We start from the raw sequence: 119,701 nt of genomic DNA on the forward strand, positions 1-119,701 counted from the left end.
TGTCATTCCGTTATCTTTGCCCACTGTGTTAATTATTTTTGGATGCTTCATCCTATCCCCAAACAATATATCTGAAACACTCATGAGGATGCATTGCATAAATATTGAATGTGTTAAAGACAGAATCTGAGGTAATTCAGAATGAATTTAAGTAAATTGATTGGAATCAGCTTTTATTTAGGAAATCTTCTAGGGACAATTCTGACATATTTAAAATAACTAACTGTTCACAGAGATGCAATCTGCTTGTGCATTCCAACAAATCCATGAATCAGCAATCAAAACAGAACTACATCCCTTTAATATGCTAGAGAACAGCTAAAAAGAGACTCAGGAAGATGATACCAATTACAGTAATAAAATACCTGGGACAATTCTTCAGAACAAAAATGTTTTTAATAAAATCAGATAAAGATAATGTAACAATGATGAGGTGTTAAAATGAAAAATGGAAATGGAAAGTACACCCAAGCTGTAATTACATACATGTTTTATAAGTTCAGTAGACAGAAAAATGAGATCTGTTCCATCCTGGTGAACAGTGAGGCAAAGAGAAGTGGCAACTGTAATTAAAAGTCAAATGTCTTGCATTGAATTTGGCAATGATTTCTTGGATACAACACTAAAGGCACAGGAAACAAAAGAAAAAATAGACAAATTGGACTTCATGAAAATTAAAAACTTACACTTCAAAATACACTATTAACAGAATAAAAAGGCAACCCACAGAATGGTAGGAAATATTTACAAATCATATATCTGATAAGGGATCGATATCCACAAAATATAGGGGCACCTGGGTGGCTCAGTCAGTTAAGTGTCTGCCTTTGGCTCAGGTCATCTCCCTCTGTGCACCCCTGCCCGCCTCCCGCCGCTCCTGCTCTCTCTCTCTCTTGCTTGCTCTCTCACTCTCTCAAATATATAAAACTTTTAAAACATCCACAAAAATAGACAACTCCTAAAACTAAAAAAAAAAACAAACTGATTCAAAAAGTGGACAAAAGAACAGACATTTCCCCCATGAGATACACAAGTAGCCAATAAACACACGGAAAGACAAATGCAAATCAAAACCACAATGAGATACCATCTTGTACCAATTTAATTTAATTTAATTAAAGTAATAGAAACTAACAAGTGTTGGTGAGAATGTGGAGAAATTTGAATCTTTATGCACTGTTGGCGGGCATGTAAAATGGTGTAAAATAACATGGAAGTTTCTTAAAATAATAAAGATGAAATTACCATTTGGTCAAGTAATTCCATTTTGGGGAATATACCCAAAAGAATTGAAAGCAGGGTCTCAAATATTTGTATACCCGTTTTCATAGCAGCATTATTCACAGTAGCTAAAACATGGAAGCAACCCAAGTATCTGTGATCAGATGAATTGATAAGCAAAATGTGTATGTACATATAATGAAATATTATTCAGCCTTTTAAAAGGAAGGAAATTCTGACATACCTGCACTACAACATGGGTCAACCTTGAGGACATAATACAAAGTTAAATAAGACAGTCATGAAAAAACAAATATTATATGATTCCACTTATATGAGGTACCTAGAGGAGTCAAATTTATAGAGACAGAAAGCAAAATGGTATTTGTCAAGAGCTGAGACAATAGGGGAATGCAGAGTTAATAGGTATAGAGTTTCGGTTTTGCAAAATAAAGTTAAGAGATGGATGGTGGTGATGGTTGCATAACTATATGAATGTATTTAATAATCCTGAACTGTATATTTAAAAATGGTTAAGAGAGTAAATGTTATGTGTTTCTTACCACAATTTTAAAAGGTGTTATTTTTACAAGGTCAAATACCTTGGATCAAAGATGAAAAATTACAAGAAAACCAAATGACACTCAAAATGTTTATTAAGGGAATCCCTGGGTGGCTCAGCAGTTTAGCGCCTGCCTTCGGCCCAGGGCATGATCCTGGAGTCCCAGGATCGAGTCCTGCATCTGGCTCCCTGCATGGAGCCTGCTTCTCCCTCTGCCTGTGTCTCTGCCTCTCTCTTTCTCTCTCTCTCTGTGTGTGTTCCTCATGAATAAATAGGTAAAATCTTTAAAAAAAATGTTTATTAAAAATTCAGGACAACGCACTATGTAGTCAGAATACTGTATAGCCCAAAATAAACATCCTAAATAGAAAACTTATCAGATCATTTTACCAATTTATTCTATGGAAAATATATTTGAAAAACTATTAAATGCTGGATCTGGAAATCTTTGTTTCTAGACATTTTTTTTTTTTTAATGGAGTGGAACAACTAATTTCCATTCACTCATCCTTCACTACTCCTTTTCTTACCAGAATCCATACTCCTGAATAGGTCAGAGTCAGGCCTTCTCAGAATGAGAAGGTATAAGTTAACATCCCCAAAACTCAGCCCAGACTTTGTACCTACAACACACAAAAGTTATTGGTTGGTTGATTAATGGTCCCTTTGTGACACCCACACCTTCTTGTAAGCAAGAAGTCAGGCCTTCTCTTTCCCCAATCTCCCACATCTATGTTTGTGAAGTACTTGAACCTCACTCTTTGAGCCCCAGGAAATAGCACAAAAGGATTTTTATCATTTATATTTTGCTCACTCTTTTTTATTATGAAATATTTCAGACATATCAAAAATGAAGAAACCAATATAATGGAGATCCTTGTCCTGTCCCCCAAATTTATTGAATTATAACATTTTCCTTACCTACATTTCTAATGAGAAATAAAAATTAAAGGTATAGTCAATATCCCGGTACACCTTTTCCTGATCCTGTTTTTCTCTTGTGTCCCGGAACTAGAACTTACCTTGAACTATGATCTCTCATGTACATGTTTTTATACTATCACTGGTATAACTATATAATTTTGCTTTTACATGATTTTCACATATACCTAAAAACATTATATAGCCGTTGTTGTGGGGAGCCTCCAAGGTAGCTCCCAATAATCCCTGCCTCCTGGTCTTCATTCCCTGGCAACTGCCTCCCCTTGAGTGTCGACCAGACTAAACGTTTCATTGCTGTTCAATGAACAGAATATGCCAGAGGTGATGGGCTATCACTTCCAAGATTTAGTGATAAAAAGACTCTATGTTGTGTTGGAGGTTTATCCAGGGTGAAATACTTTATTACACTGAATGAATATGTCACAGTTTGTTCATTTTTAAGTTGATGGGCTTTTTTTATATTTGTTCCTAATATGTGCTACTACAAATAATAACTGCAACAAATATTTTTCTTACTTCTCATTGAATTATCTTTAATTTGGGATCCCTGGGTGGCTCAGCGGTTTGGCGCCCGCCTTTGGCCCAGGGCGTGATCCTGGAGTCCCAGGATCAAGTCCCATGTTGGGCTCCCTGCATGGAGCCTGCTTCTCCCTCTGACTGTGTCTCTGCCTCTCTCTCTTTGTGTGTCTCTCATGAATAAATAAATAAAATATTTAAAAAAAAAGAATTATCTTTGATTTCATAAAAATGCACAAAGCTCTATAACATGCAAATTGAGATTTTAGTTCAAGAATCGAAAGAGAGGGATCCCTGGGTGGCGCAGCGGTTTGGCGCCTGCCTTTGGCCCAGGGCGCGATCCTGGAGACCCGGGATCGAGTCCCACATCGGGCTCCTGGTGCATGGAGCCTGCTTCTCCCTCTGCCTGTGTCTCTGCCTCTCTCTCTCTCTCTCTCTCTCTCTGTGTGTGTGTGTGTGACTATCATAAATAAATAATTTTTAAAAAAAGAATCGAAAGAGAGCAGACCCAAAGAATTTTATGATTTGCCTAGACTAACATGACGTATTTATGTATTTTTAGGCCAGAATTTGATCTACCAAGGTGAAACAATGGATTTCTCCAGAGAAACACATCTAAGTAGGTAAAGTTGAAATCGTAGAAGAGAATACAGACAGCCACGAAACCACCCGCTAGGCCAAGGCTGAGGAATGCAGGCAGGGGAGTCTCATGGTTTCCTGATTATGTGTAAAAGTAGCTAAGTTAGCATGCTTTTCCCTTTTCTGCTCTTCTTGAAACTTAAGATTTCCCAGCAGTATTTCCCAGTGGATTTTTCTTTGTACCTCAGTAGGAGATGTCTTCACAGGTGCACTCTCTAGGAGTCACCTGGAGAAAAAAGTCACGAAGCAGAACCCCGGTTTCCACTACTCTGCTGAGCCCCCGATACAGCAGGCTCCTAGCTGAGGTGACTAGATGGAGCTGCTGGGCGGGCATTTACTCTTCCCGCACCTCAGGAGTTAAGCTGAAGTTATAAACCTCCGAAGAAGTGGGAATATGTCCTGTCATTATCTCCCCTGCCAAAATAGGACTGGTGAAAATGTCATCACGAATTAACAAGCATGCCTGCATGCTTCACGGTGTGACAAAAGTCTTAAAAGGTTGCCTTCTATTTTTGATTTACAGACTTTTAAAACTGACATGAAAAACTGTTTCTCCCCCTAAAAAATTTCTACTCCCCTACAGCATATTTGGTCAACTGTATCACACTGCAAATGGCAAGATTTCATTCTTTTAATGGTAATATTCCATATATAAAAATATATATAGTGTATATACCACATCTTCTTTTTTTTTAATTTTTTTTAATTTATTTATGATAGTCACACAGAGAGAGAGACAGAGGCAGAGACACAGGCAGAGGGAGAAGCAGGCTCCATGCATCGGGAGCCCGACGTGGGATTCGATCCCTGGTCTCCAGGATCGCGCCCTGGGCCAAAGACAGGCGCCAAACCGCTGCGCCACCCAGGGATCCCTATACCACATCTTCTTTATCCAAACGTCAGCCCATGGGCATTTGGACTCTTTTCATAGTTTGGCTATTGTTGATAATGGTACCAAAAACATCAGGGTACATGTGGCCCTTCAAATCAGGTTTTTTTTTTTTTTTTTTTTTTGTATTCTTTGGGTAAACACCTAGTAGTGCAATTGCTGGATTGTAGGGTAGCTCTATTTTTACGTTTTTGAGGAAACTCCATATTGTTTTCCAGAGTGGCTGCATCAGTTTGCATTCCCACCAAGAGTGTAAGAGGGCTCCCCTTATTTTGCATCCTTGCCAAAATTGTCTCCTGTCTTGTTAATTTTAGCCATCTGACTGGTGTGAAGTGGTATCTCATTAGGGTTTTGATTTGTATTTCCCTGATGACAAATGATGTTGAGCATTGTTCATGTGTCTGTTGGCCATCTGTATGGTCTTCTTTGGAGAAATGTCTGTTCATGTCTTCTGCCCATTTCTTGCCTGGATTATTTGGTTTTTGGATGTTGAGTTTGATAAATTCCTTATAGATCTTAGATACTAGCCCTTTATCTGATGTGTCATTTGCAAATATCTTCTCCCACTCCATACGTTGCCTTTCAATTCTGTTGACTGTTTGCTTTGCTGCACAGAAGCTTTTTATCTTGGAGTCCCAGTAGTCCCATCTTCTCTTAAAGGGATTGGTTGAGGCGTCTCCAGTGAAGGTCAGCAGAACAAAGTGAGGTTGCAGGATATCCTTCCTGCTTGCAGGTCATTAGGCAGACAAATGCCTTCCTGTGGTGGGCAAGATGATCTGAAAGAGAACAAAGCAAGAACAAAATCTAGGAAATAAAAGATATTTTTCAGGCACTGGATTCAGTGGTAAAAGTCCCTGACATCTAGCAGACCCTGTTGGAGAATATGTTACAGCCTCCACCCTAGACTGCTATTTATTTAACATGTTCCTGACTAAATGTGTATTGTCTAGAAACCTCAAGGCTCTCTGTAGAATAATTCTGGAAGGCTATACGAGGAATTTATGAGCAGTGACTTCTGAGGAGGGAACTGAAGGAGTAACTTAATTAATATTTAGTATTTGGTACGATTTTATTTTTTTTCTTTTACCTGGTGCTTACACAGTTTTTTATTTTCCATTGAAAATAGTCGTTTGGGGGCACCTGGGTGTTTCAGTCGGTTAAGTGTCCGCCTTCGGCTCAGGTCGTGATCCTAGGGTCCTGGGATCGAGTCCTGTGCCAGACTCGCTGCTCAGCAGGTAGTCTGTTTCTCTCTCTCCCTCTACTGCTTCCCCTGCTTATGCTCTCTCACGCTCTCTCTCTCCCTCTCTCTGTCAAATAAATAAAATATTAAAAAAAAAGAAAATAGTTGTTTTAAAATGTTTGATAAAGGAGGAAAATCCAAAATTAGGTAGGTGGCCTCAAATGAACAAACCCAAAAGAATGCACTTGGTATCCCCTTTACAACCTGATTCAGTAGCTGTGTGTCTGAGGACAGGGGGGCTTCATGGAGGTGAAGGAAGAACCTCTCTATCAAGGACAACTCTGGGAGAAACAGGGTGATTTCCCATTTATGCCGGTGAAGAAACCGTCCTCAGGGCAGCAGATTCTCTGCAGTATTTGCAGGATGCAGAAGTGGGACAGCCGGTGGCCACAGCCCTCGAGTCTTCCATGAAACACCATGAACCTGAGTGGATGGCCACAAGGATGATTCTTTATTGACAGATGATTAAAACAAAGGCAGAGTGAATGTTTCAGTTAGGTTAGAAAATAGGGATTTACTTAGGGGTTTTTCTGGAGAAGGGGTTTTATTTTCATTTTTTGTACCTCAAAAAAATCTCAAGGTGATTTCTCTCCTTTCATTCCTATTGTGAATTGCATTCTCCCAAAAGATATGTTGAATTCCTAACCCCTGGTACCTCAGAATGTAACTGGGTTTGCAAATAGGGTCTTTACAGAGGCAATCATGTTAAAATTAGGGCCTTTTGGTGGGCCCTAATCCATTATGACTGCTGTTCTTATTAAAATGGAAATTTGAACACAGAGACATATATGGAGGGAAGACCATGTGAAGAGACACAGGAGGGATGTCATGTATAGACGGAGGCAGAGACTGGAATCAAGGAACATGTGAGGCTTCCAGAAGCTGGGAGAAGCAAGAAAGGATCCTTCCCCCCACAGGATTCAGAGGGAGCACGGTCCTGCCAACACCTGGATTTCAGACTTCTAGCCAACAGAACTGTGAGGCACGGGATTTCTGTTCTAAGTCACCCAGTTCTTGGTACTTGTTATGACAGTCCGAGGAAGCGAATACTTACCCTCAGCAACCTCTGCCAGGTTTCACAGGCCTCTGGCCTCTGGCCTCAAATCGGATGCCTTGCTTTTTGCCTCATGTTGCCCTCGCCTCCATGCCTTGGCTCAGTGGTCTCCACACCTGGAGGCCTCCCCCTCCTCCTCAAGTCTCAGCCAAGAAGCATCCCCCCTTGAGAGAGCAAAACCCTCCTTTTCCTCTCTTCGCTTCCACATCTGCATCCCCCTCCCCGTCCACTGCTGAGCCTGCCCATGACGCTGAAAGTATCCGTGCGTCCGTCCTGCCCAGTGGAGAGTCACTCGCTCCAGGGCAGACAGCATGTCATCTTCATCTTTTACTCCCAAGTATGCCGCAGTGCCTGGCATAGCTCCATGAGTTCTCCTGGGCTGGACTAGCCTCTTAGCACCATGGGTAGAACACTGTCAAGAGAAGCAGGCCATTTCCAGCCACCTCCAGAGTAAGAGCCAATGCCCACAATCTAAGCAGCCTTGTGGCGGACTAGAAAGGAGAGACATCATGACAAGGAGAAATGAGGGCATCTGGTCTGCTTCTAGCACTTCTCTGTTATTCAGCCCCGTCCAGAGGCCTCATAAGATAAAAGAGCCCAGAGCAACAAATCGGACCCCAGGAATGACATCAGGCCTGGGTTATAAATCTGCACTGTCTGGGGTATTTTTACCTCCATTATCTCTCATTTGTCTGATTGCACATCTACCTAGATTGCATTTGCTCACAAGTTCCTTTGGGCTGTCACCTCCACTTCAGACAGTGTCATTCAATGTCCTCTGGGATCTGAATAAACAATGGCTGAATTGTAACCATAAAACCATGAGACTGAACAAATGGGTAAATGTGAAAGAAGTTTCTGGAAGAAGTAGGTGGTCCCATTCCCCCACTTCTTTATGTCCAAAAGAACATGTCGAAAGGACTAATGATTTTGAAGGAATAAAAAAGAAAAGTGAGAAATAAAAGCCCTGTTTTTCTAACTAAAGAACATTTTCTCTTGATCCTCCACAAATTATAAGATGACATACATTAGCATGCTATTTCATTAACAAATTACAGTCCATTCTCCACAGTGCAGGAATAAAGAACAAGTTCACCTAATAAGAGAGGTTAGCTCCTAATTAGGATCAGGCTGCAGAATTTGCTGGGTCTAATTTTCCACTGCAAATTGTTCTCATGGTTGACCTTGGCTGGTATTAAGGACATGGGTTTGAAAACACATCTTTCCTTTGCCAGCACGTCCCTATAAAGCTCCAGTGCCTTCCACAGACCATTACTGAGTCTGTCTCCATCCCCCAGCCTCCCGCTCCCCCATTGCCCTGCCATTCCCTCTAGCTTTAAAGAATCTCCTAGAAGAGAAATTAGCATTTCCTGAGTACTGTAGGGGTAGCAGAAAAGGCACAGAACTTGAACTCAGGCAGGCCTCTCTCTGGTAGTGGACCATGTCTTCACTACTTGTTTACCTTTGTGACTGAACTGAATCTCAGTTCCCAGAGTTGTGGAGATTCAGTGTCAGGAAGTGTGTTGGTATAAAGCAAGTGCTCACACATGCTATTTCCCTACTGTCAGCAATTCTGTGAGGCTGGCATTCCTCCTCATTCAGCAGTTACTATACCCGGAGGAGCTAAGTAAGTCTCTCAAGGACAGGCAACCAATAATGATGAAGGCAAGATTTGAACCTCTGACCCTAAAGCATTCAACTCAGCCATGCTGTCCATCCAAGCACGATGACCTTGAGGATTGGCTGCTTCAAGCTCATACATGGAATGCAGACCTGGAAAAATGTTGGCACTAAACACAGAGGCTGTCCATGTCTTCTATCCTTTGGGGCTCAAAAACGGAGTGTGGTGTGGAGGATGAGGCAGCCAAGGCAACCCTGGGCATAAATCTCTCTGTCTCGAATCCTATCCCCATCACCGTGCTGTCATGGAGGATACCCTTGTTACCCAAATGGCTTCTGAAGAGATTATGTAAAAGTCTTGAGAAACGAAAGCTCTTTGTTTCAATGAAGCCACCACCACCCACCCTCTCACTCCATCCCACCTCCCCGCCCTCCCCCCAAAATAACCGGTGAGGTCCCAGCTATGCTTGATCTGGGTGTAGCTGAGGTGGTGATTTCATAATGAGGCAAGGAGCGGAGTTTATACAATAACTTCATCCATATTGATTGCTCCACCACATGAATAGGAAACCTGTGGAAAAGTTCTATAAATGCACACCAAGCAATCCACCTCCCTAAGTCAGCACTTTGGAAAACTTTGGGGCTTTGAAAATTTTCCAGCGGTTCCAGAGATGTCAATGTGACTTTCAGAGACAGAATAATGGTGGAAGTGGAGGGAGAGAATGAAGAAAGAATGATTTCGAGCTCAGGCCACTTATACTCTATATTACTACAGTTAATAGATATCTGGGAAATTTTATCAGAAAAATATCTTGAAAATAGAATAAATAGAACCTCATAGGACTTCGGACATGCCTTAATTCCTTTTAGGGTTTGTTATCTCTTTTTGCTCTAAATAGGCCTTACTGTCCTGGCTGCCTGAGAACTATCGTCGAGAAAGGAATTTCAAGAAAATCAAACTCAGAATCTCTAGAATTTAGAGATCAAAGATTGCAGTAGCTTGCGGAAGATACAGAAGGAGAATGAAAAATACAGATGGGTTTTCTTAGCCAGTACTTACAGACATGGCAGGTGATGTAAGGTCTTTTCAAAAACACTTAGAACCTGGGACACCTGGTTGGCTCTGAGGTTGAGGGTCTGCTTTTGGCTCAGGTCTTGATCCCGGGGTCCTGGGATCCAGTTCCCTGCTGGGAGCCTGCTTTTCCCTCTGCCTATGTCTCTGCCTCTCTCTATGTTTCTCCCATGAATAAGTAAATACAATCTTTAAAAAAAAAAAAAACACTAAGAACCTAAAAAAGCAGAGTTTTTAATGTACCAATGTGTTTTAAAGGGGAAGAGAAAGATTTTCTTCTCATATTTTACAAGGAGTTGTACAAATTTCAACAATCTTTCTCTGGTTAAAAATGATTTCCATCAATCTGGTTTTATAAATACTCAAATTTATAAGGAATGAATATAAAGCAATCTAACTTTTAGCTAATACCCAAAATAGCACTTGAATGAATATTATTTCCTTCAAAGTAATCATCTTGGTAGACTGTGCTTATTTCAACAATGCAATATCATTGCCCACAAGTTTTTGAAACTCCCTTTCAGAATTCCCTTCAGAACCTGAGATACCTTTCTTCCCCGTGGTGACAAACATTTGTTCTCTGAGAGAGAATTTGATTTCTGGAAATGGCCAAAAATTAACCCAATCAGCCTAGGTAAAAACAGCTTTTTTCAAGAAAAAGATGAGATTATGATTCTACGACTTTGAAACCAGTTCCCAGAGAGGCATTTGAAAGGTGTTTTACACAATGACAGCCTGTTGGAATAGGAGTTTGCCTTCCCGAGATAGATGTTCACTCAGCTGTATGAGAAGTCCTCCTCTTTTCTTTTTGAGCCTAAATCGCAGTATTCCATTATTGCTAGCTGGTTTTCACGAAGTTTGTTTTGTTTTTGTTTTTTTGTAAGATTTTATGTTTTAAGTAATCTCTACACCGTATGTGGAGCTCACACTCACAACCCTAAGATCAAGAGTCACTCGCTCCACCAACTGAGCCAGCCAGGCATCCCCACGAAGTTTTAATTAGATATTGACAACTTGGTGATACTATTTTCCCTTCCACCTGGGATCAGTCATTTTTTGTATTTCTGATGTAGAAAATTGGTTCTTTTAGAACCCATATAATTAATTAGCTAGTGGAAGGACCACTGTGGATTTTCTTGATGGACATATTCTTTTGTTTACAACATTCTCTGGCATTCACAAACTGTTAAGATTAGTGCTAAATTGAAGCTTTACCATGTTTCTGTTGCCAATAGCCTGGGGGGGGGGCGGTTAGCCAGGTCTCCTCTCCTCTCTAATTTAAAAGCTCATTAGGAGACATTTACCTACTTCAAAAGTGCATGACCATCAAGGTTATCAAGTGCAATTCTCTGCCATCCCGTTACAATGGCTGAGGAACAAAATCTCTCTCTACCCACAATGTTGGTAAGTGCTTTCTACCTGGTTCCTGTGGCACTTCTCCATGTTCTGTAAAAAAGAGATCAAGGTTGGTGCATATGGGAAGAGAAATGATGCTCTCTGGAGACTCATTTGTGGCATCTGTACACCTCCTGTGGCCCACGCCGCCCCTTTCATCCAACCAAAAAAAAAAAAAAAAAAGCAGGTGGGCATCTTTCCTGTTTCATGGAATGTGGAGGCTCCAGACACAGCAGGCTGAGACGGGATCCTGGTGTTTGGGAACACAGTGGAGTCACCCAGGCTACCAGGGGGGCCTGTTCCACAGAGGTCAGCTGTCACAAGCCCATCTAAAGTTGGCATCAGGCTATAACAGGGTGTGTGTTCCCTTGGGCCATGTCGGAGGAGAGCGCTTGGAGGAGGAGCCTCAGGCATCTTAGAAAACTCTAGGAGGCACAGGGACCTGCCTACAAAGAGCCTCTTAGATGGCAGCTCCTAAGGGTGGGTGTTCTACTTATTGACCCAACCTGATATTTTGGGACTGGGGGGGTCCAGGTTTTCCCTCCCCTGGACAAGAAGGAGGATGAAGGACTTCACGCTGGCCTACTATTAATGTGAGTGCTAACCTTTGTCACTGATGTTTACCTGGGGATTTTTATTTGATTCATATAACTTAGTTATTAATGTCATATGTGTCAGCTGAGCTCTGAGGTATATATTCTTTTCTTTATATAATCAAAATTTTGCACCTCTGGATTAGAACAAGGTATCACATTTATCCCTTTTAAGTAGTCGTTTGGAATTACTAAACACCCAGGATAGCTTACCAATATGGAAAGTGAAGACAGGTTATTCTTCTAACTAGCATCAAGTGAATTATTTGCTCAGGAAGATGAAGAATGTAAAGTCAGATTCTCAACTGAAACGCTCAGTTCGAAATGATGATTCTGTATGGTGCATTCTACTGACAAATTTGCTGCCACTCTGAAACCCGCAGGATCTGCTTTGGAAATGGGTTTTGCTTAAAGTCAGTATTTTCCTGCAGGATCATGTGACCTCTCTCTGGTAGTTGGCTGCCTAAGAGGTAAAGAACGAGAAAGTACCAAAGAAAATTAAGGATAAACTAGAAGGTTATACCCTGTGGTCCTTCCCTCCTCTGCCCCCCTTTTGCTTTATTTCTTTATTGCTTTATTTCTCAATCCACGCTTGAGAAGCTGGCACTAACTGAGATAGACATTGTCTGTATGGGTAACTCTGATAATTTGTCTCAGTATTGTCAGCACGGAGCAAATTTTATTGAGAGAAATCTACTTGTAAGACACCTCCCCTCCCACTCCACCCACACATCAAAATACCCAGTTTCTGAGTTTAATATAAATGTGACTTTAATCTGGTAATAAAATATAGACCCAGCAAACATTGCTGCACCTCCCTTTTCCTTACTTTCCTCAGCCTCTCTGACTCTATCTCTCTGTCTCTGTCTCCATCTATCCTCCTCACTTTTTATTTTTGGGTCTGCTGGTTTGTTGGAGAAGAGTAAGGGTGAGTAGGTCTTAGGTGGAGACAGTAGTGATGAAAATCTCTACCTCCTGAGTGACACAGGTCAAATTTCTCTGTACGCTGGCAAAGAAACACATGGTCACTGCCAAAACCACAAAGTCTTTTAAAAATCCCCTCAGACAGCGACGTTTTAGAGTTAAGCCTTTTCATTTATATTTGGACAACCACCTGTTGACTTCTACTGGAGCTAGTCAAGGGCGGATAGATGGCGGGAACCTGGAGCAGAATTAGCCCATTCAAAGGGCTTGATATTCCCCTTTGAAGAGGTTGCCATTGTTTTCAATGGAGCCTAGTCAAAGCTCATAAGATCAAAACATGAAAAACAAAAAGGAAAGAGTCTACTTGGGGCAGGGGCTTTCTCTCCTCTTGTGATTATCACAGCATTCGCAGGCCATCCTTTTTAATCCAGGAATCGATTAGGGCAGTCTTTACAATGCATTTCCTAGTCCTGAAATGCAGGGTGGAGAGCCAGAGAAAACACAAGAGAGAAAGGAGAAAATCCACATTGGCCATGTGGGGCACGACGGCAGGGCTGGCTCCACGGCTCCTGCTAGGTCTACACATGTTCCAGAGTGAGTTCCACTTCTGCCACAGACACAAAGGGGAGGGTAGAGGCCCAGTAAAGCCAAAGGAAAGGAAACAAAGCACAAAGTATGCTTCATTTAGGAAAATCTCATTTAAATCAAATTTTGGGCACTCAGGTGCCTCGATTGGTTGGACAGTGGGCTCTTGATTTCAGCTCAGGTCATGATCTCGGGGTCCTGGGATGGAGCCCCGCAACAGGCTTCATGCTCAACGAGAAGTCTGCCTGAAGATTCTCTCTCCCTCTCTCTCTCTGTCCTTCCCCCACTCTCTCTCACTCAAATTAAAAAAAAAAAAAATCTTTTAAAAAACTTTTTGAGAAAAAACTTAAATCAAATCTCGGATGATTTGTGATGGGAAAGTTGGCCATTCTGTGATAGAATCTCTGGTGAGATGTGGATAGTTCTAGGCACTTGACAGACTTGTCCAATTTTCCAGCCTGCCTAGATGAAGCCACTTCACAAGTAACGTGTATCTACTATGCTCTCAGCCCTGTGGAAATCCAGTGATAAACCCATCATAGATCCTGCCCACGTGAAAATGTACACTGTTAAGTATCCTTACCAATCTCTGAAAGAGACAAGAAGACAAAACTCAATATTATATGTCGGTTTTGTTAAATGAAATATTCCAATGTCTCTCTTTGGAAATAATGTCTTGGCCAACTCAACAGCATGAGCATGTCCTTTATTGACCAACATGACATTTATTGTATACCTCTACAGAGCCAGAATTATGTGAAAGACTAAGAGACATGAAGGGAGTTGGGTATGAAATCCAGTCCTGTCCTCCTCCCAGGTGCACTGTGACTTCTCACCAAGCTCCACCACTTCTATAGCTCCTCTTCCCCCTCCCACAAGCCACTGGCTTCAAAGAAATTGCTGCCCTCTCCCCCTGGCCATGGACCATGAACTCAGTCACAGCTTAGAATTCAATGCCCTTTACTTTCATCCACACCCATCCCAGTCAGTTCCCCCTCCCAGGCACCCAAATGGGCTTCCTCAGAGCCAGGGCAGGGTAAGCAGACTCTGGACTGGGGAGTAGGGAATGAAAGCCAAACCCAGTTGGTTTGTCCTTGCCCTCAAAGTCAACACAGTCAGTGCTGAATTGAGGTGTCTGTGAATCGCTGTGGGAAAGGTATGTATTTGATTCTGTTGGGAAAGAAACAAAGACTGATATAGTCCCAACTAAATACGGCATCAACTGCAACTAGACATGACGCAGAGCCAAGCAGATAATATAGGATTAGGGCTTCAATGGCTCTATGGTTGCCCATTAGATGCTCAGTTCCTCAGATTTATCTTTAATTCCCCAATTCTAAAAGCAGCATTTGGCTTTCAAAGCAGACAATGAACATACAGGTCATCTCAGTGATACAGCCAGTAGCAGAGGTAGGCCCTCCGCACAGCAGAGGAGAGTGTATTTCCAACCACCATCCTCACTTTACTGCCTCTTCTATCCTAGTTTCTCATCTACACTTTCTCTCCAGATGGATTCCATCTCTCTATCTACCCTGAGGGCCAATACCAGATTGTTCTTTCCAAAAGGCCATGTGCACCTTGACACAAGCAGACTCATAGAAACAGATGGGCACGCTCAACAGGGTTTGCTGAGGAGAATTTAATGAAGGGAATGTGCAGAAGTAGAACAGGGTTACAGGCACCACCAAAGGATGACAAAACATCTCAGGACTAGCAAGAGTGAAAAGTGCTTACCACCTCCTGACTTGCAAGGGCAAGGGGAGAGAAAGAGAGATGGTCTCTAAGCTGGTAAGAGCTATAGCTATAGCTCCCCCCACCCACCCAGAGCTGGGGCCTAGAGGAATCTCACCAAATTGAAGCCATGCCAGGACAAGGACAAGGCAATAAACAGTCCAAACTCTCTCTCTCCGTTCCCTAGTGACTGGCTACTGGCTGAACTCAACCAGAAGCTGAAGGGAGCCCAGCTTCCTTCTAGGGCACTCTGCAGAGATTCAGCACCCGGGCACAGAGCAGGTTTGAAAGGGCAGAGAACGGATCTGTAGGAGGGAAAGTACAAATAGAAAATAACCAGCACGCAGCTACCATGAGATTGTTCAGAAACCTTCAATCCAATGGATATTTATTGACTATCGAAGATGCACGTTGCTGTAATAACTCTTGTGAGTTGCACCAGACCCCGAGCACGGTTCTGCTGCATACACTATCTCATTTACCCATCTTACATATGGTAAGAATGAGGTTCAGTTGGATTATGTGCCTTGGTCAAGGCCTTACAGCTAATAATGATGGAATCAGGATTTGAACTCAAGTCTTTCTGACCCTCAAAGTCTGTGTACTCTACTTTGGAAGATGCACCTGTGACAGGTGACTGGTGGGATCAGCAAAAGGGGCAGAGGGGAGATCTGATTAGGTCCTTTAGAGGTCGACCCTATCAGCTTCAAGCATTTTGAGGCCATAAACTGAAACGGGAAACCCAGGAGGGACAGATAAGTTATATGGGCACATGCCATGTCTGAGGCCCCTAAAGTAAACAACCACTAGGTACCACTAGGTACATGTGGCAGCATGTAATGTGGATACACAGATCTGGGGTATCCAGAGGCCGTAAGGCCAAAAAAAAAAAAAAAAAAAAAAAAAGGTTGGTGGCCATGGGAATGGTGTAGTGGCTGATGCTTTGAGTGCAAAAGATATCACCTAGGGAAGCTGCTGTCAGAAATGAGACAAGGACCCAGGCGAGGCCTCCCAAGATCCCTGCACTGAGCAGTTCCTCCTTACTGGGAGGGAATTTTATATTGCCTAGTGAGGCACAAAATGCTCTCCTCCATTAGACCCCACACACTTCAACATTCCTTCCCACAATAGCTAAAAGCACGGTGGGCTTGGGTGTCAGATTGTCCATGTTCAGATTTTGGCCCTGGCACTTATTTCATTATAATTTGGGGGGCAAGACATTTAATTTTTCTAAGTCTCACTTTTCTTGCTTGTAATAGTGGTACCTATTTCACAGGCCTGTCACACAGATCAAATGAGATAGTGCTTTAGCCCAGGACCTGACAGGTAGTACAGGCCTTGATAAATGTTAGATATCGCTGTTATAATTACTTTTAGCCCATAAAGTCTAGCTTATTAGAACTAGAAGAAACTGCACAGAAAATCTGGTCCAATCACTTTGTTCATAGATGTAGAAATTGATGCTCAGAGATCAGGCCATGACCACAAAACAAGGCTGTGTTCTTTCTTCCACTGGCCAGTGTACGTATGTTGGTTTATAACTGTACAGACTCAGGCTTTTACTTGTATTACAAGCAGTGGGGCGGAGTGATCTAAATTTTTTTTTAATTTCCTAAAGAAATACAACATTTATACTATCAAATCCAAACTACCATGATCAGATGGGAAAAATGAAATATATTTTTTAAAGATTTTATTTATTTATTCATGAGAGACAGAGAGAGAGAGAGAGAAGCAGAGACACAGGCAGAGGGAGAAGCAGGCTCCATGCAGGGAGCCCAATGCGGGACTGGAACCCGGGTATCTGGGATCACGCCCTGGGCCAAAGGCAGGCGCTCAACCGCTGAGCCACTCAAGCGTCCCCAGTGAAATATTTAAGACAAATTTTCATAAAGCAGAAGTTAGACTGGTCTGTAGTCACAAAAATCATTGCTGGTGATCATAATTAATGCCTGTGCTTATGAGAATAATGAAAGCAAATACGTGGCGAGTACACTTGGAGTAGAAGTCATGGAGGTGTTTTGGGCCTGACTGTTTTGTTTTTGTTTTTGTTTTGAGACCATTATCTAGGTCACAGGAAAATGATTGTAATGAAAATGTCCACCTATAGGTGGCAAACTTACACTGCTAGCATTTTGTCCTTGAGCGTCCTTGCACGCAAATGTCACTGGGGATGGAGATGAAAGTGAAATTTAAAGAAAGAAAACAAGAAACCTAAATGGATTCAGCAAAAACATTCTCACACAAACTTACACTTTAAAAAAAAACCCACATGATTTCACAAAACAGTGTGATTCGTCTGCGAAAACATCTCACAGAATTGCACAAAATACATTTATTCAAAATATATTTCTGGAGGTCCTAACAGCATAGCACACCCTGGCCTGGAGTGGAGGAGATGCAGATCCCTGCCTTGAGAGTTCTGAGTGCCTGGTGGCCTTCCTGGAGAGCTTCCAGTGACAGCTCTCATTTACCCAGAGCTGTCATCCCTGATTTCATGGATGAGGAGACAAGCTCAGAGACACTGAGCAAGCAGCAGTTGAGACTGGAGCCCAGCTCCTTGGATTCCAAGTCCTGTCTCTTTCTGCTACTTTATCATAAGGCAGAAAGTGACAAAATGATCTAGGATTTGGGGATCCAGGTTAATCTCTCAAAATGAGTGATAGTTGGTCCCTTCCAGAGTCTTTTATACTAGAGTGATCTTAGCTGCCCCAGACCCTGCCCCTTGCTCTGGCTAACCCAGACTCACCCCTAACCATGGAGGGTAGGGCTATTTCCCAGACTGTGGGTCTGGATTTCCTGAGACCTCTAAGGAAGATAGTAAAAAAATCTAATTTATTAACAATAAAAAAAAAAATCCTTCTACCTTACTTAAAAAAAAAAAAAAAAAAAAACTTTGGATAAAACCCAATCTTTTTAAATGTGTTTAGTTAGAACAATATCAAGCATTTATTTAAACATATAAACAGAATAAGCTCATTCCTTGCTCCTTTCAAAAGTTGCCTACATACCATTCCAGACCTATTTCCATGTATTTACACATACGTGGATGGGTAAGTGTGCATAGAGAGTGTCTTTACCCGCGTCATATATCATTCTGCCTCTTGCTTTTTTCACTTACCAGTGGACCTTGGGGAGCTTTATGTAGATATATCGCTTGGTTTCATGTGGCTCGGGGATTTAGAGTTTGGAGGAACCATAGTCTATAGCCCGTTCCCCTACAAGCAGGCATTTGAGTTGTTTCAACTTTTCACTATTACAGTTCTGGGGCAAAATCCTTTTACGCACAACCATGCACATGAACAAATATCTTTGAAGGATAAATTGCTAAAAATGAAAAAGTGTTGGAGCAAAGCATTTATACATTTAAAATTTTTATGAAGTTTAAATTGTTCCCCTCCCTACCCCACCCCCACCCCCACCAAGGCTGAACTGACTTTTTTGTTGACTCTTTCCATCTTCTTCTCTCTTTCTCTCTCATTAACATTCAGTTCTCCTCCTACACTCTGGGTCACCTTTATCGGTTGTTCTAACCTCCACCCTGAAGTCTTCCTTCTCCCTCTTTCTCTCATATGTAATCCATCAGAAAGCCCCCCATTGGATTTACCTTCAAATATGTCCACAATTCAACCACTTCCCACCGTCTGCACTGTTGTCCCCTGGTGGAAGCCACCGTCAGCTCCGTCCTGGATCCCTGCAGTAGCCCCACACACATCTCCCTGCTTCTGCTCTTGCCTCCTTCAAACCGTTCTCAGCCCAGCAAGCAGCACAATCTTTTACAACCAAGTCAGTTCTTTGCACCCCTGCTGCTCGTCTGCACACCACAGCTTCTCACTTCACTCAGAGTGAAGTCCTTATGATGGCCTCGGAGCCCTACATGATCTGCTCCTCTTGCCTCTTCTCCTCTATTCTCTCCTCACTCCATCTGCTCCAAACACTCACCCTCTTGCTATTCCACGAACACTCCAGGTGCCCCCACCTTGAGGTCTTTGCTGGGGCAGTCCCCTCCACTCACACAACCGCTTGAATAACTCCTTCTTCAAGTGGGCTTAAGTTGTACCTTTGCAGCAAAGCCACCTGCAGTCTTATTTAACACTGCACACACACACCCCTCCAGTGCTCTATACCCTTTGCTCTTTTTTATCTTCCCACAGCACTTAGAACCCTCTTACCTACTACATAACTTTTTTTATTATGTTCATTGTCTATCTCTCCTCATCTGCACATGCCACATGGATGGGGATCTTTGCTGTTTTGTTCACTGAAAAATCCAGAGTACACAGAACAGTACCTAGTGCACACTAGATGCTCACCAAGTATCAGTAGGATGAAAATTGCCATTCTTCCTCCTGTTATAACTATGAAACAGCTGCACAGAGCCGTGGTTTTGACAAGGTGACATTCCCTTGAGGATGATGTCCTTACGGCTTTTTGAAAATAAGTTTCAAAAAGGAAAGATGGAAAAATTGGACGTCGTCAAATTTTAAAACTTTTGCTATGTGAAAGACCCTGGAAAGGGGATGAAAAGACAATTTTGGAAGAAAGGATATTTGTAAATTATATATCCAAAAAGGACTTGCTCATATAGAGTACATAAAAAAACTCTCAAAGCACCACAGTAAAAAACAAAACAAAACAAAACAAAACAAAAAAACAAACCAAGAATCCAATTGGAAAATGCACAAAGGACATGAACAGACATTTCATCAAAGTGGATATAGAGATGGCACATAAGCATGTGATAAGATCCTCACCACCATTAGCCATTGGGGAGATGCAAATTAATAAAAGATGACAGATCTATCATAATGGCTAAAGTGATAACACACAATGCTGACAAGGATATGGAGAAACTGTATCACTCACACACTGTGGGAATGTAAAGTTGTGCATTGCACTCACTCTAGAAAACAGTGTGGCAGTTTCTTTTAAAACTTAAAAGTAGACTTCCCACACAACTCAGCAGTTGTACCCTTGAGCATCTGTCCTTGAGAAATAAAAACATAGGAAACAAGCTGAGGGTGGCTGGAGGGGAGGTGGCGGGGGCATGGGTGACGGTCTTTAAAGAGAACACGTGATTTAATGAGCACTGAGTGTTGTATGCAACTGATGAATCACTAAATTCCACCCCTGAAACTAATAATATGCTATATGTTAACTAAATTTAATTTAAATAAATTAATAAATACTACTTTTAAAAACACAGTTACACAAAAATTTATATGCAAATGTTCATAATGGCTTCATATATATATATCAAAAAATTGGAAGCCACCAAAATGTGCTTCAGCAGATGAATGGTTGAATAAACTATGGTACTTCCACACATGGACTATTATTCAACGATAAAAAGGAACGAAGTAGTGATGTATGTAACCCCTTTGATGAACCTCAAGGCCTCAAGGGTGTTCTGGTGAGTAAAATTGCCAGTCTCAAAAGTTACATATTATGATTCTCTGTATACTACATTCTAGAAATAAAATAGTAGAGTCAGAAAGGCTAGTAGCTGCCGGGGTTTAGGGATAGGGCAGGGAATAAGGGACAGGTGTGGCCGCAAAGGGCAGCATGAGGAAGCCTTGCTGTGATGTTCAAGCTCTGTATCTTAATTATGGTGACAGTTACACTGAGCTACACATGTGACAAAACTGCATATAACTGCACACACGCATGTGCGAGGGTAGGTATAACCGGAGAAGCCTGCGTCAGTTCTACGGATTGTACCAATGTTAATTTCCTGGCATTGGGACGTGCTCTAGTTTACAAGATGTTAACACTGCAGCAGGCTGCATGACAAGTGCACCAGACTTCCCTGTACATCTCTTTGCAACTTCCTATGAGTCTTTAATTATTTCAAAATGAACAGTTAAGAAAAGTTTCAAGAAGAAATCCAGGCCCACCAGTAAGCACCTCTTCTTTCAGCCCAGAGATGTTTCTGCTTCTTTGATTTCATGGGGATGTTTGCCCCCTGGGTTACTCTTTTTATTTTCAGTACACATTTTTATTTGGTCTTTTTCTAAAAGTTTGAATCGCTTTTCAAGGGAAAGTCTGGAAACACTTAATTGGGTGAACATTATTCCTATGTGATTCTAAGGCAGCTACTCAGCTCTCTGTTCTTTAGCCTTCCTTCTGGAAACTTTGGAGAAATGTCATCTGTTTCCTTCCTCACAAGAATGCTGAGGCTGACAAACTCACAGAAGTTCCAATGAACTCCTTCCACGCTGAAATCATAGAGTAAGCGAGAATTGGGTGAGCCTCCCTTCCACTGAGTGCCTTCTACATTCTACTCATTCCAACACCCCATATTCTTGGTCAGATTTCAGCTTATTTTAGAAAGATGTGAAGGTCCTCTATAAGCTGCAGCATTACTGATCACTGGATCACTGGCAGCTAAAAATACTGTTAGATATTATGGATCTAGTGGGTTTATACTCTCCCGCAAAATTCCAATTAGTCAGGGACACCTGGGTGGCTCAGTCCATGAAGCATCTGACTTTGGCTCAGGTCATGATCCCAGGATCCTGGGACTAAGCCCCATGTTGGGCTCCCTGCTCAGCTGGGAGCCAGCTTCTCCCCCTCTCTCTACCCCTTTCCTCACCCCCAGTCATGTTCTCTCTCTCTCTCTCTCTCTCCCTCCCTCCCTCCCTCCCTCCCTCTCTCTCTCTCTCTCTCAAATATTTGGTTTTATTGATTTATTTGAGAGAGTGAGAGAGGCTCTGGGGCTCTATCCCAGGACCCAGAGATCACAACCTGAGTTCAAAGCCCTTCACCAACTGAGCCACCCAGGCACCCCAATAAATAAAATCTTAAAAAAAATTTTTTTCCAGTTAGTCAAAGCAAGTGTGATTTTTCAAAAATCACTTTAAAAAATTCATTACCTAATTGGTTAGTAAATACAGTTTTAAAATAAATATATTCAGCTATTTTAAAGCATTTCCCCAGAATTTGGTCAAAAGATTTTCAAACCATTTTGTGCAGGTCGATGTCAACTTTTTTGTGAAATTTTCCCTTCAATGCATCCCACCTGCACACAGCCCTCTTCCTTCATCACAGCTACGTTCTTTTTTCACTCTCCCACTTTCTCTGGAACATGCCCTCACTAAACAAATTTGCTGTGTCACTTCCAGTCTTTCAGTCCCCTGGGATAAAGTATTACCTGCCAGTCACTCATTAACCACGGAAGCCCCTGCGTGATGATTTCCAATGCATTATGAAAAACCTTCCCTGACATGTGTCATGAGCCTAGAACCCACAGGGAGGGGAGCGTTGGTAGGCTGAGCACTACATCACAGAGCTTTTGTGCAAATTGTAAAAAGGTACCCTCTCTAAGTAGGACAGGACTGAGTGCTGGCTAAATCTCAGCTCAGCCTGCCCAGGCATGACACAACCTCCCCAGCTGGACCCAGAACCTCTGGAGGGAGTTCAGGAGCACAGGCTCAGCTGCTCTGCACTGGGGCATTGACTCCATCGCTGACTTTCTGTGTTTCCAAGAGCAATCTCTTGATACTTTGGTGACACATTTTCCCCTGGGTCACAGTAAAAATTACAAAACACTTCAACATGAGGTTTTACAAACCCATCCTGTTCCAAGTTTCCTTTTCTGTCACCAGGACAGTGGTGCCAATACTCTTTGGGAGGTCAGCAGATCACTCAGCTCTAGGTCAAGCTCCGACTACTTTAGTTTGCTTTAATGAGGAAGAGGGCCTCCTGGCTACCTGTGTCTCCGATTAGCCTCCCCCTCCAGTGCAGTGGTCTGTGACTCACAGCCCAACGCTCCTGACCCGCCGCCGGGGGCCTGATGCATGCCTTCCCTTGAGTTGAATGAGAACATTTGACTCCCTGTGTCAATTTGCAGTGGGACACACTTCCCAGATTTTCTACGCTATGTGACATCAGCTCTGGACATTTCTCACTCCGTGTTCATCTCTATCAGCTAGTCTGAAAATTGGAACCAGGAACATTTGACAAATCACTGGCCACATCGTGGTTACAGGTGGTGACATATTGCTGCTGCTTATTCATGAAACCGGAGGTTAAGACTCTGTCTCTGAGATGTAAACTAGGGAAAACCCCACATAAAGCACCAGTGTTGAACAGAATATCACATAGACAATTTCCGACCGAAATGCCAGTTATTAGAAGTCATGTGGTGTCAGGAGTTGCCATGGAATCCATTTGTTTCTAAACCAGCTCCTCCTGCTGGAATAGTTTCTGATTATCGTGTCTTATGGTGGGGAGAGGGGCACAGGGAGAGAGAGAAAGCGAGAGGGAGCCATCTGATATAAAACTATGTGTTATAATTCTAATACACTCAAGCCCCAAAATGAGTAAGAAATTAAAATTTGTAAGGAGACTTACTATCAGGTTTAACATGCACACTTACATTGCTGTCTGGCTTGGAGTGAAAAACATCACATTGCCATCATGGTTTCGTTTCTGTGACTTTTGATTATTCAAGGAGAATACACAATGGCTTGTCATATGACATTTATCTTCACAAACAAGTTATCAGATCTCCAGGAGTGAAAATAAATATCAAAGCAGATCTAAACCGCCACAGGCTGCACATTTGCAGTACACTTGTTTTCCTCTGTTTTCTCCTATGTATCATTTTATTTAGATTCTTAACCAGACCATTACAGCTTTTCCTCCTGTGAAACTGCTGCCAGGATGAATCTATCCCTTGTTTCCTCCAAGTTATTTGTTTAAATCATGAGAAATGATTGGCTGGCATATGTTAATGCTTGAGTTGTTTTTGCGGTAAAGTCCCCATGTGTTTGTAGGTAAAACACAAAAACAGGTTGATCAAATATCAGCTTGGGACAACTAAATTTCAAAACACAGAATCCATAAATTAACCACTATTTTAACATATGTACAATATAATTGATTATAATTAGTCAGGAGATCTGTGAGATGAAGACACATTAGAATTGTATTTGCATACTTATCTTCTGTGTTTTGCACTAAAGATATTAAATGTTTCATACGAGGAAAAAAATGTTGGTAGATGATGCTAGAATCTTGACCCTATATTTTCCCGCCAGGGGTTCAAAAAGCCCTTATCTCCATTAAGAGCCAAGTCCCAGCTTTTCCTCCTGCCCAAGGACCTTAACTCACTTCAGAACCAATAAGCGTCCCACCTTCAAATGTTTCTAAAGGGACAATTCACAGGAGAGAAATTCAAAAGACCCTTAGGGTATGAAATGGTGTTCAACCTCCATAATTAGAGAAAAACAAAAGTAGAGTGATTTTTTTTTACCTATCAGGTGCCCCACCCCCTCAAAATAAAGTTAAAATGTGCTTCACTGCAAAGATGGGAAACAATCACCCTCACACATTGCTGGTGGGAGTGTCAATTGGCACAATTCTTGTGGAGGGCAATTTGTCCATATCTATGAGGAATACCAATCCATGTGCCCATGACCTAGCAACTCCACTTTGGGAAATCTGTCCTGTGGTTGCATTTGTACACAGATAAATGACCCCTGTGCAGTATTATTCACTGCTGCATTGTTTGCAAGAGCAATGGTGAGAAACAACCTAAATGCCCTCAATGAGTGACAGGTTAAATAAATTATACTTATATATTCCTTTTTTTAAAAGATTTTATTTATTTATTCATGAGAGCCACAGAGAGAGGCAGAGACATAGGCAGAGGGAGAAGCAGGCTCCCCGGGGAGCCCAGTGTGGGACTCAATCCGGGACCCCGGGCTCATGCCCTGAGCCCAAGGCAGACGCTCAACCACTGACCCACTCGGGTGTCCCATATTGATATATTCTTAAAATGGAATAAGATACAGATGTTTAAGAAAGACAGGATGAGGAAGCTGTCATGGAAAATGAAAGCATCAAGGTGCAGAACAATATATAAAATATGATTTTTAAGGTTTGCTTGAATATGCATAAACAACTCTAGAAGAGAATAAGAAACTAAAGAGTTGTATAGCTGTGGACATGGACTTGTAGCCCAAAGGCGCACTTGCTTGATTTGCACAGCATTTTAAAATTGGATTTCACTTAATAAGATGATATCCAAGTAAAGATAAAAGTGGAGCCGGCCAGTTGTTAAGAAATGGTGCTGATAACCTGTTTGTTTTTCCACCCAGTTTTAGGGTACCACCTCGGACATAACTAACGCAGGGTGGAAGGGCTCTTCAATGGAAGCATTGATGAGCAAACCAGTTCTATACCAGAAATAGAGCTGAGGCTCACAGAGAGAAATCCTTGTACCAAACCTCTCTCTGGGTTTCCTAAAGAGACTTAGGAGCCACAGCTGGGAAAAGGTATGGGCAGCATCCTCATCCTCCCAGATGTGCCCAAGAGCAGCACTGACTTATCCATTTGTCACAGCTGGCACAGTGCATAGGGCCCGCAGATCATTTGAGAGGCTCATGGAATGTCTTCATTTTAATTTCTTTTACAATCAGAAGAAGAAGATGACTATGAGAATAATGAACATATGATCATGAATTCAGCCTGAATGACACAGTTGTAAAATATAATCTTTATTTTTTTTTAAGGAGGAAAGGACCCACAAAAACATAACAAAAGTGCCCAAGGATTATGATAAAGTCATAATCTCCTAATGGGGCTCTGCACAGGAGCACTTGCCACTTGGGGAGAGGCCCAGGCCTCACAGACCTACTGGGTCCAGGCAGGGCCTCTTCCTCCAAGGACAACTCCTTTGTACCAACACAACACACATCTTGGGCCCTTTGTGTTTAAGTACTCTGGCACAATTAGGGACCAGTTTCTGCACCAAAAGAGAACCCAAGGTATTTTTCCAATATGCTCTACTCCTGGTTGATTGACCCAAACTCTTTGGACTTCTTACCTGTAGCCCAACTAGAACCCTGGAACCCTGGAACCTTCTGGGGATGCCCTGAACACTTCCCTGCCCTTTTGAGGCTAAACTCCCCACTGAAGCGTGGCCTGCCTGGGTTCCTGGACCTCCTTTCCTTCATCCTCTTTCCTAAGGAGGCAACCTAATGACCTATCTTCAGGGACCACATGCTATCACAGGTATAAGCCGAGCCCTGAACCTCAGCTAGACAGTCATATCATTTTATATCGTATGCCCATCGTGTTCCTACTTGGCACAAAACTAGCACTTCAAATCTTTCCCTTCTAGACAATCTTCTCCTCCAGGGACAAGCTGAGAAAAAGCAGACTGAGGCAATGGTTCTCACCTGGGAACTTGCTAGAAAAGCAAATTATTGGGTCCAAGCCCAGCTCTGCTGAATCAGAAACTCTGAGAGTGGGGCCCAGCAATCTGTTTTATCAGGCCCTGCAGGCAATTCCCATGCATGCTGAAGTTCCAAAATCAACCAGGAGCAAGGGTGCCCAGATTTTCCAGGGCAGATTCCCATGTCCTGAGGGCCCAGAGATGATGAGCCCTGGACTGCAGGACTCAGGAAGGTGCCCCAAATGCCTGAGGCACTTGGTCCCGGGCCCAGGCCCAGGAAACCATAGAGGTACTTCCCCCGGGACCACAGGGTGAGGCCAGGAGGAGGCAGCACTTAATTGAGGCTCTGGGCCTGGAGACGCTGAGACTTCTGTGGGGTGGCACCCCATCAGCCAAGCTAAGCCCAGGCGTCTCTGAGCCCAGCCGCCACCCTCACTGCACGGTGGGACATGGCACCCATGCCCCTCTATCTCAGGTCCCTGCTCCTGCAGGTCTTAGAACTGCTTTGTCTTTGGGTCACCCTTTCCCCTTCCACAATCTTTGGAATGCCAACTCCAGAGTCCAGTTCCTAAATCGGAGTGGGGCCTCAAAGTCCTTATTTTTAAAAACCACCTTCTGCCACCACCTCCCACCCCAGGTGACCCTGGGGCTCAGCCAGGTTGGAAGCCGGTCATTTGTTACGGATTATGGGGATCAGCCTCAGGAGAATGCCTTACCCCATGCGCCCTGGACAGTGCAACACCACGGCTTCCTCTTGAGGCACTCGCAGCATAGTCCTGGGGTTCATAGGTGCCAGGGAACAGACGCAAATTTGGGGCTCAGAGAAGAGGAAACTCTACAGAAGCCTAATCCAAAGGCTCTCAAAGCCAGAGGAGAGTGAATCACATGCCCTCTGGATCTACCCAATTCTGATTCCCCACTGATCCCATTCCATGTCCCCATTTGGCCACCTGCCTCTCCTCCACACAGCCCTCCCGCCCCCGCCCCATCTTGGCCACCTGCTCTCCAGCCCCTGGCATGCGCTCCTCAAGTGCAAGAGAGCATGTTTTGGCCTGAAAATCCAAAACCAATTTAGGAATCAAAGTGTCTTTCAACCCAAAGCCACAAACCAATGTTCATCTTCAGCTTTTGAAGGTTTTGGTCATGCTCCTGGGCTCAGCTAGGCTGAATACACACTCATGATCCCCAGCTCAAAAAACAAACAAACAAACAAACAAAAAAGAAGGTAAAAAGTGCTGGCACCCTCAGAGGCAGGCAGCCCCCTGCTCCTGTCCACAGAATGTGCAGCATCAGAGTTTTCCAGCTACTGTTCATGTTGAATAATTCTTCTTTGGAAGTGTGCAGTTTAAGAAATACTCTTGTTTCTCAGCAAGCAACTCAAGATTCTATTAGACTATGGTTTCAAAATCTGGATGGAAAATATTATCCAGAATACTTAGAGAAACTACATAAAATTCACCACTCTCATTTTTCAGGTTGGTCTCTCTCTCTCTCTCTCTCTCCCCCCCTCCTCCTTCCTTCTTCCCTTCCTTCTTTTTCTCTCTTTTCCCCTTACCTTCCCTCCCTTCTCTCTTTTCTCCTCTTCTCTTTCTTTTCTTTCTCCTTTCTTTCCTTTTTTCTTTTAAAATGGGTATCCATTGAAGCTAATTTTCTTGGTCATTTCAGTGGTCAGTTCAGTTAGGCGACCCCAGAAGCAGTATCTCAGAAAAGGGCTCTTTGGTTTTGCATAAAATCTCACACTTTCCAAAACGTCCTGATCAAACAATGATACATACCATAAATTTTAAAACAGGTTAAATATGGCTATCTTTTTTTTTTTTTTTTTTTTTTTTTAGTTTCCTTCTATTCTTTGTTTTCTAGCCTACTTGTCCCATCAGGTCCAAATTGTAAGGGGTCCTTGTTTGAGCCTCAACATCAGAATGTCTAAATGTGACAATAAAATGAGGCTAGAGCAGGATTCACTCACACACACACCTGAAAGAAGAAAAATGTTAGTATTTGTCTAGACATTAATATTTCCCTAGATAAATTCTCAGTGGTAGAGATGGAACATCTGGATAGAACACACTGAGACATCCAGGTGACCATCTTCAGATTTTGCATCTTGATTATAAATAAGCGTATCACTCATCCTGACCTTGGCCACTGAGCAAAATCCGTGCCCGTGTGCTTTGTATAAACGTGTATGTGCGCGATGTGGAAGCGAGGAAAAGTGCATGCATGCGTTCCTAGCAATTCGTAAAAAGAAAACAAACCAAAAAAAAAAGTGTTACGGGAGCGGGGAAGGAGCGACAGAAGCCCCTCGGGTTTTGCGGCGGTGCTCGGGCCGCTGGGCGCAGAGCGGGGTCGCCCGGAGGCAGCCCCGGAGTCGGTGCCGAGCGCGGTCGGGGTCTCAGGGCGCCCAGGTCGGGGCCCGCGCTCCCCCGCCCCGCAGCTCGCACCCCAATTCCGCTGCGCCTTCTGGCTCTCTCCGGGCGCAGAGGGCTAGCTCCTCTAGACCCACCGCGCCCGACGGTCGGGGGGTCCCGCGGCCCTCGGACGCCCCCTCCTCCTGGAGCCGGGGCGCGCAGCGCGCACAGGCGCGTCGGTTCCCAGACCTCGCCCCCGGGTCTCGGCCGCGGGCGCCCATCGGAGCCGCTGACGGGGGGGCTCCCTGCAGGCAGCACCGGGGCGCCCCCTCCGCGGTGCAAGAGGCTCCCAGGGGTACGGGCCTGCCGTGTGCCCTCCTCGGTCGAGGAAAGGACGACCTCCCCCTCCCCCCTCCCTGCCCCGCATTCGGGTCGCGCTCTGGGGCTGCATAGACGGTGCCCCGGGGCCATGGGTGCTCGCTCCAGGAGCCAGCGGCCTAGACGCCCTTAGGTTCGGGGTTGCAGGGCCGCCTGCGCCCATTCCTTGCTTTCCCCTGACTTTTTTTTTTTTTTTTTTTTTTTTTGGCAAAGCGGTGGGCAGGACCCGCTTCCTCCACTCAAGCAATTAATTTAAAATCTCTCACGCCAGAGGCGAAGGCGAGGTCTCGGAACACGTGGGAGGCACCTGAAGGGCCGGATCACGCCCCTCGCTGGCCCGAGGCTCGGGCGGGGGCGCGGGGGGCGCGGGGGACGCGGGGGGCGGAGGCGGGGGGAGCCAGGCCGGGGCCCTGCACCCGGGCGGGGGAGGGGCCGGCAGGAGCCGCGTTCCCGCTTCGGCCTCGGTTCAAAGATTAGAAAAACAGGTGTCGGTCCGTCGCGGTGCTAACTCGGTCACTTGGTAAACGCGGCTCTGACCGCTGTGTGCGGAGGACTTGCGAGGGGGCCGTGACCACAGGGCCGAGCCTTCACTGTGTTTATTAAACATCTACTGGGTTCAGAGACTGCGGAGCTTCCCTGGGACGCAGGAACAGCCCCCCTCCCACCCCCACCCCCAGGACCTCATCTTTGGTGTGAAGACGACTTACGTGCTCATTTTGCCCGTTTGCTTCTGAAAGCAAAATGCCTCCTTTCTTCCGACAAAACGCGCTCTTGGGGGCGGGAGGTGGGGGGGCCCCCCGGGCACCTCCTGACGCCCCAGGGTGTCTCTACCGCGGGCGAGGGTTGCAGACCCCAAGGAAGCACTAACACACCTGCACGTTGTTTGAAGGAGACGTAGGGTTTACAGCGACCATGACTTAACCGAGATTCTTTCCAGAACACAGTCGGAATAGAAAACTGCTTCTTATCCCCAAAGTGCCATTGCTGCGCTTGGTTGCTCCATTTACGCGTAAGATCAGTCCCGATTGGGGGCGGGGGGGGGCGCCTGGAGGGGAGCACAGAAGATTTTTTTTTCTTTTTTTTTTTTTTTTATTTTCACCTTCCCCAAACACTCCCTCTCTCTTTACATGCAGTAGTTAACGTGATCTTATCTGGTCTTTCTGGAAAGTCGCGTATAAGAGAGTCACACAGCATCTCCCCCAGTATTAGTCCTGTATCACTTGGTGGTCGGATCCCTCGCAGAGCCAGGTCTCTAAGTGGCGACAGCCTCTGGGGAAAGGACTCCTCCTAGATTAGAGCCCATTAAGCTAGATCGCAGTTTTGCAACACCTATGAAATCTATATGTTTAGGTTTTTTCTTATTCTTTCCCATCCAGACTGTTCACCTCTTCTTGCCAGGTGTTTCCCAGATGTGCAAATATCCCCCCAGAAAGCTCCCGTTGTCGTTCTGCGAGCTTACTGCCATCGGGCGGCAAGGAGGTGCCAGATGTCTGTATTTTTGAACAAACACTCTTAAAGTCGTCCCGAATATCAGGGAAATGGCACAACCCCTCTTCATAGTCTACGTTTTCTCGGCGGCAGTTATCGCCACGAACGAGAGGAGGGGGGCAACTTCGCTGGTGCGCTTACTGTCTAGGAAACAACCGCCCCCAGGTGCACCTCCCGGAGAAGGATCAGAAGGATCGTGGTCACCAGCAGCACCAAAACACAAGCGGGGAATCACACTTGTAGGGGGTGATTCCAAGTAGTAGTGATTATTTCGGGGGGGGGGTGCAAGTCAGCTTTTTCCCGTGGCTATCTGTTGTCTTTCCTCAGATGACAGAAAGTAAAAAAAAAAAAAAAAAAAAAGCGATCCAGATTAGAGGGTCTCTTAAATCTAATTTGTCAGCAATAGTACTTACAAGCGTTTGTTTAAGTGGGTCCTGTTGGGGGAAACCGTGAATGTTGTGAATGTATCCTTTTGTAAGGAATATCACGTTGGGTTTTTGTTTCCTGAAACAAAAGCCAACAACAACAACAACAACAACAGACTTCACTCACGTTTAAGATAACGGATTGTTGGGAGATAGCTATCGATGCATCAACCAACCCCTCTGACTCTGTTTTGGGCAGAAATGTAACCTCTTTGCGCCTAGAGTCCCCTATCTGCTCCCCATAGGACAGCTCCACGGCTGCGCTTTCCACGGTGGACAAATCAGCCCTCAAACTGGAGCCATTTCGAAAAAGATTCTCCTCTTTGGGATTAATTTAAAGATAGATGTATATGTATATATATATTATATGCACATATTCATGTATATGCATATACATATGATATACACATAGACATAGACATATGTAATATACACACACATATCTTCTCAGGCCATCAATCCAGGGTCGCTGCGGTTTCAGAGAAACGTGAAAGAGAAAGCGCAACAGCGGCCCCGCGCAAGCAGTGGGCCCCGCGACCTGCCCAGGGGAAGGGCGCGGCCGCCAGGTCGGCCTCGGGGCCACTCGCGCCCGCAGCCCGGGCGACTGCAGCCCCGGCCCCCGGCCCGACCTCTGAGGCCTCCGGCCGCGGCCGATGCTTTGGGACGCGAGGGGCGCGGCGGGGCCAGCGCCCGGGGCGGAGTGCACGGCCCCCCGACCGCAGGGAGAGCGGGGAGCGAGGCCCGCACATCACCCGCGAGGCCCCGCGAGGCCCGCAGCGGCGGCGACCCGGGGGCCCGGGGCTCGTCCCGAGCGCTGCAGCCACGCGGGTAGCCCAGCGGCGAGCAGGGAGCGCAGGGGGCGGGGCGGGGCGTGCTCGCGTCACTCAGCCCGGCCGGCCAATGAGCGCCTCTCCCCGGGGCGCGCCGAGCCAATCGGAGGCGAGGAAGCGTGTGAGTGGCATTAAGGGAGGGCGGGAGAGAGGGAGCCCGGGAGTGAAGTTGAAGCTAAACCCCGTGAGCTATAAAGAAGTTACAGGGGGGCGTTTTCGGCTTCCAATTAGGAATAATACTGGCTTCGTAGCAACTACGGAGGAGGAGGATTCTAAAACCACCTCACCCGTCCCAGAGCCTGCACCCCCCCTCCTTCTTGCACGCACCCCTCCCCCAATTCATGACCGAGGAGAGAAAAGGGAGCCGGGGCGCGCTCTGCTCCTCTCTGCCGGGGGGCAGCCGAGAGGCCGGCGGAGTTGGAGGGTAGGCATGCGGGCAATTAGGAGGCGGGCGCCTCCGCAGCCGGTGCCGCCAGCGCAGACCGAAGGTAGGTGCGGCGGGAGACACCTTGCGCCCGCCCAGAGGCGCCCGCAGCTCTGCCGCGGAGGGGGGAGGCCGGGACGCCTCCCACCGCCCCCCTGCCCGGGCCTGCGAGGGGCTGTCGCGGAGGTGCCACCTGTTAACCTGGCGCAGCCGTGCCCCGCGCGCTGCCGCCAACCCCCGCCCCCCCCCCTCTGGGCAGGGAGGGCCCTGGGTCGCCTCGGCAGTCCCGAGGGACTTGATGTGTAAGTGCCACTTTCCGAGGAATCCCTGAGACCCAAGTCAGAGAGGTAGCCAAATTCCAGATCGGCCCAAGTTGGGGGGCGAGGGGACCGAAAGGAGGCCTCGGCGGTGCGGAGGAATTCTGATTTGCGGAAACCTGCTTTGCTGGGACGTGCGCCTGGGCCAGGGCGCGGGCACCGGGGACCGGCGACTGAGGGTCTTCTAAGGGTCTCCGAAAATATGCATTTTGTGATTTGGGGCAACTTCCCAGGGGGCTGGAGAATGCAGCTGGCACGGATGAGGGAACGCTTGCATTATTTGCAGGGCGCTCAGTCTCTCGCCGCTGATTCCTCCAAATCTTAAAAAGCAAGCAAGCAAGCAAACCAAAACACGGAGCCCCGAGAGGCGCGTTGGGGCGAGCGGAGGCCCTGGATTCCGGCCGTTTTTCGGAATTCGGGCGAGTGCGTGAGTGCTCGAGGACCTGCAGATCTCTGACGCTCTGATGCTGTTGTCTTCACAGAGGCCTGAGAGTGGTCCGTGGTCCGGCGTTCCCGTTCTTCCCGAAGGGGCTCCGAGTCGCCTCCTGCGCCGCGGGACCGAAGAGCAAACGTCGGGGATTATTATTATGTCGATTTTCTGGGGACCGGGGTTTGCGGCGCCGAACAGAAGAAAAGGCTGGTTCCCGAGGGGTCCCGCCGGCATTTGATACCCAGAGACTCCTAGGATTGCCCAGATTGCCGTGGATCAGCAACTTTCGTACACTCCCGTCCCGTGTTTTTAAAGAAAATCATTTTCTGTTCGCTGCCTTGGTCTTTCACTGACATCAATACAGTGAAGCAAAAAAGACTTCCATCTCTTCATTCAAAGTATGCTTTCTGTTTTTTGCCAAATATGATCTCTAATTGAAAGTTTATTTTTGCTTTTGGATGAATCTGTGGAGCTTATGTTGTAAGAAGAAAGGGAGAAAGAGACACCATGAAAGAGAAGTCCAAAAATGCTGCCCGGACTAGGAGGGAGAAGGAAAACAGTGAATTTTATGAACTGGCTAAATTACTGCCTTTGCCCTCCGCTATCACCTCGCAGCTGGACAAAGCATCCATAATCAGACTCACGACCAGCTATCTCAAAATGAGAGTAGTGTTTCCAGAAGGTAAGTGACTTTGCCCAGATGGAATTTCAAAGGCAGAAGGGGTAGAGGTTTGCTGCACAGAGAAGTACATTCACACTTACATGCATACATACTCTCTGCAAAGGGATGTTTAGCATGGCTGCTTGACCAGGGCCCTCTCTGAACTTAGAATTCCTCTTGCCTTTTTGTGGCCCTTTCTACTTCCCCGTTAATACTTTCTCTCCAGCCCATCGGATATGTTTGGTTGGGAAGCAGCCCAACAGTGCTTTTGTCAACACTTCAGATACTGAGCCCGATTGAAAGTACAAGTAATCCAAACATGACTTTTTCTTTTTTTTTTTTTTTTTATTCCTCTTGTTAGAATTGCATCTAGCTGCGAGCAGGAACATTGCCAAATCCTTGTATTTTTTTGCTACATATAGCAAAATATATCTATATAGATAGACCTATGTACATGGAGCTAGCTAAGCCAGATAATGATTTCTCTCTAAGTTTATAATTCCGCAGAAGAGAAGCAGGCATATTTATGAACAAATTTGTTCTGGATTTACCCAGTCTCTTGATTACTTATAGCAAATGTATTCTGAGTTTTTGAGACATTCACAGATTCTGAAACTAACTCTGGAGCTTGGTAATTTGCAACTCTGAGCTTGATATTATCTCTGAGATAACAGGCTAGGACCCAAATACATAAGGTTGAATCAAGAAGACTAGCCCGTGTAGGTGGCAGGTTGGCAAATGTATCCTGGGAAAATCATTTTATAAGGCCTAGAAGGGAGAAGAGCTGAGCTGGTCATGATTTAAAACATGTATTTAGTTCATCAAGATTCACTGTGTGAGGACAGAGCAGCCTTCAAAGAACAGTCCTGTATAAAATCATTTATACTCTGTAGGAAAAGGATACTTCTCTCTTCCGTCTCCCCACCGTTTCCTTTACCCACATTCAAATAATATGAACAGATTTTTAAAAATATTTTAGATATGTGTTTGCTAGAGGAGATTGGGAAATATAAAGGAGAGGATACTAAACAAACACAAAATTCCAAGAGAAAGAACTCTGTTTATTTACAAACCAGAATGTCTTATTTGACCTGCAGGGGTTTATGTTATTGTTGATTTTGGGTGTTTGGGGTCTGTTGTTTTCTTTTAAGGTAATAGGGGGAAGGAAATAGCCATTATTGGGCTTGGAGTTTCACTTTGTTTGATCTTGACTAGAAGTCATTATCTAAATCAAAATCTTGCAAAACTTGCCGCCAAATTAGTCAGGGGTACTAAAGGAAAACTTGCAAATTATAGTTCAATTTTACCCCAGAACTACAGGTAGTGCTATAGTTGTTTTGTCTTAAAGCAGTTCCTTGAACAATCTCGACTGCCCCTGGAAGCCGCAGGAGGAGAGGAATCAAAACCTAAAGTTCCTGAAAAGTTAAAGAAAAAGAAAAGTGAGGGGGGGAGAGTGGGGATTATATATTAAAAACCATATTTCCCATTCAAACTGTGCTGAGAATTGCTAGTGGGAAAAGTACTATTATGCTACTCTGCCTTCTGTTTTAAAAAGAGAGAGAGAGAGAGAGAGAGAGAGAGATCTCGTTGTCTTTTATACTGTCAGCGCCTACTTTATAAAAATAAAGCTATTGCGAGCTCGGCTGGCCGCGCTGTTCCTAACAGGATTATTAGCAGTGATTTGTCAGCCCCTGCGGTCTCAGTGGGCTCCCTTTCTGCGTGATTTCTAGCGGGTCTCGTCAATTATCGGTGCCGATGTCGCTCGCTGTTTGATCAGAAGAAGCATATGGTGCTGCTTGTGGGGCTGCGAGTAATCGCGGGAGGAAAAGAATAGGGGATCGGCGTCCCCGGGCGGGCCCGAAAAGCGGGGTGGGGGCGCCCGGGGAGTCGCCGGCCCGGGGAGGGGGGGGGCGGCGGGCTGGGTTTGGGGTTCTAAGAGAGCAAGCTTGCTTGTTTGAGTAAGTTGCTAACTCCACAAATTAGAAATCGCGTGATAAATGGGGACAGAAAGTAAACTCCAAGCCAACTTCTCACCTTCAAAGAGAGCGCTGGCGAAGACTGGCCCTGGGGTCCCCCCGTGGCTACTGTCCCCGCGACTGTGCTTTCCGCGGCCCCCTTCACCTTCCTCCAGAGCCCCGGGCCCCTCCCTCTTCCCCCGTCTCCTGTGGACTGGTGTGAGTTTATGGGGAGGAGGGGATGGGCGATGTGTGAACTCTGGGCACATCATTTATTTCTCCAGCTACTGTTGAGCTCATAACTCACCCGCAGTCTCCACCCGGTGAGTTAGACGGGGTCATCCCAACAGCTGGCTCCTAGGGATGAGGTTTTAATTTTGAGGATACATTAGCTTCCAAAAATTCCAAAAGCCAGACACCGCCCTGTAAAATATTAAACAATAACAACAACAACAGCAACAACAAGACACACGCAACCCAACATCTTTCAAAGGGGTGAATCACAAACGGCAAAACCAGGCGTAGCCTGCAGAGGGTGCCAAATTTGGGTTCAGCTGTGGACTGAAGGCCTGCGGGAGACAAGACCGGGTCCGTGGCTGAGGGGGAAACTGGGCACTTTACGTGGAGGTATAATGTTTTTTAGTGATGAGAAGTGGAAAGAATACGAAAGCGTGGTTCATCTTTACACCTATCTTGATGCCATTCCAGCACATAGTAGGCCTTAGATTTTGTTCTAAGGATGGAGTAAAGTTAGCTATTTCATCATGGTAAGCATTCTGTCCCACATAACATATGGATTTTGCAAGGTATATAATCTAAAACAATTATAAAGCTGGTAACATTTTAGTTATAGGCACAACAATGACTATAATCACTGTTTTGCCTCAGATTACATTTCATCTACAATACCCAGGTAATAGCAAAAGGCTTAAATCAACAAACAGAAATCTCCCATACTTACATTTGAAAAAATTTTTAAAAAAATTCTTAAAATATAGCTAATTCCCCATCACTAAATATAGGTCCCCCCGGCCACCACCACCATCCCAGCTTCTTGATAGACTCCTTGTCTGGGGCCAAACTTCAGTTTTTACTTATTTGAGTGCGTAAAATTGAACTGTTGAAAGAAAAATGAGAGAGAGAGAACACAGGAACGGGATATGAGTGCTTAGAATAATCAAGAATAAAGCATTAGATTGGAGACTTCATATTTTCTAAAAAATGCAGGGAAGATTACTGTGAAATCACTAAAACTGCATATTTCCCATTGGCAGCATATTCCATTCTAAAAGAGCCTTGCAAAAAAAAAAAAAAAAAAACTTGAGAAATGTGTAAGTCTTTGGTGTTATCAAAGCAAGAAAGGTGGGACAAAAAAAGAGACATGGTGTGACTTTGTGTGCAAAATAGGACAAATTCAACTAAAAAGATATATATATATATATTTGTTATCCAGATATAATACAGTTTTGGCTGGGGGCGTAGTGGCTTGCTGCCTTTGAAAAGACCAGACATTTCAAATCTATAGCCATTCAGAATCTTGGTAACATCACACCACCATTTCATTGTCAAGATGTCTTGGGAAAATAAAAATAATCACAGAATTGAAATTAGTAACCGTGCAGGAAAGGGAGTCTCTACAAAAGGCTGGAAGGACAAGGATGATTAAACAAACCTCCACAGACCCTTTCTATAATATTCACCTCAAGATTGAAATCCTTAATCGCCTTATATTTTTTAGAGGCTGAGAACTGAAAGAGAAAAAGAGGCCCCATTTCCCACGTGGATGGGTGATTTAAAGCTGTTTTTCTTGCTGCTGGGGGAAATGATGGAGCGTTAAGTTTCCGTGTTTATTTTCTTACAGAAGTTTTTCTCATTTAAAAGCCTTTAAGCCCAGTTTATACTCCACGCTGGTTTTCTCTGTTTAATTCCAGTTTTGATGTTGACTTAAAACGTAGAGTGCAGAACTAAACTCCGAAGAGAACGTTTGCAAGGCAGATTTATGTGCTAGAAATTGTAGATCATACCAGTGAAGAAAATACTTTTTTTTTTTTCTTTAAAGGGAGCGGTCACTAATCAAAACAATAACAGCAAAGCAGAGTGTTATAAGCTACAGCGAGATGCTTTTAAGCAGGGTGCAATCATACACCTGAAGCTAAAATCAGGCTCCATTTCCAGAGGACAAATGTGATTTCTAGGGGAGTTATTTTTCAATCCTGGGGAAATCCTTGCAGTTGGGAGCTTTTGCAGCCACAAATGTGAACACAATTCGAACCGGTACATTCTGGCTGTATTTCTCTACGTCGGCCCAGGTATTTCTCAAGAGAATGAGGTTTAGACCCATCACCTAATGATGTTAACTGTCCAACCACCGCCGGTCTCTGATTCATGGAATTTTACATTTTGAGCGGGGGAGGAGAACCCTTACGCATTTAGCAAGGGGCCTGCTGCTTGGAAAGTAGTAGAACAGCGTCGGAGAAGCGCCGAGCAAACTTTCTGCAGGTTGTCCCATCCGCGGGGCGGGTCCCGCGCGGAGTCGCGCCACCTCGGTGGCTCGGACCAGACCCGAGACAGCGACCCTGCGGAAGCTTCTACGCGCCCCTGGCAGCAGCGGAGCACGCAGCTGGGACGAGCACGTACGCCGCTGCCTAGGCCAGCCGAGGGTGCCCGGCTCCAGTCTCCTCGCCGGCCAGACCCGGTCTCCGACCTCCAGGGTTCGAGGACGTCCCAGAGCGCCTGCCCCACGCAGAGGTCCGCCGTTTGCGAGGCCCGAGCCGCTGTCCCAAGGACTGGCGGTTGCGTAACCTGCAGCCGGGATCCCGCGCGCGGGCGGCCCGCGGTGCCCCGGTCGGGTCCCCGCAGCCAAACCGAACCCAGGCGGGATACGGGGGACCCGCCCGGCAGCCCCGTCCGACGACCCGCGCCCGCCTGCGGGGCGAGGGCCTTGCCCCTCCCCGCCCCCTTTTGAAGACCCGGAGCCCTGGGGCGACACCACTTGACCTTTTCCAGCGTCACGCAGGCACTGGTGTCAACCCCGCGTGCATTTCCGTCCCATAATTTAGTTGGGACCGGGCCGAAACCCGCCTGTCCTTCGTCTCTGCCGCTCGCGAGGGACTGACCCGACAGCCGGCTGGGCGGGCCTGCTGCATCCAGACCTGGGGGCTCCGGCCTCGGGGCCAGAGCAGCGCGAGGGTTCAGAGACGATCAATGCTGTGACCCTCAGTCTCCACCCCAGATTCACAACTAACGGTAGTGGCTCCCCCCGGGCGCGGCCAGGGGGCCCAGGGGGCGCGCCGGGGACAGCAGGCACGGACGGCCACTGCGGAGTGCCAACACTCGGGGGGACTGCAGGACACACACTGGGGACAAAGCCCGGCCGCGCGGGGCCCTCGTCGCCCTCAGGAGGTCGGCCACACCAGCCAGGTGGTCGGAGAGGACCTGGAGCTGGGGCGGCCACGGTCCTGAAGGCTGGGGTGGGTACACCTGGGCTCGGGAAGCAGCCTTCCACCCAGTGACCCTCCGGCGCCCTGCCTTGTCCAAGGGTGCCCAATCTCCTTCCCTCCTTTCCCCCAGGAAGCACGGCTTCTAAGCCCCCCCACCCCCAGCCCTAGGTTGCTGGTCTCAGGTGGTGGAGGGAGGTTTGGACAGCATGTCCTCTGCGAGGACCCGCAGGCCTTGGATGAAAACCCAGGTGGCTGAGACAAGTCCCTCCGGGGGGACCCGGGCCCGAAGTTAGGAGCACGGTGGTGGAGGGCTCTTCCCATCTCAGTCACCAAGTCATGATCAAATCCTGGGACGGCTCTTCCAGTCCCCTTCCCACTCCCAAACTGCCTTAAAAGGTATATGTCGCGATCTGTCAGTCAGATGGAGCTTTCTGAGACCTGCTGCAAGGAGGACACATTTCTATTGAGATACAGTTTATTTATTAAAGAGAAGGGAGAAGGAACAGTAGAACAAGCTCTTCTCTTCCTCCTCTTCCTGTCTGAGTGAAGGAGGCGCATGATGCCAGGGCTGTAATCTATATTTTGTCAAGGGTATGAAATTCATTCCGAAGGAAAAGCTCGATCAATTTATTTTTGCTGCTTGTAATAACACAGCTGGATGATGCTTTGAGCTCACGCTAGACTGGGGCTCATCATTCATTCGCCAAGAACGGGCCTAAATTGTGCCTGTGGGATTAGGTCAATTTTAGTGGATCTACTTCGCCTCATTTGGTTACTAATTGGTTTCTTGTTTTATAAATCGAAATCTCATTTTCAGGAAATTACAAAACCCGTGCAGTCAGTCCATTGAGGTAATCCTTGGGTCAGGGGGTATTTAAATGGAAATGGCTCAACCGCGCTCTGAGGGTAAGAGTGAAACTTCGCCCGGGGTTTTCACATGAAATGTGAGCTAGCCCTTTAGATCCATAATAGATACATCCCTTCTAATACTACTTATGTAAATATGATAAACCAGACTTTAAGGGAAGAGGGGGGCGGGGAGAAGCAAAATTTATCTGCTAAGGTTAATGTGGCATATCTTGGAAATCTTCCAAAATAGATTATGTTTTCCTTTGTCTTCGGCCACTTTAGCTGGGGAAAATCCTTTTGTCTAAAACCCGATTTAGTTATCGCCTCCCTCGCAGAGCTCCTTTTCTCCTTTGCAAAACCCCGTTCCCTCGGCCTCACCGAATTACAAGAGAATCTTTAGATCTTGTTCCCACTGTAATCCTGCCGCAAAGGGAGCTGGTTTCCTCCTCATTTTAAACAGACAATCAAAGGATTTGTGAATTTTCTGCGGTAGGTCAAGTGCAGAAACGAAATCTCAGCTTACCCCCCTCGCCAACTGAAATTGGGTGCCGGAGCGCCTCGCGGCCGGCAGGAGGTGAGGGGGTCCGGGGAGAGGGGGTCCCTGGCCCGCTCCAGGAGTTTTCGGGAGGCAGGACCCTTGACCCGGGGCTTCAGAAGGTGTCCTGGGAAGGCTGCAGGGCGAGCTCAGCCCTAGGATTAGGTCAGGAAAGCCTGGCAGGTGGATAGACTAGGGCAGCCAGTCCCCTATAAAACATTAACCCAGCCAAAACCGTGTGACGGGGATTTCAACCTCGACCAGAGAGGAGGCAATGCTCCGTGAAAGCAAAAGGGTCCTTAAAAGGTGTGGGGGTAGGGGCAGGAGAGGGCCAGGGAGGCCCTCGTTAACCTGCGCCAGGCTGGCTGCTTATTAACCTGCGGGGAAGTCTTGTTTTGCCCTCGTAGGCGCATAACTAATGAGGCCGCAACCCGAGACCACAGACAGCCGAGGCTGGCGCTGGGGTTCGGAACCGGTACTTAACCCCGAGCCCAGCTCGGGGATTTTCAAATGATTCGGGTCGGGAGGCCGTCCCCGGGCTGTTTCCAGCCGATTGGGGAGAACTTCCTAAGTTTAGAATAAAGACGTTGGTTGGCCCCAGGCGCGGGCTTCGCACCCTTCGGGACAAGGTTCCGGACGCGGGGAGGCCGCGGCCAGCTCCCCGCGCGCCCCGGGGCCCCGACCCTTCTCCCCAGCGCAGCTCCGCGCTTTCGGGCCCCGGCTGGGCCCCGGCGTCCGCCGGCCCCCGCCACCCCGCGGCCCCGCCCGGGCTCTCCCAGCAGGAGCCCCACCCCCCCCCCGCCCCACCGATCCCCCCTCCCCCGGCACCTCCGGGTGGGTGCGTGTGAGCAGCGATGAGAAAACGACCGCGTGGCGCGGGAAGGCAGGGAGGATATTTGGCGGAGCCCCGTGGAGCGAGGCGAAGGTGACACGGCGGAGCGGGGTGCGCAGGTGGCTGGGCTGGAGGCCCCCCTCCGCAGTGCAGGAGGACCCAGGCGGCCGGGCCGCCGAGTCACTCCGGGGAGGGAAACCGGGGCGGGCTCAAGAGGCAGGAGGGATTGACTAGAAGCGAGGGAGGGAGAGGAGTCCGGCCGCGGGCGGGGAGCATCAGTGTTTGCAGAGCGGTGGGGAAATCGTTAGATTTATTTAGATGTGCAAACACCCAGAAAGACCCGATTTGAGCTTAAGGGGCGCTCATGGTTACTCGTTACCAGGGTTTTGATCGCTTGCTTAGGAAGCAGCTCCTGGCCAACACATTTTTAAGAGTCCAACTCCGTGTTTTCTTCAGAAAGACCCGCCCTCACCCCCATATTACAATGCGAGTGTGTTTGTCATTGTGTACTTCACAGTGATTTGTACTTTAATGCAGTAAATCAGTAAGTCACCCCCCCCCCGTTTTTGTCATGTTAAACCTTGTTTATTGGGGTAAGAATAAAAGAGTTTAACTCCCCAGTCACATTAATTTCAGCAGCAACATTGTTTAAAACTATCACCTGTAAAGAGTGGTAGGTAGTTTAACCTCTGTGTCCTCAAGTTTCCTCTGCCTTATTGTTTTCGTGTTTTCTCTCTGCAAACAGGTACTATAGCAGACTCCATGTTAATTTTTTTTTTCCCAATCAGCCACGGGCATCCAGAGAATTATATTTTTTTTTAGGCATCACCGGGGAAATGATTTCTGGTAAAGCCTGGAAAGATCCTAACCTGGTAGCATCTAGGAGAGGAGGGTGGGGGGGCTGTCTTTGTTAATAGATGATACCTAGAAAGTGGAAAAATTGAATGATTGTCTATATCCAATAGGGAACGGAAATATTGTTACGATGGTATTAGCACTGGAAAGAAACTTCAAAACAAGCGTATACTTTTCTTCTCTTTTTTTTTTTTTTTTTTTTGAGAGGCAAGGTTAGGATGTGTAAGTCCAGATCTGGCGCGGGGGTGGGTGGGGGGGCAGGGAAACAGAGGAAGAAGGATTGCTCAGGGACGGTGGTGCTGGAAGCAGCTGCAAAGCAAACGGATTGAAGTCTGAGGCCTAAGGGGGGGGGGGAACGGCTGGAGAGCCCGGCAGCCAATGAGAAAGCCCATCCAGGACCAGCCGGACCGGCTCGCAGCCTCCGGGACTCTCGGGGCAGTCACTGGAGGGATGGACGTCCTCGGCCTCCGGATAAGGCCGGTGATGAAACTTTGGGAGAGAAACAGCGTCCCTCACCCCGCTGAGCACGCTGGTGAACCTACGCACAAGTTACCGCTGGGGTTCGGCGTGGGTCCCTCCGGGGCCAAGGCGGTCCTCGAACTGGGCCCCTCGGGGCAGCGCCAGGAGGGGCGCGCAGCGGGGGCCCGGCCCTCCCCGCGGAGCGGGTCGGGGAGCGCAGTCGGGCCGCTCCCCGCACGCGGTCCCCGGCCAGTGGAGAGGGCGGGGAAGGGGCCCGGTGCCTGCGAACCCCGACTGCACCCCCCGCGTGCGCGGGCCTGCGCGGTGATGGGGCCGAACCCCGAGCCAGGTCGGAGCGCCACCCCGCGCTGACGGGTGTCTCTGTGTCTCCCCAGGGCTCGGCGAGGCGTGGGGCCACTCGAGTCGCACCAGCCCCTTGGACAACGTGGGCAGAGAACTGGGCTCGCACCTGCTCCAGGTACCCGCGCGGCAGCACCTGTGCTTCGAGGGCTCGGGGCCCGGAGCCTTGTAGGGCAATGGGCTCGGCCCGGACGTGGCCCTTCCCGCAGCCCCTGCGGCTCCTCGAAGATTCAAACGCTGAGCTCTTCACCTCGTTGGGTGCCGACGGCGCCCCTCGAGGCGGAGAGGGAGGCAGGGTGACCCTGGGCACGTCGGGTTTAGAAGGGGGTCCCGCAAGGCCCCACATCAGGCTGGCTGAACCCAGGGAGGGGGCCGTGGGCACCTTTCAGCGGAGAGCGCGCCGGCCCGGCCTGCAAACCGCCAGGAAGGAAGGATTTAGGCAGGGATACCGGGAATCTGGTGATGGCAACGTGGCCTCGGAGACAGACCCCGGTAGAAATGCCCATCAGGGCTCTAAGCCCGCACGTTCCCGATCCAGCTGCGTCCGCAGCTCCCTTGGTCTCCTCCCTGCAGTTCGCGGGGTTCCCCCCTCTTTCTCCGGGAGCCCTCACCCCAGGCCAGCCCACCCCGCGTGCAGACCCTCCCTACACACAGGCAGCTCCCCAGGTAATGAGTTTACCCAATGTGGAGGCGCCCATTACCGCCTTGTTTGCAGTGTACACCGTTTTAAATTGCCCGTTGCCCGCTTAAGTCGCATAGCAAATATTTAAAATAGCAAAACTCCCGGTGGCATTTTTAGGCTTGACACTTGTCTCCCACCCTCCACCCCTTATTATTATTATTACCCATGTCCACCGCCAGCCCCTCTTGTGGAAGCCTCTAACCTCCCTAGCGTGGTGGGAATCTGAGCTGGTTAGGACCAGCATCTCATGGCAGGAGTGCTGTGGCTTTACCTGTCCCACTGCTCCCCTGTCCCTCCCTTCCTCCAGGAGGCCAAAGAGATTCTAGTGTCACAGAGCAAAGAAAGGCCTGTGCAAGCATTCCCTCGCAGGGCTGGCCTCCACACCTCTGAATTTAAATAGAAAGGCCTGGTCCCTCTCCTTTCTCAGGGACCCTTTCATCAGTTGTCTCTCAACAATGCCCTCCCCACCCCACCCCCAGTCTTTCCATGCTCCCCACTAATTTTCCTCATCAATATAGAAAAGAGATCAAAAGCCAAACAATCCTTCACTCCTAGTTCCTGCTCAATCTTTTCCCTCTTCTTCATCCCAAACTTCTGGAAGAACTTAATTACCCTCGCAATTTCCATCACTCACCCTACTGCCCTAACTTCCTCAGCCCTCCCTGCGGTCTGGCATCTCTCCTAACTGTTGTGCTCTGTACAGGCTCCACCACATTTTGATATACAGCATCAAGATGCTCATCTCTTGTCCTACCTGACTTTGTCCATTCCACAAATATAGGAGGACCAGCTGTGTGCCAGACAGAAAGTCCTGCCCACATGGAGTTTACATTCTAAGGAGAGCAGCCTTGCAAACCCACACAGGTGCATTACATAGTATAATAGGAGGTGTAGGTGCTATGGAGAAAAATAAGAAGGGGAGGGTGGAGGGGGGGCTGTGTTTGAGTAGTGCCACTTAAAATGAGGACATTGCAGAGGACCTCCCTGAGAAGGTGACAGTTGGGCAATTACCTAACAGACGTGGCACTCACCCTCTCCCCCCAGTTTCTAAAGTAGCACAATTTCCTGGATTCTTCTCCCTCTCTACTTGCTCTTCTGTCCCCCTCACTGCTGCCTGGCTAGAAATGCTGGCATTTCTCCACAGTTCCACCTCTCTCTCTCTCTTCTCTCAGAGCTTCAGGGCCTCACAGTGATCTCAGCCAACACCATCACCTCAACTTCTTTCCCACATTTGCATGACTCCAGCTGGTTTCTTTAGTCTAGACACCCTTCTGGGGCTCCCGACCTTTTTTTTTTTTTTTCTACCAACTGGAAATCTGCATAAACCTAAAGTTTAGCATCTCCAAGACAAGAATTTATTACTTCCCTCCTCCGGACTTCCACTCATACCAGAACTCACCACGCTTCCCTAAATATTCAGTCTTGGCTCATGGTGTTTCCCTCGATTCAATGAACTTGAAGTCACTCTCAGCTTCTCTCTTTCTGCCGCTGTAAACTCCACAGTTAGGATCGTCTTTGACTTAAACTCTCCCTCTTCCTCACTACCCAAGTTTAGGCTCAACCATCTCTGATCTCTTCATCCCCACTTTTTCTTCCTGTAAGTCATTGTCCACATTCTGCTATTAAAAAACAAAATGAAACACACATGCAGGCACACATACACCTAAGCCTGTTATTTCCCTGCTTAGAAACTGTTGCAAACCTGATGCCTACAGGAGCATCTCTGAATTCCTCAGACTGACACTTCAAACTCTCCAAAAACCCAGCACTGCTGTACTTTCTTGGCCCATCTCTGGCACACCAAGTCCACTATGACTGAATGCACCAGAACTACCTTCCCCCAGTCCCTGCCTTTGTCATCGTCATTCCTTCTGCCTAGGATACCCTTCCTCCCATCTCTCGTTCAAGCTTCCTCTCCAAGGCTCTGCTCAAACAGTTCCCATGAGGCCTCTCTGAGTACCCCCCCCCACCTCTGGCCATTCAGCCTCTGGGCCCCCACAGCACTGTCTATTTATCTGTGCACATTATATCTGTCTTTAGCCAGTCACTGCTGCTGGACTTGCAGCAACTTGAGAGCAGGATCTGACTCATCCTTATGTCTCCACTGCCTGGACTGAAGCCTCATTCACAGAGATAAAGGGATAGTGAAAGTCTAAGACTTTCTTTCATGGAGAGCCTGTCAATTTGATGCATCGATGTAAACATACTTATGTACACACTATACAACTGCTCTATGGACTTGCTGCCTCGAAAACCTCTCATTTCCTAAACCCCCTCTCCTAGATTCTTTCTGGAGCTATACTGGCCAGCTGCCTTCTGTCTACAAACATTTCAGACTGCCAGGCCTTCCTAATGGCTCTGTGTCCATTTCCCAAGCCCTGCTGGTACTCGTTCCATTATAGGATGCTGCCACCATGGAGTCCTCCTAAGACTGATACAGGAAAGCTTTCCTTCTTTTGGTGACCGTCACCTACCACCTCATCACAGGCTGTGATCCCCTGCGCCCCATATATGTGTGTGTATGCTATAGATATGTCTGTATTGTCCATTTTAGTGGATCTGAGTCTTGGAGGGAAAAGCTACTTCCTCTGGGCCTCTCCCAGTGTGCTGCATGTCCCAGATGCTAACATAGTGGAATGAACAAAAAAAGGACTCTGGTGGCAGGTTTCCTATGTCCTATTTCCTGTCAGCCTCTCTCTACCTCATCTGTCTGCTTTTCTGGCTAAACACCTCTAACTTCTGCTCCCCCACCCCAGTTTCTCCCCATAGCCCAGAGGGCTCTCCATTCAACCCTGTTTCTATCTCCCTAGACCCTGGATGGCTTCATCTTTGTGGTGGCCCCAGATGGGAAGATCATGTACATCTCGGAGACAGCCTCAGTCCACCTGGGTCTTTCTCAGGTAGGTGAGTGGTCCACACCTCCAGCCTTTCAGTGTTTACACCCAGAGCTGGAGGCCCGCGATAAGGGTGGGGGTGCTTTCCCAGTGCTCTTTTATGTGCACTTCTGGGACTGGAAACATCTCAGCTGCGTCTTCCTTTTCCTCTGCTTCCTTTATCCTCACCCCTTATCCTGCTACCTTTTAGAGTCCCTACCACTAGTCAAACACCATGGGCAGGGGTTCCTTACTAATGTCTGATATTTTTACCCAAACATTGCCAGGGAACTTCTACTGCGACTACTACTGTAATTACAATAATAATAATAATAATAATAATAATAATAATAATAATAATAAATTTATAATATAAAAATAAACAATTTATTATTATTATTATTATTATTATTATTATTATATCCTTTCATAGCTGAAGAAGCTGAGGCTTAGATAGATTGCAAGAGGTAGCCAGCAGCAGAACTGGAATTAAAAACGCAGGACTGACCCTACAGTTCTGGCTCCTGTCCTCGCAGTCCCGTAGACACCCTGGTCCAGCCTTGCAGCCCCGCGGGGGCACCCCACCACCTCGGAGAAGGTGATACCCCCCTCTTTACAGGTAGAGCTGACTGGGAACAGCATTTATGAATACATCCACCCGGCCGACCACGACGAGATGACGGCGGTGCTCACGGCCCACCAGCCCTACCACTCTCACTTCGTCCAGGGTAAGCAGATGCGGGCCTGCGACACTTGGGCCCACCTCCGCTCGCTTGTGGCTCTTCCCCATTAGCCAAGGCAGGGACCGGGTCGCCGCACCGCCCGTCTCACGCCCTGCGCCTCCCTCCGCTCCTCTCTCCCAGAGTATGAGATCGAGCGCTCCTTCTTCCTGAGGATGAAGTGCGTCTTGGCCAAGAGGAACGCGGGCCTCACCTGCGGTGGCTACAAGGTGCGTGGCTGAGAGGGACCACCCGAGCCAGCCGCGTAGGGGTAGAGGCAGCACAGGCGGAGCGCCCGGCGCGGGAGGGGCCAGTCCGCGTCCCCGAGCGCCCCCCTCCGCACGCGTCCAAGCGCGTCTGCCCCGAGCACCTCCAGAGTTGCTGAGCCTCGAGAACACTTGGGGACCACCGAGTTGTAAGACTCAGTCTCCCTGGGGCCGGTTACTGCCGGGCCGCTGGGGCTCATAATGCACCTTAGGGGCGTGTAAAGCGTCCGAAAAGTTCGGTCATTTTGGTGGATGCTAGAGTTGACCCACAGCGTCAGATTCCGACCCCCCCCCCCCAAGGGGTGAACCAACCGGAGCTTTAGTTGGAATCCACGGTTCTCTTGTTTCAGGAGATGAAACAGGATTAGAATGCAGGTTCCAGGGCCCCACTGCCCGATTTTGAGGAGTTAGGGTTGGCCAGGTGTTGCCGGGCCTCGGTCTTTTTACAAGTTCCCAGGTGAGTTCGGTACAGCCAATCCCCTGAGACGCGGGAGCGCCGATCACTTTGGACAGCTCAGTGCGGGGTGCGGCGCACCCAGCCTTTGGTGGCTCGGGAGAGTCTCAAAAATGTTTCAGTCCCTTACCCACCTCCCCGGGGATGTTTCCTGGCTGTGGCTGAGTCTCCCCCCTTCACTCTCCACTGCAGGTTATCCACTGCAGCGGCTACCTGAAGATCCGCCAGTATAGCCTGGACATGTCCCCCTTCGATGGCTGCTACCAGAACGTGGGCCTGGTGGCGGTGGGCCACTCGCTGCCTCCCAGCGCCGTCACGGAGATCAAGCTGCACAGCAACATGTTCATGTTCCGCGCCAGCCTGGACATGAAGCTCATCTTCCTGGACTCCAGGTGGGTGGCCCCGGGCGGAAGAGGGATCACCCTAGCGGGAGGACAGCCCTGCTCAGTGACCCGGGGCTCTTCCTCTACCGCCTGAGCCCATTTTGCAGATGAGGCGACTCACGGGGCCCTGCGAAGCGCGGGGAGGGCGCCCAGGGGTGCGATGGGTGTCTGGGGTGGGGGGCAGGCATCCCCCTACCCTGAGCTCACAGCGTGAGGATTGCCCCCCGCAGAGTGGCGGAGCTGACGGGGTACGAACCTCAGGACCTAATTGAGAAGACCCTGTACCACCACGTGCACGGCTGCGACACCTTCCACCTGCGCTGCGCCCATCACCTGCGTAAGGCGCCGCTCTTCCCGGCACCGGACTACCCCGCGCGTCCCGGGGAGGGGGGAGGGCGTGATTTAAGTCCACAGGAAGCGGATGGGTGGAGCTCTGGTCCCCGGGTGGTGGTGCGAGGCCCTTGTGAGCCGCTGCTCCCACCTGAGCCCCACCTTGTTCCTCTAACACCCGCCGCGGAGAGTTTCTGGGTTTCTGAATTCCCCCAGGTGGGGTTTTATGCTTCCCTCTCCCGCCCCCTGCAAACCTCACTGAAGAAAAGATTAAAAACTGAGGCTAGGTCACTTGGCTCACGTGCACTAACCTGCTTGGCTTTCGATAGAACTTTGCTTTGAACTGAGTCTGCAGGAAAAGAGACCACGAGCCTGGGAGTTCAGCCGCCCAGACCCTCCCCTCCCCAGTTAGAAAACTGAATGGGGGGAGACCCCCAGTTTTAAGTATCGAGGGACTGGAGGACTCTATGCAAAATAACAGGACAATCCCATTCGTTTGGGAATGTACTGGAGGTGTGTCCCTCCCTCCTGCCTCGGTGCAATCATTAGGGCCCATAGGGACCCGCACTCCCACCGCCAGGGGCTGCATTGGGGCCAGATCTGGCGTGGGCTCCTCCACCCCCAGCTACCTTCTGTCTGTCCTTCAGTGCTCGTGAAGGGGCAGGTGACCACCAAGTACTACAGGTTCCTGGCGAAGCACGGAGGCTGGGTCTGGGTGCAGAGCTATGCGACCATCGTCCACAACAGCCGCTCCTCCAGGCCACACTGTATCGTCAGCGTCAACTATGTCCTCACGTGAGTGCAAGTCTGGAACCTTTGGCCCACCTCAGACAACCCCGATCTCCAAGAGGGTGCGGATGCTGGGTGCTGTCTGTTAGGCGAGGCTGGGGTCCCCCTGGGACGCAGGTTCTGACCCCAAATGCAGGCTGTGCTGCTAGGCGGCAGCTTGAGCACTTTCATCTTTAGGAAGAAGCTTCCTTCGTTGTACTCCCGGGAAAGATTTAGGAGTTTTTCCGCCCACAATCTATATTCTGTTTCTGCTCCTCTCTCTCTTTTAACCTTTTAAGCGAACTCTGCATTAAATAAAATTTAATGCGGCAGAAAGAAAAAAAGAGAATGAGAGAGGAAAAGGGTCCAACGTACGGAGCCATTTATGGTTTAACAAACAGGACATCTGTTTCACTTTTTCAAATCTGGGTTTGAAGTTCTTAATTTTAACCAGAGTCTCCAATCAAAGTTAAGAGTTCTAAGAGAGTGATTCTTAGGCTGAACCACAAAGGCGGTTGAAGTGACCAGGAGGGTCTGACTTTAACCTCCAGAAAGCAAAGGGACCCAAGCTAACACTGCAAATCTTGGCCGGTGCCCAGGCCCTGCCCCTTATGCGATGGTATCACAAGGTGAGGAGCCAGCCTCTCCGTGCCACCGGATGGCCACTGTGGCCATGTCTCAGCCTTATTCTTTCTAGAAATGATAATTGTTTCTGGTCCTCCGGTGTGGCCCTGCAGGCTGATCACGTGGCGTGGTGTGCGGCTGGTGAAGAAAGCACCTTCTGTATAATGTTTGTGAAGTTGAATTGCTCAGGTTTGAAGCCTTTATGAAGAACCCTTTTGTGTGCACAGTTGCCCCCCCCCTTTTTTTGGTTTTCTTTTTCTTTCTTTTTCTTTTTTTTTTTTTTGGTAGTCACTGAAATTCTTGTGATTTTAGGGGACCTCGAGAGTTATTTACTTTGGAAGCATTGACACACCCGGCACTTACTTTAGTAGAAATGCTATTTTCACATTAGGAAGTTGGTTAAGGTGTAGTATTTGGAATCAGACTATACTCCAGGCCATGAGGACCACATTCACTCCACCTTGTTTTAAATTGCCAAATTAAAAATGTAGTACTTGAAAACATTGTGCTTGGCAATAAGACTATTTACTCTGTGCCCTGTTTAATAAGAAAATTTAATTCAATAGACTTGGGAAATGAATTTGGTTTAAATGAGGATTCAGTATTCAAGAATAATAGCTGGTTATTAAGAAGAATCTTTTTATTCCATTCATTTAATAAGTGGCATTAAAATAAATGCTATTAGGTTTTTGTAATAGCAAGAAAGCTGTGGATTTTAATACAGAGCAGAAAACATACCAATATTTTGGGTATCATAAAACAAAACCATCTATTTTATTAATGCAATTTTTATATTATTAAAATAAACATAAGAGCAAATGGCAAAACATAATTCATAAAAGAAGCCACTCTCTGAAGCAGAAGTATTAAGGAGTGAAAAATTATGTCTGCTTACTGTGGAAAGGAAACGGACATTCTTTAAGAAGGTGCTTTGTATGTCTGAGACATCACAAGCATTATACATACACTCTGTTCTCTGGTAGGTGCCTGTGGTTAGTAATCATTTTTTATCAAACAGCAGGGTATATAGTCACACAGACCCATATAAATGATCAGAATGCAAGTTAGACCTCCCAATGGGTAAGCTTAATTTATGTTTGGAGTCATTTTAAAATATTCTGTTTTGTTTTCCAGTGGATAAGTGTACTTTCTTTCTTCCCTTGACTCTGTTGTTCTTCACTTTACACACTTCTTCAGAGCTATAGGATTAGGCTACCAACTTTACATCAGATTAAAAAGATGTAATGAGGATAAATGCTTTACAGAAGGAAAAATAACATGGCTCATATTTCTCTAAATGTTTTATACCTCTGGATGAAAATAGAAATAAACACACAGAAGCACACAAGATGAAAAGCTGAAATTGATTACTCTTTTATGAGTCTCAACTCCAATTCTTTGTATAAAAATCCTCAGGACGAATTTTATAGCTGCAAATGTGGAAGCTGCCTTAGATGAAATGTCATCGAGTGGCTCTGTGTGTGTTGACAGGATTTTCATAATGAACAGGTTGCAGTTTGTTTGATGTGTATATCACACATCTGGCTGGAAGTTACTAATTTACATTGTCTTAGCAAATTAAATAGATGGCTATTGATTCTCTATGGTAGCAGTGAACCACCACATACATTTGTTTTCAAGGCTAGTTGCCTATGAAGCCTGAGAATGATAAGTGAATTCTTTCCAAATATGCTACCTCAAACAATATACTTAAAACCACAAGCGCCCCCACATAATTTGACAGGCCAGATGTTTTCCCAATTTAGACATTTTAATAGCATACATTTTGAAGGGATTTTCATATCGTGAAAGTAGAGAATTTTAAATAGGCATTGGCTAAATGAAGGTGTGACATATTGATGGAAGCTACATTCATAAGAAATTCATTTTTCAGATTTCCTGATGGTCAGTTTATTATTGAAGTTAAAATATGCCTAGAAATACCCATCACTATTATTTGACAAAAGCGATGATGAATAGAAATATTCAGTAACCTTGTTCTAATAAGCAGCTACAACTGGGAATATAGGAAACCAAAAGACTGACCAGTTCATGATTTTCTCTAAGACACACATACCATGTTAGCTTTATGTTCCACATTAAAAAAAAAAAAAGGAAAATCGAAAGAAAAAAATAAAAAATAAAAAAAAATAAAATAAAATAAAAAGAAAATCATTCTTACAGATCTTGAGTGCCCACAGGCTTTGAAGTATGGCATGCCACGCTCCCTGACTATTTTCAGGAGGATAGTTGAATGGGGATAATGTCTAGTAACAGCGAATATTGGGGAAGGCCCAGACAAATAGGGAGAGTACAAGGAATTCTGTGTAAAAGCAGTAATTTTCTTGAGTTCATATTTCCTTGAGTTACTTAATTAGTAGCATTAATTATTCATAGCCAGTTCAGATGGAAAATATTAGTACTCAATGTTAAGAAAATTGAAAATGTGGAACACCCAATAAACTACGAAAAGTAATTTCTAGAAAAATGAAGAGTCTTGATTCTTTTTATGTTTTTAAACTTCATATGTTATAAGAATAAAACTTTAAAAATATACTTTTAAGGATAAACTAATGAAGTATAAAAATCCCATTTATAATATCTAAAAACATAGATTTTTTAAACATATAGAAAAGTTGAAAGACTAGTACAATGAATACCCCTCCACACACACATCATTTATATAATACAAGCTGTATTTGTCAACAAGCTGTTGTTTTCTACCTATATGTTTGCTTATTTGTATGTGCAGTTTTTTCTCTACTGAATTATTTCAGAGCAAGCTACAGACATCATGATTCTTCATCCTAAATAACATTCTCCTGCATAGCCACTGTACCATTCCTGATGGCACGTTTAAAGGGTTCAAAATCACTGTGTGTAGAGGGTTGCAAAAATATACACGAGATCTAGTTTACTGCTGCCATTAAAAACAATCTGTCACTGACATTCATCAAGTACTCACTGTTCTATGACCTCAGTAGGTTGGCTGATAGATGATATTTTGGGAGGGGACTTCTGTGGGATATAGTTATAAAATCTAGTGTATTTTAAAATATAGACTTCTAATGAGAATTGTAAGCTAATAAAATTCTGATATTTTTTTTTTCTGGAAAATAAAAGAGAGAAATTTTGAGACTGATTTTGATAAATTTGGAATCAAATAAATTTAGTATCTTCAACCATTTTTTGTTGGTAAAGACACAAAAAGGCTTCTTATATCCTAAATTTGGGATAGAACATTGTTTCAGTGGAAAATCTCATAGACTGTTTTAGAGTGATTCACTGAACACATAAATGGAATTTTCTATGTTAAAATTTCTATTTCAGTGTTACAAAAAAGCAAAACAAATGGGCAATTTACATTAGTGTTAACACTATCTACTAAATAACCCTTTGAATTTGTAGAAAAGTTTGGACAAAATGCCAAAGGAGACATATTTCCTTCATGTAAAAGGGAAAAAAGGGGTAAAAGGGTCTCTTGTGATTATTACAGGTCCAATAATTTTTGCTCTTCTTTTATATCAAACCATAGTAGTTCCCACAATTAAAAAGGGTCCCCACAGAATATGTCAATATAAAGCCCTAAAAGTTCCCACAGAATATATGAATATAAAGCCTTATGTATCCTATCACAAAGCAGCAAATGTTAAAATATACTAATTTTAGTTTCCTCTTCCAAATATATTAATATTGCTGAGCTAATTTGGGCATTTAAATTAAAAATTATTTTTTTATTAATTTAAAGCCCTAGTGATATTATTGTTATTACTACTAGGAAATTTTAGAAAATGCTTTTTAAAAACTTCATCAATAATATATATAGTTATAGAAACAGATTTTATTTTTCTAGCTAGCAAAACCATTCTTTTATATTATAAATAATGTAAAATGAAGTACCTTTTGACTTAGCAAGCCATAGCAAAATATAAAATCATTTACTCTCATGCCTTGGATCTGTGGAGCACTTGTTACATAGATTTAATTTTTTGATAATTAAAAATAATAATCATGCACTAATGTATACCCATAAATTAGATTCGATCCTTAATTGTGTTTAATGTTTATTATAATAATATTGAACATCAAAGCCCTGGTTGTCCTTTTCAAATGATCTTTTAAGTAACTGAATGATTATAGAAACGAATGAAGACACAATTGTATGAATGGTAATTTATAACAACTAAAACTATTAATATTAATAGTGATTTTATAACTACTAAAACACTTTATTAAAAGAAAATGCTGGGGATTTAGTCTGTTTTATAGTACATACGACTGGTACTCACTTAAATAATGTTATCCTTTATGTACTTTTTACTTCTTGTAATTTTTTTATCAAAATGATTTCTATTTAGTTTTGAATTCATCATTTCTGTTCAAATTTTGTATTATTATTACAAATCCTGAATACAGCATCATTGCAAATGCTGAATATTTCTTTCAAAGTGCTGTCACATTCATTACATGATTTGTTCCTTTGACAGCTCTGTACAAGGGTTAGGGCAGGGATTTTCTAGGTGAGGAAAGGACATCAGATATGCAGAGTAAGTGGGGAAGCCATGATTAGAGCCTCCAGGGTTGAGTTCTAAAGTATCCCAAGTTTCTCTGTACAGAGGTGGTAGTCAGGGATGGTTGCAGGGGAGAAAATGTCTGGGAGAGTGGGATGGACTTAGTTGGGTAAGGCCTGTAGTGTTCAGTTCACTCAACTTCTGAGTAGGCTTTCATCTGATTTCATGATGGAAGCTGTTTCTGTTGTTGTTTCACAAGTATGTCCAGATATTGATAATTTAGTGGTTTAAATTTAACAATGCTATCTTGTCAGTAACATTCAATTAAGAACATATCTTTTTTTCCCCGTAAGTCTCACTAAGGAACTTTTCATTTTGTTAGAAACAACATGGCCTGCAAATATTTTAGTTTTTCACTGAGTTGCTTGCTTTTAGTTTACATAGATACATTATTGCTATTACTAATTATTTCATTTCTGCAACCAGATTTCATATCTTATGTTTTTGTTAAACAAATATGTTACAACTAGTGTCAGTGGATTGGCAAGCTAAATCATCCTCTTTATCAGACGAGGCACAAATTCCCTCCCATGACAGTGGGATTATTTCCAATATGGTGTTCTGCTTTTGAGGGAAAATGGCAGGAAAGCTTGTCCCCTGGGGGTTCTGTTGGTGGGGGAGGCCAAGGTTGGAGAGCTTCCCAGCATTTGGGCAGGTGAGTCATCCTTGGCCCTTTGATAGTGCTGGTACCTGGCTGCTTCTCTCTCTACAGGCCACTTTGGCCTCCACTCCTTTCTATTATTGCCCTGACCTAGAGAGCACTGAGTCACAGGACCTCTTCTTTAAAAGATTTCTATATGGGGCAGCCCCTGTGGCACAGCGGTTTAGCGCCCCCTGCAGCCTGGGGTGTGATCCTGGAGACCCGGGGTCGAGTCCCACATCGTGCTCCCTGCATGGAGCCTGCTTCTCCCTCTGCCTGTGTCTCTGCCTCTCTCTCTCTCTCTCTCTCTCTGAATAAATAAATAAATCTTAAAAAAAAAAAAAAAGATTTCTATATGGAGCCCACTTGTTTTGTGCTAATGACCAGCCTGACCACTCTTCTCTGGCTGTTGGGACAGAAAGACTTGTGATCTTTGAATCTTATCATAGAAAAACATGATCATTACCTTCTTGAGGGCAAGGATATACATTTTATCGTGAATGGACAAATTCAAATGAAGCTTTACTTGACAAACCCCAGCAAAGTATGTTTTCATCTGACTTCATCCATTTATGTTGTGAACACTGTTATGTTTGGCTCAAGGTGTGTGTATGTGTGTGTGGGGGGGGGAGTAGATTATGCGTATCTTGATAATTTTGTAAAAAGCTGCTTCTTATTTTCACTTATCCAGTGCTTATCCTCTCCATTGTCTGTTCTCATTGGCTTGTGACATCCTTTCATGTGAGCAGGTGTGATAGAAAATTCATCTGGGTTGAAGTGGCTGGTGTCTATGCCTAAGTTGTCATGCAAAAAAGATTGATTGAAGCTTTAGATAAAACCTGGAAATGCCTTATTGTGTATCAGTAGAGGAATTTCATCCTGTCTTGTCTGTAGTAGTAACTTCCCTACTTCTTTCCCCTATCCCAGGCATTCTGAGGTCTAGGTTGCTAGCATGGGTGAGAAGGGTGGTCTATGGTGATGGCAGGGCTAAGGGGGATGAGAAGAGAACTTACTTTTATAGGGCATTGACAACATTTAGGGTCTGGCTGAGTCTGGGCCATCTGTTTACCATCTGTGACTTTTACTGTGGGAGGTTATATTGCAGTAAGATTGTGATTTTGTTTTTATAAAAACTCACAGTATCATTTGAAGCAACCTTCAGGGGAAAGGCATGGGCTTTGGTGTTAGATCTGGGTATGAAGACACTTTACTTCATTGTAGCTATGAAGCTTTGAACACAGCTCTCATTTTTTGAACCTCTGTTTCCCCATCCATGCAATTGGGACATTTTTACTCACCTTTTAAGTTTGGAGGAGGATTAAATGAAGTAATGTATGTATAACACAGAACCTGGCAGAAAGCAGATGCTCAAAATAACTGTTATTATCAGGTCTTGCCAGTTATGTGATGTCAGCTAAAATACTTTGAAATGAGATGAGTAGTTCCCTCTTTAACTTGAACTACTAACTCTTCAAATCCACAGATTTAAGTGTTTATCTTCCCCTCCCAAGTTCCTCAACACACACAACTCCAAGTATTGCTCCCTTTGTGGGTGGTGGTTTCTACAGTTTGGTTAAGCTCACCCTGGTTCTCATTGCTGTCACTGTGTACTCTATAGGGAGCTGAGCTTTGTGCTTTGATGGGAGGAAGCCAATTATTTATTGAGTCCCTTATTTGTCCCGCCAAGGTGGAAGGTGCTTTACAGGGAAAAAGAAGGTTCTAGAAAACTAAGTTTTTTATCAAATTTCTAAAGTTAATTTAGTTGGAACAGTGTTTTGTCAACTTTACCAACATCGATGATTATTATTGAAAATGAATAGAACATGAACTACTGGCATTTTTTATGGTGTCCAGTGGAACATTTTGTATATTTCTCTTTGCTCTGTATGGACTAGGTATGTCTAAATCAAGTGTGTTTCAGAGAGTATGGGCAGAGTGCAGTGATTTATTGCATGATACATGAAGCAGAGGTCTTGTATCTCTTGAACAGTTTACAATTTAGTTGGAAAAATAGAAGAGTTCCATTTAAATATTTAAGAACTCAGATTAGCACAGTTTGAAATGATAGGGTACACTTGGGCTATTTGTTGAGAGCACAGAATTCAAGGAAGCTTGAATGGTAGAGCTAATAGGGAAGGACTAGAATGTAGGGGTGGAAGCAAAGGTGTAGGGTCTTTTGAGATGAAATGGTGACATATACACACATTTGTCTCATTGTTCTTTTTCCATGAATATTATAGCACAATTAGTATTACTCTTTAAATTAGATTCAACAGTGTTTGTCTCACTGTTCTGATCTGAGCTAGATTTTCTTTCCTTCTCTTACCTTTTTACCCTGAACTTTTTTCTTGGAACTGAACATATTTCATCAGGATTACAAACTGTTTTCTCTAAGCCTCTTATCTTACCTTTCTCAGATTAGTACTGGTATATGCCTTGAACATGTTCACCCAGCCTTAGTAATATATATATGTGTGTGTGTGTGTGTGTGTATATATACACACACACACACACACACATATACATATATATATATATATATATATATATATATATATATATATATATATTAGCATCTAGGCATAGAACTGTTTTTAAAGTTTAAGAGATGTCAGTCTGGATGGAATGTAAAATCTTATTGAAACGAATACACAATATTGCTGTATGTATAATGGCTGTATTTAAAAAAATTATTTGTAGAACGTTAATGTGAGATATACATTAGGACAATGAACATCAGCAGATTGGAGGAGAGGAAGAAAAAAAGAATCTGGTTCTTCAGTTCCAGATTTGTAAGGCCAGAAGGCCTTCCCAGTGCTGTGTTTGACATCATAATCCCACTGCTATTAGAATATGATTCAGTCTAACCCTTATGCTTTTTATTTTTTTAATTTTTATTTTTTTAAAGATTTTATTTATTTACTCATGAAAGACAGAAAGGGGGGGGGGCAGAGACAGGCAGAGGGAGAAGCAGGCTCCATGCAGGGAGCCTGATGTGGGACTTGATCCAAGGATTCCAGGATCATACCCTGAGCCGAAGGCAGGCGCCAAACCGCTGACCCACCCAGGGATCCCACCCTTATGCTTTTTAGTTGACGTTTCAAACCCTGATAACCATAGGGATGCATTATAGTACTTGCAAAAATGCATAATGAAATGAGATATCACTACTTTATTATGCAACATAGTATATTAATTAAGATCTTGGGTTCTGGTCTATTGCCAATCAAATTCCAGTGCTGCTACTGGCTATCTCTGGGACTGTGAGCACATTGCTTAACTTTGTTGTCTTGCTATTTTTTTCATCTATAAAATGTGGGTAATAATAATATCTATTTCATAGAGTCATTGTGAACATTAAATGAGGTCATGTGTGAGGTTCTTGGCCTTGTGCCTGACACAAAGTAACATTGAGAAAATGTGAATTATTAGGGTTGTTATTTCAATGAAATTAAATAAAATATTTTTTGACTTGCCAATAAAGACAAAACAGATGTCCGTGAGTCTTTGCGCTAAAGGAGGGAAAGCACAAACCTTAAGAAGGTCTAGTGTTGCCCAAGAATGAGAAACCACCAATCCTGCTGATACATCTGGAATGGATTGTTAGATCCTACCTCAGATGATTAGGACTAGTAGGCCTTTAAGTACTCATAAATGTTTTCTTAAGCACCTATTATATGTCAGGCACTGTGCCAAGTTCTGGGGATATTGAAATGAGTGAGGCAGTATCTGCCAGACAAAGAAACAAGCATGAGCTCTATCCCAGCTTGATTTCCCTATAGGCTTGTGGATGACAGATTCCTTCCTGGAAGGAAGGCTTCCATCCACAATTAGAAGACAGCCCAGGGCAGCCGGGGTGGTTCAGCGGTTTAGTGCCGCCTTCAGCCCAGGGCGTGATCCTGGAGACCCGGGATCGAGTCCCATGTCGGGCTCCCTGCATGGAGCCTGCTTCTCCCTCTGCCTGTGTCTCTGCCTCTCAATCTCTCTCTCTGTCTCTCATGAATAAATAAATAACATTAAAAAAAAAAAGACAGCCCAAAGTGCCTTGGCTCTATTAAGGTCACTGCTGGGGAATAAGCTTGCACGTGTGGTCAGACTCCTCTTGGTTAGATGGTGGGGAGGAAGTGGAGGCAGTGAGAAGGGATGAGCCCCTGAGGAGGCTGTACATGCATGTGTGTGTGTGTGTGTGTGTGTGTGTGTGTGTGTGTTGAGGGAGATCATGATTGGCACCAGAGTAACTGGCTGCAGGCTAAGGAGTCCATCTGACAAAAACACTGTTGCCCATGGTGGGTCCTCCATGTATCTCATTATGTCAGCCAGGGAGAGCAGTTGTGTGTGGCAAGTTGATTTTTGTCTTGTCGGAACAATATTGAGCTGCTTTCTTGTTCTGTTTTGAAAGAGGCTTTTCAATATTTTGTGGGGTTGACTTCTAATAGGATTAGGAATCTTCGTGAGTTTTAAATTGAATCACAGAGGCAAAAAGAGTCTTTGCAGATTTATTACATTAAAAAAGTTTCTAATTATTTTAGGGTTTTGTAATATTTTTAACTTTTCTTTCATAAAGGGTAATCCCCAGGCGTTGCTGCCCTGACCTGGAAAGTCTGTGTGATTGTCAGCTGCAAGTGAAGGAAGGGTGAGAAAATGCTCTGTTTGTTGCTGTACTTAGAAAGGTCAGGGAGTAAGAGGACTCACATTCGAGAGGCTCCTACTTTGTGCCAAATGCTCAGAGAAGCCTAGCAACGTAGCCGACACATCACAGCTAATGAGTGGGTGTGCCAACCCAGGGACAGGACTCCAGGGCGCAGCTGATTTCCTCTTTGGCATGCTCTTTAAGTTGGTAACATTGCACTAGGGTGAACCATATGTATTTGCCATTTCTGTTCGTTCCAACAGTCTGATATTGGTAATTTTGTGTGATTCCACCTAAGATTTGGGAAGTAATATGACATTTTGAGGAGATTTTGCAAAAGTCTCTGGATAGTTTACTAAGAGTTCATTATGGGGTCTTCACAAAGTGACCTAATAGCTTCACAGTTTTAGTGTACTCAGAACCTGGTCAGCTGCCATGCAACATACTTAACCCCTGAGCCCATCCCCATCTCCTCTTTGCCAATTTAGGCATCAACAGTTATGACATTTTTACAAAACAGCAATCCATACCCATAGAACACTATTTTATTTGGAACATCTAGTATTTTACCAGGATTCAAATAGGCATTGCTGTCTTTACTGGAAGGATATATTTCCCTTTGATTGATTGCTAAATGGATAGAGCTTGTGGAAGGATCTCTCTCTCTTCCTCTCTCTCTTTTCCTGGGGATTTCTTGTTCAAACAGAATTTGTTGTATCCACATCAGTAAAGCCGTGCTAATATGGGCTGCTGGCCAGATCGTGGAAATAGTCTCATTATATTGAACTGGATGTCATAATGGTACCCATTAAGGTAGGATTCTCTCTCTGTTTGTACTTTTAAACCCAAGTCCCTTGCCACTTTTTACATCTCTCTGAGAATAGCAACATTCCCTAGTAATGCAATCTGAGAATGTGCTGTCTCTTGCCTCCTCCTGAACAGCATTACAAAAATAGAATCCTTGGTTCTGAACATTTTTAGGGGTTTGTAGCTTGCTGCTGCTCCTCAGTCATTCATGTTACTCTCTGCACTTGTGATGACGACAATATGTTCTGGTGGCTGAAGGTAAGAACCCATGAGATTTACTTCTTTCAACACTCCCGTTAATTGATGTTGGTGTCCAAATATACAACAGAAAAAGAGCAGCTCCCTACTTTTTTTAAACTAACCAAATGCAATACAGGATTTTTCACTTTAACTTTTCTTTTTTTTCAATATATTTTTTAAGGATTTTACTTATTTGTTCATGAGAGACACAGACTGAGAGAGAGAGAGGCAGAGACACAGGCAGTGGGAGAAGCAGATTCCCTGTGGGGAGCCTGATGTGGGACTCCATCCCCTAACTCCAGGATCACGACCTGAGTCACAGGCAGCCCAGATGTCCCTCATTTTAATTTTTCTAAGCCATTATGAGACTAAAACTTTTGAAACTCGTAGCATTTCTATTAGCTGTTGAAATCTTACTATAGTCCTGGCAAAGTGAAGTATTTGTTGTGCTGAATTTGGGTAATGGAACCCTGCAGGGTTCCGGCTCAGGAATGCTGGAAGGATGAAGCCCACAAAGCGGAGGGCAGAGAGAGTGTCAATCTCATTCCTCCAATTAGAGCAGTTAAAGAAATAACAAAATGCAGGGTAGCATTTTATTGTGAGGGCTAATTGAAAATCAGGGGAAAATATTTAGATACGCTACATTATAATCTCTTTTCTATTTGTGTCTCTTCCCAGTTGACTCAATAGGACCTTCATTATAAATAAATCTCTGTCATTAGAATTTGCTTAATTTCTGTTGCTATAATTAAGAGGATGGTAAGAAATGTTGTAGCGTGTAGTCCGTCCTTTCTTCAGCAAATGGGATGGTTCTTGCATTCACTCAGCATGTATTTCCCCAGTGTCTAATGGGTTCAGAGTCTGCAGGAGGGTTATGGTGTGACTGAGATGGACCATGTCCCTACCCTCATGGAAGGTAGATTTTAGTGGGAAGAAACATATAGTACTTATACACAAATAAATATGTTACGCAGTGTCAGGAAATGAGAGGGAAAAAATTAAGCAGGACAAAGAGATGGGAGTGGTAAGGGAAGGCCTCTCTGAAGACTCCTGAATGAAGGGAGGGAGGAAGCCATGCTAAGGCCTGCACAAAGAGCATTCCCAGCAGTGGGAAGCAAATGCAAAAGCCCTGAGGTAGAAACTAACTTGGTAAGTAAGTTGATGAATGAGAAGATCATTGTAGTTGGAACAGAGAAAGGGAAGGGAGAGGTACAAGGAGTAGATGTAGAATAGGCAGGGTCAAGACCATGCTGGGTTTTGAAGGCTTTGGGAAGTCACTGGAGTTTTAAGCAGAGGCATGGCATGAGATAATTTAAGCTATGAAAAGCTCATCTGGCTGGTATGGAAAATACCCTACTTTGGGAAGGCTTTGGGAAGGGTGGAGGGTGGGGGCTGAGAAACCAGTTAGGAAATGATTGCAATCACTTAGGTGAGGGAAGATGATGGCTTGAAAGAGGGAGGTAATGATGGTCAGATTGAGGGTGTGTTGCAGGTAGACAGATGGGGTTTGCAGTTGGACTAGACACAAGTTGTGAAAAAAGGAGGAGTTAAGGAAAGCATGTAAGTTTGTAGCCTGAGCAGCTTGGGTGAGTGGTGAGAAGGGACAGATTCGTAGGCAGGAGCAACAGTCGAGGGTTGTGTGTGGGCATACTTAGTTTGAGATACCTGTCATTCATTTGAATGGAAATGTCAGGCAGGCAGTTGGATCTGGGTGCCATGGAGTGGGGACATCTGGGCTGGAGATGGGGGTGCTCAATGTATGGAATTTAAAGCCAGCAGAGTGCATGAGATCCCTGGAGAGTGAGTGGTAACTGAGGTGAAGCCTGGAGATGAAGCCCTGTAGCTCTCCAGTGTTATGGGATCTCCAGAAGGCAGTGTCCCCAAAGGAGGCTGAAAGGAAGCCAACAGGGATAGGGATGGGAGTCATCTGGTGAGATATGCAGTAAGGCTGGGCCCTGGGAAAAGCGTGAAGTTTGTTTTTGGAATGTCCCCTCCCTTTACAGTGGTTTTCCATCTTCTTTGTGGTACCCTTTCATCTGATTTCTTTGGTTTCTCTTATCCCAGATAACAAGAGCTCCAGTTTTCAAAGTATGGTTCCCTGACTGGCAGCATCAGCACCCCCCCCCCCCCCCCCGAGCTTGTTAAAAATGTAGACTGTGGGCTCTACCCTAGACCTACAAGTAAGAAACTCGAAGGGGTGGGGCTCAGCAAGCTGTGCTTTAATAAACTCTTCAGAGGCTTCTGATGCGTGCTGAAATTCGAGAACCACGGCTCTAAAGGAAGTAACTGATAAACTAAATCAGTGAAAAATAACAGATGAGACTTAATCTGTTCACCTTTTCTGAGCCATCTGTCTAAACCCAAAGACATAAATTTCTAATATTAAATTGTAAGCATAAACCAGTAAATTAAAATATGAAATATTAAATTGTAAGCATAAACCAGTGAAACATCTTTGTGGGGGCCAGGGAAACTTCTCAAGTCATAAATGCGGGCCTGTTGTATCTCTGGTAATGAACTGTATTGATAACTGTATAGACCGTGTAGTATTATACAAGCTCTCTGACTCCAAATATGAAGGCAATGAAAATCTGGGCATTTGGTTGGACAATCCAAAATCTCTAGTGGTAATTCAGAACTTATTTTGTTTGAACACTCATTTAAAGTTGCTTATTTTTTTAAAGATTTATTTATTTATTTTAGAGAGAGAAAGAGAGAGTGCACACACAAGAAGGGGAAAGGACAAAGGGAGAGGGAGAGGGAGAGGGAGAGAAAATCCTCAAGCAGATTCCCTGCTGACTGTGGAGCCCCTTGTGGGGCTTGTCAAGGGACTGGATTTGGGACCCTGAGATCATGACCTGAGCTAAAGTCAGAAGTCGGCTGCTCAACCGACTGAGCCACCCAGGTGTTCTGGTTTAAAGTTATTTAAACACAACTATCTACCAGGCAATTTTAATGCCTCAATAGCAAGGCATATAATAATAATAATAATAATAATAACAACAACAACAAAAATAATAGAATATTTGTTGACTTGTGAATTTTTATTAATAAAATACATCTCAAATTTATTTTAGCTGTTTAAATAATAGATTTTAATGTATATTTAGTTAAGCATTACAGTAGTAAGGGCTTAGGGAGATTAGAAATAAATGAATCCAATTAAAGGACACGTCTGTGAGATTTGATATGTCATAGGTATGAATGAACTGTTTGCATAGCAACTGTAAAGAAACCGTTAATGATTAACTATCTAGAAGAGATTTAATCAAGAATAAATGCTATAGGACATATTTTAAAATATTTAAGTTAAACAAATGAAGATTTGTGCATTTGAAAGCATCACATCCTGCCATCATTTTTGCTGTGTCTTTTTCTAGGGAGTTCAAAGCCTGAGCTACTTTTCTATTATCTGCAGAAGTGCCAGTGCCTTTGTGTTGTGCAGAAAAGGGGCAGAGCTTTCAAAGGTGCCATGGTTTAGTCTCATGAGGTCTCTCCACATACTGTGGGGAGTTGGGGACCCTCTGGTCTCGAGTACAGAATGCAAATTTCCCAGTGTTGTGGAAGATTATTTATTTGTGATTTCAAGTATTTTTTTCTGTTCCCAGGAGTTTGTGTGAAGTTGAAAATAGGTGGTGTCCTCTTTTCACACTCTCTGCCAGGGGATTAATTTTAAGGTTTAGGAATAAGCTTTGTAAAGGTTAGAACTGGGTGAGGAAGCTCTTCCTGTGGAGAATAGAACCTCAACCAAATATAAAGTGTTAGGTGATGGGTTCCCCTGTTACTTATCCATCTTAGATATTGGCAAAGTTCTATAGGGAACATATATTTAAAAAACATCAGCTTAATAAAGTGATAGTGAAGGTGAGGGGGTTGGGTTCAGAGGGTGGGGGGTGAGAAAGATGGAAAGACATGGAAAAAAGGGGGCCAGAATAAAATATATGCACTTTATTTTCTGTTTGTGAACATTTTGAAAAGTAAGAAAAACTCAGTTGATATTAAGATCATTTTCTCAAAAAAAATTTTAAAAAAATAAGATCATTTTCTCTTTGTTTATATTTGGCCTTTATTTACTCCCTAGAAGGGGGCTAAAATTAGTGGTCTTCATTGTAGAAAAAGAGGCTGCCATTTTTAAATGTATGTCTTTGGTGAAAGAGGCAGCACATTTTGCATTTAATTTCTTAGGATCTAACTTTTAAAGACCAATACCTCCCTAACTGCCACCGCCCCCCCCATCCCTGGCCCAACTTTGAGAAAATAAGAAACAAAAAAGCTGTAAGACCAATAGAATTGGGAACTTAGATCTGTAGGATTTGCAAATACACCTGAACTTTACTAACTAGAGATATAGAATGAATTTCTGAGCATAAAAAATTAAGTTTTTCAGAACAAAAAATGTGGCCCCCAAAGCAAGGTTTACTCCATGTAAACAATGACAAATATGCCATCTATAACTCATGGGAAACTAAACTGTTGTAAGAAACTACATGGCTAGGCTTCTTTTTTTTCAATTACAAGTAATAATTTAAGTTATATTCTCCAAAGAAGGAAACATAAAGTCATATAGTTCACATGAAAGTCTTCAGAGACAGATAATTCTATGAGGTAGGAAGGGTGGAAAATAGATCAGAAAGTAAATGAGAAGTATAGGCACTGAGAGAGCATATGGACATTTGGACATTTTAAAATTATAAATGGTGTTCATGAGAAGTTGAGCCTATGGGAAAAGAAGTTTAGTGGTGTTATCCTTTCTATAATTTAATATTACTCACAAAGAAGAAATCCTAGAAATACAAGGAAGAGAAAATGGGGAACCATTTCAGTATCAGGTGGGGGTACCTGAAATTTGCTTCCATTTGAGTTTCTTTTTCACGAAATATTTTTTCTAATTATGAAAGTCATACATATTTAATATAGAACAAATTAATATAGAGAGGTATAAAGAGAAGATAAAGAACATCTTCAATCTGTTTTCCAGAAATTCACTAATATTTTAATTTTTTGCCTTCTACTGCATGTATGTAAATATATGTGCATATATAGTGCTTGTTAATTTAAAAATAGATAATTTTTCACTTTGCCAATAGTATTTTTCACATCATTAGAGTAAAAATTAATGACTGCATAATATTTTATCACATGGGTATATCATAATTAGGTAATGGTTCTATTGTTCGTTTATATTTGCTTATTTATAATTAAATATAAGAAATTGTGCTAAATACTATTGTATAGACTTTTGATACTTATCTCTATTTTCATAAAATATATTCCTAGAAGTGGAATTATTGGATTTAAGGAATGAGCACTCTTAAGACTCTTGATAAACACTGCTAGTTTAGTCTCTTACTTAGCATTACTATATAAGATGCCCATTTATTTTATCTTGTCTTCATTGAGATTTGTTGTCATTAAAATAAAATCTTTGTTGATTTGAAAGACAAAAATGAGGGATCCCTGGGTGGTGCAGCGGTTTAGCGCCTGCCTTTGGCCGAGGGCGCGATCCTGGAGACCCAGGATCGAATTCCACGTCAGGCTCCCGGTGCATGGAGCCTGCTTCTCCCTCTGCCTGTGTCTCTGCCTCTCTCTCTCTCTGTGACTATCATAAATAAATTAAAAAAAAAATTAAAAAAAAAGAAAGACAAAAATGACAAAAATTGGATAGCTGCCTTAATTCATATAGGTTATTACTAGTGAGCTAAACTTAAAAAATATTCCTCAGCAATTTGTACATTGTTTAAATCCTTTCTATGTATTTTTTAATTTCAGAGATATTGTATTATTGATTTGTAGGAGTTCTTTCTTTCTTTCTTTTTTTTTAAATAAATTTATTTTTTATTGGTGTTCAATTTGCCAACATATAGAATAGCACCCAGTGCTCATCCCATCAAGTGCCCCCCCTCAGTGCCTGTGACCCAGTCACCCGCCCCCCCCCAGCCCACCTCCCCTTCCACCACCCCTAGTTCGTTTCCCAGAGTTAGGAGTTGTAGGAGTTATTTCTCTGGGGGTTTAGAGTACCATTTCTCCTTGCTCCTTCAATACAGTTGTAGTAGTTCCAAATAAATGGTTGAGGATAAAATTAATTTAGTATTCTAGTTTAAGTATCATATATGCCATGCATGAATTGTAACTTGACAAAAAATAAGTGTATTTTCTTAATATACATAATGCTAAAATTATAACATGATTTGTTTCTTTAATTTAGGATCTCACAGAACATCAGAATGAAATTTATTAATTATAATCTTGGAATTTAAAAATCTGTCACATAAACTTGCTTACTTAGCAGGCATTTTTTTCTTACTTACATAGAAAGGTTTGCCAGTTTTTTTAAATTTTTGGTCATTTGAATTTGAGATGAATATAAGTTTATTGCATTGAGAGATATTTTGTTAATCACTTGCAAGTGAGCATCTGTTCTCTGTAAGATATGGTGCGAGACAGTAAATAGAAACTATCATGAGAGAAGGAATTTAGGAGATGGTTTTCAGATGCACCATTCACCACACAGGAACTAGATGTGCTAAATGGGTGTTAGAAGCAGTGGCCGGCAAAGGAGCTGAGAGGAGGGAGCAGGAAATCACTGTGGCTGGTGGAGGTTAATAAGCAAAATCAGATGCATGTCATTGCAGGTCTGGACTTAGCTATATTTCAATTTGTGCCATGGGTTTGTACAAAGTTATTTGTTGTGAGGATGGTTGACTTTGCTACATCTTACCAAAATATTACAGTTTTTGACTTCTTTTTAGTTATTGTTTGCCTATTGTTTACACCTCCGTATTTTTTTTTTCTTGAAATTACAGTGTGATGGTAGACTTTGTGCCTAGGCCATCCCTTTCCCTTGTCATGCCTCCACTCCATAGCATGTTGGATGAAACCTACAAAATAGAGGAGAAAGATGTTTCTGGGCAGAGGCAGTGTTTATGTAAAACCAAAGACTTTTGGGGGAACAACTGAAATCACCAAAGCAAATGGAGAAAACCACAAGGAGCAAACACAAATCCACTTATTAGTATGAGACTATTATATTTCCAAGGGTGCCTTAGCCTAATTTCCCAGCAGATGTCTTCGCTTGTGAGTCTCTCACAGTATGGAATCCTCCTTATCAGCTATCTCTGCTGGGCTCCATGGGAGCCTGAAAATGAAACATAAACTAGGTCTCTCTGCTGCAGAGGTTTACCCAGTGGCCAGGCAGTAACTCTGCCAGAATATAAAGAAGGTCATGCACTTCGTGTGACAGTGATTCTAGAATCCAATTAAAAAGTTTAGTATAAAACGCAGTCGTTCCTACTTAATCCGATCACAGTTTAATGCAATCCTCTGCTTATTGCAGTCAGCGCCTTTAGAGCCAAATCAATTGTAAGTCTCTGTTTCCACGTTTTCCTCAGTAATTTGATCACCTTCAGCTGTTTTTTTTTTTTTTTTAATAGCTCAATTGGGAAATCTAGCAACATCTTTTAAGAATTGCCACATAACATAAAGCCAACAAAGACACTTCAGAATGGCCAGCTTCAAAACTGACACGACAGGAGCAAAAAGTTGTCTAAAATGGAAGGGCAATAGAATATGACACAGTTGAAGAGGAAGGGTTCTTGTGAAGAACTCTATGTGAACTGACAAAATACTGCTGATTGCTTATCTGTACAATCATCCCAACTCACTTGAAGGTTGTAAAATATGTTGCCCTTGGCATCATGGACACCAGTCTCCCAGTCAAAATGATAGAAATTATATTAATGCATTTCTCTGAAGCTAAGGTGATGACAATACCTCTTATTTGCTTTGCAAGGGCATCACGCTGAGGTTCCCATGTGGCAAGTTGGTACTTATACCTTGTGAGTGGTCATGGCATATCGCTGAAGGCCAGGCTGAGAAGGCCAATATTGCAAAAGTGGTCCCTTTTATTCCATTGGAATTTGAGTAATTCCAAATATGTACATGACTATTATAAAGTTTAGAGTAGACTCAGATGGTTAATTCTGCAAATTGAATGATTTCTGACTGTCCATAATGGAATAAGAGGATTACTTTGGTCTGTGCAAATACAAGTGAGATTGACAAGCTGCAAGTCCTAGTGATTGCAAATTACCCATTTCACATTGCTTTCAGAGCTGAGGTACCTGAGGATGTCTAGTACAAGTCACTCAAGGGAGAAAAAAAAATGTAAATTGATATCAATAGCTGTTTTTGAAAAATATGCCAAAGGGCATCTGCCATGGTTCCTCTTTTGATATGTTGATCATATCTGGGAGAACGACTTGAGCTGACCTAGTGAGGGGAACTTATGGAGTCCTGAACGTGGTCTATGTGGCACTTTTCAGAAAAGCTTTCAAAGTAGAATAGGGCTGTGTCCTGTCCCTCCTTTTTTTTTTTTTTTTTTTTTTAAAGAAGATTTTATTTATTCATGAGAGACACAGGCAGAGGGAGAAGCAGACTCCCTCTAGGGAGCCCAATTTGGGACCCAATCCCAGGACTCTGGGACCATGACCTGAGTGGAAGACAGATGCTCAACCACTGAGCCACCCAGGCATCCAAAGGGCAAATGCCCAAACAGGGACTTGAACCCTGGACCCTCAGATTAGAAGTCTGATGCTCTACTGACTGAGCTATCCAGGCTACTAAAGTTAGCTAAGTCAAATTCCTCATGAGACTCATTTCAGAGTTCAAGTGCTGTGGCACCCAAGTATTTTATTTTGTTCCACTTCACAGAGGAACATTGAACAGCTTTAGTAGGCATATACCTAAACATGAGTGTGTGTGTGTGTGTGTGTGTGTGTGTGTGTGTGTGTGTGATACCAGAATGTGCCTCACTGTGGGGGAAGAGAGGGAGTGTCTGAGTTTGGAAGAGGGAAATGGAACTCATCATGTGATTCCCATCAGCATCTAGACCTTTAATCTATACAAATGAAATGCTCCAATTTAATAGAATTTTAAAAGTAAAACAAATGCTTTGTTCTTAGTGAGTCTGCCATTCAGAGCTGCTCTTGGCAGCATATCAACCGTACTTGAAATGTCTTTAAGTGGGTATTTTTTTTATTGTGCTTTTCATCTTAACACATCTTTGAGTTGTTAGAAGAATAGGAAGGCTGAGCTTCTCTCAGTGTCAGGTCTGTGCTGCTCTAAAGTCCCCATTTGCTTACTTAGCAATGAAGAGCTTACCTTAGTAAGTATTTTGGCCATCCTGCAGTAGAGTTTAGACACTAAGAAGCAACAGAGCAAATTAAAATGAGTTAGGGGTAGAGAGGAAATAAATATAGCACAAGGAGATGTTTGTAATAAAATGCTACCAAAATGAAGCTATTGTTTTGGAGAAATCAGGTGCCAAAAAGCACCATGAAATGTGGAAGTAAAGAAATAACACTTAGGATTTATTGAACATTTACTATGTTCTAGGCACTGTGCTATGAGCTTTTCATATATTTTTCTAAGTCTTAGCATATCCCAATGAGTTATAAAGAGGAAATTGAGGGCTAGATGGGTTGTTACATGGTAAGTGGCTCAAACTGTGATCTACCTGACTTCATGATCTTTTGCTATTTTTGGTGGATTCTTTATGGTCTTTTTGGATGTACACCAAAATATTAACATTTTCATTTATTGAAAGTATTTGTATAACTCTTCTTATATTTATTAACATTTTCATGGGACTGTGTAGAATTTCAAATCATTTATTAGTTTTGAATTTTCACTTAAGCCTATTTGGAGTATTTTTATCATTAGAAACTATGCAAAAACTTTGGGAAGACTTCTTCAGTAGTTGAGATGTGTACTTTGGGGGTCTGATGGTGTATAAGAGAAAAATCCTTGTTTACTCTCATATTATCATCATAAGTCCCTGTGCTGAAATGTTGCATTAAGAATGTGTTTTAAAAATTATTTGGCCATGGGGATCCCTGGGTAGCTCAGCAGTTTGGCGCCTGCCTTCAGCCCAGGGCGTGATCCTGGAGTCCCGGGATCGGGTCCCAAGTTGGGCTCCCTGTATGGGGCCTGCTTCTCGCTCTGCCTGTGTCTCTGCCTCTCTCTCTCTGTGCGTCTGTCATGAATAAATAAATAAAATCTTTAAAAAAATTATTTGACCATATTTTCAGGGGTGCAGAGTTTTTGCTATCAGTCTAGGTCCTGCTGATCAGGGACTGAATGGATATACCAGTACCCATTTGACACTGGGGATGCCCAAGGATGGGGGCTCTATTCCAGTCGGAGACCACCTTGCTCACTATCACATGCACGTAATCTCAGGGCAGGTGGATCAGGGGACTCACAGCCCATGGGGTCTTTTCTAACAGAGAAGTACTCTTGGGTTGTTGGTTGTCAGAAGTCACTGAGGAAAACAATCCTTTCTGAGTTCCATATTTATCATCTTCTTCTTCCAAATGTGTGAAATATGATCCAGTTACTATTGGAATATAACAGAATATCTGTTGACTCTTGCTCTCCAGGAACTTAGAATCCCTAGGAAAGATTAGACATTATCACTCGAAAAATAAGTTGGAGGAGGAAAAAGATAGTTCCTGGACCCCTCCCTACTTCCCTCAGGAACTGGCCCTGGTGGGGTTTTTTTGTGAGCACAGCAACTTAGTCCTTCTGTTCATTGATGTCTCCCCAGGCATTGTTCACAGAGACACTCAGCAAACATGTATTGAAGGAATGAATGGGGTTAGCAGTTGGGAAGGGCTTCAGAGGCAAGTAGGATTTAAGATAGTTCTTTGTAAGAGGAATTCTCTAGGTATGTGTTGGAGGAGAACCTCCCTGGTGGTCTAGTGGCTAGGAGGAGGAAGAGAGGAGAGTATAGGGTCAGTTTGGGGAGAACAATTTTGGGTGAAGTGAGGGCCAGATGAAGGAAAACTTTCAGATACAGTCAGAAAAACAGGTGGGAGCCACATTTTAGAGGGCATTGAATTTCTGACCAAGGAGTACACAGAGTCTGTGTTGTGTGTTTTCCTTATGAGATGATTAGAGTAGTAAAGCAGTCATATGATTCAACTTGCCAAGCCTGGAAGACAAATAGCATTCCCACCTTCCAAATTTTTGTTGCTTACTTGGATATTTTTTTTTTCCTACTTGCACTGAGTAGATGGGCTATTTGATATACAGTCACTGTCGTTTGCTGACATATACCACTACACTGCAGTTTGTGGCAGCGATATTATTGACCCCATTTTAGTGATTTCTACCCCTCCTCACTTGAGGGGCTCCTTGACTGAGTTATCCTTTTGCCTTTGCCTGATCTCTCTGTAGAAGAACAGATAGGGAAAAGAAAGAGAAGGTAAATGAATATTTGCTGATCCCTGGAAATCTACCAATCACTTTAACATATTTAACTTTCTTAGTTTATTACATTTCATATGTCTATGTTAATCCAAAGGTGATCCCATTAGAGAAAAAGAAGGTGAACCCATTAGAGAAAAGGAAGAATAAAATAAAAATAAAGGAAGGCAGTGGAATTCGTTGCACAAAATGCCTACCCTGAGGACTTGTACACTTGCTACAGGTGGTTACAAATCAGATTTGGGGCTCAGGGTTCTTTGACTTCCAGTGAAACGGGGGAAACATGATGAGTTATATGACTCATGGTGTCTGTGAAATAAAAGGAAATCAATTACCCAGAAGCAGCCCAACTAGTTTTGGAACCTGAGAGGAAATTCTTCCATGAGTCCTCATAAAGAAGACTATGAAACATTTTATTTTGGCTGCCAGTGGGAAGGGCTGATATCTTCTTATGAAAACTGAGGAGTTAGATAGGGTTCTCTGCTGCCTGAAGCGGGCTGAGTTGGTAGCTGTGGGCAGGGCCAGGTTGTCATCTTTGGTCCTTAAATACCTCAAGCAATACATTAGTAATCAGCTCTCCAGGATACACTGTTTATCCCCTTCACATCACAGTCTGCAGTTACCATGTTTAATATTTGTTCACTGTTTCTTCTTTGAAACAGACCCTAGGCTTCTTATTCTTTCATCTCCACGTAGCATTAAAGCTCCTATATATTAGGAGCTTAACAGATACCTCTTGAAAATGGAGTGGAAAGAACCAGTGGTAAAACGTACCCTAATGGAACTGAGTTAGCCTGATAAGAGGGATTTTTAACTACTTATACGCCTGGTTTCACTGGTTTGCTAGCTATAAAAAAATATTAGGAATGTTTACCAGAATGATTGATCATGGCACAGCTAACATTCTTCTTGCCAATAATCAGATAGCATCAGATGGTCAGTTGTCTGTTCAGTTCACCCTACACAGAAAATCCTTTAGGGTAGATTTGATAATCTATACCTCACCAATGAGGACACAGAAGCTCAGAGAAGTTGAATTATGGATTTATTTTCTGCTTATAGAAAGAACAAAAATGTATTTGAAAATCAAGACATTTTCATGAGCATATCAAACAGTCTGGCTGTGGTATATGGGGCAGCTACATCTGCATATGTTAGTTAAATAATCAAGGTGTTTGTGACAACGAGTTATATGGCTAACTTTTGCTTGCTTCCTTTTCAAATATGGATTACTGCCATTCCTGGTGAGAGAACACATGGATCTATCTTCTGTGGTGGCAGATTCAGGGCTGTGTCCTCTCACCCTACAGGGACACGGAATACAAAGGGTTGCAGCTCTCTCTGGATCAGATCTCAGCCTCTAAACCAGCCTTCTCCTACACCAGTAGCTCCACTCCTACCATGACTGACAATAGGAAGGGGGCCAAGTCCAGGCTCTCCAGCTCAAAGTCAAAATCCAGGACTTCTCCATATCCTCAGGTAGGTGCACTGCCATTTTACAACTTTCTTTTTCTTTCTTTCTTTCTTTTTTTTTTTTTTTTTTTGCAACTTGGTTTGGTCTCAAAGTTTAGGAAGTAGTAAAACAGTTTGGAATTAATTATCTGGTTGTAATAAATTTAAAACCTCTATGAATCTGGAAGGCTTCCTAGAACCATCTTTTTCCTGCTATTCTTCCTTTAAAACCATGCTAGTAAAAATTTGAAATGATCTTGTGGTTTATGGCTTTTATATGAAGATCGTGAGAGTCTCAGTTGTAGTTGGAGCCATAATGTTATTTTTTTCAAAGAGATAGGTCTTAAATTTTTTCACTACAACGATTAACCAAAAAGACGTAGCCAGCATAGCAAAATATGGAAAATGAGAGCTTAATACAGTAAAATTGATTCTTAGGACAAGATCTGAAGTAGAAGGAATGGAAGAGGTGGAAGCAAAGAATCAAGGATGAATTTCACCATGAGATTGGTGCACTGCAGAACTATCTGGGGAAGGTGGGAAATAGAATCTACCAGATGGGAGGAATGGTAGGAAAAGCAACTCTCTTCTCATCTTTACAAGGTGGTGAGCTGATGAGACCCAGAGGAGGTATTCCAGAAGTGCTGCAGGGCACAAAGATGAGTCTGTATTCTTGGAAGGAAAAATTATTTTTCTGATCAGTTACTGAGATACAGTAGCTAGACTGTGCCAAGGTGTAGCACAACTTTCTCCTGGCCTGAAAAAAATAGGACACAACTGGGGATTCTCTACTCCTAGGAAACTGACCATCTCTCCTCTATCCTTTTCCTTATGGTGCCACATCACTAAAGTAACTCAAGAGATGATTCTTTGGTTTATGTAAAGTCAAACTGGATTTGGAGCTATTTTGTCAAAATGTCTTTATTATTTAGGTTTTATGTTTTATTATTTATTTATTTTTAGATATTTTATTTATTTATTCATGAGAGATACACAGAGAGAGGCAGAGACACAGGCAGAGGGAGAAGCAGGTTCCATGCAGGGAGCCCAATGCGGGACTCCATCCCCGCACCCTGGGATCATGCCCTGAGCTGAAGGCAGATGCTCAACTGCTGAGCCACCCAAGTGCCCCCTTATCATTTAGGTTTTAAATATATTTTTTAAAGTAAAAATGGCCATCTAGTGGTTACAGAAACTGTTATTTCCTTATTTGTCAGAGCTATATTATTCTGTTGATTTCTACAAATGTATATACTGTTTGAGAAAATGTCATTCATTGAACTAATGTTTACTAAGAAGCTATTTGCTAGACTATTTTAGCAGCTTGGTATATAAAGATCAAAAGATCATGAGACTTATGTCAGACAGTTTAAAATCTCCCACAGAATGCCAGATCTCTTTACTTTGACAAAAGGGAGGGAGTTGGTATGGGATGCCTAGACAGTGTTCAGTACCACCCTCTGTGGTGAGGACTGAGCACTTTACATTAAAAGTTGTTTTTTAGATTTTATTTATTAATGAGAGACACACACACACACACAGACACAGGCAGAGGGAGAAGCAGGGTCCATGCAGGGAGCCCGGATCCCCAGTCTCCAGGATCAGGCCCTGGGCTGAAGGCGGCGCTAAACCACTGAGCCACCCTGGCTGCCCCTGAAAAGTATATTTTAAAGTCCACTGTGGAGGAGTTGCTTCTTTTTGTTGAACATCTGAGAAGCTTTTCTTATTACAGTCTTGTACCTTGGGAAAAAAAGTTTTACTGCCTTTTTTTGTTACTTGGATCGATTACGCCTTTGGGTAATTTTATCCTTAACTATACAGGAGTGTTGAACACATAGATGAAAGAAGAACTTAAATTAGAAAATACTATGTTAAGAAGGAATTTATCCGTTATTATACAGAAATTAAACCACAAAATATCTCCCCAGTGGACTTAAAAACTCACTAATTCTGTTTTCTTTCGTGCACAGCTCTAACATCTAAAATTTCCATTACTCTAATGGTAAACTACTCATTTTTTAAAAGATGTATCTATTTATATATTTGAGAGAGTATTCCAGCACAAGCAGCCATGAGTAGGGGGAGGGTAGAGAGAAAGATAATCCTAAGCAGGCACCACACCCCGCACAGAGCCCAATGTGGGGCTCGAGCTCATGATCCTGAGATCATGACCCGAACTGAAATCAGAAGTTGGACATTTAACTGACTGAGCCACCCAGTACCCCTAGACATTTTTAAATAAATGTTGTAAGTGCCATTAGACTGTGTTTTGTGCATGTGGTCATATACCAAGGACGAGGAGTTAATTAGAAAGTTAAACATGTCCCCTAGTTTATTTTTCTTAAATATTTTATTTATCTATTTGAGAGAAAGTGAGTGTGTGTGTGAGAGAGAAAGAGAGAGCGTGAGTGAGGGCAGGGGGCCTCTTTCTCTGTGTCTCTCATGAATAAATAAATAAAATCTTAAAAAGAAGTTAAGACCTTCCACCCTCAAAAACCTTGAAGACTTGAATCTAAACCTTAAAGAGTAATGGGGAGGGGAATGAAGTGGAAAACTAAGGCCAGAGAGAAATGTAGATAAAATTAAATTTCCTCAAAATTGCTCCCTATTGACAAAGACTTGAGGCAGGCAGAGTCTGCCTGTCTTAATGTTAGGAAACTGCCAACTGTCTTAATGTTAATTTAATGTTAACTCCCAATTGTTTGCTAGAGGGAAAAACAACGTTAGCTTGACAATAGTAAGGCCTCCAGGATCCCGTGCATCTTCTTTAGCATATGAAAGTCCTTTGGGAAACTTCTCTCTTTCTTTATCTCCTTCAACACTAAAGTATATAATTAATTGCTCCCCACAAATCCAGTGCAGCCCTTTTGCCCGTGGATCCCGGTGCTATAATAAAAACGCCTTTTGCACCAGAAAAAAATAATAATACAGAAGAGCAGAAAGTAGAAAAAAAAAAAACACCTTAATTCCCTTCTTTTCCTTCTCTAAAGTTATGCTTTCTTCTAGAAATATTCTAGGATGTATAAAAATCATGTACATGGACACACACATGTCCATATAGGATTTCTCTTGATGTTTGTGTGTTCATTTTTGTGGTTAATACCCACATCTATGTAATCCTTAGAATTTTGGCCATATGTCTCATTTGAATTCACAGAGTCATGAATTAAGTTTACTTAACATTTATGTGCCTAGTAAAGGTTATTCTTTAATTGTGTTTACTTTAGACAGTCACGGTGCTAGGTTGATCATTGACTGAGTTCCTACTATATGGGCTACAAATATGTAGATATCAGAAATGGAACACACTGCCTTTGCATTCAAGGAGCCACTACCACAGACAGATGAGGAAATAGCCATTTGTAGTGAATTGCCATGGAATGAGCAAAGGTCCTCTGGGGGCAAGTTGGTAAAGCATGAAATCCAGGGCAAGCTCATCACTGTATCTTCTGGAAGAAAGCAACTTGGTAGCATCATCTTGGATTCCAAATACTCAGGAATGTTAAAGAAAAAAAATTAGCTACTCAAAAGTCTATTTGTTTCAAATTGTCCTTATATTATGAAGGGATACTAATATCTTTAACTTTCATGCGTCATTGCTATTATGTGTCTTTGACTCAGTAGAGGCTAGCTGAGCACCTGCATTGGAAAGATGCTTTGCTGGCCATCATGGTGAATGAGGTAGGAATTGGGAAAGGTACTAGAATAGAAAGAAGTCGTATAAGAAATGTCCTAAAATTTTAAAGTACAGCTGAAATGATAATTTACACATTAGAATCATTAGTATATAGGAAAGAGGTGGTGTATACAACAGTCTTTGGTGTCAGCTGCGGGGACTGTAGCCTGGATGGCTGGCGAATGCTTTATGCCTGAGCTGGCTTTGAGAGTAGGATTCAACCAGAGAGGAATAAGGCAAAGGAGAGGACACTTCAGGAAGACCAAGATTATGAAGAAAGGCAGAGATGTGTTGTGATTGTGTTGTGATGTGGAGTGAAGTGGGGGAGATTTTATCCCTGTGGATGGGGACTAGGGGTGATACGTTGCAAATAATCAATTGGTGTCAAATATCTGCCAGGCCAAGGAATTCAGAGTTTGTTTTGTGGAGAACCAGTAAAGGTTTCTGAACAGAAAATGAGAGCAGTAAGGTGGTTGAAGCAAGAGAGAGTCCTCATTTGAATAGTAGTGCATCTGTGAAGGTCTGAACTAAAGTTATCTAGGGAAGGAAGAGGCCTTATCCAGGAAGAATGGATGAAATTCTTCAAATCCTTGGCTGCTTGCACCTCTATTTCCTTATAGAAATATTTTGATCAGTAAGGATTTATTTTGAAATTACATTTAAAGCTTATTTTTTTGTAGTTAATGACAAACTTGTACTGAATTTTCCTTTGTAGGTTAATAGATCTATAATCGCATTTTAGTTCCTAAATGAGCAACCATCTGCATTTAATTTTAAAATACTTTATTTATTTATTCATAGAGACACAGCTAGAGAGAAAGAGGCAGAGACACAGGCAGAAGGAGAAGCAGGCACCATGCAGGGAGCCCGACGCGGGACTCGATCCCGGGTCCCCAGGATCACGCCCCGGGCTGCAGGCAGCGCTAAACCGCTGCGCCACCGGGGCTGCCCTGCATTTAATTTTAAATACCTCTGCCCCTTTTCTCAAAAGCAAAAAGAAAATCTTTTCTGTTATTTTCATGTTTCCAAGTGTTTAGGATGCAAATTCTCATTTGAATTTTCAAGAGGCAGTTTCCAGAGCAAAGCAAGCTCACTACTGTCTTGCTCCTCTTATTAGTTATGTAAATGGTGATTTAATGATTCTATCGATGTTATTTATTGAGCTCTTTGCTCTATTTTATGTTCGTTTATCTAGAAATTTCTCAAAGGTGTCTGATGAACGGCAAATAATAACACTGCTTTTTGGAATTATTTAGGCACCCTTCTTTGAACATGTGAGACATGCACAAATTGTAATTTGCTGTCACACCCAGTTTGCAGTAACAGATGAACCTTCAGGTCCCCTTTTCATATGAGATGCTCTTAGGAATGATTTTTAGACTTGATTATATTATAGTCACTTAATGAATGACTCGATCACCTTTGTCCCTGTATGTATTACTCAGGACAAGAAAGGTCAAAACAGAATTGTTTTTGAATGGTTTTGGAAAAATTGTCATAGGCACTATTATAGTTGATTTCCAAAGACTCTGGACAGGGCTACTGTGCTTTTCTGTATAACGGCAAGACTATTAAGGCCTGGGGATACATTATGCCAGATGTCTTTTATAATTGGGCTTGTAGTCATGAAAATAGCAACTTGTTTTTAGAGTTCAGTTGAGTTAGAAATGTGGAGCTTGTAGAATTTATTTTTCAGACCTTATCTATTAGCAATTGCTACAATATTTTTCACCTGCTTTTATGGAATGATTCATGGCTACTCTAATGGTAATTGGACGGTATCTCACCATGTTTTAATCCTGTCAATTAGGAATAAATTGCCTTCCTATTCCATACCCCTCCCCTCATTCCACCTCCTGATTCCAGTTTCCTTTTAAACTTCTCATTATGACATGTTTCTGGCTGTTATGTTTATTATAGACAGTGCATGCCCTCTTGTTTTATTGCATCATCCTGCCCTCCTCTTGCTTTTTCCCTAGTGAGTAATAACCAATACACTATATATAATTCTGTAATAACAGTGCATGCATAAGATTATGTGTGCTTCTGAAATCTGAAAGTATTTAATCACTTGCTACAGATACACTGTAAGGCTCGCAGGTTTTACTCCACATCTGTTACCTTAAATAACCCCACAGAACCCTCTTAATTTTCACTGCCAGCAATCTGGCTTTGTTTTGGTGAAGATAAAACTCTGTTTCTACAAAGGTTCTTTGTGGCTTCAAAAATACACCAGTGACTGCTATGCTTAGAGCCTAACTTTTCAAGTTCCAGAGAAAAGAAGGACCAAGGATTTCTCAAGTATAGTACTTCTATGACTTCCAGGACAGACATCCCTCGTTTCATGCTTTATATGTAGCATGAAAATGTGTAATCCTTGACCATTAACCACAAGAAAAGTTTTTAATGCATCTTTCAAATAAATGTGATCTTTTCAGAAATTTTTATACTGTATAGGCTTTTTTATATTTTCTAGCCATGTATAAATTTGAGATTAGGGACGCCTGGGTGGCCTACCCGTTGAGCATCTGTCCTTGGCTCAGGGCGTAATCCTCGAGTCCCAGGATGGAGTTCCACATTGGGCTCCCTGCAGGGAGCCTGCTTCTCCCTCTGCCTGTGTCTCTGCCTCTCTCTGTATGTCTCTCATGAATAAATAAATGTTTAAAATCTTAAAAAAAAAAAAAAAAACACCAAAAACTTGAGATTAGTCTCCTTCTCCTATAGAAATACCAGGAGATTAATAGAGTAGTCCTTTATGATCTTTTAAAGCCACCTTCATAAATGAAACTCTGAGTATTATTTTAAAAGAAATTCTGCTCAGTAAGATGAGACCTCTGTTATGGATTTATTCTTTGGTTTTTACTAACTCTTATATTTAGTTAAATAACTATTAGGTACACTAAAATACTCAAGGTGGGTCTTTAAGGAGCCATATGCATGGTCTTGTTGGGGAGACAAGGCAACATTTTAGAGAGGAATTGTAAGGTGTGGTCAGTTGTGGGACCTCAAAGCCATAGCTTCTGCTTTTTTATTCTCTTGGCACATGGTTGAGGCAGGAGCACAGTGGTGTCCAAGATTAATGGGTGGCTGAGCCCATGAAGGTGATAGGGTAGGTAGAGAAAGAAATAAGGCAGTGATGAGATACATTAAGTTCTGGGGATATAGTCTTTGCCCCTCACTGGGGGAGATAAAAATATAACAAGATATATATACATATATATATATATATATTTTTTTTTTAAGAAGCAAAACAGATGAATACAGGGGAAGGGAAGGAAAAATAAAATAAGATGAAATAGAGAGGGTGATAAACCATAAGAGATGCTGAACTCTAGCAAACAAACAGAGTTTCTAGAGGGAGGTGGGTGGGAGTATGGGGTAACTGGGTGATGGGCATTGAGGAGGGCAAGTGATGGAATGAGCACTGGGTGTTATATACAACTGATAAATCACTAAATTCTACTCCTGAAATTAATAATACAGTCTATGTTAACTACACTGAATTTAAGTAAAGAATTTTACATTGAAAATTTAAAAAATATTATTAAAAATGTGAAAAGATAATTTAAATGCAGTGTAGTATATATGTGATAAAAGCATGTGGTGGTAGCTGTGGTAGCATGTGCAGTGGGTGGGGGTGGTCAGCCCTTCCAGCAATGGACAGTGAGAGAACTAATGGCTTTGAGGCCTAGAGACCTTATATGTCATGGGGAGTTATCAGCAGGTACAAACTTATCCCTGTTTGCAAGGTCAGCAGTGGGGCCATGGGATGCCAGTCAATAAAGATCTTGAGCTCATGGTTGCTCCCTCAAGGACCGGACCCATGCTTGATCTCCCAACTGTGCTCTTCTAGCTTCCCACCCATTTACCCTTCTCCCATTACCTGTGTCCTAGAAGTTCTCTCACTCTAGAAGATTACAATGGTATCTTCATTTCCCCCCCCTACTTTGGGACATTTTCCTTTACAGTCTTCCCTGCTTCTCCAGATTGACCTGAAGAGACCATCAATCATGTCAGTGCTTGGAGACCTGCCATGGTTCTGGCTGTGACTCAAGGTCACCCATAATTGGGTCCTAAATTACCAGAGCCCCGTGATGCAGCCGGATCACTCTGCTCACTATTTGTTGAATCCCTTGTCCTTCCCTGCCTCCATACTTGTGCATGTCCGTTTATTTCTGCCTGCATTGGCCCTGTTTTTCAAAATTCTACCTATCTTCCAAGGCCTAGATTGAATGCTACATCTTTCATGAAATCTAACTGGATTATATTTCTCCTTTGGTTCTCTATTTAGAATCATCTACCTTCTATATATGTTGTGTCTCCTCTCTTGGATTATAATCTCCTTGAAAGTAGTAACCATGTCTATCTCTGCATCAACCTCACCCCAGCATCTAGTATGATATCTTCCACATATTTACTCACTAAATGTTAATGGAATGAATGAATGAATGAATGATTACATTAAAAAGTGTGAGAATACTTTGTTGGTTGCCCATAGAGATATAAAAACTCCAAGGAGGGTAAACATTCTGGTACTAAGGAATTTATAACCTATGTAAAAAGGCAGAAGATACACATGCAAAACAGCCTGGGGATGGTTTCATAGGTGCAAAATCCTGCAGCACAGATCAGATATCTAGGTGCTGAGGAGGATTTAGATGTGGAAGAGTAAATTAGATGAGTTGCAAGAGTAAAACTTTGAATAAGCATTCTTCTGGCTCTCACTCTAGGGGTGGAGAACCATCCACCTATCAAGTGGGCTTTCTATTCTCCATGTCCCCACCTCATCTTTGATGCAACAATGGAGAGATGTGACAAATTGTGTGTGTGTGTGTGTTGAATACAAAATAATTGCACTGACATCTGACAGTCTGTGCATGAAATGCCATTTGACATGTCTTCCATCTCAGAGACCTGTCTTTGTTTCCAGATTCAGCCCTAGTTCAAGGGCTCACCTCCCATGATCAGTAGATACTTTCCAGATCACTCTCTTATTCTTCTTTTAATAATTCATATGCACTTTTTGTATTATACCGTTAGTAATATTATGCTCTATGTGGGATAGATTTCTTCTATAAGAAAGGGTAAATTCTCTTAAAACACTGGTTTTTTTTGTTTGTTTGCTGGTTTGGTTTGGTTTTTGGTCTTCTGAACATAAGGGGCCTTGTGAGGGTCATGTTTCATGATATTTCTTGATCCTTGGCTCTTCTTCTACTGTATTCCTACTGTCTTTTTCTGGTTCCAGCCTCTCTGGAATAGGACATCACATTTAGACTACTTCATGTGTGTCATTATTTTTTCAGTCTCTGATCATTCCTGCCAGAGTAAATCATTTTCGGCATATACTTGCCTCATTACCCTCTGCCCCTGGCCTTCCTAAAAAACCTACATAGGCACCTGGGTGACTTAGTTCGTTAAGCATCTGCCTTCAGCTCAGATCATGATCCTGGAGTCCCTGGATGGAGCCCCACATCAGGCTCCCGGCTCAGCAGGCAGTCTGCTTCTTCGGCTTCCTCTGTCCCTCCCCACTGCTTGCACTCTCTCTTGCACATGAGCTCTCTCTCAAATAAATAAAAAAATCTTTTTAAAAACTCTACAGAGGCTCCTTGTTGGTTATAGTATGAGATCCAATCTCCAAATGTGATCCAGGTTACATGTCTGCCCCTGCCTGCTTTACCCCCATCTGCTCCAGCAGCCCCTCCAACAGCTCTCCACTCTAGCTAGAGTCCACTTGTCTGCAGAGCTTCTCAAATCCCCACCTACCCACAAAAGCACAACTGCAGACTACCTCTCATCCCCACAGATTCCTGGTTATAAGGCATAATTCATGTTACACATCTGCGTCAAAACATAAGATGGTGTGAATCTAGGGAAGAGTTAGTGTCAAAAAAAAAAAATTGGCATGCCCGGGTGGCTCAGTCAGTTAAGTGTCTACCTTAAACTCAGGTCATGATTCCAGGGTCTTGGGATTGGAGCCTTGAGTCAGGCTCCCTGATCAGCGGGAAGTCTGCTTCTCCCTTTCCCTCTCCCCATGATTGTGCTCTCTCTGTCAAGTAAATAAATAAATTCTTAAAAAAAAAAAAAAGACAGCAAGTAAAACAGTGCTGCTAAATCAAGTGGAAAGCCTCTGCTTTAGGCTTAATGGAAATGATAGCTGGAATTTGCAATTCTGCTCCTCAGCTGAACAGAGAAGAGGGGAATGGCTGCATCTACCATCAAAATGTATCCAGGGGAATTTATTTTAACAAAAACTATAAATAAAAATATGTTAAAACTAAATAGTGAAATTAAAGACAGCAATGCCTTATTTGACACTTTATGGTGGGATCTGACCCACCCATAATGGGAGCCTTCTAGAGTTAAGAAAGTTAGATTTGGGTATCTCTAAGAAATCTAGGTTTAACTCTTCCTTCTTTCACAATTGTTAGGAAATCTGTTAGCATATTATTCTACATTGAATTGCTCTGATTTTCTGGAAGGTCAAGGTTCTGATTTATATTGTTTAATAGTTTGTGCTATTTTAATTTTTCTCATTATTTTAATGTGTTTGGCTTAGCAGAAGAAAAGACAGAACCATTTTTCCGTTTACAGATACCACACTGAAAACTGCTTAACTTGGTAGAGGGCCTTTGAGCTTCAATTTCTTTTCACAAAATTGCAAATCTGATAGATCATCTCTTCCAGCAGGCAGAAAGCAGGTACTCTAGCTGCCAGTCTGTTGGCCCAGTTCTAGGACACTGTCAAGAGTAGCCTGGGCAGCCAGACCTTTGTCCAGACCCAGAATAAACCAGTAGAAGACTCAACAATGCTGCAAGAAGAGGTTGGAACAGGTGGCACCACCTATACCCATCTAATTCATGTCCATCTAATCTGCCACTTCCATGTGAAAAATCAGGGGGTGAATTGGAGCATTGGTGAAAGAATGGCGGTGGTTCTGGCTCATGCCTGAACCATCACCATTAGAAACCCAGGATTTACCCAGTGGGCTAGAGCTATTTCTGTATTATCTATGCAAGTTGGGATATTCTTGATCATTTGCAGCTGCATATGCCATGACATAAAAGGCTTAATTAAATACTTCTTCAAATATGTTTATTACCTGTTTAAAATCTTCAGTGTAATGAAAATGCCTGCAAGCCTTTAGGACTTTACCTTTGGATTTACAAAAGGATGTGGATTGTGGATTTGGTGGTTTGGGAACAGCTCTCTCCATATGGAACCCTATAGGACTATGATTCCTTATAGAATTACATTGTAGGAAATCTGGCCTCAGGTCCGGAGTGCTGGTTCCCTTCCAGCTGCACATCACCCTGACAGCTAATGAGATGTCAACTATGGTTACTTTTCTGTGAGAAAAATGAGTGAACCAGATCCCAGGAACATTTCTGTAACTGTGGGGGGTGGATTAAGAGAAGGCCTATGACGTTCCAAACCGTACTTAAGGCACATTGAAAAACTTCCCATGTTTCTACTTCATGAAATATATCAGGGAACTCACAGGTGTGAAAGATTCCTCACCAGAATATTCTTTGAGCTAAAAATAACTAAAATGTGGATTAAATTTAAAAGCAATGTTACAATAAATTATGGTTATAAGGGGAGCAAATCACAAAAATAATGAGAGAAAATCCTGTGAACATATTTTTAAACAGTGAATATGAGAAACTGACAATACTATTTTCCAAATGAAGGAAGAAATGGCCAAAATATTTAAAATTGCTAAATTTGAGTCTGAATTTTGAGTCTGTATTTGCTTTCTAGTTATTTATGGTATAAATGGAAATCTTTATTGCTCAGTTCTAGTAAAACCATCCTTGACTCTGGTATGTGACTCACTTGATTTTTTTTTCTTTTAAAATGTGTTCTCTAATTTTTCTTGAGGAAGTTTATTTTAGAGCTTAATGTTTTCTTAAAAGATTTATTTATTCTCATGAATAAATAAAGAAATTATTTATGAGAGACCGAGAGAGAGAGAGAGAGAGAGAGAGAGAGGCAGAGACATAGGCAGAGGGAGAAGCAGGCTCCATGCAGGGAACCTGATGTGGGACTCGATCCTGAGTCTCCAGGATCAGGCCCTGGGCTGAAGGCATCGCTTAAACTGCTGAGCCACCGGGCTGCCCTAGAGCTTAACTTTAAATTAAACTGGATTTCATAAAAAAATTCATAAGGATTTTCTTTTCCAGTGCTAAATATTTTGCTGTGTACAAGTTATTGTTATACTTAGCCTTTCTTAATGTGTAGTCTATACAGAATAATTCTTGCTGTTGATTAATAAGACAGTAACTTAGAAATAAGTGGAGCAAGAAATTTCTACCTACCACTAGTAGGAGTGCAGGAATGTAGAAAATAATGTCTGCTTGACATCCTTTTTGCAGTTTCAGTTAGTTAAGACTTCTCGGTAGTACAATTTTTCAAGTTAGAAACGGCCTCTATTATTTCACTGCTGTTCTGTTACATTATCACAGGCACGTGTTTTCACTCAGCTTCTCAGATTAGCAAAATAACCTGCATAATTGTTGTTTTAAAATGCATTTTATTTTGATGTTAGTTTTTCTCTTACCCTTCTGTTTATCCTTGAGAAAACCCCTGGCAATCTCCAATTTGTGTTAAGCCAAAGCCATTCTTTATAGTAAACACAACTCCTGTTTGAGGGAAGCATCCCCAGCAGTGGGGGTTATTTTAATGGACATGCTGTATTACTTTAATCTAACCCTTTTACCATCTGTTCTTCCCATAACAGTGAATGAAAAAAAAGAACATATTTTATGTTTCAGGGTTACATTAGTAAAAAGTAAGATAAAAGTGATTTAAAAGCATGCATATGTTCTTAGTACAATGCAGTCTGCATCTGTGATGTTTTTTCTCATGGTTCAGACACAAATCAAGAGGAAAGCTGCTCATGCCTGATAGAGTGAAAGTTTTTCATGGAAAACAGGACTTTACCATAAGAGGGTCTCTCTCTATATTTTACAGCTAGAAATGATAAAAACCTCAATGAGTTGCCAGAATAAAAATAGATAACTGTAACATCTATTGTTGGAACATCTGGCATTTTTTCCTTGAGTTGGATGGTTGCTGGCACATCCGGATGAATGCAGAGCACCTGTCTGGAAGGAACCTCATGACTGGTATTGAAGGAAGACTATCTGTGGGTGGGATTGTGGTGGAAAAACATTTCTGTGATGAGAGGACATCGCTCAAGGGTCTAGAGCATAGTGTTTAGAGAAAGTCTCCTATGTGAAGACACACCTGGGGACCCGGCACCATTACTGTGTAGAGGGTGGGACACTGTTGTCTCAGTATCTAAATACACCATGTCTCTAGAAGAGTCTGGAGAATGGGAAAGAGCAAGGGCTCTCTAGAATTGAATCCCTCCTCTTAAATGTCACAGTCATGTGGCCTTGGGCAAATTTTTTGTTTTTTGAGCTTCATTTGCTGCATCTGTAAAGGGATTAATAATACTTTTAAGATGTTAGCCTTTAATAAGATAATGTCCGTGGGATCTCAGCAGAGTGACTAGCACATAGCAAGTATTTGGTAATGGTAGCTATTGTTGTTATGGATATTAGTTAGCATATGCGAACCATACAGTCAATTGCCTCTTGATCAATCATAAACTCCTGTTTACCTTCCCAAGCAACTACAGTGTTAAGAGAGAGAAATGGCTCCCTTCTTTGAACTCCTAAACTATATTGCTTTTCTCCTTAATCAGGGCCTACGCCATTTTCTAACTTGTATTAAAGTTATGTTCTGTGCACTGTTTATGTTCTGGTCACTAGTGTGAAGGTGGGGCTGCATTTCTCATATCACCAGGCATACTACTCTGCAAATAGTAGGCACTCAATAAATATTAGAATGTATCACAGGATGAATTATTGCAGAGTTCCCATTGGATGCATATTAAGTGCCAGCTGATGGCTTAGACCTTTAACCAGATGAGATATCAGTCTGTTCTGGAAGGGAAGATCCTTTTGTGAACTGAATCCCAAGAAGGGGAGCTGGGAGGTATGGATGTCATTTGACATCCATTTCTGGCAGTCATCCAAGCTCTTTGCCTGCCAGCTTTAGCCCACCTTTGGTGGGTGGCATTTAGTTTTACATCTCATGAGAACGAGGACATCTTTCATATGACTTATTTTTTAGTTTGCCAATATGAATGTCTGTTTTGAAAATTAAATTTTAAATAAGAAATAGGGATAAGTTAAGGTGCGGAGTATTCAGAATGACAAAACATTTTCTAAGAAAGAAAAACAGAGGTTTCAGCAAAATTAACCCAAAATTAATTTTCAGTGAACTTTCTTTGATTAACCTAATTAAATAAAATAGGGAATTATGGGCGGCTCTGGTGGCTCAGCGGTTTAGCGCTGCCTTCAGCCCAGGGCATGATCCTGGAGACCCGGGATCAAGTCTCATGTCGGGCTTCCTGCATGGAGGCTGCTTCTCCCTCTGCCTGTGTCTCTGCCTCTCTCTGTGTCTCTCATGAATAAATAAATAAAATCTTAAAAAAAAATAAAATAGGGAATTAAATCATTCAGTTTCTTAGCATTATATATAGGAAAAAATGCCCTTACCTTTTCAAAGACTGGCAGATATTCTATAGCTCCTAAAACATTATTTTGTTTTACTAGAAAATAGTATGGATGCCAAAAATTGTTAGAGAAATCATCTACAGGGCTTGCATGTATTCCAGTCCATCATGATTTCCATTATCTCTCCACCCTTAAAACACATCTTTGAGCTTTGAATCAAAGCTTAAGCAATAAGAACCGGTGGTACCAAAGTTCATTTCAGCTTTGAAAATCAGAATATTTGGAAGGAATACTAGTATTTGGAAGGAATACACCTAGTATTTAGGTGATTGGCCAGTGGCCTGATTTCTTTATCCTCTAACATATATGTTTTTTTATCTTTTACATACCTGTTGAGTGGGACTGAAAAATATGTCCTCTAGATAATATAGTCTATGGAAAAAAACAGTTTTTACAAGATGGTGGTAGGATAACCATTCTTGTTTACCCAAGTGAAAGTTATTAATTAAGGACATTTACATAATACATATGTATCTGTAATATGTTTGCATTTTTAAGAGTGCTTTGCTATGTATTGTTTATTTGCTCCTCATTCCAATCCCACAGTGTAGATAGTTTGTTCCTATTCTGGAGATGGGAAAACCAAGACCCAATGAAAGTGGTCTTTTGTACAAGTCATGCAGTAGTGCATAGGTTTACTACTGCATAGTCACGTGATAGTAGACTAGGGTCCTCCCATATCTGAGTCCAATGTCGTTTCTACTGGAATCCCTAGTTGATAACTTAAAATTGCATTTTTATGCACAAAGTATTGATCACCAGTAATGAAAAACAAAAATATCTATATAATCAAGTTACAGCTTTTTGGGGCAAGTTTCCATTTCTTCAGAAAAAAATTTTTCATTTAATAGCTTTGTCTCTAATTATTCTATAAATAAGATAATCAGTGTACTATATGGGATTTTTAAGTTTTAAAATGTTTTGAAAATGATTTTATACATAAAGAAACGCTGCAAGGATAGGAAATTATTCCTACATATGAAACCTAGGTTCACCAGTACTTAACATTTTGCTATATTTGCTTTATCATTTTGATTCTCTCTTTTCCTCATTATTTATTTTTTTCTGAATCATTTCATAGTAGGTTCCATATATGATGCCTCTTTACCTAAGCCTTAGTACTTCAAGGTGTATTGCTTGGTCTAATAATTCTTTAGAAGTGGGAAATTGCAGTTTAAAAAAAATTTTTTTTAAGATTTATTTATTTTAGAGAGAGAGTCCGGGGAGGGGTGGAGGGAGAGAGAATTCTCAAGCAGACTCTACACTGAGTGAGGAGCCCCACACAGGGCTCAATACAAGGACCCTGAGATCATGACCTGAGCCAGAATCAAGAGTTAGTCACTCAAATAACTGAGCCACCCAGGCGCCCTGGAAATTGCAATTTTTGTTAAGAATTGCCAAATTGCCCTCCTCGGTAGGGGAACAATTGTATCCACTTGCATTCCCACCAGCAATATGTGGGAGCAGCTGCTTCCCCACACTCTGTCAGTGTACGGTCAAGATTCTGAAGTTTTGCTAGTCTGACAGATAAGAAATAGTATCTCAGTGCTGTTTTAATTTGCATTTATTTTATTAAGAGGTTAACTATTTTTTTCATATGTTTAGGAGTTTTTGCTTTTTTTGTGAATAACCAGTTTATATCTTTTGGTTATTTTTCATTTTGCTTTCTTTTGGTTTCTTTTCTCTTTCTAGCTTTTGAATTGAGAATTGAACTTACTTTTATTCTCTCATTGTTATTAAGTTAGCTTTGTATCCTGTAAGTCCAGACATAATATCTTCACTATCTTTTCCCCAGAAAAATCTATAGTTTATGTTTGTATTTGCCCATTTTCCCCAAGAGTTGTTTAATGGTTTGGTAGTGGGGGGATTTGGGTGAAAGAGCTTTATAAAAAATAGTTTTGAATTTCTATTTTTTATAGTCAAAAATTGTTTTGATTTCTATTTTTTATTCATCATTGTCAGTGTTATTTATAATATTTATACTTTGTGAAATTACCTGAGGCTCCCTTTGTGACCTACTATTTGATCAATTTTGATGATTAATCATATACATGAAGGTTTATTCTGTATTATCAGTGTGTAAAGTTTGATTGATAGCCCTAAACTTTAACTGATTTTTTTTTTCTTTTGTGGTCTTTTAGAAAAGAACTACTTTACTTGTCTTACACTGAAAGAGTGGTTTCTTAGTTTCCTATTTCTCCTTGCATCTCCTGTAGTTTTTCTGTATGTAGGTGATATTGAGGTGTTATTTGATGCATAGGCAGATAGACATAGAAAAGATGATTTGAAGCAAGAAAGTGGTGTGATTAGATATGCGTCAGAAAGATCTGTGAGGTGGCTAGGTTCTGGGAATACCCAATGATAGGCCAGTTTGGGACCTCCTGGGATTCATTTGTTTTTCCCTTACAGAAAGTAGAGTGGTAATTTCCAGGGGCTAGAAGGGGGGGGGAGAATAGGGAGTTATTGTTTGATGGCTATAGAGTTTCAGTTTGCAGGACAGAGTTCTGGAGATGGATGGTGCTGATGGTTGCACAGGAGTGAGATCATGCTCACTGTCACTGAAATGTAGGCTTAAAAATGGGTTACATTGGAAATTTTATGTGCATTTTACCAGAGTTAAAAATAACTTAAAAAAGGAAGAGCACAATAACAAAGAGGACCACAGGGCTGCCTGGGAGGCTCAGTCCATTAAGCGTCCAACTCTTGGTTTCAGCTCAGGTCATGATCTCAGCATCCTGAGATCAAGCCCCTGAGCTCAGCTCCAAATCTGCCTAAGATACTCTCTCTCTCCCTCTCCTTCTGCCCCTCCTGCTCGTGCTTCTTCTCTTTCTCAAATAAGTAAATAAATCTTTAAAAAAAGGAGGACCAGAAAGTGGAAAAAAAGTACTGTTCTAGACATATATGTATAGGCTTTTATATGACTATAATTTTCATTTGTCTGGAAAAATGTCCAAGATTGCATATGGTAGTTGTATGTTTAAGGTTTTTGTTCTTGTTGTTGTTGTTAAACTGTCAGACTGTTTTCCAGAGCAGCTGTATCATTTAACATTCCCACCAGCAATTTTTGGGTGATCCAGTTTTGCTGCATCTTTGTCAGCATTTGTTGTTTTCACTATTTTTAATTTTAGTCCAGTCTAATAGGTAGTGATATTTAATTATGGTTTTAATTTGCATCCCTTAATTGCTAATGATAGTCCACAGCTTGTCTTTTCATCCTTTTAACAGAATTTTTTTTACAAAGCAAAAGTTTTCAATTTTGATCAAGTCCAATTTATCAAAACTTTTTAATGCATTATATTTTTGGTACCAAGTCTGAAAAGTCTTTGCCTAGCCCCAGATTTTAAAGATTTTCTCTTTTTTGTTATTTTCTAAAAGTTTTACAATTTTATTTTTTTTTTTAATTTTTTTTATTTATTTATGATAGTCACACACAGAGAGAGAGAGAGAGAGAGGCAGAGACACAGGCAGAGGGAGAAGCAGGCTCCATGCACCGGGAGCCCGACGTGGGATTCGATCCCAGGTCTCCAGGATCGCACCCTGGGCCAAAGGCAGGCGTTAAACCACTGCGCCACCCAGGGATCCCAAGTTTTACAATTTTATATTTATATTTTGTCTTTTATATATTTCTATTTTATATATAAGTCTGTGATTCATTTGAGTTAATTTTTATATAAGTTATGAGATGTGGGTTGAAGTTCATTTTATTTTTGCCTGTAGATGTCCAATTATTCTGGCCACCATTTGTTGAGAAGTCTGTCTTTCCTTTACTGAATTGCTTTTGCTCCTTTGTAAAAAATCAGCAGGGCATATTTATATGGGTTTCTTTATGGGTTCTGTATTCTGTTTTATTGATCTGTAAATATATTTTTCTACTTATACCACACAGTTATGATTATTCTAGGTATATGGTAAGTGTTGAAGTTGGGCAGACAGATTCTCTCTCTCACTTTATTCTCATTTTTCAAATTGTTATAACAATTCTAGTTCCTTTGCCTTCTACATAAACACTTTGCATATCTTTGACCTTTTCTTTTTTTTTTTTAATTTTTATTTATTTATGATAGTCACAGAGAGAGAGAGAGAGAGAGAGAGAGAGAGAGAGAGGCAGAGACACAGGCAGAGGGAGAAGCAGGCTCCATGCACTGGGAGCCCGATGTGGGATTCGATCCTGGGTCTCCAGGATCGCGCCCTAGGCCAAAGGCAGGCGCCAAACCGCTGCGCCACCCAGGGATCCCTCTTTGACCTTTTCTATCTTCTTTCAACCACTTTGACCTTTTAATTTTCTGTATCCAATTTTTGTTTCCTTACATGTTTTCCAGCTCATCCTCAATTTCCCTCATTAAGTTTTCATTCAAATCTGTACCCTTTTCACAACTTGTAGCTAATTCTTCGTTTATTCAATTTCTTTGAATTTGGTCAGTTTTCCCTGCATTTTTTCCCCGTTTTGTTGTTGTTGGATGGGGTTTTGGGGTCCATTTCTTAGTTTTAAAATTTCTGATTCTGAGTGTGTGCACTCAAGTGTATCATGTCTGCTCGTCAAAGGTACTTATTTCAGTTTGGTATATTGTCTTACAACTTTCCTTTGTGACATAGTTGGTTATTTGACGAGAATTTCTAACAGCTGAGATGATTGTATTTCCATTTCATGGTTTTTTTTTTTTTTTTCCCCCTACAGGAGTTTTATACTGAATTTAGTTTTTTTTCCCTACTCCTTAACACTTCAAGGGTTGGGTTATTATTTTAAGAGTACCATGTCTTGTCAATTTTGTGAAATACAGTTGTGTACATGGATGATGATGATGGTAGAGAGGCAGTAGAAAGAAGGAATTCCTGTCCTGTCTTCTGGATCCTTAATTTCCCCTTCTTCCTCCTTTCTTTTCACTGCTATCTCTTTTATGGACACAACCCATTCTCAATTTACATTCGTCTCTTATGAAAATAACACTTGTCCCAGGCTGCTACCTTAGATTTTACTTGATTTTGAGCCCTTTTCCTGGGGCTAGTGCCATGAACTACCAGATACTGACTTCTGTTCTCATTTTGGCACTTATTTGCGGTGTACTTTTTCTTTCTGTGGACAATTTTGTCTGTTTTGCCTGTGTCCTAAACTTCTCTCTCCCTCCTTTCTCTCTCTCTCTCTCTCTCTCTCTCAAATTTATCTTTCTCTCCTCTCTGTCTCTGTCTCTCTCTCAGAGTCTCTTACATCTGCTCTTACCCTACTCCCTGGACCCAAAGTTTCATAGTAGTTGCTGTTTGACTTTTTATTTTTATTTTTTATAAACTGAAGTTTAGCATACTCTCTGCTTCCAAGTAATGCCGATAGCATGGGTTATGGGTGATTCAATTTGTGCTCTTTGTTCTGGGGCTAGGATATGTGAAGAGGTACGGATTCAAATGGCTGCCATTATCCTGCCAGAAGCCTCTAGAATATAATAATTTATTGACCAAAAGGCATCATGCAGTCCCTATAAAACTTGTGCCATAAGGGGACACTTGGGGGTAAAATTTACATAATAGTAAAATAAAACTTACATAACAACTTTCTTTTTATAACCATGACAATAAAAATTCTTGGACTTGGATTATAGTTCTAAGTAATTTATCTCTTTTAAATAAGTGAAATAGAAAGGCAGGCATAGGAATCTCATGTTTCAACATTAGAAAGGATATCAAATAATGATTGTATCATATATTATTTTAAAGGTGAAAGACAAGTTAGAGAGCACCTAATCTAATCCAATATATCATTATACAGGTGAGGCTAAGAAAAGTAAAGTAATTTGTCTAAGTTTACCCTAAGAGTTACAAGCAGGGGTGCACCTAGAACCAGGATCTCTTGGCTCCCTATCCCTATTTCCTCTTCTGTCACATGGTCCCCATTGTGGTTTGGCCTTTGGTAAGTTAAGTGTCATCATGAGCCTTCTCCTTTTGGGACAAAAGAAATTAAGTCAGTTGGCCAAGATTGACTGTGTAGTAGGCAGCAAAGGTAGGTTTGAGGAAGGCCTGGAGCCTTCCTACGCACCTTTCACTGATTGTGTGGCACATTTTGCCCGCCTTCCTTTCTGCTCTCTCTTTCCTTAAGAGCTGATGAACATCTGAAATTTTTCAGATCAATTCATGGGTCTGTAGTATTCTCAACAGAGTTTACATCTCATATTCATTTTTAAAGGGGTGAGTCTGGCTCAGAGGGTTGATGGTACACACAGGTGCAAGTTTACAGGCCTTGAAAAACAAGGTTTGCACCTAGGCTTTTCCTCTGTACCTCTAAAGCCGTGTCAGATCTTCTTGGTCTAACTCAACCACCCAACTTCCGCCTGCTTCAAAGGCAGTGTACTTGCTGTCATTGCTTCCTGACTATTGACAAGAGGCTTATCCATCAAATTCTTCTTTGGGTGCTCTTGAAATGTGTACCTCATGTATGTCAGGGTTGCTTTGTGTTGAATTTTCTTTGTGAGCGAAGGACATAATGTTCTTCTCTGCTGCGCCAATAGCACTTTCCCATATACACTCAGGGAAAGCTTTTTCCCCTCTCAACAAGGCTCAAAAGTCTTGACTAGAGTGCTTCAGAAATAGGCCTGGTTTATACTTTTATCAAAACAAGCAGAGTCTGGGCAATTCCTAGCTTGGAAGAGCACCAGTGGTCTAAAATTTTCCTAGGCAAGTGCACAAATGGTGTTACCAAAGGGCAAATGTATAGCACTCTGATTCTCCCTCGATTAGGAGAAGGGGTGCCTATGCTTACTCGGCGAAAGTGAAGGTGACATCATATAAAGTGAGAGGCTGGTGTTCAAGGGGTGAAAGGGCTGATAGCATGTGGAGGTGTGATGTAGGGGATGTGGCCCTCGGGATGCCTCATTGTGCTCATCTTACAGTTCTGCAGGGCAAGAAGTTACATTTACTATTTTTTTTTTGATGGAATATACTGATAGTCCATATATACATTCGCAAAATAATTAAAGTGATAATTAGATATGGTAACAGAAAGATCTCGAAATTTGTGTAGAACTCTTTCCTGAACATGCTATGTTATTAGCATACTTTGGAGTTCCCCCAGAGGAACCTCTGTATTTCATCTCTCTGGTTCCAAGAGCCCCCAGGCAGAGCTGCCTGCATTACTCCTGGGCCTCCCACAGCATGACACATCCATCCCCTTTTCTCCTGGGGTAAGAAAGAAAATGTAATGAACTCATATTTTGGTTCTAGACACTGTATTTTGGTACCTGAAGCTTTTCTGGATAGGTCTCTAACATTGAATCCTTTTTTCTCTCTTCTCTTCCTTGACAATGATTTATCTCATGTGTAAAATCATGGTTGGAGCATAGGCTTTGAGACCAGATAGAGTGTGAGGTGGCCATTCCATCTTATTAAAACTCTCAGTGATGCGCTTTCCCCATCTGTAAAATGGACATATGTTACTGTCTGGGTGGCTATGAGTATTCAATGGTATAATATGTGTATAATTCTTAGCAACTGTCAGACATACTGTAAGTTCTCAATAAATGGCATTTATTATTAGCAAGGTGGGTAATCTCTGTATGGTACCTAGACTTGTGTTTGGCCTAGGTAACCAAAAACCAGTCGAAATTATATTACTAATTTGAGTGGCTCGTGAGGAACTTCGAACTGAGCATACCTCCTAGGGAGGTCTGCCAAAATCTTTTACATTTTCTTTCAACACCAGATCAAATAACTCTGGCAACAGGTGAGTAGCGTGATTCCAGCAAGGCACAGGGATTGCCTGCAGCTGTTTTGTCCTATGATCCTATGCATACCTGAAGTCTTACTTTAGGAAGCCAGGAACATATCCTAGTGAATAGGTTCAGCCAACACGGGCAAGTCTTTTGAAAAGTTATATTGTGATTGAATTAGCTAAGCCTTTGTTAACTATCCTATCAGGTAGCCAGCCTGGCCCTCAGAGAGTTAACAGTCCAGTGTGAAGAGTGAAGGTGCAGCCCTTGGGGCCTTAGACCTTATTTTTGTTTTGTCTTTTTTTTAAATAAGAAAAAAAATCTGAACAGCAAATTGAAATAAAACATCTTGGACCCTCCCTTTGGCAATACCACGTGGGTGGTGATGGAGGACTTGGGTTTGAATCTTGACTCTGCCACCGGCTAACCTGTGGCCTTGAGCAAATAATTTTCTCTCTTGGGTCTTATTTCTCTATTCATGTAATGCGTTACTAAAGAACTAGGTGAGGTCACTCACGTGAAACACTTCCCACAGCGCCTGGTATTTAGTTCCTTCATTATTTTTACCTTTCAGCAGCTAATAGGATTTTCTTTTGAGGCACCATGACTGATTAAGTGATTCCAAGTCAGGGGTGCCCAGCGTGGTGCTAGAGATTGTAGAGTTTATTTTGTTGCCTTAAGCCCAATAGGACCTTCGTAGTTCTTAGCGGAATAAAAAGGCTATATATATATATATATATTTTTTTTTTTTTTTGAAATGTACTTTTTTCACTCTCTTGGTTTCAGTATTCGGGATTTCACACGGAAAGATCTGAATCTGATCACGACAGCCAGTGGGGTGGAAGTCCCCTGACCGACACAGCCTCTCCACAGCTCCTGGACCCCTCGGAGAGGCCGGGCTCTCAGCATGATGCATCATGCGCCTACAGACAGTTCTCTGATCGCAGCTCCCTCTGCTACGGCTTTGCACTGGACCATTCCAGGCTGGTGGAAGAGAGGCATTTCCACACCCAGGCCTGCGAGGGAGGCCGGTGTGAGGCAGGCAGGTACTTCCTGGGAACGCCACAGTCCGGGAGGGAGCCCTGGTGGGGCTCTCGGGCAGCCTTGCCCCTGACCAAGTCTTCCCCAGAAAGCAGAGAAGCCTATGAAAACAGCATGCCTCACATCGCTTCAGTCCACAGGATCCACGGTAAGGGCAGTTGAAATGACTCCTGAGCTGGTGGCATTGGGCCCCTGGGCAAGTTTCTAATATTCTAGGTTTGACACAGAAGGGACTGACCTAGTGGTTTTCTCCTTTGAATTTACAAATCAGAAACTCAACACCAGTCGGATTTTATAAACCAAACCCACTCTTTTTAAGTGTATTGATTTTGCTTAATGGTTGCCAAATGCATTTATATTTTATAGGTGAGTAAAAATTATTCCGGTTGCAAACATCATAAAAAGTATAGAAATTAAAGTCAACTGTGGAGTAAGTCTCTTGAACTTGTAAGATGTATGTGTTTAAAGGTCTTATGTATTATTTTCTTCTGTATTCTGGTGCTTCAAAAGTGGACCTCTGTAGTTTTGGGGCTCATTTAGCAATGCTTCTCAATGAGGGCCCCACTGACCTGTTGGGGAGGCCAGGCTTTGCCTTATGGCCTGTCACTCACTTCACAGGTGTTTTAACCCTCCTGGCCCTCTGAGCATTCAATACTGGTCACCAGCCCCTTCCACCGTTATTAGGACAACCCACAATGTCTTCTGTGAGTAAAAGATGGGGTGATGTCTAAAACTCATGGAAACTTTACCCTGGGATTATTATGCAGTCTTACGACCACATAGAAATGGGCACTGTGGTGGAAGCCGTTAGTGTCAGTAACGCCCTTCTTTGTTCATTTCAAAGCCAAGTGGTGAAGGAGAGCCCATTCTGTCCATTCTAAGCTTGGGGCCAGGCAGCTCTCTGACCCCCTCCCTATTGCATTAAAAGTCAGTGACATAAAGATTGATCTACTGGGCTGATATTTCTCTTCTTGCTGGGTCTTGAGGATGGAAAATGTGCTGGACAATGCTGTACCCACCCATAGTCTTTCTGTCAAATACCACCCAGGCACTGACTGCCTTCCACGAAGGATTTTAATTTGTTTCTGTTTTTGCTTTTTATTTTTCTGCCTTTGTTTCAAGTTTCTCTAGTATGGTAGGCTGGTAATGGAAACCCAGGGCAAAGGGCAATTGCTTGCCAAAGAATGGAGTGAAGCGAAAATCCTGGCTTAACCTACAAGGGCTGGAAGAAAATAATAGAAATAAAATAAGAAGAAAAAGGAAAAGGAAAGCAATGAATAGTGTGATCCAGGGCTTCTCTTCTGCATTAAGCAGTTTACAGCTTTCATATGTCCCTTCCTGCTTTTCTTTTCCCTTTTTGTATGGACTTCACACTGCTTTAAGAATAATGTAGTTTATGGAGTATATTTCAGATGCATTGTTCCTCTGCATTAGATCTCTCTCCTTGGTTCAGAAGAGATTGCTATTAACATTTTAAATATTTATTTATTCTTTACCTTACTTCAGAAATAATCTAAGATACCAAAGTTACCGTGTGAGCATATATGAAACTGAGATTTATATCTCTAGATTTGAGGAGACAATATTTATATTTTTGATTGGAATAAGATAAATACATATATGTGTATATTTATATGTATACATAAATGTATGTATATATCTATTTAACCCTCAGTTTTAAAACTAACATTAGAGCTTTATTGTAACTCTTTATGATACATTTAATAATTTTAACATTTTAGATGATTTATTTGGAATTGGGAAAGTAGTCCAGTCTTTATTATTGTCTTCCTCAAACCCAGTGGAAAGCATTTTCTAAGCATCAGTTTAACATGCCATTTCTCTAGAAAATATCATAAACCAGCTGCTATGCATTTTTCTTTTATTTTTTACATTCAGACAGGGCCAATGATATGCATACATGGAGAGGTATAAACACACTGCAATTTTGCTAACTGGCATCCACAACCCACGAACCTTCTAAAAAGCTTGTGGTAAATTTCATCCGCACCTAAAAGTCACTGAGAACCATGACTGCCAACACAATACATTGACGCTTTGTCATGTGAGCCTGTCTGTGTCTGTTTCAAAAATTCGTGCCCATATTGAAAATGAAAAATAAAAGTTTTTTTTTAAGAGGAAAAAGAAATACACTGATATTTTGGGGGGTGAATTTTGAGACCACTTACTTTTTACTTTTTCTGATTTCTAGGGCGAGGTCACTGGGATGAAGATAGTGTGGTCAGTTCTCCAGACCCTGGGTCTGCCAGCGAATCAGGTGACCGGTATCGCCCTGAGCAGTATCAAAGTAGCCCACACGAACCTAGCAAAATTGAAACTCTGATAAGAGCCACCCAGCAAATGATTAAAGAAGAAGAGAACAGACTGCAGCTAAGGAAAGCCCCCCCGGACCAACTGGCTTCCATTAATGGAGCTGGGAAAAAACACTCCCTCTGTTTTGCAAACTACCAACAGCCCCCACCAGCAGGCGAAGTCTGTCACGGCTCTGCTCTTGCCAACACTTCACCATGTGACCACATCCAGCAGAGAGAGGGAAAGATGCTGAGCCCCCACGAAAATGACTATGACAACAGTCCCACTGCACTGTCTCGAATAAGTAGCCCCAATTCGGATCGCATTTCAAAATCCAGTTTGATCCTAGCTAAAGACTATCTACATGCGGATATGTCTCCACATCAGACAGCAGGAGACCATCCTGCTGTCTCTCCAAACTGCTTTGGTTCTCACCGGCAGTATTTTGATAAGCATGCGTACACATTAACTGGATATGCCCTGGAGCACTTATATGACAGTGAAACCATTAGAAACTATTCCTTGGGCTGTAATGGCTCACACTTTGATGTAACGTCCCATCTAAGGATGCAGCCAGACCCGGCACAAGGACACAAGGGAACATCTGTTATAATAACCAATGGAAGCTGATGTTTTTCTAAAATATTTTGTTCTTTAAGGATCTCTGAAACATATTTATAGTTTAATGTCCCATTACCAGCATTTACTATGCCACAGATGGTTAGAGAGGATGATTTAAGTTACTGGATATTTGACATGTGTTCCTGCGAAATCAAAGAGCACTAGCATTCAGGGTTACACACAGATAATGGAGCTAAAGTGAATACATAAATTGCCCCTTTAATTATATGGGAACCAGAATAGATAAATTTTGAATTGGAAAGTACTCTTGTAGATTAAGTGAGCATATATACCACATGAAAGGACTGGTGGAAGACAGCATTGCATTGTGATGACCCAGTAAACCTCATACACACAGACCACTATCCACAAACTGCTGTGTAAACTTTATATGCAGAAATGTAGACTATATACGTTAAATACAGCCCAAATGGGTAAGTTTTCTTAACCCTAGCACATTAAGCTTATTAAAGAAATTTCCATTCCTAAAATAACTAAGAAAGAGGGAGATACATCTTGTACTGGTTTCTTCATTGTGGTTTCAACCAGCCAGCTCATTTGGTTCAGGCATAAATTAGGGAAATGGTTCTGGATATGGTACAAGAATGAGTTTCCACCTGGTATCCATTATAAGCAATCAGGAAGTGGTGATTTTTCACCTTACTTCTGAGTTAGACAAGGAACAGGATCACACTGACATAGCAGGAAGGGTTTTCTAAGTAAAATCACCGAGATGTTGGGACACACATCAAAAACCTGGTGTGCCCGATTGGAAATAGTTTAGTAAAGACGGAAAGGCCAGAGACAAAGAGAAATGAAATGACAGCTCAACACAATTTAAGGCTCAGAATATGTAATCAATGTATTTGGGGTTTATAAAAACAACCAAATAAAACACTCAAACCGCTTCACCAAGAAAAGAGGCTGGTAAGTGCAAAAAAGAACTAAGGTAAGCCAGTGGAACTCTACCTGGCAGCAGTATAAGTGAAGACATTTCAAAGCACAGATGTGCAAATGTGACAACATGTGGAAAGCCACAGGAGAGAGCCTAGGATAAAAGCGTGGGCTGATAGACAAGTGGTTGAAAGGGCAAGAGTGTGCTTCCATTGAAGGAGGATGCAAAGCGCTCATTTTCCTTATGGTCTGTGAACGCTGAAAACAACAAATTTGGTCTTAAGTTCATGTGATACGGTAGAAAAACCAGCAGACTAGAGTGCAGGACCTCTGGGTTCCTGTTCTGACCCCTAATTTATTTTGGGAATTTCGATGTATTACTGAGCATGCACGGGTCCTAGTTTCTTTCTTTGTATGGCCGTTCTGACGTGCCATGATTCTGTGGATCATCAGTGTGACAAAACTACACTGGTCAACCAGTTACCTCTCTGCTGTCAGCTGGCAAGGTGGATCATTCTGACTTTTCTGCACTCTTACAGAGGTCTAGGTGCTTTGTAACTGCAGCAGGTGCATGGGCTCTTGTAGACATGTGTAGTTATAGTCAACTTTCTGGTTGAGCCCAAATGTAGATGGTAGAAACCAATGAGGGAGTAAAACAATAAGTAAGATTTATTCAATGTACTATTCTCTAGTAATCAAAGCAAAATGACATGAGTGATTAGAGAAGTTTCATAGACAGTATTTCTTAGGCGTCCCATGCCTGAAACTCTTGCCATCTGCAAGGAGGGGAATGTATTAGAAGAAATGGACTGATAATTTTGAAGACAGAACATGACACTGACCACTCAGGGATTAGTATTCTATGACCATCGTTTAACACAATTGTTTGGCAGTTTATAGATAGGTGACAATCTGAATGATGATAATCTGAGAGATGAATACTGGGTTGTTTGTACATGAGAAAATAGGCTACGTGAAATTAAATACATATTTCTTGGTTATGACACAGTGACATTTGTGTCATAAATGGAAAAGGTGCAAGTGAGAAAGTGGTTATCGTATATACTTTCAAAAAAGTTCAATGAACAATAAAAACTACATTTTAAAACATAGAAGCAAAAATGTTCAGTGATTTTGAGAAAAATATTCATGAAAAACCCCTGGGTTTTTGAACAATTTGAAACACGAAGTAAGGTTTTAGGGATGCTAAAGTTTTGGGGGGAATCCTGTGGATGGATAAGTGGTTCAAAGACACAAATATCTGAAGAATATGGTGTATTTTGGAAAGGACATCTATACAGGTGGGTTTTACTGATGGATATACATTCTCCCAAAAATGTCAGGGACAGATGCTATAAAATAAATAGAATCTTAAGAATCAAGGAAAAGGAACTGATATGATAGAAAAGAATGTCATTAAAGAGATTTCAATGAAATTTTAAAATGGCAGATAGTTAATTGATAAATAAATTATGAACTCTACAAATAGGGGTAATGAGAAAGAATTACATTCTTTAAAATGGTATGACCAATATTTTTAAGTGAAGACAGAAGTAACTATGCTACATCCTAATTAAAAATTTTGGTAGGAAAAAAAGTTTTTTTGGTAGGCTAACCCAGCTTTAAATACAAACCATTTATTTAATTTACACGTCAATAATTTTATAGTGGCAGATTTATTACATGACATGTGATGTCTTATAGGCCCACAGTATTATAAGCTTACAATTTTTGCATTGTGGCGTGATTATTACAAAGTGATCCCAAAATAAGATGAGACAGTTTATGACAAACTACCTTTTTAATATATACAAAAATGTGTTAGAATGTCTTTATAATCTACATTATCTTGTTCTGTCCAGGAACATATTTCCTCATAACGAAGATGTCATCTTTCTATGTCTTTGTAAAATATGAGAGATAAAAATATGTATGTTCCCAATAACTTTAAGTCTGCTTTAGTTTTAATTCTTGATTTTCATCACTTTGCCAAATGTTGAGAATCATGATACTAGATTGAAATAGAGTGAAGTATGATTTTTGTATCACCTTGGGGCTTCATAAAAACGTGCTATATCCAACTACTAGTATAATATGTAGCAACTGATTAGATGATACAAATTCATGCTTTCTAATAGGAATTTCTTTATCTACCTGTCACACCTAATTTAAAAATTTGGATGACCAAAGGAATAAAACAATATTTCCCCAATGTTCCTTGAGAAAATTCTATTAAAATTATTGAGAACATACAGATTTGATGTGTTATTTTTGGAGGCATAATATTAATGTCATAATTACTACAGGTTAGACATTTAGGTGTCCTTCAGTTTCACAAGTCTTTTGACATACTATGCTGACTATAAGGGGCTAGCTTTTCTTAGCTGTAATTGCCTGATCTAGGATAATATGATACAGTGCTGATGTGATATTCACAATGAGACAGGATGCAATAGGTAATTTGCTTTCAGTGTTTATACAGAAAACCCACTTATTCTCTCTTGATTATATTTTATAGGGCTAGAATATTTCCATCGGGTACTATTCTTAATTCTCTCTACACCCTGCTGCCACATGCTGCCTTTGGGCAGAGAATCCCACTTAAAATAAGCTTTAATGGGATGTTCCAGAAAAGGATAATATGCTCCATTTTCTTTTCTTTTTTAAATGGAGGATAAGGATCTATTCAATAAAAGGTCATTTGGAAAATATGCATAGTTATTTTAAAATAAAAAGAAAGGCTTTTTACCTCCCAAGACCTAGACCAAATAAGTTTGATAGAAGACACTATAGCTAAAGAGACATTCTGAATACAGATATATTATTTTATAGCTCTCTCTCTCTCTCTTTCAAGAGCAGGACATTCCTAAGATATTCAGTGCAATTCTATTAGTACTAGTAGTATTTGGAAGTGACAGAGTGAATGCTGATATTTGGAAAACTGAAGATTTGGTTATTTTGGGGTTACTTACCTTGCCCAGTGGAATAACTTACACTTTAATATACTTTCTTTGGTTTAAAAGAAGTTTGAATGCCCAGATTTGGTTCCCCAGTCCACTCAAATCATACAATATAGATATACATTCTATTTTCTGAATGACTTAAAGAATGTAAATCCTATGGCTCTCCAAATAAGTGATTCAACTTTCATATAAATGTCCGTTTTTGTGAATAGGAATTTGACTCTAAAACAGCAAAATCTACTGGTTAGTTCTTACTGGGACATGCGTGGAGGATAAGACATCGTTCTAAACTTTGAATGACAGAACGACTATTGACTCATGCAGAGGGTATCTTACATAGAAAATGATGTTCTTGGGGGAAATTACCATGTGGTGCTCATTTCTTGTGCACAAGAGTTGTACGGGTAGTGCTTAACTCAAAAAGTGATATTGTGCTCGTATTCAAATAGGGGTTTGTTCAGAGTTCCTTCTCTAGGACTGTGTGCAGAAAGGCTATGTGTGTGTGTGTGTGTGTGTGTGTGCGCGCGCGCGCGCGCACGTACACACACACAGATGTAAAGCAAGTAACAAGACTCTGTTCTGCTGTGCTCCTTAAAAACTGATGGTTCACACAAGAATTCCTAATAATTTTGAACCAAACACAATTTCATTTATTGCAATTTTGTTGCATGGGACTTTGCTTTCATACACCTATATAGTGGAGAGTTTGTCCTAATTTGCTGATCTGGAACACATTTAATCACAGTTGGATTTACACCAACAACCCTGGTGTGTTTACATTTCAAAAGAAATGAAATTGGCGTGGAAAAATTTTTAGAAGTACTGTAACTTTTTTCCGTTTTTTTTTTTCCAAAGGGAAATATTTCGAAAAGTGAAACTTATAAGTAGGCACTTCAAAAAAGATAAAATATTTTATGTTTGTTTTTTGACTGACATGCTATAAAAAGGATTATATTTGTGAAAGAAGATACTCATTGCCAATATTTCAAATACCATCTTGCAATGTATAGTTTTTAGTGACATCGTAGTATAAATCTGTAATTTGAACTTTTACTTTGGAATGTAAAGTAGAAAATATTAGCTATGTCAATGATATCTTGCAAAGTGTTCCCATTTATAATTATTTATATTGTAAATAGCTTTCTGAAGTAAATTTGAAGTTAATGTGCATAAAATGTATTTATTATGTGAGGAATTTTTTTGGTTTAAAATATAGTTACCAATATGCAGTTTGAGTCTGAATTATTCATTGAATGAGAAGTCTATAGGACAAAACAGATTGTCCACTCGAAGACTAGGACTGTAAAGAAGTAAGAACACCTTTAGCTCTAGATTCTGTTGGAATAGGTAACACACACACACACATACACACACACACACTCTAGGAGACCTAGCAATAGAAGCTTACACAAATACATAGTAACTATTTAGTAATGGGCCTGATTTTTCAATAGATACTATAAAATGGTTTCTCAGCTTAAAACATTTTAGGATGTTCAGTGGTTTCTCAATTTAGAACATCCCCTTTTTGCTAAAATAAACAAGAAATTTAAAAGTACGGATTACATCTTTAATGTCAAGGGAAAAGAAAACCTATGAGAGTTTTTTGTTTGTTTGTTTGTTTGTTTTTAGTTTGCTGTCATTCAAAAACACATCTTGAATAATTTAGATTTTGGAATCCAAAGTAGTTTTTAAATCTAGAATTAGTAATTTATGTCAAATAGAAATAGATTTCCAGGTAGTTCATAGCACCCAACATGTTTTTTTTCCCTCCAGGGGTTTTTGATATATCTTGATGTATTCTAGAAACTGTCAACCATAAGCCAATTTGACAAACGTACACAATATATTTTTAATTTAATGGAAATGTTTGTATTTCATAAAGCTTTTTTGACAAAGCTGCCCCAAGTATCATTACTATTAATATAGCATTTATCAGATATTTTTTACCATAATTCTGTAAATAATTGTTTTAGTGTTTTTGTTTCTGAAAGTAAAATTGTTTTCACTACTTCATACTTCAAAATAACTGCAGTTTCAATTTAATCTACATTTATGGAATACCTAGCATATGCCTTGAATGGAATAGACACCAAGAATCTTCCTCATTGTAGGACATTATAGGAAAGCACGTAGAGAGGGTTCTTGATTTTCCTTTTGTGCTTTGAAAGTGGAAATTCTTTAGATAATCATAAAAATGACAAGCATTTATTGAGTTGCCATGTAACAGGCATTGAACCAAGCTTAGATTATCACTGAAGTCTGAATGGAGACCATCACTGAAGGAGATATTCGTATGCTCCATTTCACTAATGAGGAAAGTGAGACTGAGTCGTTAAGTAACTTAGTGACACAGCCAACAATGGTGGAGATGAAATTTGAACCCAGGCAGGTTTACTCCAAAACATTACTTCATTCTGCTCTCAAGTCATTAAAAAAGAAAACTGTGTGCATGGCAGTTGCATAAAACATATCATTCAATTCGGCCAAGGGCGGCTCCAGCAGCCCCATGCATGGTTTTAGGGTTAGGGATGCTATTTCTCCATTATTCCACTGACACATGATGGCTAGCCTGCGGGAGACAAGAGGCCAAGTCCGCTATCCCCTTAACATATATTATTTTGCTTCCTGCCAAATGAGCATTCTGATTTATGGGAACACGGATACCAAGAAAAGTCTACGGCACAATTAATTACAAGTAGAGTATCTTAAGAGGATCCTTATTATTTGAAAAAATTTTTGAGGCTCTCTCAATGTACAAAATACAAGTGGTTTAAATTGTAATTAAAAAACATACATAAAAAACACTATAGATTTTTTACCCAACATTTTCAGGGTATGCATCCCAACAAGTATTGCTTTTTCATAATTGTCATTAATTATTCTGCTTTATTTCATGAAAACCTTTCCTTTTTGCATGAAGACCAATCGAAGCCCACACCACCAAGAACACATGTGCCAATACTGCCCTGTACTCAAGGGCCCGGTTTTGAGGGTACTTTGAGGGTAGAGCTTACTAGACTGTTGCAAACTACCACATTATGTGTTTGCCTCATTTGAAGGAAACAGCTAGAAAGTTATCTGACAGGAAGGCTGCTCCTCAGAACGTAGATGATTCCTATAAGACGTCTTTAAGCAACAGCATAAGCCTGCTGGGATCTTGCTGCCTTGGTGATTGTGGTAACTCCTGGGTGCCAGCAACCGGGCAGCCTGTTTAGCCATCCCTGGCCCTTGGCCTCTCCCTCATAGTGTCGGGAGGGTCAATTCTTTGTGGCACTTCTTGGCCTTTTCATAATTATGCTTTATAACTTAACATGTGCTGTATTTACCGATGGAATTAGATCCAGGGTGGGAGAAATGTAAAACAGCCTCTGCTTTGGGAGTTTGTAATCTTTGCTTTGTTCAGCTTCCCCCAGGTCAGGCTCCTGTGTGGGGAATAATTCCATATGGGAATCTCACTTGAGTGCCATCTAAGTAAACCTTAAAGGAAATCTTGGCAGTATCTCCTGAGCCATAAGGAAATCATTCTCAGTTTCTGGTGAGGATTTTCTGATAGCTTTGTGTGATAAATATACTATATATATATATATATATATTTTTTTTTTTTCCAACATGAACCCAAGGAGTCTTCTTATGGGTAAAATCTCCAGAGTTCACTTGGGAAAGAGTAATTGGGATCTAATGTGAGAAGAATCATCCAGACAGTAATTGAGGTTCATTATTCGGTGCATTTCTACATCTCTAATTTCTAATTTCACCTCCTGTGTTAGTCACATGCCCCATTAGGTAGGCTAGACAGGTTTATCTATGGTGTCATGCCAAATAAACCTTTTCATTTAAAAGGTCAGGGACACATTTTTAATAAACATTTGCAATTCTGTTATATGATTAAAGGTTATCAATAGCTAAGAAATTTTTTTTAGGGTGGTGAGGAGAAGAAGTGGAACACTAGCGAGCTTTTACATTACTTAAAAACATCTTTCATCCACCTGTGCACCTTGCTTATATACATCTACTGTAGAATTAATCCTGATATTTTTTCCTGCATAAAATTAAAATATTTAGAAGGTATCTTTTTTTAAAAAAAATTATTTACTTGAGAAGCAGAGAGACAGAGAGAGAGAGAGAGAGGAGAAAGAGCAAGAGCAGAGAGAGGGGCAGAGGGAGAAGCAGACTCCCTGCAGAACAAGGAGCCCCATGCAGGACTGCATCCCAAGACCCTGAGGTCATGACCTGAGCCAAAGGCAGATGCTGCACCAACTGAGCCCCCCAGGGGGCCCTGTAGCAGGTGTCTTTTAATGTAAGACATAGAATGTTTTATTTTTGAAATTAATTTTTTTTCATGGACACTGCCTTTGTTCCATTTAATGTCCCCAAAAAGGAAATAAGATGAGTGAAAAATTCTAGCACTCTTTCATAGTCCCTTTGGTTGGTTTATGGCCAGGTCTCCTTTTGAGATTTTTCTGTTGTATGATATTGCTCCAACTTTTTACCTTTTTCTCCAGCTTATCTCATCTTAGAGACACATTATTTTTACTTCAATGACCATCTCTAAATGAGAAGAACTTTAAAACATATGCATCTATAGCCATCATGCCACTGTCACATGTACAAAACTAACGATAAATTTTCCTGTGACACTTTTTAAAAGGAGGAGATGGAGACCAGGCATGAAGTTCTATCCTTATTCCTTATGGTCCTGATGCTTCTCTGGACCCTTCTTCCATCCCTCCACAGCTCTCTTCATCTACTTACCCTTCCCTCCGTCCTTTCCTTTTTGCCTCCTCTCAGCTCCTCCCCTGGATTTTTACACGTACTAGTGTTCTTTTGAACATCGAAATGAGGTATATATCACATGCATGCACACCCATGTGTGCGCACACACACACACACACACACACACACACACCCAGATGAGTCCAGCCTCCAGCTCTTTCCTACTCAGCTACTCTTGGCTCAATTCTCACAGCTGCTGTTTTAATTCCCAGGAGCAATCTGAATCCTACTCTGAGTTGAAGGCCAAGGGCTCTGGGGTCCTTGCTTCCCCGAAATATCTTGATTTCTCTTCCCAGCATCTCAAAATACATCTGCGTCTTTGCACTTCTTTTCTGGCCACCCATCTCATGAACCAGGTGCCTCTGCTCTGTCACAGGGGGATGTCATGTCAAGGCTCCAGTATCCCCGAAACCTGTTGTGAGCGTCCTCAGAAGCAAGGCCTGGGGAGCCCCCCCCAGTGTATAGCAGTAGAGGTTGGCTCTGAGACTGCACTCCTGCCCTTACCACTTCCCCTCATTCATCCTCCAGTCAGCCTCCACTTAACACTTACCAAGTGCCTCCATGTTCCACGTCCAGCTAGCCCCTGGCGACGCAGACAAAACACAGGGGGGCCCCTGACTCAAGATGTTCATGGTTGGGGGGGCGTGGAGGAGAAGCCCAGAAGGCCTCCACTCCTCCTCCACCTCCCTCAGAGCTGCCCCTCCACTGAAGCCTGCCTCTGGTGGCTTCCCTGACAGGCCCTGGCCACAACCCCCTCTCCCCTCAGACTCCCTTTGTTTCTGAAGTCCCCAGGGTTGATGTCCTTAGCCAGCTTGGCAGTTACTCCCTCACATTCTGGAGTGTGCTCCTCTGGGCTCTTCCATTAGCAGCGGGACTGCTCCCCATCCCTCCCTTACCTCCATCCCCAGGCCCCAGAACAGCGCCCCATGCAGCACCAGAAACCTGGTAAATATATTTCAGGTTATTGCATTTCATTCTATGGTCCCTGTTAGGAAACTTCCTGTGGCTTGTGCTACCCAGCCTTGATAATTCTCATTATCCAGAATAATACTCTGGATCCTATAAACGTGATTATAGCTGCCTCAGGTTTTCTCTTTTTCCTTTGGGCGAAGGGGTTTGCAATTTGCTTTCAACGTTCTGATTTTGAGACCCTCTAATTTCCCTTCTCCTGTTCTCTGCAGTGTATCTCCCTCCCTGTTGGCAGAGTCTTCCTCCCACAGATTTTATACACTTCATCTGTTTAAAAAGCTCTCTTGTGTCCCTATTGCACCTGAACGAAATTTAAATCCCTTAGTTGTCACACGAGGTGCTTCACAGCTGAGCCACCAACTACCTCCTGGGTCATTTCTCTGTCTGGGCCCTCCTGGACACCCTAGGTTTCTGAGGTGTCCCTCTTCTTGGAATGTGCCACTCCTTTCGCTCCCCTATGCCTTGGTACCGGCTGTTCTCTGGACTGCTTTACAGCCATTCTTTATGGGGAAAATTCTTCTTCACCCTTTAGGGCATGGAGTTCTTCTGTGATGCCTAAAGTCTGACTCCCTTTTGGGAAAGTTTTACACTTCCTCTCTGGGCTCGCACAGCACTTGGTTCATATTTCTGTTAAGATAGTTATAGAGCACACTAGGAGTTGTAGGATCTTTCTTGAATTATAAAAACAACAGGCTAGTTACAAAATTGACAGTGTGGACATGCTACAGTCATAAGAAGAATACATACAATTTTGCTATTTTTTTTCATTCAACAATGTATTATGGGCATCCTTCATGTTGGTTCTATGTATCTCTTTTATTCTCTTTAATGGATATATAATATTTTATAGTATGGGTGTGCCATGGTTTATTCCCTTTTTATTTTTATTTTTAAAAAAGATTTATTTATTTATTCATGAGAGATACAGACTGAGAGAGAGAGGCAGAGACACAGGCAGAGAGAGAAGCTCCCATGCAGGGAGCTGGATGTGGGATTTGATCCCAGATCCCGAGATCACGACCTGAGCCAAAGGCAGGTGCCCAACCGCTGAGCCACCCAGGCAACACGATTTATTCTCTTTTTATTTATTTATTTATTTATAAATAAATAAATAAATAAATAAATAACTTTAAATTATTTTATTTGTAAAAGATAAAATATTTATCTATAAATAAATAATTTTAAAAATCTTTTAAAGATTTTTATTTATTTATTCATGAGAGACACAGAGAGATAGAGAAAGAGAGAGGCAGAGACACAGGCAGAGGGAGAAGCAGGCTCCATGCAGGGAGCCTGACGTGGGACTCGATCCTGGATCTCTAGGATCAGGCCCTGGACTGAAGGCGGTGCTAAACCGCTGAGCCACCCGGGCTGCCCTATTCCCTTTTTAATAGAGATCCACTTTTTCCCTATTTTTATTCATGATTTTACATTATATACGCATAAATAATAAATATCTCTGCAAATAGATCCTTTTGCATCTGTCACTGAATTTCAGCAGAATAGATTCCTAGAAGTAAAACTGCTGACTCAGAATATATTCAATTTTGATAAATACTACCAAACTGCTCTCCCAAGACATTGTAAAAGTGGATTTTTTCCCCCAGTAGTATATGAGACTATATGCTTATCCTTTAATAAAGTTTCAGATCTTGTTTCGTATAGGCCTTGTGTATTTCTTGACTCTATTCTTAGGTACTGAATAATTTTGTGATCTACTAACACATGGATCTTTTTATATAACTTTTTTTTTTAATTTGAAATGATAGTGTTTAGGAAAGTGCTTATTTTTTGTATATCTTATACTAATGATATTTTATTTAACTCTTGTTACTTCAAATAGTTTTTAGTTGATGCCTTTGGATTTTCTGGGTAGACAGGAATCTTTATTTTTCTATATTTGCAATTATTTATTATTTGATTTCTATATTAGTAAGTTTGGAAAACCTCAATAACAGATATTCAATTTTAGCATGTACCATTTTGGCATTCAAGATAATAATATGTGTCTTCCTTAATTTCCTAATTTGAAACATTTTTTCCTAATGTTGAAAAACCCTGCATCGCTGGCCAAAACCTGCTCAAATTGTTCTTTTAATATATTCTGTATTCAGTGTGCTAATGTTCAACTTCAGGATTTTTCCTCTATATTATCAGTTGTCATCAATTTCTTGTGTTTGTCTATTTGAATATGGCTCTCTGAGGGCAGAAACTGAATGCTGTTCAGCTGTAAATGCCCCTCATCTCACAGAATGCCTGGTACATAGTATATGCTAAAACTATGCCTCTATCTGTGCTTTGAAGAACTGGATTCAAATCCCAATCCTGCCTCTTTCTAATGATGCAAGCGAGTCACTTAATATCAGCCTGTTTCTTCATTTGTTAAATGTAATATTACTTCCTCTAAGGGCCTATGGGAAGATTAAATGAAAGAACATGTAGAAAGTATTTATTACAGGGTTTAAAGCATAGAAAGTAATTAAGATACATTCTTTTCCTTTTCCCTTTGAAATAGAAAAATAACCTGAATTTATCTGTCATGGGAGAGTTATCAGGGCAATCTAAGGGTCTTTAACAGACATCATTATGGGTGACCCTGAGCCTCTGCATTCTCGCTGCAAAGTGAAATGATGCACATCAACCTTCTTTCAATTACTGTCATTAAATAAATATTTGCTAGGCAGCTTATAATTACAACTTGAGAAAAACTTACTATTGGGTAAGTGTCAGGGGCCAATTTGGAAGACACTTAGGTTGAAATTATAGTTCATTATTTCATGTTTCTGCTTTACTTACCTGTGTGCTCACCTGCCACATGTCTTTTTTTTTTACTGCCCCTCCTCCACCCAGTTTATCTCTAATATGTTCCAAAAGGGTAGAATTGATGTTGATTTGTAAGTCAATGGTTTGGCAGTAAGCTTGAGAATTTCATAATGGGAGTGGTCTAGTTTGAGCTTTTTATTTCTACAAGAAGAGAAAAAAAGTAACTGGCCTGTGTAAACCTGAAATCTCCTTCTACAAACCTAAATATTAATGTTTTCTCATATACAGAAGAATAAATTCCATTGCCTATGCATGAAGTTGAATCAATGCCTCAGTAAAGCCCTCTGGTGTCATCTCGCTGAATGGTTTCAAATAGGAATACAAAGCCCAGATGAAACTGAGATGAGATCGTAGAAATTGTGACAGGGCTATTTTTGAAATGATGCTCTTAGGAAAAGCTGCTGATTGAAATCAATATCTCAAGACCCGGAATTTGAAAAGACCATTTCTGAGACCTGAGAGGGTCACTGAATAGAAGTGTCAGTTGATGGTATTCAGACCATGCAATTGCTTTCACCAAGGTGCCTCCGTGTTTACTTAAGTGACTTGGGGTAGCTGGTGGCTGAGCATACATTGAGAGAGTATCCCTCTATTCAGGCTCAGGGGAGGAGGAGGAGACTAGAGAGGACATTGTCTGTGGTTTAAATGAGGAAGTCCTAGTGTGCTATATTGGAGGAAATGAATTGAACTGGATTTTCTTTTTCATTTATCCCCTGGAAAAAAGAATCTGTGAAGGATATAAAGAATATAAACCTTTTAAGTATTAAGAAAAATTAGTGTACCCCAAACCTTACAATAGTCATTTCAGACCAAGCCCTATTTAATAAGTTCTCATTGATCAGAAAAAAATTCATTTGCACAGCTCTGCTAATGTTTCCAATTTTCCACAAGGCACATGGAATCATTTTCTTTTTGTTAAGTGTGAGATTTTATTGGTAGTGATGTCCTGGGGTGTGGGGTAGCACAGAGGCTATTCATGCAACTTCAAATTGCCTTATATATTCATGCACTTAAATTGCACTAAGATTTGAGATAAGTTTGGGGGGATAAATATAGTTTTTAATGAAGCTATTAGCCTTTCAGGTTTTTTTACTGCATTCGATTTTAAAATTTAAATTATAGGCAAATTTGTTCTCTCTCTTTTTTTAATGTCAGGATGAGTAAATTACATTTTAGTGTCCCTAGCACATGTGTCTCTTAATTATTAATTTTGTTAATAATTAATATTTAAAATTGTCCATTTGAACACAAGTGAATATTTTTATTTCAAGTACTGAGAACCTAGCTCTCCACTTGACCATCAAAGCATGGCACTGTTCCAGATTCTCATGCATGTCATAGGTATAGGTGACCATCACAGATACAGGAGTAATAATCCTCACCTACGCCTCCAGACTCTGTCACATGTCACTGGCCTGAACTTGCTGTATAGGACCATAAACTTGGCCAAGATGAATGCAAATTAAGCTTTGGAAATTAAATCAAATTTTTAAAATGTTAGAACATCCCCATCAATTGCCATGGTTTTACAAGATCCTGTTTAAGGGGTGGGAGGGCCCTGTTGTTGCTGCCAATGTCCTGAGAAACTCTTGCAGTGAAGAAGCCATGAACACAGTGACAGGATGTGAATAAAATAGGGTTGGGTTGTCAGGAGCATTAGGAAGAAAACAACCAGCAGAGTCTTACAGGTCTTCCAATTGTGTCCCGTGTGCCAACACATCTTCCAATTGTATCCTGTGTGCCAACACAGAGCTGTGGACGTGTATCAGGGTGGTGAGCCTCTGCCCCTTGGGTGCATTGAGCACTGCTGTGAGCCCAGGAGCAAGTGTTAGCTGTTGAAGCTGCCATCATGAGAATATCTGACGTTGAATCAGAGCCCAACATTTACATTACATGTGTACTACAGCCACTGAGACTCTGTCTACAAGATCCAACGGTGTTAAGTTTGCCTTCTAGGTCTTTTACATGCATGCGCAAAATTAAAAAAGTTGAGATGGCCTGAAAACCTCTCTGGAGAAAGACTTAGCCATCTCTGCTCCTAGCTTTTTTGGAATCTGAGGACCCATAAAAGTAAGCAGTTTAATTATGACCTCAATTATGACCTTAATTATGACCTTTCTAATCACAATCTATCACACCAGCAACGTGGCCTTGAGCAAAGTACTAGATTGCTCCAAGTCTCAGGGTCCTCAACCAAAAATTGGGGAAGAGTCCTTACTTTAAAGGATTTATAAAAGGATTAAGAAGTAGTATCTCCCAAGCATGGAAGCACTGGGTACTTAGGACTTAATTAGCTCAATACTCAATCAATATTCTTTATTATGATTAGTGCTATGTTTATTATCATCATTATTATTTTGATATTGTTCTTTGAGCTAAATTCTATAATTTGTATTTCTAGGATTAAACTGAAGTTAGAATTAATATTTATGGATATTTCCAGCTCAGAGATTTTAAAGGACATTGCATCTCATCAAAAGCATTCTTCATAAAAAGAGAAAAAAATGTTGGAATGCATGTGATAGTTTTATTTTTATTGTAGTTCTTTAGTGGAATTCCAATATTATTCAGCATGTTTTATGTTTACAGAATTATTTAGGGTATAATCAAGAATGCCATAATACTGTCTTCATAAATGGGCACTGTTTTAAAAACTAGGCATAATTAGCAGGAAGATATTCATAGTGTAGGTCTGACATTATTATGACTGCAATATAAATTCCACGAGGTGGAGAAGGCCCAGAGAAAGAAGGCTACAGATTTATCATAGTATGATGCATTTGCAATATGGATTGTACTTATCTTTTTATTTGCCACAGACAATGTAAATTAGGAACATCTGAACGAAGATTCAAATAATTTAGCATCTGCAGCCCACTATAAAATATGCTGCTCTGATGCCTAGAGTGGAAACAGGAATTTACTGCTTTCTACCTCTAATGATATGATTTGGCCTGGGGTCCCAGAGGTAGCCTGCCACCAAAGATGAACCAGGAGCCATCATGAAGGAAAAGTGAGGAAGTAGCAGTGGATCACTTACCATTGTCTCCTCCTCTTCTCCCGCTAGTGCTCTAAAGAGCGTATTGTTCCCTGGTTGAGATGTCAACAACAAACAAAACCCTTCAAGGGGATGAAGTTTGGGGTAATGATGTCATCAATCCACTTTTCCACCTTCGTGTTATTTATTCCTCTATTGCTGAAATTCAAAGGTTTCAGAAATGTAACCTCAAATGAACATTTAAGTTGAGATAAATATGAACGATTTGGTGGGATGTCCTTCATGGCTCGAAATACTTCGGGTTGGGTAACTGTCCCAGCTCGTTAAAGGAACTTTGTTGTGCTTGGAGCGCAGAGTGAGTCACCATGGTGATAGACAAAAAGGAAGAGGAACTACAATAAGCCTGGAAATTGGTCATAGATTTTAATATTTGCTTTCCTCCTCAACCTTATTATCCTCCCTTGACAGGTGAGGAAGCTGAGGCTTGGAGATTTTTAAATGACTTACTCAAGGCCTCTTCCCAGACTTTTCATTCTGTAACAAAGGTGAAACACCACAATTGAGTTATGGGTAGAGCTGTGGACGCATATCAGGGTGGTGAGCCCCTGCCCCTTGGGTGCATTGAGAACCGCTGTGAGCCCAGGAGCAAGTGTTAGCTGTGAAGCTGCCATCATGAGAATATCAAATTCGGGGTGTGATGTTGAGGGCCAGAGAGTTTTGAGGCAGAGAACAGGGATGGAAAAGAGAACAGGAAGAGCTGTGTCTCATCCTGGAACTTACTGTGTGCAGCTGAAGCCAGGAGGGCGGGTAGCTTTCAGCCCTGGAGGTGAGAAGACCAATGGAGGACAGCACTCTCCTCATTCACTCTGAGTGTCCGGGTGCATTTCTGAAGTGGTTTTCCAAGTTTCCTCATTACATAACAATTCAGAAAGTTTGAGGAAAAGCTGCAACTCCCTAAGTCCTGAGAGATTGTCTCACTCTTGTTTCTTGTGTCTGTCTGAGCCATTTTTTTCCCATTGGGGGCAGGAGGGGCTTCTCCTTGCTGCACCCATTTAGCAACAAACAACAGCTAGCTAGTTTTGATCCAATTATAGCTACTAATTTGCAAGTGGCTCTGAGCAGACCTGAGATATCCCATGACTTTCTCTTAGTTGTGTGTCTTAGGTTCAGAAAGTGGAAACCTGATGTCCCTCTGGTCTCCCAGGCTACTATGAGAGACTCGGCTTAATGCGGAACTGATTTCTCTCTTTGAGCTATAATAGCAAAGCAAGCACTTCAAAAAGACCAATCCATCTCCTCTCCATAAAAGGTTAATACCCTTCAATGTGCAAAAAATAAAAAAGGAACAAGCTTTTACTCTTTTCATGGCAAGCACCAACTGAGAAAAGCAATAAGGACCAAGAGCGTTTGACTCCTCTTTTGCAATCCACCCATTATCCATTTATCTGATACTGCAAGAGCTGGGGAATGTGCATCCTCCATGTGGCTCGCCTGTAAGCTTGAGCTTGCTTGCACTTGGCTGGGGTGGGGGCATCAGGAGTGGTGAGGAGGGATAGCATCCTCTGTGAATCAGCACCCCCAGCCCTCTCTAGGAGGCTGGCCATGTGAGACTCTTGCTTCTGGGTGCTCACTGTGCAACTTCACATCAAAGCCAAATCCCCCCATGGGCTTTAGGATCAGGCATCTGGGAGAGGAGACGCTGTTTTCAAGATGCACATGAACATGAACTTCTGAGAGCCTTTGGCACGTTCATCCTCTCCCACCCAGTCCCAATTTGGGAGATTACAAACCCTTGTGTTATTAGTTTCTCTTTGCCTCTCACCTGCTTTCCATGCTGTTCAGTCAGTCGGATGCAAAGAACATGCAGTCACTTTTTGAGGGAGGTGCTTCTGGTGAGGAGAGGGGGCAGGAAATAACTGGGAAACAACTAGCTTAGTCTCATCACTCTGTCCTTGGTTCATGACTAGAGACCAACTATTGGCTTGGAATACCAAATGGTAATTTTTCAACACAGAAGTGGCATTAGAAATATGTAACACATTGCATTGACATTTCAGAGAGTTTGTTGTTCAGGACTGATAGCAGTTAACAACGTGAACAAGGTTCCCTATTCAAATTCCAGCTTTGTCCCGAGCTAGCACCATGACTTAAGGCACTTTGCTAAACGTCTCTTGGTTTCCATTTTCCCATCAGTACAATGAAGATAATAATAGAGTGACCTCACAGGATCTAGAACACTATCTGGCATGTAGTAAATACTCAGGATGTGTTAACTGGTATTTTCTTATCATAAGATAAGCTTCCTAATGGAAGCTTAATTTAATTTTATTTCGTGATACCATTTTGTCAACATTATATAGGTCTATTCTTCTTCTTGCTGGAAAATGATTGAAACAAATTCTCTTAGACTCAAAAAATAAAATTTTCTACAAAAACTAACTTGTGCTCTTTTTTGGATTGAAGATTGTCCCCCATTGATAACTGTAATTTCTATAAAATAAACATAATTTCTGTCACATTTCTGAATTAACTCTCACAGGGTATCACCAGGGAAGAAATAATTTGCTAGTGTATTTCATAGGCCTGACAAACACAAGTCCCCCTTTAGATTTAAATCATGTAATATTTTCTTCCTCTTTATAGGTTTATGTTTTGTGGGGTTAGTTGGTATAAGCTTATTACTCTTTCAAATGATGCTCCCAAGGGTGTCTGGGTGGCTCAGTCAGTTGAGCCTCCAACTCTTGGTTTCAGCTCAGGTTATGATCTCACGGTCATGAGATTAAGCCCTGCATTGGGCTCTGTGCTTGGTATAGAGCCTACTTAAGATTCTCTCAGTCTCTCTCTGCCCCTGCCCACTGCATGCTCTCTCTCTCTCTCTCTCAAATAAATAAATCTTTTAAAAAATGAGTGAAATGATACTCTCAATTTAATTGATTCTCAGGATCTTCTGCAAAATGAGTGAAATTCTGGATCATTTTTATTTATTTATTTATATTTATTTTTATTTTTTAAAAAGATTTTATTTATTTATTCATGAGAGACACACACAGAGAGAGAGAGAGACAGAGAGAGAAAGAGAGAGAGGCAGAGACACAGGCAGAGGGAAAAGCAGGCTTCATGCAGGAGACTGATGTGGGACTCGATCCCAGGTCTCCAGGATCATGCCCTGGAGCCAAAAGGCAGGTGCTCAACTGCTGAGCCACCCAGGTGTCCCTCTAGGTCATTTTTAAATGAGAGCTATGAGATACATAAATTGTGAAGAAGATCATGTTCTTAATTGATAACACAATAGTGTTACCAGGTTACATAAAATATCTCTACTCCATTTCTCTTTTCCATTTTCAATACTCTCAACAAAATAAGAGAAGCTGAGATGAGATCTAGGAGAAATAAATAGCAGGATTATTAGAAAATGTAGAACTTAATATTGCTCTGGGACTTTGATTTTATCTTCCTACTGTGGATATTCTGTTTTTCTCTGAGTCCAATAAAAGGAGAATGTGAAATAGATACACAGGTTTTGAAAGATCTGTGGAAAGAATATTTTACAGCCTCACACGGGGTATTTGGTATATAATGTGCCCAAGATTTGTAAATCCATAAACAGTAATTAATGAAATATCTAACACTTATTGAGCACCTCCTATGGGCCAAGCCATGTATATACATCTATATACATATAACATATATAAATACCATTACTTTGAAAGACCATAAAGACATTGCTTTCTCTTTTCATCTTTACATTCGGGTAACTCCCTTATAAATGCCCTCTGTATCAAAATGGCTAATATGAATAAGGATGTCTTGTTGCTGCAGAACCATGTTCTCCTTTCCTCTGCGCATGCTGCTAGAGTCCATGTTCCAGCCTCTTTGCATCTAGGTGGGGCCATACAATTAAATGCTGGTGAATAAAAAGTGGTGAAAATGATATAGGCTGTATCTAGGCCTGGCCCCCCAAATCTCCTGCACTTACCTGAGCTCTCTTTCTGCAGGCTGGATGGAGAGGATCCAGTGATGGACTCCAAGGCCATAGACCATGGAGAAGCTACTAGATAGGAAGAGTCTGAGTCCCACACTGGTGAGCAGAATTACTCGCATACCTTGTCCTGTGACGTAAATGAGAAACACTTTCATTGTTTTAAGCTCACTGAAGTTTTGGAGTTGTTTGTTATACCAGTTAACATTTTGACCAAAATAACTAGTATAAATGCTTCTTTACCAATGTAGAAATGACTCACAATAATAAGTGGAATTAACACCTATTGAGTATTAATTAAATGCAGGGACTGAAGCTTAGAGAGGATAAGTTAGCAGACCGAGGCCACAAGCTAATAAGCGATAGAATCAAGATTGAAAGCTGGGTGGAATGATCTTGACACTCATGCACCGAACCATTTTATTTTGATATCATCTAAGAAACATCTCATTTATTATAATTATTTTTGCATTATGGAGGTAAATCATGGGGTAGAGTGAGTATCAAGTAATTTTTTTGCCCTAGTCATTCATCATAGAAAATGTTGCGATAAGTAACTACAAGTAACTATGATTTTCATCGCTGAAAAATCTCAGTCCTTAGGTCATTGAAAGCTATTTCAGCACTTACAATGATGTAAATAGATATGTGTCATCTTTATAGTTTTTTTTTTTTCCTACTTGGGCCAGGATACCTCAACTGAAAGAGACATTATACAATAGGATCTACCCACTTTTCTGCTATTGATTTGGGGGGACACTTTTTATTCCCATTGGTTCCACATCTCCCATGTGATTCTCTGCACCCCAGCTGTCAAGGGAGTATAGCCTCTGAATCCCAATGGCCAAGGTCCTAGTCATGATGATGGAGGTAGTCTGCTTGAGTTTGGGTGGGTGGAGGCCAGAAGAAA

The 119,701-nt window shown here is 42.2% G+C and overlaps 1 protein-coding gene, 1 long non-coding RNA gene and 1 other non-coding gene across 4 annotated transcripts; 1 reads left to right on the forward strand and 2 right to left on the reverse strand.

Annotated features, from left to right (window-relative positions):
• Positions 1-31,789: 31,789 nt before the first annotated feature.
• SIM1 (SIM bHLH transcription factor 1) lies at positions 31,790-105,132 on the forward strand. 2 transcript variants are annotated; one of them, XM_077902971.1, is made up of 12 exons: positions 31,790-32,125; positions 32,861-33,490; positions 42,790-42,872; positions 46,247-46,336; positions 46,929-47,037; positions 47,173-47,258; positions 47,941-48,140; positions 48,362-48,468; positions 49,109-49,256; positions 73,320-73,488; positions 96,201-96,603; positions 98,668-105,132. In XM_077902971.1, the coding sequence occupies exons 2-12, from the start codon at positions 33,316-33,318 to the stop codon at positions 99,396-99,398; spliced, it is 2,301 nt and encodes a 766-aa protein (XP_077759097.1). In that variant the 5' UTR covers positions 31,790-32,125; positions 32,861-33,315; the 3' UTR covers positions 99,399-105,132. The 2 variants fall into 2 exon arrangements, with proteins under 2 accessions (XP_077759097.1, XP_077759098.1); XM_077902972.1 differs by lacking the exons at positions 31,790-32,125; positions 32,861-33,490 and having other exon boundaries at positions 42,829-42,872; positions 46,247-46,340.
• LOC144317075 (uncharacterized) lies at positions 34,510-108,798 on the reverse strand. The gene is made up of 4 exons (XR_013382955.1): positions 108,573-108,798; positions 98,645-98,778; positions 35,732-35,847; positions 34,510-34,884 (listed from the first exon to the last, which is right to left on the reverse strand). It is a non-coding gene; the product is annotated as an uncharacterized LOC144317075 (long non-coding RNA).
• On the reverse strand, positions 69,285-69,357 carry TRNAR-UCU (transfer RNA arginine (anticodon UCU)). Its single transcript has one exon. It is a non-coding gene; the product is annotated as a tRNA-Arg (tRNA).
• Positions 108,799-119,701: the final 10,903 nt, after the last annotated feature.

Source organism: Canis aureus, chromosome 7 (assembly GCF_053574225.1).
Source record: "Canis aureus isolate CA01 chromosome 7, VMU_Caureus_v.1.0, whole genome shotgun sequence".
Taxonomy (NCBI): Eukaryota; Metazoa; Chordata; class Mammalia; order Carnivora; family Canidae; genus Canis; species Canis aureus.

Bases quoted from the DNA above. Each gene is read 5' to 3' on its own strand.
- SIM1 (XM_077902971.1), top strand. From the start codon at position 33,316: ATGAAAGAGAAGTCCAAAAATGCTGCCCGGACTAGGAGGGAGAAGGAA. The intron at 73,489-96,200 runs GTAGGTGCACTG...TCTTGGTTTCAG, and splicing joins GGACTTCTCCATATCCTCAG to TATTCGGGATTTCACACGGA. The intron at 96,604-98,667 runs GTAAGGGCAGTT...TCTGATTTCTAG, and splicing joins TTCAGTCCACAGGATCCACG to GGCGAGGTCACTGGGATGAA.